Source organism: Lampetra planeri, chromosome 25 (assembly GCF_965212315.1).
Source record: "Lampetra planeri chromosome 25, kcLamPlan1.2.h2, whole genome shotgun sequence".
NCBI lineage: Eukaryota > Metazoa > Chordata > Hyperoartia > Petromyzontiformes > Petromyzontidae > Lampetra > Lampetra planeri.
Window position 1 is genome coordinate 11,170,845 of NC_136131.1, and position 144,179 is coordinate 11,315,023.

Consider the following 144,179-nt stretch of genomic DNA (forward strand, 5'->3'; position numbering starts at 1 on the left):
TCCTAGGTCGACTCAGCCTCAAATTAGTACCTGGTGTGGTGTGTGAACATCGCCATGAGCAAGATAAAGGCGGCCGGGCGTAGTGATGGCCACCCACCCCGTCGTGTACCCTGCAGGCTTTCATAGGTGCTCGCTAACAGCACTTGCCCCAACAGTCTACTGACAACTATATGGGGGAACTTTGTTTTTTGTGCAGGTCTTAATCTAGCAGTGCATTGACAAATGGGCGTACATTATGATTATCAACATTGAAAATAGTGTTTTTGGAGCCACATTGTTTTATTTCCATTGCTCAATAATCACGTACAGACCTTTGTCAGTACACTGCGGGATAAGCGCCTCCCCACGTTGTGTCAGTGGTAGGGGTTATTTGACCATACTTACCCACGCTGGTCAGTGCGGGTTGGTGAAGTGCCGGTTCAGACATCACTCCCCACTGATGTCAGCCCTCGCTGGGATTCGAACTGAAGTTGATGTGTCCATAACGCAGTTCGCATACCACTGCCCCACCGCTCCACAACTTAGTATACATAAAACAGATGCATAACACAATTATCGGTGTCATTACCATCACCACCTAAATCATTATCATCATCTGTATTTATAAAGCGGCTTGCATAATAATAATAACAAAAAGTCTATCCCGTTGTGCTACAGAAGCCAGTGCAGCCATATCTGTTGTTGTGCTGTGCTTCTACACTCCCATCTACGCTTCGCGTCTTCACCAACGCGTGCAAACCAGTGGTCAAATTCCCCACGAACCCGCACGGCGTCTGTGTGGGTTGGGGTGGTGGGATCAACCATCGTCCAACATTGACAGAGTGCGCGCAGATTCGCACGGAGTAGTACATCGTTTAAGGTAATAATCCTAGAGCAGCCCACCTACCGCATGTAATGATCGCGCATTCGGCACTCAGTGCACATTTTACAGTGCAACAGCGACGGCCATGAACTTGCGCTCGCCAAGCGAACGCAGATCGTCCAAAAAGACACGCCGGTACATTGTCACCTGATACTTCAGCCTAAGAGTGTGTATACAGGCACGCATGAGCAGGTGCTATCCTTTATTGCTCTCAGGCATACACATTCACTCCGAGGCCAAGCAGAATGTATGGTTCACGGAGGGACCTTTGACCCCCATATATCCGAATGGCTGGCTGAAAAGCATTTCCATAACCATTCCTAACCCTCCCCCATCCGCAGGCTCCCTCCCTCCCTCTCTCTCACTCACTCAACCCATTTGCAGTTTCCTTCCAACTCTGAATGGATGACCACCAGCCAAAACACTCGGGCCTCCCATAGTCTCATCTGTCAGCGGCGCGGCTGCGAATCCATACACGGTACATTTTGCAGCGAAGTGATGTTTGTCTCAAGTGATTTTGATGTCCTCCTCTAACTGTTTCGCGAGTATATACACACACACATAAAGAGCTGTCAAGTTCTGGCTCAAGTGAATGTGCTTGTGTATATGTAGGACGAGGGGGCGAGAGCGGCAGCACAGTTTGACAAACGCTCTGTTATGTGCACCTGAGTTTGATTCCCTGATGTGGCTAACGTCAGGGAATTGCTAACTGGCGCTCTTCCCTATCGCTCCGCGCCCACTCCGAGCCGCGTCGGTCAGCGTGGTGAAGTATGGTCGGACAACCCTCGTGGCGGACGTTTCACGGGGAGGTCTTCATGCAGCAGTGGATGGACACAGGGTTGTAACTGATATCTCATCCTAAGCCATGATCGGTCCGCTGCTGAATGAATCCCGCTTCCTAAGCGCCGCCCACGATGGAATGCACGTGTACACGTATGTGTGTTGAACTTGTTTCGCACCCTACGTAGTAAGATGTGCCAATGGGAGGTGCGGGGGATGGATAACAAACTGAACACGAAAGTAATTTCTAAAGAATGTAATTTTCAATTTAGTATTGTGGTGTAGTATACAGTAGTGTAATATATCGTAGTGTAGTGTATAGTGGCGTAGTGTATAACGTGTTGTGTAGCGTAGTGTATAGTATAGTGTATAGTGTAGTGTATTCTAGTGTATTGTATAGTGTAGTTAATGTATGTTGAACTTCTTTCGCATCGTACGTAGCCAACCGTGCTAATTGGAGGTGCGGGGGGAAGGACAACACTAAACACAAAACGCAGTTCTAAGAGATGAGTTTTCAATCGAGATGATTTAAAAGTGCGTAGCTCCAGTGGCTCCCTAATATCGGAAGGAAGAGCACACAACAGGGCGCGGAGTGAGTTCACCTTCAGGCATTGATACGGGTAGCAGAACCTGCATTCTAGACGGTGCCACTTGTCTGCGTTGTGGTCTGGTTGACCGTCGCCAATGACGCGAGACGGTGCTGTGCAAATCCTGCACGCTTGGATTTCCAAGCAAAGTTTTCACGCGGCAGCAGCAGCAGCAGCAGTGGCAGCTTTGTGACGAATTCACGAGCACGCACGCAAAATCCGGCAGTGACTACGAACAAACACATCGCACCGCGAACGTTTTTCGATCGTGCCGCCTCTGTCCGCCCGGCAGTGTGAACGACCACACCAGCGTTAGTCCATCCGCACGTCGCCTGCGGTCGGGGTTAACTCTCGGGTCACATCCACCCCTTCGAGACGTTTGGCCAGCGTGGAAGAGTAGGCCAAAACACCCTCCAGATTCGTTTTCTAGAGCCAGCAGCTCAGTGAGCAGGCAATTGCAGGGCTGCGCCTTGACCTTGGAGCTTGGCAATCCACTGCTGGATGAAGGCCTCCACACGCAGTGTTGCTCGTTAGGGTTTATGTTTAACCATACTTCACCACGCTGATCAGTGCGGGTTGGTGAAGTGGTGTGAGGGTGGTGAGCGGGTGGAAGGGGGGTTGGTTGCCAATATGATCTGTTCGGTTATCACTCGCCACCGATGTTCGCCGTGTTCGTGAATCGAACTCGGCTCAACGGGATCCATAGCGCAGTGGGCTTAGTGCTGCGCGCTCCCGCCCCTCCTTGCAATACAAACAACAACAAAGTGTTCCCTTTCAGAGCGCGAACGCAATTGAGAATGGTCGCTAAATTCCGCTGGAGATAAAACAAAACCCCATCAATGTTTGTGTTGCGTCGCTCAAGGAATAAACACTCGGCTCAACAAGCGAAAGGCTTTGAGTGAAAGTTGACTACGCACTTATGCGCTTCTACGAAGTGGGTTAGCGCAGACTTACGGAAAAAAAAAACAAAGTGCAAATACCTACGGCGTGGTAGCACACACACAAATTACAAGTCTCGCCATTGTCCCGAGCGAAATTCTCCTTGTGTCTCAACTAATCGCCATTTACCAACTGTTGACTGACACGGAACAGGTCGGTCCGCTAATTTATTTTAAAAAGGTGGGTCAAGTTACAGCGCAAACAAAATCTGCTTCATCTCCCAAGTCCGTTTGAAGCATTACTAGGTCCGCTGGCATTTGCAGAGGGCAGAGGGCACTAATATACTTGGAGTCTGAGCGACGGGGAATGGCCAGGCGCTCTGCGCATGTGGCCTTGCAAACCACGCGGCCTTCCAAATCTGTAAGATCGCGCGTGACACGCGGCCCCGAAATGTGAAAGTGGTTTTGACTCCCGCCTCCGATAGCCACCAGGGCCCACCTGTATATCACCAGGCCTTGGCTATCACCTGTGCTCTCCGTTGGTGCTTATAACGTCACTGCAGGGAATGCGCTTCGTAATGCAAAACGAAGCTAACACGTTCGTCAACACACGGCTGCATCCGAAAGATGAAAACTCATTCTATTATACTCTTAGGGTTTTTTCGGTAATGTCACGTAGGTAAAAATTAAAAAAGAAAATTACTAAAAGTAATAATAGAAATAAAATAAAATAATAAATCACGACGTTTTGGAAGCAACACAAGTCTCCGTCATTAGGTGGGACCGTCACAGCTAGATTTGCTGTATCAAGTGAAAATCTAGCTGTGACGGTCCCACCTGATGACGGAGACTTGTGTTGCCTCCGAAACGTCGTGATTTATTATTTTATTGTATTTCTATTATTACTTTTAGTAATTTTAAATTTTATTCTTTTACCTACGTGACTTTACCGAAAAAACCTAAGAGTATGAATCCTTGCAGTCACGAAAGATTCAAATCTAGAATTCATTCTTTGATAATGTTGCGTGCGATGGCAATATGTTCAGGAGCTAAATGCCAATGTCGAGGTCTGCTAGCCGTCACGGGAGGGCTTCAGGAGAGCAGAGGTGGGACAAAGTCATTGTTATGCAAGTCCAAGTCGAGTCGCAAGTCATCAAATTCATGACTCGAGTCTGACTCGAGTCCAAGTCACATGACTCGAGTCCACATCTCATAGGTGGGACAAAGTCATTGTTATGCAAGTCCAAGTCGAGTCGCAAGTCATCAAATTCATGACTCGAGTCTGACTCGAGTCCAAGTCACATGACTCGAGTCCACACCTCTGCAGGAGAGTGTTTGTGTAGTTTGGATGCTCCTCCTCCGTTGAAGGAGCGCAGGCGACAGTGGGTTTACTCTACGCTCCAGACTTTGGGTTGCATGGCCACATACGTCCTGTGGCTCATCTCTTTTATTTACCATTCGCGAAGGAGACGTGCGCAGCGGCCCGTTGCGGTTCTGATGCGGCTGACGGTCCCACCACCGGTGTCTTCGAGGAGGGGGAATGCCAATGCCAGGAGGTCAGTGCCGGATTATCCTGGAAGAAAAAGTAGCTACACATGTAGTAGCTACAACACGTGTACTAGCTACAACACGTGTAGTGGCTACAACACGTGTAGTAGCTACAACACGTGTAGTGGCTACAACACGTGTAGTGGCTACAACACGTGTAGTGGCTACAACACGTGTAGTAGCTACAACACGTGTAGTGGCTACAACACGTGTAGTAGCTACAACACGTGTAGTAGCTACAACACGTGTAGTGGCTACAACACGTGTAGTAGCTACACATGTAGTAGCTACGGGCCCCGCACTTTCAAGGGCCCCGCGCTAAATGCTTTCAAGCTATAAATTTCGGTTCAGTGATTCTGCACTTGCTCTATTACTATAGTACTATACCGCCTTCAACTTTTATGAACGACTGGGTGTTTAAGGTTTATCGATGTGTCGTATTATCTGGCCGTATGGCAAATGAAAAAACACAATTACTTTACTATGCAAGTGAAAAATGTACGTGTTTTAATATTCGTTTTTTTTTATTTAGGGCTCATTATAACAACATAAACTACAGGCCCCGCACTAGCTTCGTCCGGCACTGCAGGAGGCGTGCGCTGTTTGGATCCCGAACGAGGAGCTGCTCATTCTCGAGGTCCACGTGGGTCCCCTCGTTTCGCCCGCGGCCTTCCCCATCTGGCTGAGGCCCCGACACGGAGGGGATTCGAGTGGGCGGCGATGAGCATCATTGACGTGTTTTGTTAACGGGTGAGGTTGCCGTTCGCAAAACGCGTAAAAAGGTGACGTTTCAGGCAATGGGCCTTCTTCACGACAACGGGGGTGGCCATGCGCTCTCTGCACGCGGTCGTGCGGAACTCGCAATCTTATTCAGAACTCAAGGCGGGGGGGGGGGGGGAGTAGGGAGGGGGTTTGGGGGGGGGTTAGACGTGGGGTGCTGTCACATCTCTCAGGTCTGGCGTTGACTGTCACGTGTACAGCAGCGGTGCCCGCAGGGAAGGCGCGCTGCGCGAACGAACCATTCAGCTCTCGCCTGTGCTCCGGCAACGCGGCTTCAGCCAGCCCCGCAGTGGACTCGCTTCCTCGTGACGTGAGTGGTAAAGGCGCAGCCGTGTAGTTGGGTTGCTCACACCACTGTTGATGGAAGGTCCCGTCATCCAATCGAGGGAGCTCCATGCAGAGAGCCCCTCCAAAAGATATTCATAGCCCGTTGCGGGTTATAGAGGGATGTAATTACAGCGTTGCAGTATTACAGATGCACCTCCGATTAGCACGGGTGTCTATGTACGGTACCAACGAAGTTCAACATACGTACATGCAGATGCAATCGTGGGCAGTAGAACATCGTGCGACAAAATACAGTGCTGTGCTGTACTTCGACAGAGTGCATCCGCGTCTATTGCTTCCTGCCTTCACAAACCAGCGTGGTGAAGTATGGTCAAACAGCTCCCATGACAGGATCACGGCGTTGAGAGGCTTTCATCCAGCAGTGGATTTGGTACGTTATTTAATTATTCTGTTACGTCACTACGCCACCCCTTCGCCAACACGCACCCGACTGTTTACTAAATATGTCTGTTGCCTAATAAGGGCAGGTGACGTGTTGAATGATACAATGTGTGATTTATTTCAGGACAAAGCAACAATATAACCGATCTTATCTGGCAGGCACAGACACGCAGCTGTGTCCCGGGCTGACACGAGTGTGAGGCGTTGTTTACGAAACAACAAAAACAACGGCAAATCCCGATGCCGCCGTGGGAAAATCCCGAGGTAGCCGGTTCGATCTCCCGGTTTGCGGCAGTTCAAACAATCGGCAAATAAATAAAATATCCCCGCTTCTGTCCACTCAGCCCCTGTAAGATGGGCCGGTCACGTGTGGTGGCGTAAAGCGTGGGCTTCGTAGGCGTCTGGCAAGAGTGGAAGACGAGGCCAAGATAGCCTCGAGAGGGGCTCTCCGGAGCTCCGTCTTTCGCCAGCAGTGCAATAAGCGAGCAATTTCAGGGGCTGTACCTTTACCTTTCAATGATAATACAGTCAAACCTCGATTTATCTCTGCCCCATTTTACGTCGTTTCGCAGATACGTCGTCACTTTATTAACACCGCCACGTGATTTGCGTCGCCTCAACCCCCACGTTGCTGACAGCACCGTCCCTCCTGTCTCGTTCCCGTCGCCTCTCAGCCTTCCGTCTCCACCTTCCCCGTGAATCGCTTCTTCGATTGACGTCGTTTCGATATTCGTGGTCGCACATTTCAGGAACGCATCCCCACACGTAAACCGGGGTATTACTTGATGCATATATACACACACACAACAGGATAGTCGTGGTCAGGAGCGTCACCCACTGTGGGGCAAGGCCGTAATTATAATATATATATTGGAGGGGGGGGGGACATATCCACCCCCTCCAATATATATTTATCCCACCCCCCAATATTCAAATATGCTCAAAATGTGCCCACCAATAAATTGCTATAAAAAAATTGCTATGTAAATAAAAACAACAATTTGATAAACCTTGGCCACAATATCTGGACTTGTCTTCATATAAATCAATACATAGATTTCTGTTTATATGATTGTGGTTATGGTTGTACGTTATTAATCCCTAATCTCCGCCATGACATACAATGAAACAATAAATGGTAAAAAAAAGTAAAAACAGAGCAATGTAATACAATACACTATTAGACATTGTAAAAAATAAAGAAAAGGTCCATCCCATGTGTTAGTGATTTTTTTATTTTAGGCAGGAAATGAGTTTGCAAATTAGATATTATTCTGGGTTGGGTCCCCCAGACACCCTGGAAGATTTGGTCCCCCCCATTGTTGACTCCATGGCTACGGCCTTGCTGTGGGGTAACTCTCAAACATTCTATCACAACGTCACTGCAGTGACGTCACTAGCGTACTCTTGAACGTTAATGTTTATTTATTATCGAAGCCACACACTTGTATCGAACAGCGCAGGGCACACAGCGTAGGTGTTTGTCTTTTCGAACAGCGGAAGGAAATCTACAGCCCCGCAGGCCGCATCCAATCTCCGACTTCATTGTATATGACCCGGAGCAACGTGGGGCCTACCTAGCAGACATACCACGTGCTGCAAAGCACCCCGCTAACAATGTTTATCCGTCAATGCAAGAATCTTAGTTTAACCCGTAGGCTTTCGCGAGAAATATTATCCACAATAGAGGTTGTTGTAAGGTTAAATGTGTCGCTAAACCCGCCACCATCCGACACAGCCAATTAGTAAGGTTTGTAACTTAAAAAAAACATGCAAATTCGTTACTAATACAACACACCGGTGTGTTGGAGAGTAAACCCACAACATTTACAATTCGAGTACGACGTTTCGCCGGTAATTACAACCAGTCTCATCAGGCGAGAGACAAAGCTGGCTGTGCCGGATGATGGCGGGTTTAAGGACACATTTATATTTATGCGATCTAACCCCAAAAAGATAACCACTCTGAAATAACGGTATCTGCACTAATAAGAGTTGTGTGGCCATGTGCGGGCCACGAGAGGTATTTGAAAGTCATATTCAGGCCGTCAGTCGGGCCCTCGGGAATAGATTTCCTTGGTCTACAAAGGAAAGATAATTATATTTTATGCGGGTTGCATAATCGCGTATCAGTGACCTTTACTTCATTTAATGACCGTGACTTTTGTTTAATGACAGTGACTTTTAACAAAGCAAACAAAGGTCAAGTTCAAATATATTTTGTTTAACCTGGTGAGAACTCAAGAGAGTAGGAGCGTCTCATTTGTAAGAGTGACCACCTGGGGCATTCGTCTGTCAGTCGGCGGCAATGATTTCTAAGTATATTCCCAATTGAGTAATTTGTGGTTAATTTTAGAATTTAACAAATTTGGACACTCGCATTAGCACACAATGACCTATGCTCTTGCGAGTGATCTCATGTGATATTTAACATCCACCTCGAAGCAGACGGCACGCAATCATAATATGGTAATAGCACCTGCATTAATAACCAGGGCGGCCACTGGATTGGAACCGTGAATCTCTGCAACAACCGTGAATCTCTGCAACAAGCTGCGAGCGGCCACGTCAATGCCCCGAGGTCCTGTGACACAACACGTTTGGAAATGAAATAAATAAAATACACATTACATGGACGAAAACTAGAAATCGGCGCGGTTTACTGAAGGCACATTTGTAAATGAAGAGGTGAATAAGAGAAGAATGGCGTGATCCCGATGCGCTTGTGGAAGATGTTTTTTTCAATCAGTGCAAACTGCCAGAGGCATGGTTAACAGAGGCCGAGAGTGCGCAAATAAGTAGTAAGAACAACAACAGCAAAACAAACTCAACACGTTCGTCAATAACTCTGTGGCCTTTGAAGGCAACATATAATAGACGACGTTTTAGACAGTGGCCCTTTTTCACGGCAAACACGTAAAGGAGGACCATGGTGCAAAACGTCGCCTATTGTACATTTGTTTTCCTTTTATGGCATGAGTGTGATTGACGACTGTGTTTAGCTTGTTGTTATTTGTGTTTGTGCACTACTGCCGATGCAGCAGCGACCGCAAATAACGTCGATATAAGTGCGGCGCGATGCATGTTTGGAATGACACCGAGAGACAGGCAGAGACGAACGTGGATCAGCGCGGAGTCCTCTGTTTGTTGAACTTCTTTCGTCGCCAACCGTGTGAAGCGAAGGTGCGGGGGGGGGGGAGACAACAAACGAACACACAAAAAGCAGTTGTAAAAAAATGAGTTGCCAATATAGATTTTGTAAAGTCCATAGCTCAAGTGGCTTCTTCGTATTGGAAGGAAGAGCGTTCCAGACGGCCGCTGAAGCGCCACCCGAATTCTGGCGCAGTCCGTGAACCACCGCTTCACCCAGCTCGCTCTGTAATAGGTGCAAAAATACACAGCGCGCGTTACCGTACCGCCTCTCACCCGTATAGTGACACCATTGTTCAGTGCGCGCCTGCTTTGTGTCCGGCAGTCATTGTGCACCCCCCCCCCCCGCGTTGACCCCCCCCCTTGCCCCCCGCCCTGTAAATCCTCGCCTCTCCACCCCCAAGTGGCGCCCCCCCCCCGACCTCCTTCAGCCTCTTCTCTCCCTGGGTGGTCCCGGGATCCTCCCTGGCCCAGCCATGGCAGGTGTCCTCATGGCCTGCTCAGCAAGCGGTCGGACCCCCATTGGGGGGGAGGTCGGAAACCTGCGGCTCCGTAGCTGCGTGCGGCTCTTTAACGGGCTGCTGCTTCGCGTTATTCGCATGGCATCGAGGCGCTTGAAATATTGAGTGGGTTTTTTTTACGTTGTTGTTGTTATCGACTTCGCAAAAGCAAATATGGCTCTTCTTCTTATTTTGGTTGACGAGCCCTGCCATAGGCTCAGGTAGAAGCGAAGGTCAAGGCGCAGCCCTGCACTTGCTTCCTCACGCTACTGCTGGAGGAAGGGTCTCCGTCAGAGGGAGCTCTGGAGAACCCCTTTCGAGTTAAGGTTATTGTTTAGCCAGTTTCCCGATCATAGTGTAAAGGAGATCCGTGGTGCGTGAACACAGCAACAACAAGACAAGGCCAAAAACATCGACATTGCAGAGAACGAGTACAAGCTCCTTGAGGAATGTTGCAAAACAAAAAAAAAACACGAGATATTTGACGGTCGTCAAAGAAACAAACGCGAATAAAAGAAACAGTACACACGTGATACGAGAGCAAGATGCGCCGGAAAAGGTACGTGAGTGTGCAAGTCAGCGACTTCCTTGGTCTAGCAGTGACATGAGCGCACGCGAATCGAACACCGTGTAGCAGCAATACGCTAAAAAAAAATTACCAAACAAAGTTTTAGCAAATCGAACTTTTAGTATGATTAAGGAGGCACTTCTGAGGCTACGAGAAGGGAGTTGGATGAATTAAATGGACCTATTATAGGTCATTGGTGGATTTGTTTTAAGAGGACCTCTATAGGATGAAGGCAGCCCAGTGGTGGTCCTCTGCGGATATCCGGGCGGGGGGGGGGCATATTTTAGTTATTGTACAGGAGGATATGTACAGGGGGGTGTTTTGCCTACTCCGCAACTGCTGTACTTATCGCAGGTCGGAGTACCCACGCTTTACCCCACCACAAGCGACGTGACGATCGTCATTGGTGAATCCATTTATGCCGCTGGCTGGAGAGAGGCGGGCGGGAGGGTCGGTTTTGGAAACTTGCACCATTGTCGAGTCAAGGTTCAAGGTTTTTTGTTTTGTTTAACCAGCTGAGAACTCGAGAGACCAGGACAAGCTACTTTGCCAAAGCCACCTGGGTCATCAACGTGACAAAAAGCAAAACAAATAAAGTACAGCAATGAAGCGAATATAAAGAGAACAAAACACAACTGTGCGTGTTCAATGCACAGTGGCATAAGAACATATAAGAACATATCTTCGTCATTTCACCGCCGGATGAAGGCCTCCCCATGGCGCCCACGCCATTTCATTCATAGACGCCGTTTGGCCATACTTCACCGGGCTGGTCAGTGCGGTTTGGTGAATGGGGGGGGGAGCGATGGAGGTGACACTGGTGAGGGCAGATGTCGCCTGGAATCGAACTCAGTTTGCCAAGACGCTGACCACTGCCGCACCACGTACAGTTTATACGTATGGTAAGTCCTCGCTTAACGCGTGGTGTTCACACCATAACGCGTTTTCGCTTTAACGCGATTCTTCCATTAGGGAACAATTTCCGCCCGTGGAACTCGCTCGTTGCAACACAGAACAAAGCCGCCGTTAACACGCGGTTTCTGTGTGGTCGGAGCTGCGTGGCTGAGCGGGTACGATACGGCATGCATAATGATACAGTATCCATTGAAAACTCATTTCTTTAGAACTGCTTTTTGTGTTCAGTTTGTTTTCCTTCCCCCGCACATGCGATTAGCGCGGTTGGCTACGTACGGTGTGAAATAAGTTCATCGCGACGGCGAAGCCTCAGTTGTTTGTCTCGCCCCATCTCACTCACCGCTGTGTGTGCGTAGCACATCGTATCTCGCTGAACTTCATCGTTACATTCTTGATGGGGGAAAAGGGTTTTCGCCGCACGCGTTTTTCGCTTAGCGCGGCACCTTTGAGGAACGTATCTACCGTCTTAAAAGAGGACTCACTGTACTGTATAACAACAATTAAGATTGAGATCTGTGTGTGTGTGTGCACCGATCAGTGCGCTGCGATACGAACCCGGCGAGCTGAGATCGATTCCCGCTCAAGGGCACCACCAGTGACGATAATCTAAACCGGTCCTGGGCCTCCCCTAGTTCGATTCAGCCACAAATGAGTGCCTGGTGCGATGTGTAAACATCGGCACTAGGGAGACAAAGGCGGCCGGGCGTGGTGTTGGCCACCCACCCCCTCGTGTGCCGTGCCGGGCTTTATAGGTGCTCGCTAACAGCACTTGCCCCCAACAGTCTGTTAAGGCTATACGGGGGATCTTTGTCTTTGTGTACGCGTGTTGCAAGTCTGCGTGTTACCGTACACGGGCTCCAGGTGACGTGGACAAACCGACAATGCGTGGGGGAGGCCTTCATGCCGAAGTGGATATCAAAGGTCCGTGTACATGCTAAATATTATAATATATAATACGTGTACGCATGTACACATTAGACACACGCCATTAAATTCGTGACCCTCCAAAGACACCCCTTTAAATAAATAAAAGAATTTAAAAAAACATACTCGACTGTATTGTCATCTCAAACGTCCAATAAAATTCACGACGATCTGGAACAACAGCACACGTGTGTGACTCTTGTCACCCATTGCCAAGTATTGCCCTGCGGCAGCTTGGACCAGAAGGAACGTTTCTCACCACGAAGAGGAGAACATGCCCAGGGCTCCGTTGACCGAATAAGTAGTCCATGCAACTACAGAGTGTACTGTAGATAAACTAATGGAGTCGTTGGCTCACTGCGCTACGAACTCGGCCAACTGGGTTCGATTTCGGGCCAGTGGCGAGTGATATGTGACGGGGTCATGTCAATCCCACTCACGGAACCCGCACTGACCAGCGCGATGATGCATGGTCAAACATCTTCATGACCGACGCGGCGTGGAAAGGCTTTAATCCAGCAGTGGATTGTCTCGGGCTATGTAATGATACAGTCATGCTACGGAAAGAGAAACACATCGAGAGGGGGGCACACGCAGGTAATTGACATCGTGCGGTTAAGAACAGCGGGCTTGTACAGGACGCGTCACTCGAAGAGATGATGGTTGATGGTCAAGAACAATAACGGAGTGGCGACCAAGGGATGGAACGCGTCCGAGAGGACGTCAACCGAGCAGATGGAGCAATGAAATCAGCTCGTGTGCAGGTGCGAGATGATTACATTTTCGTAGGATCTCGACAGCTGGCGGCGGCTTGGAGAGGCCTTCATCCAGCAGTGTATTGAGCACGGCTGATGCTGATGACTGCCGTGATAGCGCTCATGGCGTGCGTGGCTCGGTGTGAGGTCTGCCGGGTCTCGGCGTGCACGCCGGGCCACGCGCACTCCTCCTGCCCGTTACTTACCCACGCGGTGTGAGTTTATTTTTCATTCCAGATTCCAGATTCCGGGAATTCACATAACGCTTATCTACGAAGGAATGATTATCGAGGCATGCACACAGTCTCATACCACAAACGCTTTTCGTGTACAGTATACGTATATATATAAAAACAAAAATTCCCCGTACAGCCTATACATAGGCTCCATAATGCAGGTTTTTTTTGTGCTAGATGGCGTAAAAATATAAATGTGTCGTTAAACCCGCCACCACCCGACACAGCCAATTAGTAATATATGTCACGTTAACAGAACTTGCCAATTCGTCACTAGTACAGCCCACCCGTGTGTTGGAGAGCCAAGTCACACCATTTACAATCTGAGTACGACGTTTCGCCAGTAATTACAACTAGCTTCATCAAGCGAAAGTTTAGGTGTTATACCATAGGCTGCTGGGGCAAGTGCTGTTATCGAGAACTTTTTCTGAAGGTAAACGGAGGCGCACGCGACGGTGTTGTGGCCAAGACTACGCCCGTCCGCCTTTGTCTCCCCCATTGCACGATGTTTACACATCGCCGCCGTGTGCAAGACACAGGCCCCGGTCTGATGGTCTGTCACTCGCTTGGGGTGGTGAGCGGGAAGAGAACTCGAGGTTTGTAGAGCGGTGCTCTCACAACTGCACACACTATCCCGCCACATAGATTGTAAACGTTTATAATATATACACACACACATATTTAATTTAATATTTTAATTCAGTGGAAATTTCAGGCTCTGCGAGGTGAAATCTATTCATTGCCTCACAAATGTATTTCGCCATTGAGATTGTGGTAAACGGGTGAGATACGAAATGACTGCCCATAAGTAAAACGGCAATTTATAACTTATTCAATACAAACTGCATTGTTTTAAAATGTCTGTGGTCGAATATAAAAAAACTACAGATGTGTTGAATGATATACACATGGTAATATACGTATTTATAATCCAATATAAAGCACGTATCCACATTAGTAGCTGTATAAGCCAATTAATTTAGATTTGAAATAAGACGTGCCAATTTGAATTCCACGTGCATTTTAAATACATTTATAATTGTACAATAAAAACAGGCCTACAGGATAGACAATCGCGTATAGGTTAGCGATGTAAATTATTATGTTGTTCTAGAAAGACTAAAAATGTAAAATCTTGGTTCGCAATTTAGATTCTAATGATTTTTTAGAAAGATGTAAAATAAAATAAAAAAATCTGGCACAACTACAGTCGAGTCTATCTGCTTATAACAAAAAAAACACCATCATTTATAAACGATGAATGTTTTTTTGTAAATTACCCGGAGAGGCCCACTGAGCTATATAGCTCTTTTTCAGAAGCAACCTGGCCAAAAATGATAGCTCAGCGAAGTGGCTTATCATGTGGAAATGTATAGCAGCCAAATACTCTGAGCGCATGTTTCTAAATGTGGAGGGAAAATATCGGAGGACCCGGAGAAAGAAAATCCACGCGACCACGGAGAGAGACACTCAAACTCCAAATACACAGGCGTCAGAGTCGAGATCGAACCCACGACCTCCTGTATACCAGGCGAGGGAGTTAACATCTCCTGGCCACCGTGTTGATGATGAGAGAGAGAGACGCGCAAACTCCAAATACAGCAGGTGTCAGGGTCGAGATCGAACCCATGCCCTCCTGTATACCAGGCGAGGTAATAAGCATCCCCTAGCCACCTAAAATGTATGACCCGGAGGTTAATTAGTTTCATTCCTTGGGCAGGGCCAGGCGTAAGTTAGACAATAAGTATCCCCAACAAGAGAGAATTAAGCGATTATCATCTACCCGCGGAGTGTGACGCTCAAGCTACAAGAAAGCGGACTTAACGGCTACCGGTTAGGAGCATTGACAAACACGCGTACGCACAGCATCGTAAGCCATGTACTGTATAGTTAGTATATGCTGCTTGCCCATATATTTCATTTGCTAATTTAACACCATCTAGACAAATATGAAAAGTAATGAAACTACAGCCCGTTGTCAATCTACCACTGGACAAGGTTATCTGTACACCTTTGGTGGTCATGATGTTTATTTGACCATACTTCACCACACTGGTCAGTACGGATTGGGTTGGTGAAGGTGGGGGGGGGAGGCGCAATTACTGGTCTAGACATCACTCGCCGCTGATGTTAGCCGTGAATCGAGAGCAGGTCATGTGCGACGTTCACAGCTGCAGCGTTGCTAATCACTGCGCCACCGCTCTAGCCCATCTATAACTTTTGCGAAATGAATATCGTGAACTACTTAAAGCAGTACGGGTTTCATATCTATTCTAGAACATTATCATTACCTATGATCTATCCACTGCTGGATTAAGTGAATGCATGCTTTCCAATGCTGGATAATATAAGAGATACAAGCTCTACATGACACAATTTAATATTCCGACTTCCCATATGTGCATAATACAGGTTTTATTTTGTTAGATCGCGTAAATATATAAATGTGTCCTTAAACCCGCCACCACCCGACACAGCCAACTAGTAAGGGTTGTCACGTAAACAGAACATGCCAATTCGTCACTAGTACAGCACACCGGTGTGTTGGAGAGCTTGCTGTGGCTTGGCTCTACTAGTAACGAATTGGCACGTTCTGTTTACGTGACAAACCTTACTAATTGGCTGTGTCGGGTGGTTGCGGGTTTAACGGCACATTTATGTATTTACGCGATCTAACCCCAAAAAAACTCTGTTATGGATTATATTGGTCACGAAAGTCTACGTGTTAAACTTTCCATATGTGACCTTCATCTGAAAAGTATTTTTCACACATCCCATCAGCTACACGGTCTTCTGTGAGTGCACAATTTAATCGGCATTGGTTCGACTCAACTTTCTCGCAAGCAAGCTGTGGACCGGATTAGTCTCCACAGCGACACTCATGATTATGTTGTGTTATGCCCGATACGATGGGTCACACGTGCGTTCTCTAATGTATGTATATATATAGGCTATACCACAACATACCCATGGGAGTCGTGAATAATATAAGTAACCAAATAAATAAGCAGACACTGTCTCATTCACGTGTTTGTCTCACCACGGAAAATGATATATATATTACGCCCAGCTCATCGGTCGTATGGTCTTCTGCATGGGAATGCATAATCCCAGCAGCATTGATTTAGCACAAGCAAACCCGTGGACCGGTTCGAAATCGTGCAATGTCTCATCAGCAAAGTCAGGCTTGCACGAATGCATCAATTGCCGGTGTACCAGCTGCCAGGATGTAATAGGCAATCTCTCTTTTTCAGCATATATACGTGTAGGCTGCGCACGTGTCACACACATTTAAAAGCACGACCTCTCGCCACCGTAACTCGCTGAGAGCTGCGCACGCCGCGCGCGCGATCCTCCGCTACCCGGGCGCTCACGCTGTCTTGACCCCGTGGGTCACGTTCGGACAAAATCCTCATCAAAGCGTGACACGCATTGTCAGGGCGTCCGCTAGGACGCGACAAAGCGTCGGGAAGTGCGCGGATTAACCTTTCACACACTCTCACCATGCGGGTCACTCGTGGTGAGACGCAAGTGATTTTTTTTTTGTGCGCCGCCGAAGAGTGGACAAAGCCGCGAGTGGGGAGACACAGGATCACACAGAGGTCACTCGGAAATATCTGTGCGACATATCGAGCGGGCGGGAAACGGAGTGGCAGCAATGCAATGGGACACGTAGGACAGGACGGCCCTCGAGATGCGATGAAGCGATGGAACTAGTTCACGTGCAGGTGCTATTGAATGAAACTAGTTCATTCGCAGGTGCTGTAGAATGAGTACAGATGGATGGTCACATGGCAGGATCGTGAGATATGGCGGGTGGCGGTGGCGGCTTGGGGTAGGCCATCATCTTGAAGTGGATTGACCATGGCTGATTAGGATATAATGTTGAGAGGGGGCACGGAATGGTGTCGGGTTGGTGATACGCACGCTGCACCACGCATAACATATGAACCCGGCGGCCTGGGTTCGATTCATGGCTTGCATCAGTGACGATGGCTCATCAATCCGGTCTCACGAACATTAACGTCGCCCTTCTTTGCTCACTTAATGCACTTTTGGACCTTCGTCAACCCTAAAGATCGTGTCGGTCTTGAGGGTTGCTTGACCATACTTCATCACGTTGGTGAGTGCGGACAAATCGTGGACATCACGCCACTCTGATGTTACCCGTGGCTGTGACCCGAACTCGAGTGGACGGGTTCACAGCGGAGTTTGCTAATCACGCCGCCACCGCAGAACTCCATATACAAAGTGACATGGACGTGAAAGGAGGAATTATTTGGGGCGTCAAACTATATAAATGTTAAAGGGTTGTGAATTATTAATGTTATTGTTAAAATGTATCACGTGCACGTTTTCAGATCGTTTTTCTCATGACATTTATAATATTGAAATTTAATCTTATAGATATGAACACAGCACTGCTGTCTGTCCATAGAACTTCAACCAGCTGTAGTTGGACAATGGGCGATGAGGATTACAGTAAAACCCCGGCTAGCCCCAAATTGGTGGTTGGGTCACATTTAGCTGCATGAGGTCGGAAAATAAAAAGCATCTAAAATGTGAATTAAATTGCGCAAAATCGTAAACGTCGTTGAATAATACTATATATAAATTTTATACAATGCGTAAAAGATCATATATAATAAGCATGCACTACAACTGGAACATGTTGTGTATGATGTATAAAAGAGTGATAGTGTCATAATTGTATTTACGAAAATACGTTGGTGGTGATATCATATAGAGTAGAGTACATGATAGATATGTTATTTCAAAGTACATCTGTTACCTTGGTTGGCATAAACGTCGTCTTCAGTGTTCATCAGGCTTCCTATGGTAAAACACGTATTATCTAAAGTAGATACTCAGCTTCCTTTGCCATAGCAAAGTAACTTGGGCAACTCAACTACAAAGACACATAAACTGCATACCTACAGTGTTAGACGTCTCCGGTTAAATACATGTGGCCATTGCATACATATGGTATTTGAAGCAACATATCTTCCTTGATATGAATGTCATATCTGCTCTACTGTTATCAATAACGGGCTTTGGATTAATTCACGTGTTAACACGTGGATTCAGATATTAAAACGTTACAAAGTTGTAAGATGGCAGAGTTGAACTTTCTCATTGTGTCTACATCCTGTGTGTGATATGAGTGTTCTGCGAAGTAAATTTTGCATTAAAACGCATCGCTTCCTGTGAATAGAAAACCTCACGAGACTGCATTTTTTCTCTTTGTGACATATACAGAAAATAATTATTGACATTTCTTTGTCAATACACTGTTGGATCAACACCTGCCCCCCGCCCCCCAAGCACGCCGCGCTAGCCACAGGGATTGTTGAGTATAGTTCACCACGGCGGGTTGGCAAAGAGGTGGAAGATGCCGATATTAGGAACGGCTTCCAACGTCGCTCACCTCTGATGTTAGTCGTGAATCAAACTTAATAGCAGGGTTCATACTGCCCTAACCACTGCGCCACCACTGCACCCGATGTTTTATATATATATCAGTATTGCATGCATTATATGCAATATATATCATGTGCGTGATTGTTCAAACATAGGGTATAGTAAAATAAACTACATACAGAACTGTAAAATTAAATGACGTCCCATATGATTATTGGATCTCTCGTAAAATCTTTATAACCAACATATATAAGCTAAGCAGTCTCATACGCAGGAATTCAAGTCAGCCGGGATGGTGAACATGTAAATAAATCTGCATCCGGCACACCACACCCAGGATACTTCTCGCTATGGCTGTGGCTACTCGTCACGTGCCAGCGATGTAATAATCCACCTAAACAGAGCACCTTCACCGAGACATGAATCCCTGCAAATTATAGGTTGTGGTGGTCATTGTCGCCGCTCGTGTAAACTGCACTCTTCTAAAGACCCGAGTGCTATTACATCTATGCAGTGTAGCTGTTCCGTGTACAAATTCACCATTCTGACTTCTGAAGGCTTCAATACTGGGTGGGCAAATTAACCCCGGATTGAATTTCAAAAAAGGAACTGATCTCAAAAGAAAGCCCGTTGAAAAGTGTAAAGCAATACAGTTTGTATACACTAGCAAAGTTCATAGATGTCCATTTGTAAACCTGATCATTCTACATTGGCCCTGTGTATAGGCACCTGAGTTGATAAAGGAATCTCATTTTCGGTATCAGTAAGAAAAAAAAAGAGCAACGCATTAGAGACTAATATGGGCAACGTTCATCTAGAAATAACGCACGATCCTTTGCCGATCCACTGGCGAATGAAAACCTCCCCAGGCCCATATTGATCGTGGAGGTTGTTTGACCATACTTCACCACGACTGTCATTGTGAACCAGTTCAGATATCGCTTGCCACTGAGTCCGCCCAGATGCGGCCCGGGGCAATCGAATTCAGGTCATAGCGAAGCGCGCTAACCACTGCGCCACGGCTCCACGCAAGGTTGATTTACGAGCTATGAACACATCTGTCATCATCATCAATTGCTTATATTAAATGCGTATGGAACGCCTACCCAATGCAGAATTTGTCAAAAAAAATAAAACTTAGAAATATGGTGATGTATAATCTCTCATGTTATATTTTCCGGGGCTACCCACAATCCGTCCAACCCCTCCTTTATATTTACGCGCCTCCCTCCTATTCCTATTCTCCTCTGGTATTTTATTTTTCCAGAGCGAAATTCCGGAACCCGGGAATCCCGTTGCGATTGTAACCCTGCGGTTATAGGGACAAACCCTCGTAATACAGAGTGCATGCATCCCTCCCTTGAAGCCAAAACGAATGCATTTTAACAGAACGTTTCAAACGCAATTAATACGAAACACCACTCATTAAATTTCGATTTAAAGCTTTCGTGACTGCAGGGATTCATCTTCTTGGTTCTTTCGGTAAAGTCCGTAGAAGGGAAAAAAAACCATAATAAAGACATATTATTAGGTTTATACGTGAACCAAGAAGATGCACCGCTCATTAGTTAATCGCTACCTTCTGGCCAAAAATGAATGCACGAATGTAAAAAGTATTTAAACATTATTAAAATTACAGTATGAAAATATGACAATTGTAATAAAATTATGTAAATTATATTATTTAAATAATGCTTACGTACTGTTATTTAAATAGTCAAATGTTATTTGAATAATACTTGAATTCGTGCACAATATTATTATAATAATATTTCAGCCTGAAAATGGCCCTTTAAAACTTGACCTGTGCGCCACTGACGGTGCAAAGCACGTGGTGGACACTGGGGGCTGTTACCGTAATCCCCCGATTACGAGACACTATGGGAAATAAAACAAGACGCAATTCCCCACTCGTGTGCCGGGTCGTCAATAGATTATTTTTCCGTTTATTTTACAAACTTTATCTTACACATACACACACACTCAGCACACGAACCGCATTATAAGCCGCACTGTTATCGTTAACTTTAACAAAAAGTTATGTGCGAGCATCTCTCGTGATCCAGAGAATACGGCCACAAGCGGCGAGTCGCCCGCCACGATCGCGCTTCGTGCCGTGTTCACTTCTTATTTTGCCCTTTTTAGTTGCGTTTTAAATGCTCGCAGCGAGCAAAGCAAGACGATTTATAATCGATTAGGGACGAGGAAAATCGTCATGAGTGCCGTCGTGCGCCGCTCGCTGTTCGACGCGCGTCGTCTCTATCGCCGAAAGCTCCGAGGCCTAGGTGAGTGGCGCCGCAGTCCAGCGGGGGTCGGGGCGCCTTTCCCGGCAGCGGCTTCTAGTCGAGGGTCGGTGCGGGCGGCAACCGAGTTCGGAGCGAGAGAAAAGTGGCTCACTTTCGCGCGGGAGTTGCGTTAAACGACGCACTTTATGCAGTCAGGCGAGTCGTATATAAACGTGCCGTCGCGTGTGCAAGGTTTAGCTATAGTACGCAGTGATTGCATGTTGTAATATTGTATCGCGATGTCGCAGGATCGGGCGAGAGTTTGCGGGTTCGGAAGGAATTCATCCAGCAGTGGATTTACCACGGCCGCTGAATTATTCTACATTTTATGGTGGTTCAAGCACTGCACTGCTACGAATCCTGTGACCTCAGTTCGATTCCCGGCCTCGGATAACAACTTGTCAAGCTGCATGGGATTTTTTACCCTGGGATCTCCTCGAGGTCAACTCGGCCTTAAATAAGTATCTGGCGCGGTGTGAATTAAACGTTGACACAGGGGAGACAAAGGCGGCCGGGCGTGTGGGGTGTGCTCGTCCCATAACTAGGTGCTCACGAACATCACTGTCGTATTTTGTGGGGTTGTTTGTTTACGGAGTGCGAGTATGATTACACTTGGGCACATGCAGAAGGCAATGCAACCACATTTATTGTTGTATTGCACTTCAATGTGCCCACGTCTATGCTCCCCACACATGCCCAACGTGGTGAAATATGCACCGACCAACGTGATGAAATTTGGTCGAATAACCCTCACGGTGTGGAGAGGGCATCATCCAGCAGTGGATCAATATAGGGCTGTGACATTTAAATAAATTACCCTCAACAATTCTTGGTCTTGAGCTAATGTTTTGTCAAACTCGCTGAGATAGCAAGCTACGTCGTCGTTTTCTGTGTATCATTCTTTACGGCGACAATGCGTTTTGTTTATTTACAACGATACATTGAAACTATTAATACTCTACTGCATTGATTACAATAATAAATAAAAATTAGAGATGGTAGCATCAATGAATGTACCTAGTAGCTAAGATAAGATTTACACGTGTGGGGTTATATTTGTGGATCCAATTATATTCGAGTTTTTTCCTTACGTTTTACTCTTATCCGTGTGTGGATAAAATGCGCGTCTCCACTTGCCACGTGTTTATAATGGAATGATTGATAGACTGCTTAACACCCGTGCAAAAGCGCGGAGAATTGGATCAATGTGCCAGTAATTTCCAGATTACGAGGTTATGTGCGCAAAATCGCGACTGATTGAATTCTCCGCTACTTCTCGCTTACTTTTGTTTTCTGCTCTAAATGGCAGATAATAGGATCGATAATGTTACTTCCACGATACCAATTCTAGGGCGATTTGGGAGTTGTAGCTAGAATAGAAACAGTGGGCAAGAGGAAGTGCATGAGAGGAGATTTCTCTGTATAACTATGCAAGACACGACAATGCTGTCCAACTGCATTTGATTGAATAATAATAGTACATCTTTTTCAGGAAAGCCTCAGTAAAATTTTGACTTAACTTTCGTGACTGCAGGAATTAATGTTCTTTGGTTCTTTCGGTAAAGTCACGTCGATATAAAATAATCAAATACAAATAATACAATAATTTTTTGTTTTATAAAACGCTAACACTCACGACGTTTCGATCGCAACACAAGCGGTCGTCATCAGGCGGAGAAAAATCATTTTTGTATCTACGTGACTTTACCGAAAGAATCAAAGAATATGAAAGCCTCCGTACTTTTGTTTTCTAAACAGTTTTTCACTTGCATGTTTTGTCATTCCATAAATACGTTTTTTTTATTCCATTGATGAGTGTTTTAATTACTCTCTGTATGTGAGTTTAATATGATCTACTTTATGGCCGTGTAGTTGGCTTGCCGATGTCGTATCGTGTACGCAGCCTGCGATAGAAGAAGAAGAATCACTGCTTTTAGTTTCTCCCTGCTGTAATTTGAACTGCTTCAAGCTAATGTTTCCAAAGCCTTGGGCGAACAGCTTCCAACTGTGGATTAATCACCAGATTAGGGATGGCTCTGTTTTGCTGTTTGCACTTTTTGAAAAGGATTAAGAGGCCACTAGCTTCAAGGCATTAGGCACTAGAAAATTACTGCTTTCGCCACAAGCTAATGCCTGTTTATAGTTTAATTGCCTGATAATGATTTCCTACTAGAACTAAGAATGTTTTTTTCGCCAGATTGGCTGTTTGCTCGACACAGCTCAGTATTTATCAATGTGCTAAAATGTTTGGGAATCTGTTATTATTTGTATGTTTTAATTAGCAGTTCAATGTGCAAATAAGTCCCCAAACTTTAACTCCTTTTTACATTCTTGTTTTTGTTAAATAAACGGCTTCATTCTCAACATTCTTTTCTGCAAATTCCACGTATTATAATATGCTTTGCTTCGTAGTTGCTTATGCATGTTATTTTAAATGCAGTATATGGGCTTTATTTTCTAACCTCAATTGGTTAATATAGAGTAATAGTCCCCCCCCCCAGATCCACAGCTTAGAAGTGAGGGTTTGCGGCTAATTTAATGGTACATGTTCAATGAAGGGACGAAGGCCCCCTGCCAATTTCTTTCTTGGGATTTTGAAGGCCAGGTCCTTGGACATCACAAAAGCACGACACCATTAAGACTGAACACACACGGGGACACCAACCGGGCTGCAGACAGGGTCCTTTTAGAGGAACATTCTCTGCAAAAGCACCAGCACAAGCACCTATGGACAAAGGCTTCCCCCCCCTCCCCTGTTTTAAACAAAGGCAATTCTTGACACGGCTAAGCGCTCAAATGATGTGAACAAAAAAAAAACCCACACTTTTTGTGGATCTTTTCCACACTTTGCTCGAATTAAAGAACTTAATGGGGTTTTTATGCCGTCCCACTTCCTGCCTCATTAACGCACAATACCTCACCTGGCGTCGAGTTGATTTGTCCTCTGTGGCCCCCTTTTTTGAAATGTAGCCTGGGTTGGGACTGAGAGAATGAACTGAGCAGAGAGGCTGTTGTTTTGTGAGCACTGCTAATTGTTGATTGGCAGCCCTTTGTGTTTTCTGGTCCATTTCAGTGGCCTATACAATTTATTAACAAAACCCCATTAAGGATTAATATTACTACAAATCGACGGATATCAATGATAAAGTGTTTGCACAATATATATTTAAATGTAATAAAACAAAAATTGTAAGCAAGCAAAGTATAAAAAACAATATCAAGCTTCGTGCCTCATTATTTTAAAATAACCAATACAGTACACGTTTCCATCATACATAGTTACGTACATACGTGCAGTGTAACAATGAAACCACGAACATTGCCCTCCGCATCCAACCACAACTGTGAAGCTTGGTAACGCACCTCACCGGGGCCTCTCGTCTCCGGCTAATAAAGCGAAGGAATTGTCAGCTCTTACGGCCACCGAAGTGCTGGTGTCGAATGCTGGCGGCCACGTTCATCTCACAAGCGGTCCCACCCTCCATTCACCGCGCCGGCTGCCGGGCACGGAAATTCCCCCCCCCCCCCCAAATTAATAGTCACCTGCAGCTGAGCGGGCCGACTGAGCCTCTGAGTGACGCTCAGAATTAGGGCTGCACCCTGGGGTCGTGAGATCGTCGCCACACAATCCGAGCTCTGTCAATCTCCGCGATCCTTTAATAGAAGCGGGAGCGGTATTAACGGGGGTGACGGCGACGACCGGAGGTTTTGAGCGTCGTTTGCATTCCTCGCTGCCTGCAAAATTAAACTCTTCCTTTTGAGCCCACCCGTAATTACCGACTTTCTCACTGATGCTTTGTTGAATCGTAATTATAGGAATTTTAATTTAAAATTCCAAAGATGTGTTTTTTTTTAAATATATTGTCAGTTTTTAAACCATGTTCCGTTTCAATGAAGGATAAACTCTGAACCCTGTAATGGGATCGTGAAGTAAATGTACATGCATGCTTCATCATGTTTTTGTAAATCACACGTTATATTTCAGAAGTATACACTTACAAAAAAATATTGTTCTAGCTCATGTGATGCATTTATAAATTATAACGGTAGCCTCCTGAACAGCACGACTTACACAAAAAAAACAACTTTTTGTACTGCACAATGTTAACACAAGGCAGTACTCATTCCGGCACCTTCCCCAGCGATTCAATGAAGTGTCACATTTCAGGGTTACAACTCAGTTGTAAAATGTATGATGTTTTATTTTTCATCATGTCCTTTGTATTTTTGCCTCTTTTGATCTATTTCAATTAAATCATTTTCTTCACTCCATTAGTGCAAATGTAACAGCATAATTTACATAATTGCACACGTCATATAAATTGTTAATCATCTAGTTTCTCACGCGCAATTATATGCGCGTGTTGTGAGTACGAGGATCATTTGCAATCCACGAATCCTCTTTCATTGCTTGTTGAGCTAAAACAATCGATTATAGATTTTGCACGTGAAAATTAAGTTGCAATAATCTTAACCTTGTACCACATGACGTTATAGGTCTTTTGGAAACGCGGATGGACGTCGAGAGATTTTCATCCACTCATCCAGAGAGTGGCGTGGAGGTGACGCCGATGCTGAAGCATTTGGTGTCTAAAATCAAGGCCACTGGACCCATATCGACAGCGGAATACATGCGAGAGGTCCTGACCAACCCCGCAAAGGCAGGTCACGCGATGTTTTTTATATAACCGTCACAAGAGCATATTTGATTTGTACATGAAATCCACAGCATTCTTGTCTGTCAGAACAAAAATCTCAATGTTTCAGTAGATGTAAATATATCAGCCAAGTCAGCCGAAACTTCAAGTTCTTGTTTTCTTAGCGTCCGTGACACGCGTTATTATTTTTTTAATTAACCTGCCTGTTTTTTACAAGCTCATTGAAGGAGAAAGTTTATAATTTAATTATTACTCGAATTTTTATTCTGAAAACACGCTTGTGCTTTTTTCCATTAACTGATGAAGGCGAGCGTTGTGTACACGTCTAGGTGCAGTAAGTACACTTTGCACGGGTGTTGTGAATTGTTTTGGGTGCAGAGCACAGCGGATTAAACCACGTTTTCTTGTATGTGATGATATGATTCGAATTCTTTTGCAGGGATACTATATCCACCACGACATGCTTGGAGAGCGTGGCGATTTTATTACATCCCCAGAGATCAGCCAGATATTTGGAGAGGTACACAAGCGTCTTGTGTTTTCCACAACTACATTGAATGAACACTTTGCTGTAGCTAAGCTTCGTATGATACACAAGTGGGCATCCCCGTCCTATTGATGGGGTGATATGAAACTCACGTGAAACTTATTTGGCTCGCCCAATCCCACATGCCTATCTGTTGTATGATTTTGACACTTGACTTGCCTTACTACGCATTGAGATGTAAATCCCAGACGGGATAAACAATGCCGGTTAAAATGTCTTTTTTTCTCTTGAGAATGTCATTGTCCGTTCAATAAACTAAACATCGTAAGCTTGCAAGTTCAATTTCTTTCTTTAAAATTTTATTGAGCAGTTTCGGAGAAGCTCCTTTTGACAAAGATGCAGATTGTCTACTCATCATGGAGATGGGCCACGGTCAGCAATGATGTGTGGTTGTGGATCTTCTTTTTGTCATCCGTTGGGCCTCAGCTGGTGGCTGTGTGGTGCGTGAGCGAGTGGGTGGCTGCTGGGAAGCCCCCTTCTCTTCGTCTGGTGGAGCTTGGCCCAGGACGTGGCAGCCTGGCCAGTGATGTGCTCCGGGTTTGTCCTCCCCTTTAAACCAGTTCCCGCATCTTCGATTAGCACAGTTAGCTATGTATGGTGCGAAAGAAGTTCAACATACATACATACATGCAAATGCACATCACAATCCTCATCAACAACATGAAATACATCACCTAAAGTTATTTCACCCAAGACTGCGGTAACATAGGTTAGTGTTGAACAATAAGTGAAATATATTGGTTTTCAAAAATGTTTGAATTTATTACACCATTGAAACACACACACACACAGGTTCTAACAATGAGGTCCATAAATCAAAAGCTTTGTGATTATTCCATATATATATGGGTCTCTGTGAGTCCAAGGGTCTATGTGAGGCTGATGATCTCTATGTTAATCACTGGGTCTATATGCGAATCTACGGTTTTCTACGAAAATCTCTGTCGTTGATTCTTAAATTCCCCGCAGTGTGAACAAGAATCCTCCACATCCGTTTTCTGCTCTTTCTAGGTGGTCGAGCAGTTGAGGCAAGTTCTGGACAAAACGGAGGTGGCTCTGCACTTGGTGGAAGTGAGCTCCACATTGAGCGAGGTGCAAGAGCAGGTGCTCATCGGCAAGACGCAAGAGCAGCAGGCGAGCCTGGATTCCCACGCGCAAGCGGAATCTTCCACCTACAAACAACGCGTAACGAGGAGTGGAATTCCAGTCTGCTGGCATCGGAATCTGCAAGATGTGCCAGAAGGTCAACTGTGCCAAATTCATTTAATGTTTCAACAAAGAAAACCAAAGACGCTATTTTTTATTAATATCAACAATCTTACGTAACAGCTTTAAGTAATAACGTTTATTTGACGTGATGTCATTTTTTTTATAGGCTTCACTTTCTTTGTGGCACATGAATTCTTTGATGCGTTGCCCATCCATACGTTCAAGGTTAGTGCGCTTTTGTTTTTGTGTTTTTATGGCTGTGGATCGCTCGTGAAAATGTGCTTAATCGGTACTGTTGTACGACCTGATTTCCATTGCGAGAACCACAATGTAAATAAATAATGCTTGAGTTGCACACCGTACACCACATCAGGAGAAACCACCCATGACTTAATTTCATGCGGCCCTTGGCCACATCATGGGGCCAGTCACTTCGAATTGGCCTGCAAATGATATCTGTCCCTTGCTGAAAGCATATCGGCCACATTAATCAGATACCAGAGGGGAAGGTGTGTGACCTGCCAATGCTTTCTAGTTTTAAAATGCGTTATCACCTGTTATGATTCAAAGTTCTGAGCACCGCAGTCAATACATGCAGACCTAACTGATTAATGCATAGAGTGCTAAGTTTGGTTAATGGATACAGTCTAAATTTTAGTATTGACTAATGTGTGGCTCACAAAAGCTATTTGAAAATGCTATCGGGCAGCTCCAGAATGAAACGTTTCCGTACCTCTGCTCGACACGAGTTGTAAACCTGTGCTTTGTTACTTTTAGCCAGTAATGGGGAAAAAAAACCGACCTAAAAGTGGTGTTGTTTGTACACAGAAAACGGAGCGCGGCTGGAGGGAGGTGATGGTCGACATTGATCCGGAGTTGCCTTTTGGGTTGAGGTTTGTGATGGCTCCAACTCCCAGCTTGGCCTCGAGTGCTCTTGTTCAGGTCAGGTTAAAACACAAAAAAACAATCCCCACTGTCTCGCTTTTGAGATTTCTGTCTTCTGCCATCTCACGTAATTAAGCTGCGTGTAATAATACCTGCATGGGGTTGTCCTGGCCCTTAATTAGGGCCATGGAGGGCTGAACAGGTGGATACATTAGCCAAGCCATGGTTAACTGCCAAATTAACTTAATGCATTTTTACGAAAAGTGATATTCCATGCAGGCCCTTTATAATGAATTTGATTTTGTCGGGATTAACAAAAAATGTTGCTGTGTCGTGGTGTTTTATGTACCAGATTCAGCAGTTGCATGTAATATGGAGTGAGTTGTTGAAAGCTGGGATTCAAGTATTCAGAGATCATGTGTGGGAAAATGCTGCCCTCTGTCGTTTGCAGACTTGTATTGCTCATATTACAAAATCCAAGTACAATAGGTCTACGAGAATGTATCTAACGCTCATTAGATGAGAATATATTAATCTGTCGATGTATGATAGAATAGCAATGGAATAGTGCTGTGCAGGGCTTAATTTCAGCCGGGTCTGTCCAGTCCGGCAACCTTGGATAATATTTATGCGCCCGGCACAACCATGTCCAGTATGCCTGCCGCTACGGCTGTGGCTACCAGTCACGTGCCTTCTCCAGCCGGCCAGCGATCCAGGCAACAACAATATTGAGTAAGTGAGATGTTAAGCTCCGGTGCTGGGTGCGTGGCCACAAGCAGCTGCGCGATTCTTCCGCTCGTCGGACCGCAGGCCGGGGAGGTGCGGGAGCACGTGGAGGTGTGTGCGGAGGCCGCGGTGCTCGTGGCGAACCTGGCCGAGCGCGTGGCCGCACACGGCGGGGGGGCGCTCATCGCCGATTATGGGCACGAGGGCACCGGCACCGACACCTTCCGGGTGAGCTCCCCGCTCTCGCCATGGGACAAAACTGGGCAAAGTGGCGCGGATCCTGCAATTTCACGGTGTTAAGATTTCACTGCTAATTTCATTGTTCCATCCGCACAGTGGTCATCCTCTCCCGGTGCTTTATTTCCTTTGGCTGCCATTTGATTGTAAATTGTATTCATTGGCCATCATTTAAATTGAGCGATGTGTCCTGCCCAAGCCTACTTTATTTCCGTGGCCGTCTGGAACGCTCTTCCGATGTTAGGAAGCCACTGGAGCGATGCACTTTTAAATCTAGATTTAAAACTCATTTCTTTAGAACTGCTTGTTTGTGTTTAGTTTGTTGTCCTTCCACCCGCACCTCCGATTAGCACGGTTGACTACGCACAGTGCGAAAGAAGTTCACCATACATACAAGATGATGTGTCACTTTCATCTTTGATTCAAGTGCCCCTCTTCACTTCTCTTGGTGTAATTATAATTATAATCATATATCTCTACGATTCTTTGCACATATTTCAGCATTGTTCCATTTTCCCATTCACGTGCCATGGAGAGGCCCTCATCCAGCAGTGGATTGGAAAAGAGCTGCACGTGTATATATCGTCATGTCAAATTATACAGTAAACTGTGCACGGTTTTACCTAAACGGGGCATGCGATTTTTCTAATGCATAACCTAGGTTCATTTACAATTAGCAGTCTATGTTATTGAATAATGTGGTAAGCTTTTTAGAGTTGTCTTTTATTGGCGAGCACAGTATAAATGCGATTTGATTCCATCATGTGCCGTGTGCGTAATGTTCCGTGTTTTTGCCTGCCGTGCGTGTGCATGCGTGTGCGCGTGTGTATGCGTGTGCATGCGTGTGCATGCGTGTGCGCGTGTGTATGCGTGTGCATGCGTGTGCATGCGTGTGCGCGTGTGTATGCGTGTGCATGCGTGTGCGCGTGTGTATGCGTGTGCGCGTGTGCATGCGTGTGCGCGTGTGTATACGTGTGTATGCGTGTGCATGCGTGTGTGCGTGTGCATGCGTGTGCGCGTGTGTATGCGTGTGTATGCGTGTGTATGCGTGTGTGCGTGTGCATGCGTGTGCGCGTGTGCATGCGTGTGCATGCGTGTGCATGCGTGTGCATGCGTGTGCATGCGTGTGCGCGTGTGCATGCGTGTGCGCGTGTGTATGCGCGCAGGGCTTCCGTGGCCACAAACCGCACCACGTGCTGTGCGCCCCGGGGTTGGCTGACCTGACGGCCGACGTCGACTTTGCATACCTGCGTCGCGCGACCGAGGGCCACGGGGTGACCTGCCTGGGGCCAATCGCCCAGCGAGATTTTCTTCAAAACATGGGCATCGACCTGCGCTTGAAGGTTAGAATTCGGACCCCGATTCGTGCTCAGACATGCTTGGTGTGGCCTAGCAAGGCTCTTTTTCAGTGGTGTAGTGTGGATAGCATGAACCCTCGTGCAAGGAATTGAATGGGACTCCCTGTCCCAATTTCTCCGCCTTATTATTAACTCTGCGTCCACGGCCCATCTGTCCTGTGGGTCTCTGTGCAGTTGCACCCCCTGCACACTTCATAGCAGCTACGTCTCGCTTGCTCCTTGGTTCTACTGTTCCAAGCTAAAGATGACGTGGCATAAGATCACCGCCAATTGCAAATCTCACTTAATTTCCCGTTGCCAAATAGTTTTTTTTTATTCTTACACCTTGAATGCACACTTCATTGCCAGATCCGTGCGTGTCTGTGCTTGTCTGTGTACAGGACACCGCTCTGTAATAAAACAAATTTAATTGTTTTTCCTGGCACAGTGAACTTGGCGCATTTAGCCCTCATTAAACTGAATGACATTTGTCATTGGGATTTATTGCTTTCGTGACTGCAGGAATTAATATTCTTTCAACCTATGTGCGTGACTTTACCGAAAGACCCAAAGAATATTTATGGCTTTGTAAAGTAATTATTTAAAATCACAAAGTTATGCTAATTATAAATACATGTGTGCTTTATTTATCCGAGTAAACATCATTAAGTAATTTCATTAAGATTTTTCACGTCGGTCCTGCCGTGGGATGATTTTCCATGTAACAGGAGTTATTTGAGTTGATAGAGATTTTAACCAGACACAATATAAGTCTAAGCCAGTTAATTGGATGTCATTAAGGTTCATTAACTGGCTTAGACTTATATTGTGTCTGGTTAAAATCTCTATCAACTCAAATAACTCCTGTTACATATAGATATAAACATAAACAGACATACAAACCACAACACAAAACTTGACTGGGATAGCATATGTTATAAATTTGACCTTTCGAACAGGGCTTGATTTATCACCGATTCTTTTTTTGGGTTGCTCGTAAACTGTAATAGGTGGCACGTGACTAGTGGCGACAGCCATAGTGAGATGTTTATACTGGATGCAGTGTGCTGCGTGCATGCTTTCCGGTTCAGCGACCCGGACTGAAATTATTCCCTGCTTATGAATATCGTTCTCAGCCTCTTTTCTCGCTTGCCATCCATTTGAAGTGCGGGTGATGTATTCTCACGGTGTTGTCATTTATCTACAAACAAAGGGCATCCTTTTTCCCCATACATTTCCTTCCATACTCATCCCCTTCAACTGGTTGCGGTTCGCTGGGTCTGGAAATATTTTCCAGGTCGTCGACTTGGACCGGCCCGGTTGGTATTATGCCCTGCTTCTGTGAGGAATGTTTACGGCGGCATCTTGTAGCGCTTGACATTCGAAGTGCGAGTGATGTATTGACGCAGAGTTGCGATTTAGCTACGCGCCAGCGGAACCCCTTTCACACGCTTTCCTTTCTTGCCCCGGGGCTCGCGTGCTGGAGAGCCGGCTCTCAGGAGTTGTTTGTGGCCTCCAGGGCACGGCACCTGTGGAGGTAGTGAAGATCCTCACGCAGTGCCACGCCGATGCGTGTGCCCGCCTTATCGGCTTATCGCCCTGAAAGTGTGTTTGTCAACAAGCACCGGGACTTGTTGTGACAACAGAGGAAGGAGCCAAGAAATGAAAAGGAAAGAACAAAAAAATCATTAAGATGCCACCTCTCGGAAAAGTGTCACATTATATTGTAAGCACTTGTGTTCGTTTCCCGAAGCTATTTAAATTATTTTAACTCAATGAAGCCGATTTTACTTAAAATCATGTATGCAGGTAAAGTAATTCATTATTTACGTTTATTGATCTAAAGCTAATGCGTTTGTGAAACATACAGTTTAACAGTAAAGCATTTCTTCTCAACACAGTGACTTGTAGAAATCTGGGCCAAGAAAGGATATGCACGCATGGAGGAATAGATATATGCACAGGAGGAAAATATTTACGTGCACACCTTGTATAAATAATTATTACAGTAATGCCCAGGTGAACCCAGGAATTTACATGAGTCTTGAGACTCCCAGGAGGGTCCTGCTTTGAAATGTTTGGCCAATTCCACGAATTAGTGTTTGACGTACGGTATAAAACCGGAGTACCCAGAGAAAACCACACTCGTACGTTGGGATAACACTCGAAGCTCCGCACATTTGGATTCCACCCGCTTGCTGTACCTGCCATCTCTTGGTCACCTCACAGCCTCAGTGGGTTGGGAGTTTCATAAATGTGTGCGGTCCACCACCCCTCGCCCTCAAAGCACCGGATTGCAGGTGTGTGCTTCACCCCCACACTGGGCTCACCTCTCGTGCTTATCGTGAAGACCAGTTTTCATATTGCACTTAGCTATTGAATTTCTTAATGCGAGGTATTCACCAGCACAAAGCATGCCCACAATGGTGGAGCTGAGAGCTTCCCTACTCCGGCATCTCATATTCTCCCTCCGTCTCTCGGAGCCGAACAAACATTCTGACACGGCAAAAGGGCCTCGCAATGCTCGTTCGGAACGCAGCTCAGCTTACAGCGTGGCCTCATCAGTGGACCCGATGGGAACAATGCAGCGAAGAGCTTATGGATCATTCATATTTGTGCCGGTCGATGCTGTTATAGGATAGAGGCTGGAATTTACATCAGGGTTCAATTGGTCTGTGTGAGTGTGTGAGTGATCATAGCCCGAGAGACTCTACATTTATAATACAGATGTTAATGATTTGCTTCCCACCACCCCCCACTTGCGATTCAGTGAATTTCCAAGATTCAGGGATGCATATTTTCAAATAAAGGATCGATCGTTGTATCGGTTGTGACACCTTTCCCATTGTTTTATAGATTGCGTTCTCGGTATCATTTCACGAAGCGAATAATCCTAAAAGGAACTCTTGCAGGGCAGTGCAAGCACCCATGTTCGAGAATGTTCAGCGGAGGTGGATATCACAGGACTACTTCCGAGATATCATCAAGCGACTTCTTATCCAAACGAGGGGGCAGCCACTTTCCCACCTGCCCTGCTTACAAAGTAGTGTTCATCGCATTGCAGTCAAACTGAATTTTTAAAATGACAGACCTTGAATTTACACAAATTAACTGCAGAGCAATATAAAATGTGGTGGGTTTTTTGCGTGCGGTCTGGTGACTGGGCAAAGACGAACTCACTACACTGGAACACCCAGTTCATCATGGGTAGTTGCCCGGAATCTAACCCAGGATTTCGGTGGTGCCAACATTGCCACGGTAATGTGGAAGTTCTCTCCGGCTCGCCCAAGGCTTGGTACTGTAAACAAGTGCCCCTCCAACTCGTTTGTGCGGCATACTTTTTTAATTATGCATATTTCACTCAACCCTCACAAACTTTGCACGTGATATTTTTGTGTCACCAGTAGCTGAAAAAGGGGGGTGATGTCTGTGCAGGGTCAAGTGGGGACATGTCGTCCATTGGTTCCTATGTCCAGAGGCAGCCTGGAAAATGAGGGCTCTAGCCCGTGGCACACATTCTTGAACTCTCATAAACCCTCGTTCCAACTTTAGCACATCCTCGTTATTTTTTCATGTCAATTTTTGTTTTCTTCCAAATGTCATTCTTCACATTGGCCAATATTGTGTAACAATACTGGGTATGATTAAGGCACAGCAAAAGGTTGTTTGGCAGACACTAAAATTGCAATATTTATTGTGTAGCATTGAAACATTAAATATTAAATCTTCTGTGATGTCATTGCAATGCATCAGTGATGTCATGGAAGGTGCTCACCTTTTAAACAAATGGTTGAACATTGGGGGTGGCCATACAACACTTTACCCTGCCCCTCCCATCCCCTGCACTCCCCCAATCACCCCACAGTAGTTTGATCAATTGTCCTGATGCTATGTCAGGATTCAATAATAATATTTTTTGTCTTTTTTTTACCATTATCATTTGTGTTCTCATTTTTTGTCTGCCTTGCATGGTCGTGTTTAGTTTTGTTCGCTGCATTGACTTTACGTTGTAATTGGCATATAACTTGCATATATATTCTTTGGGTCTTTCGGTAAAGTCACGTAGATAGGTTCAAAGAAAATGAATAAAAACTACAACGTTTCGATCGCAACACAAGCGTGCGTCTTCCTGATGACGACCGCTTGTGTTGCGATCGAAACGTCGTAGTTTTTTGTTATTTTCTTTGAACCTTTCTATGTGACTCTACTGAAAGACACACATAATTAGAATTCCTCCAGTCACGAAAGCTTTAAGTCAAGATTTAACTCGCATATACTTTGCATAAGTCATGAGGTGTAAGTTTTCATGCGCTCAAATCTGGTGCATGAGCAAAATAATTGATATTACTTCAGCAATCGATGCATTGTTACTTGTCTACTCAGGGTTCGCGATCTTCTCAGTCTTGAAAAACCTCCATAGACAGCACCGGGTGGTCTCTGCCTTATTTTCAAACTCAGATTCTGCTGCGAAACGCGGGTGACGCCGAGACTCGCCGGCGATTGCTGGCCGGCTACGAGATGCTGATGAGCCCGGAGAAGATGGGCACGCGATTCAAGTTCTTCTCCTTGGTTCCGAGTGCACGATTGTCTCCCGGCCCGACTCGGGAACCTACAAAGAGCCCAGCGCCACCACCCGTGCCAGGTTTCAGTGAACTCGTCATGAAATGACCTGCAAAAGTCCTGTTTGCATTTGCACATCTTTTGTAACTCTACCGTGTTTTACAACTCGCCCACCACTGGATGGAGGCCTACCGATGCCTTTCACTTATGGAGGTTTGGCACTTATTCGTAGCTGGGCGGTGGTGGTGTATGTCTGTAATCCTAGACTGTAGAGGTGAGTGTTCGTGGATCACACAAACGTTGTGAAACTCCCTTGTGGACTCCCACATATTTAAATGTGGACCCCACCTATTCAGGCTGTAAGGGATAGTGTGTTGCCACCTTACATGCGTGGGTTTTCTCCGGTTGCTCTGGTTTCCTCCCACATGTAAACACTGATTAATTGACTGAAAAGATCTTAACATATGGAGAACCGCAGAGCTCAGGCAATTGTTGGCACTGGCTGGGCACGTGGTTGCCTTACTCATCACTGATATTAGGCATGGTTGGGAATCAAACTCGGGTCGCCGAGTTAATAACATAGCGCGCGAATGACTGCACCACCACTTGACTCAGACTTCCATTTCTGTGAACCCATCAAATAGAGTACAACTATAACATTCTAAAATGTACAATGCAAATGTAAAGGAGTGGAAGGTCACTTCCAAAGATTAACATAAGTCTCACTGCTCTGTTATTTATTTGAGTGTTTGATAATGAGAACACAAAAAAACCTGCTTTTAAAACCACTCGCCAACTGACGTGTTCTTCTGATTTGTTCAAACGCAGTGCGTTTTAAGTTTCAAGCAGCGCACAATCATGTGTCCAAAGCACAAGCCTCTGTGCATTTTGCAGAAATATTCAGCATTTCTTGAAGAAGTGCATTGTGGTCCTCTTGCCTTAGGTCACCATCGAAATAAATTTGAGTAAATGTGACCGACTGCAAGGCAGCAGTGCACAGAGTTGGACCACTTTGGACCTGGTTATCTCCATACGACTGTTCGGGGAAGTCTGTGTTCCGACCTGCGCTCTTATTCTCTTATATGATGGGATTTTCTCATCATGTACAGATTTCATTCATGTCACACTTGCATAACTTTTACCGAGGCCTCCGTTTCACGTAACTTGCAGCCTCAAAATTTGACGGCGTTGTGAAAAGTGAACTCTGGAGAAACGCACGAAATAAACGACTAACAATAAATACTGATCGTGTTTATGTGTTTGGTAGAAGAGGACTTCGATAGAGATATTGATTAAATTGAAGCTGGAATTGGCATGGACTTCATTCCTAAATTGGCAGCAACACAGGCAACAAAATACAGCTTAGCCTAATCCGTTTAAACTGCAAAGAGCTCATTATTATAATTCTAGTACAACTTGTGCTATATATCAGTTGTTGTGCTTCTGGTACAACTGCATGTCAATTACAATGTGATTACACCAATGGTATCGGGAAAACGTACACAATTCAGGGCCAGTCTTTGTTGTACATGATGTTTGAAATGTAATTCTTTGACTTTTTAGACAGTTGTGTACACGCATGTGACTACGTCACGTGGCGAGGTTGGAATTGTTTACAGAGAACCTACGGGTACAATCCTGATGTTAGGCCCAAAGTATTTCCATGTGTAGGTAAACGCCACGGCGATAATTGTTGATAAAAAAAATTCCTGAGTACATTGAGTTCTTGTGGATGCCTGCCTGGATAACCATTCTATGTTACTCTATCACACCACCTTTTGTGAGGGGTGTCAACGGTTTACCCTCCCTCCCAGCAACGTTGGGAATTGTCACAGTTCAGCGTCATAATTTTATTGACGAATTCAATGTTTTGCTATCTCGCTTGTTTTGGTTCTCATTTCGTTTTCTCTCGTGTGTTCATGTCGCTTTCATGAGCCCATTTGTAGCGGCAGTACATTCGCACGCAATTTTCAAATATCGTAAATGATCAATTCTTGCGCGCGCAATTCGATGCCGTGTACCATGAGAGCCTTCACGAACCGCGTTGACCCTGCAATGGGGAAGCATGGTAATACAATCCCCATAGCCGCACGGCATGGGGAGGGAGCCCTATATACAGCCCCGAATTGACGAAGCTTTGAAAAAAATTGCGAGCCTTAAGAACTGATATCAATTGACGAATCCACGCATCACCACGCCCTCTGCTTTACACTGATCGGTGTAACAACCATTCACCAAGTTATCCTGCAGGTGGCACCAAGCCAAAGCCCTTTCTGTAGGGAGAAAATGTCAAAAGCACATTCAGCCTTGATTTGCAATGGCACTGCAAGCTTTATTATTTTTCTTACTGGCATCTCACACATGAGTTTCAAATGGCAGTATCCAGTTCAGCAGAGGTATGTTGTTAAACAAGCATCGTAATTAATCTCAACAGTGGTATTGCATGATTTTCTTATAAGTGTAACAAATAAGAAAAAACAGGAACAACTTAGCAAAGTCAAAACCTGTAGTTCGGATGCATCTTGTCCCACTCACCGATGTTCAATAGCATGACCCACTTTCAAACATATTGCTTGCTTATCACAGTGGTTTTGCTGTGAATGGGCAATGTTTAGAAAGTAGGGCAGCCATGATCAATACAGGTGAAATCGTTAATCTCAACAGTTGTGTTGCATTATCGTGTGAAAAGTTAAAAAGACAGCACGCGAATCGCCGTTCGTGAAGTCAAAGCCCGTTTTAAGTGGCAGCTTGTCCAATCCAACTCGTCAATGCTCAATAACGATGACCTAGTTTGAAACGTATTTCTAGATTTTAAATGTGTGTTGCACAACAGTGGGTAATTCTAAGAAGGGGGACATCTGTGAGCAATCATCCAGAAGTGAAATGGTGTTGCCGTGGAGATTCGTGTTTGGTATCGGACACGTTCAAGATTATGGACCACACACTCAATTATTAAAATTCATTAAAGACAGACACGTAATTGAGATGTTTTTTCGATAGATTATTTTTTTTATGTATTTTAAGTTCAAATGTGGAATGCTTTCATCTCTGTCCAAATTAATGCATTGGTCGTTAAACTCTGTCCGTGTCTTCAGATCCAATTTCTGTGGTTCCATTGTAACACAGGCGTGCACTGTCAGACTGAAATAACCTTTCTCTCTCGTGATCCAATATATTGTTGCGATTCCGGGCCACGTTTTTATTCAAGACGTGCTTCCCGTATTAACATTGTTGTCAATGTTGTGATCGTTAATGGTTGGAAAGTATCACGTGAACCTATTACACGTGGCATTAATCACAATCATTGTTTTTCACACAATCAATTTGATGCATGTATCGTACATTTAAGCACTGATTCAATAATAATTGTATTGTGAATTATTCGCTTGTGTGTGAAAAAACAAAACATGGAAATGAGAATGTGTAAGTTATTTGGTCATGCTGCGTTGCTATTGTGGTACACAAACACAAATATGAATAAAAGCAACAATTAAAAACTCAACACATTCGTCAATAACACTGTGGCCTTCAAATGAAAGATGTCGGTGACATTTCAGGAAATGGTTCTTAATATAACATAAAATAATTTAACCATACGATGTTTTAAAAAAAGTTTTGCTGGCTGGCTGGCTGGCTTCCTGGCTGGCTGGCGCGTTGAGCCGGGTTCGTGCGTCGCGCTGATGTCACACATCATTCCCTCCACCCCAGCCGTGGTTCTCGGGCCACTGCCCGATAAGTTGACTTATATTTAAATTAAAGGCAGTATTGTTGACGATTGTGTTGAGTTTTTGTTGACATGAGAATTAGGTACTCGGTGGTTGTTGCGTCACAGGTGGTGGCGGCTTGGGGAGGCTTTCATCCAGCAGTGGATTGACCATGGCCGATGATCATGATGGGCACGAGAATCAGATGTGGGATCAATTTGGAACCACTAGGCTCAGTGCATGTTTTAGAATGGTGGAACAGCTGTTGTGTTTTTTTAACTGCCACCTTCGTAAATATCAGATATTTGTCATGTTTAAAAGAAAATGTGTTTGTTGTTTTCAAGTTTATACGTTGCGCCGTTTGTTTATAGCTTTGACTCTTGCATTATTTTGACAACAGATATGCTTCGGCATAAATGCAGAGGGTAAATCTTGATAGCTATGAAATATAATATTAAAAATAGAGCAAAAGCCTTAACGTTCGTATAACTACATTCTAGAAAACTGCAAGGTTGACATTGCAAGTTTATATTAAAAAAAAATATTAAAAGGATACCTGATTATTTCATCTGCAGTACCCCAATAGTGGCATGAATTGCCAGATACAAAATGTATTTCTTCTGTGTAAACTGATAAGAATATATCTAAAATCGTGACAATCGTTATCTCACTTAAAATTGATCTTTTCAGCCTTCCTGATATCGTTATATATATAAACACTTTCATAGGACAATAAATATAACAATGGCAGTTGTCACAAAACATACCAGAACAACGCCCTTCACTTACCCAGGGAACAAACTCGACTGAGTCTCAAGACGGTCCTCTTTGGGATGTTTGGCCAATTCCCGCTTTTCTAATTTTTAGTTTTTGAAAGAAAACCAGAGCACGTACCCAACAAGAAATAACAACGCATGCATAAAAGGGGTCATCATCACTCAAACCTGCCACTGATTTAGAGGTCACCAACTCACATGTCTCCCTCGCTATACGCGGGTTCAGTTTGTGCAATTTCACGTACATGCGGATAGCCTATTTCTACCAATTATGTACGGATGTTTTATTTATTCATGGTTATTGTTATTCTTGAAGCCAAAGAACATGAGTGACAGAGGGGATACATTCGGCGTGTCCACAACAATCCTTGGTCTAGCCGCAACCTCCGAGTAATTCTCCCCGCAAATGGGAGCCGATTAAAGTTACCCGGATTCACGACGCGACAACGGTAGAGGGATAATGGTCAGGAGCAGTCGGTTAACCGGGGAAACGCGTGCACGTAGCCAACCGTGCTATACTCTTAGTTCTTTTGGTAAAGTCACGTAGGTAAAAAATGAAATTAAAATTAATAAAAACAATAAAATCACGACATTTCGGAGGCAACACAAGCTTCCGTTCGAAACGTCGTGATTTTATTGTTTTTAGTTTTTATTAATTTTAATTTAATTTTTTACCTACGTGACTTTACCGAAATAACTAAGAGTATGAATCCTTGCAGTCACGAAAGCTTCAAATCTAGAACCAACCGTGCTAATCGGAGTTGTGGGGAACCCGTATTCAGCTATAAACTTGGATGTGGCACAACACTGTGTATTGTGCTGTGTGTGCTACTCGGCAGGCAGCTGTGTCGTGCAGTTTTGCTTTGTGCGCCCCTTTCTTTGGAACACATCCACCGCATAGAGCGAGGGGAACCTGTACTTTGATTTACCGCCTTCCACGGGCCAACTTAAAGCCCTGTCGGCAGTGTCGCACTGAACCACAGGTCTGTGCCGCCACCATGCTCGGCAAAAGGCACATTCAGGTGGCTTTCCAAAGAAGAAAAAAAATGCTTCGCTGGATGAAATATCTCCACATTATTAATACTGTACTCGTTCAAGGGCACCAATTTCCCAAGGATGCCCTGGAACTTAACTATAAACCAAAACAATGTTTTATTTTACCAGGTAAGGCCCACTGAGCTTATATAGCTCTCTTTCAGAAGCGACCTGTCCAAAAAATATAGCTCAGCGAAAGTGACTTATCGTCATGTGAAGATTTATAGCGGCCAGATCCTCTAAATCAGCGGTTCTTAACCTTTACTGCAGCCTTTCACCCCTTTGGTTCTCAATCGTAAAAAAAAACATGTTAATAAATACATAGAGGGTTTGGTGAAACAAAGTAGTTGTACTTCCATGCCCGTGCTTAATTTGGGTTTCAATTATGTAACTTCTAAAACAATCTGGCATGTCTCACACCCCCAGAAAGGGCATCATGCACCCCCCAAGGCATGCGTGCAACCCCAGGTTAAGAAGAACCACTGCTCTAAACGCGCGTTCATTCTAAATGTGGAGGGAAACGCCGGAGGACCTGGAGAAAATCCACGCGACCACGGGGAGAGAGAACACGCAAACTCCCAATATACAGCAGCAGACGTCAGGGTCGGGATCGAACCCACGACCTCCTGTATACCAGGCGAGGGAGTTAACATCTCGTCCGGGCTGTCCCAGCTGGGCCCTGGTTGCTTGGTCCCGGGCTGTGCCAACTGCGTTGCTCTCTCTTTGTTTCCCTGCAGGGATCCCCTCGTCGTCCACCCACCCCTCTTCGACCTTAATGCGGTTTGATGAACAACAAAAATGCGTCAAGCATCTCTAAATCCAATTGCTTTTGGATGCTGAATTAATGTAAATTGTTATTGTTGTACTCGTGTCAAAGCCAGACAAGTGGCACTGTTGGTCAGAAGAGCGCTTGAATCGCAATCAGAAAGTCGGGAGTTCAATTCCTGGTGAGGGGCCGATTCGGTCCCCACTTTGTGAGAAGTTCAGTGGCACCGCTGGGAGACTAACCCCTGCCATGGGAATGTGGAATTTACACTGGAGGCTGAAGGTTGCTGTTGCCAAAGGCCATCCAAAGCTCGTTAGTGCAGGTTGACGTAACTTTCTTTAAAATTGGATGAATCGCCCGCAATGCTGACGATCTTTCAGATCTCAGAATCTAAGCAGGCTTGAGCCGGTATAGCGCTTGGATGGGCGACCACCATGCATCAAACAAGAGTTAATAGGCTGCGTCAGCAGAAGGCAGTGCAGAAATATCCATTGTGTTGTGCAATGCAGCAACGCCTATGCACCCGACCTTCACAAACTCTCACGGACCAACTTGAAATACGGTCAAAGAACCCCACCCACGACCCACGACCTGGAGGCCCTCATCGGCGGATGCCCTCATCCCTCAACGGACTGACACAAGGGCTGTACGTGAACACATTTCACCAACACTAACGTCTCACCAACCACAGCCTCTTACCAAACAGCCACTTTAGCAATGTCCTCAAACGGGGCATGAGAAGGCGTTGAAAGGGATGACCAAAGAAAAAATACTCTCCTCGGCTGTGCACCTTGAGCCACGGGGACACATTTGACCAGCACGGCGAAGTCCGGTCAACAACCCACCCGGCGTTAAGAAGTCCCACCACTCAGCAGCAGTGGATTGACACGTGCGCTCGCACATGAAACACAATCACAGGCTGTTGACGCGCTTGCTCAGACACTTCACAATGTCCGAGTCGCTTGAGATATCCGCGAGCCGGCGGTAGCAGTCGCCGCCGCCGCCGTCGGGAAGGAAGCGACCATTTTCCGCGAGGGCGGCTCTCTCCGCGGAGACGGCGCAGCTCCAGCGGGCGGCGGAGAGGGCGGCCGCCACAGCCGAGTGGTCGAGGCTGTCGCGGAGGTGCACGGGGAAGGGCAGGTCGCGGTCGCGCGCGTACTCCTGCCAGCGCGCGTCGTCGCTCTCGTGCGTGATGTAGCGCTCGCCTAGACGCAGCTCGAGCTCGCGAAGCTGCAGCCACGTGGGGTAGTCCTGCCGGCGAGACCGGGCGAGGCGGGGGCGGGAGGGCCTTTACGCAAAGGTCAAGAGGGGTCAAGATTCTAGAACCGCTGTTTGTGTTTAGTTTGTGGTCCTTCCCCCCCCCCCCACGCACCTCCGATTAGCACGGTTGGCGACGTATAGTGCGTAAGAAGGTCAACATACAGTACAACATACAGGCTAAATTTCGATTTAAAGCTTTCGTGACTGCAGGGATTCATATTCTTGGTTCTTTCGGTAAAGTCACGTAGAAGGGAAATAATAAAATAATAACCAAATATAAAATTCTCACGACGTTTCGATTGCAACACAAGCAATCATCATCATGTGTGAAAACCACACCTGATGATTTTATTTTATTATTTCCCTTCTACGTGACTTTACCGAAAGAACCAAGAATATAACATACAGGCTGTTGGGCAAAGGGCTGTTAGCAAGCAGCAATAGTGTACGAGGGGCGGTGTAACCGGTGCCACGCCCCGCCACCTTTGTCTCCCCACTACCGCGACCAGGTACTCATTTACGGCCGACTTGATCCAAGAGAGGCCCGGGACCAGTTTAGATAATCACCACTGATGTTAGGCGTGGCCAGGATTTTAACTCGGGCCGCCTGGTTCATAGCGCCGTGACCTAATCACTACACTTCCACTCCCCATGTAATTTACATACAACACCAGCCGCCAAGTTTTGGTAATGTCACCCAAGGCCATAGCCATGGAGTCAACATTGAAAACGAATTTCCTGCCATTTCCTGCCTAAAATATTAAAAAAATTCACTAACACATAGAATGGAATTTTTATAAAAAAAATAAATTACAATAATGTCTAATAGTGCATTGTATTACATTGCTGTTTTTTATGTTTTACATTTTCTTGTTTCACTGTATGTAATGGCAGAGATTATGGATTTATAAAGTACAACCATAACCACAATCATATAAACAGAAATACATTTTCTAGCAATATATTGGGGGGGGGGACATTTTGAGCACAAATATTATAATTACGGCCTTAATGTCACCACAGCGCTTGTGCCTTCCGAGGTTCCATTCAGGGTGACGTCCTACTGCGGGCTCTGTACCTGTAACCACGGGTGACTCAGCGACTTGTCCACACTGAACCGCTGCCTCATCTTCACCTGAAGCAGGTTACCAATTAAGTCGATGGCTGTAACAGAGCAGCAGCAGCAGCAGCAACAGGAGCAGAAGCAACGCGGAAAAAGGTGTAAAGGTCAATCGTGAATATTCACGTACGGCGTGACGGGAACAATATATATCATCAACTGCATGGCGGCCGATAAATGCTACCACCATGCATGGGTTAGCGGTTGGGTTGACTACGGAGTGGCAGCCAAAGGAGGGAATGCCCCCAAGAGTCCATCCACCCAGCAGAGGAGACCAGCTTGTGTGCAGGCCCAGGGTCGAGTGTTGACATTGCAGGCCCGTGAGAGATGCAAATGGCTTCCGGAGGCCTTCAACATTTGGTTGGTTTGGGCCGACGCTGACTTAGTATGGTAGTAAATGTTACATTTTACAACAAGTGGCTTCCCAGCAAAGCGATATCAGCTGATGGAGCTCATTTTACTGATCGTAGATTTATGGGAAACTACACTCCACAATGGTCTGGATTCAAACCAATTGCCCTTGTGATTGGAAGCCTTATTGCTCTGCCAACAGCGCCACGTTAATGCATACTGCATGCAAATCCAGGAGATTCATATGTGCACATGCACGGGTTGTGGACATTAAAGTTGTCTGGGTGCTCACGGTCATTACCTTTGTATGCCTAACTACGTGCATTCTACGCTGAGTGCTTACAGACGTGGCTCTGAAATGAAACGGGCTCCACAGGAGGTTGCTGTAGATTTCCGTCGTCATTTTCTGACCACTTCTAGTAGCCTATACATTGTGTCTGACCAAACAAAAAAAGTTTGAATCACCGTTGACAATTTGACCGACCGCAGATGGGTTGCAATTTTTCACGAAAATTGGAAGCATTCGGGCGACGGATTGAAGCTGCAGGCACATTCCGCGTGCCGTTCAGCGGGAATTGCACCGAACGCGAGCGGTAGAGAGTGCGCGTCTCTCGCGAGTGGGACACGCGCTGTGCAATTCCACAGTTTTAGCAACTTTCTTTTTTCACGAGGACCAATTGCTGGCCGAATTGCAGAGTCGCATACATCCGAGCCCATCAGGGGAACATTTAGCCGAGTTTTTGTTTTGTTCGTGATATTTTGTGGCGAGAGCGAGAGAGTCAGGTTTGGATTGTGGAGGGAGGTGGGGGGGGGGGATGGAGCGCATCGGCTGATGGAGCGTCGAACGGCTGGGCTAATGAGATCTGCAAATTCGACTCGAAGAAAGTGAAGTGCACTTAGGTTGCCGTGCGACGACTGTGATTGTGAGCACCTGGCATGCAGGTCTGGGTGTCCCCCCCTACCACCACCGTCCCTCCCCCACCACCACCCACCACCCACCACAACAGTGCAACACTTCACAGCCGATATTCACGGGTGAGAGAGACAGAGCGAGGGGGGACAGCCTTCTCAACAACAAAAAACCACTTCGATTCTGAGAGGATCCTTTTAAAATATTTGCGCCACTCATCTTACGCGCTCCCTAACTCAACCATATTCACCGTTTCGTATTCAAGCATTACGCAGTGTTGTGTCATCGCCATTCCAAAGCCAGACACCATCACGGAAGATATTGAACAACGGAAAAAAATATGCCGAACTCATCTATTCAGGCAACATGGTAAGAGCTTTGCCCTCCCCCCGCTTCTCTAAATATGCAGAGCTCCCGAGCGGCAATTAACGCACAGCTCTTAAGCTGGCTCGGTGCGGCTCGCGTGACGACGGCTCACACTCCTCGTTGCTCTTCACCGGTCCTTCACGGTGAAGTGCCGTCGCGTGTCCGCTTCTATTTACTTGTTTTTGCCATCGTCTTGCTCAAGTTCCTTTCATTTCTTATGCAGCTTACGCTGTATATCAGGGGTGGGGGGGTGGACGTGCGATGGTTCGAGGAAATTGTACTCAGGGGTTGGAGGTACAGGTGAGGCCTGCGGAAGCGATGACGTCAACAAGGCTTCACACGGATGGATTCAACGATCCGTTCGATCCATTCGTGTTCTCTGACTTGTTACTTGAGGTGCGACCCAAAAAAAAACGCATTGGAGAATTGCTCAGCTCCAGCGCGACGAGTCTCATAGCCAACGGAGGGGACACGCCTGAGAGCACATGCTCACCTCGGAGACGGAGCATTGAAATCGCTCCGTGTGCACATCCTCGGGCGATTCGTTACACGGCAAGGCATCGTGAGGGATGACAACGACTCGGCGAGGGCTTCATCCAGCAGTGGATAAAGGCCTCCCCCGGTCGTTGCTATCTCACGATGATGAGATACGGGAGAGTCATCGTGTATGACGTTTAACTGCAGGTGCAGGTGGCGAGCGGTGGGGCAGCGAGCCCACTCCCCCCCCCCCCCCGTCTCTAAACTCGGGGGGCACAGCGTTCGGGACGGAGGTCCGCGCAGTTTCTGAACCCCCCCCCCTCCTTCCCGACGTCGCGGTTCGTGCTCTGTGCCGGGCTCGATTGCAATATAATAAAAAAAAATGTAAACTGCATCCGGCGATATTGTTGGAGGTGGGGGGGTGTGTGGGTAGGGGTGACCCCCCCCCCCCACCCCGATCTCATGCGCCGTCGTCACATCTGACCATTACCGTGGGGCGATATCTCGCGCCAAGGGTGCGGCGGGTACATGAAGGCGGCGTTCTGGATCTGCTCGTTGATGTCCTCGTCCTCGTTGAAGGGGAAGGTGCCGCTGAGGCTCACGTAGACGATGACGCCCACCGACCACATGTCGAGCGAGCGGTTGTAGCCCTGCTTGCTGCGCAGGACCTCGGGCGCCAGGTAGGCCGGAGTGCCCACCACGGAGCGGCGGAACGACTTCTCGCCGATGATCCTCGCGAAGCCGAAGTCGCACAGCTTCACCTGCGGTGGCGGAACCGTGTTCAACGAACTAAAACTATTGACTTTTTTTTTTTTACCGGTTAAGGCCCACTGGCTTGCCCATACTGGAGATGTGTGAAAAATAGCTGCGTAGATCATCGGAATCCTCCAGTTTCTAAATACAGATTCTGATTCTGAGCTATATAGCTCTTCATAATCAACGTTTTTGGGTTTAGATCGCGTTATTTATAAATGTGTCGTAACCCTCCACCACCCGACACGGCCAATCAGTAAAAAAGTGTCACGTTGACAAAAGACAAATAGTTCACTGCTTTAGCCCACCGGTGTGTTGAAGCGTGAAACCACAATATTTACAATTTTTGAGTATGACGTTTCGCTGGTAATTGCATCCAGCATCATCGGGAAATTCGCCAGATGATGTAGAAGTGACCTCGTCACAAATGAAACTCAACAAAGTGTATGCATGGATTCATACTCTTAGGTTTTTTCGGTAAAGTCACGTAGGTAAAAATAATAATAAAAATAAAATAAAATAATAATAAATGAAAATATTATTATTTTTTACCTACGTGACTTTACCGACAAAAACCTAAGAGTATGAATCCTTGCAGTCACGAAAACTTCAAATCTAAAATGTATGTATGGATGTTGAACTTCTTTCGCACCGTACGTAGCCAAGAGTGGTAACACTATGTAACACAATTTTTGTTCCTGGGTAGCAAGTGTTATTTCCTAATTTCTTATGCCTAAAAAGTTGAGAAAATGGCTATTATTTCCAACAAACGTTGCTTTTTTGACCAGGACATTGATATTTTGAAATGTACCTATATTCAATGAGAAAACGGGCAAACTTGTGCCTTTTCGTTCACATAAAGTCAGAAAAAACATATTAATTAAAATAACATGTATTTCATATATTAAAACCTATACGAGTTTCGTAGTGAGACATAACCCTTTCGAAATTGGAGCACTCTCAAAATGATTCACATGAATTATTTCTTCTTGTTATCCCATCATGGCCCATTCCCGTCGAACAGACTTCAAAGCAAGTGCCAAATGCATTCCCTTGCCTCAATGAGGCTCTCTCTGATCGCCAAGACACGGGTTTCTCAAGAACTGGCCTCGCTCCGTAGGACCGTGCGATTATTTTCCACGCGCGTTGGCATCTATCGGCACACTCGCTTCATTGTTTTTTGCGCTGTTTTCATTATTTTTTATTTCCTTCCCCCCCCCGCCCCCCCCCCTGTCATTATCAATTTTTTTCCTGCCGTCACTTTCAAGTACCCAGCACTGCAGCGCCCTGATAAAGCAGGCCAAACAAGGTGACGTGGCCGATTTTCAGATTCCCATACCGCCTCCACTGCCGTGGGATGATCATCATAACAGCCATACAGAGCAGTGGTTCTTCTTCTTAACCTGGGGTTGCACGCCACCCCCTGGGGGTGCGAGATGCCCTTTCTGGGGGTGCGAGACGTGGCCGGATTTTTTCCGAAGCTAAATCATCGAAACACAAGTTACGCACGAGGCACCTAAGTACAGCTACTTCGTTTCATCAAACCTCTACGTATTTATTGACGTATATTTTTTTTAAACCATTGAGAACCAAAGGGGTGCATGGCTGCAGTAAAGGTTAAGAACCGCTGCTCTAAAGTACCTGCGCCATTGTTTCTAAAGCACACAACTATCACGCCATGGTCCCGGCAGGCGGGGGTAGGGGGGGGGGGCGACATTGTTTTGCAGATTCCCAACTGAGTAATTTCCCGGTAAGAATTCAATTTTGCACAAAATACGCCCCCGCCTTCTCCCTATTCGCATTCACTTGTTGTTGTTGTTATAAACGCCCGCTTGCTAAGGAGGGCGGCGCGTGGCACCTCACGGTCAAGACGCCGGCGACAATAACCAGGACGGCACCGCCAGGCAGACTCTGCCGACCTGGGGAAGGGGCTCCGGGGAAGCGAGCAGGACGTTCTCGGGCTTGAGGTCGCAGTGGACGATGTTCTTGAAGTGCAGGTGACGCAGCGCGATGAGGATCTGCGAAGGCGATGCGGGGACAGCGAAATAAGTTAGCCGACAATGCGCCTCCTTCGCACATCTGTCCCTATCGCGTAAAACAAAAAGTATTTTTTTACAGGTCTCGTCAGCCGAATGGCCGTCTGTAAGCGTGTGATTTCGGCAGCAACTGCTGATGAGCAGCATGTGGTTATGCAACTGGAAGCCACGGTTCACACAAAGTTGGCTACGGTAAACGACACGCATTTATGACCACATCGGAGCCCATTGAGACCAGGAGTCACTTTTTCAAGGGAAATTTGTGTATCCATAATTACAGCAGGAGGTTACAGATTTACACATAGACACAAAGACTTACATAGAGACCGAGAAACTAACATTGACTTACATACAGACCCACAAATGTGTGGCACAGAGAGCCACATAGACTTTATTAGAAACCCATAGACTTACACAGAGACCAACTAAATTCGTGTGGAGACTTACAAATACTTAAGCAGACGTAAACTGGGACATTGAGACATTAGGCTATGTATACATATATCCTCGTGTAGAAACTCAAAGACTTGTTCAGTAACCTATAGACTTCTATGGAGACCCATATACCTAGAGACCCATAGAGTCATGTAGGTAGATGACTTGGAGATGAGTACTGCCCCATGCATATTTGAGCCCCAAGATACTTTGACTTGGAATCTGAATTGCAATCGGCTGCTCAACCCGAGATAAAACTTGCACGGGTGGTCACCACGCACCCCAGGTTGTGGGCAGTACACGGCAGTGCAGTACAACCCACTGTTGTTAATCTATGTCCCCTGCCTTTGCCAATCCACACTGACCAGCGTGGTGCGGTACGGAAAAATACCCTTCACTATCCGCGTATGACATCGGTAGACCCTCATCCAGCAGTGGATTGGTGGCAAGCTGTAGAGGCACACAACGTAGGATCGTGTAGCCTTCGTGCCGCTCTTACAGCAAGCTAAGGCCATCACGAGGGCGCTGTGTTTTACAGACACGGTCTGCAGTCGTTTCAAGAGTGGTGAGCGAGATCGCTCCGCGTGATACCACATGAGTAGAAATGTGTTCAGTTGCCTAAATTTGGACCACGATGCTGGCGGGCAATGGCCTACGCATGTCTGGATCTATTAACGTCCCACCGTGAGCCAGATGGCACGTACATTATTATTAATGCGCCCGCAGGGTTAACCAGGGCGGCCTGCCGGTTTCGAACCGCGAACCTCTGCAACAAAGTGCCACCAATGTGCCACGACACCACCGCCCCATGCCAGCCATGTACCAAGTCAAGAATGCATGCTATACTTTGTTTTACAACCCATTGTACATAGTTTGGAGGATATTTGAGTGCGTTGCATATCAGGGCTAAACCCCCGTTGCGTTGTCAAGATAAGGAAAGGGAGTTGCTTTCTATCGTTGGGCTTTTTGACAATTGCGGTTTTACAGAGACAATGAGAACAATGTCGTTGTTATCTTCTGCTTCACAATGATGACGCAAGTAGGGTACGGGCATCTCTTATCGACTCACTTCAAAAGATATTTGCGAACCGACACACAGACACAACGCAGCAAAACAAAACTTCATACAAGTTTCACTGGTCATGTGGGCCTGCATTTTAAGTTTAATAAAATGATTTTGTCTGGGTAGCTCAGAGGTCAGAGCGCAGAGCTGGCAGCACTGAGTTTCTCAGTTCAAATGCAAGCAGCTGCCTGTGATTAAACCAGGTTTGTGAGTTTATGATCTCAGCCCAGGTCATTCATGACTGCGCGCACACATTTCACAAATGAACGCACGCATGCACATTCCAAAAACGACAAATGCGTAAATATATAAACGTGTCGTTAAACCCGCCAGCAACCGACACAGCCAATTAGTAAAGGTTTGTCACGTAAACAGAACGTGCCGATTCGTTACTAGTACAGCACACCGGTGTGTTGGAGAGCAAATCCACAACATTTACAAATCCACAACGTTGGTTGCGAAAGCCGACGTGTTTAAACTGGTGGGAAAGTGCTGCCATCTGCTGTGCAAAGCAGAGGTCGCTTGAACTGATCTCAAGAGGTAGCTCAGTAGCATCCGCTTCTGTGGGCCGTTCTCTTAGCACGGAGGGTTGCACTGCGCTGTGGGCGATCCGGACGGATTCTTCGAGCAACGATGTCAACAGCACAACATTGGGGAAGACGTCAACAATAAAATATTTTTTTTTATTGATTATCGAATCGCGTCCCTGAATTGTGACAATCAAGAGAGGTGTTGATATCTGCACTTGAACTGCGTGTTCTGGACATGTACAGCGACTCAAGCCACTATCATATAACAAATCAGTAAAATGAAGAGGTCGTGGTGGTGGTGGTGGCGATGATGATGATGATATCGCAGTGACGGCGATGCCTTTGGAACCTGCGTGATGAGGAACTTGGTGATGTGCTCGGGCAGGCGGCCGCGCTCGGAGGACAGGATCATCTCGAGCATGTCCCCGTGGAGCTTCTCCATGACCACGAACACGCGCTCGGGCGTCTCGAACATGCAGTCCAGGTTCACCACCCCCGGGTGGTGCAGGTTCTAGGGGGGGGGGGCGTGGGGAGGGGCGTGTGGGAGCGAGGGCATTTATGTTTGCAAATATATTTTCGATTCCTCGTTTCATACACAGTTGTTGTTGTTTTTGTTCTGATTTCTACGTCATTGCCGTACTGCTTTTGTTATTTTAGTAACCCAGGGCGCTTGCAAACGAGGCTATCCTGGTCGCAGCAAACATTACGGCGCCACCCGCTAGAGCAGCGTGGCATGCGCCCTGGTGTGCAAGAAACGCACCGGGGCACCCCCTACCCAACACCGCAGCCATTTTTCTGTAGCCCGGCGCCTGCCCCGCAACCCCCGGCCCGTGTGCCCCGGTGCAGTTGCACCGCCTGCGCACTCGACAGTCACGCCGCTGGCACCACCGCTCCCCGCGCGCGACTGGCTAGCGCGTGCTCGCGTGCGCGCACCTGAAGGATGGAGACCTCGTTGCGGAGCTGGCTTTCCTGCTTGGTGGGAAACTTCTGCTTATCGATCACTTTGATTGCTGCGTCACGCCCCGTCTGCCTGTGCTTCCCTGCGGTGGGGAAAGAGATGGGGGCGCCGTCACGGCGAGCCCCTCACTCCGAGGTCATCGCGGTCGCATCGCGAGTTTGAGCAGCTTCCCGAAGACCGCTCGCTAAAACGACGCCGAGGGTTGTCGTCTCCCGCCCGAGACGCCTGCGAGATTTGCGGACGGCATTTTTATATATTTTACTTTTTTACGTCGCGAATGTCAGTTAGCGAGCTGCCACGCTGCCAGAGCTGTCACGCTGCCAGCGCTAATCCTCGAGCGCTATTTTGACAAATTTTGCGGTGAACGTGTGACAGCCCTACCCCCGAAGACGATTCCAAATTGGCCCGAGCCCAGCACCTCGTCAGGGAATATTTGGTAGACTGTGCTGATATCCTGCGGAGGATGTAAAACAAAAAAAAGTCAACATTAAACATGAAATGAAAACGCTCGAATTAAAAGTGAATAAAATAAATACGTGTTTGGTATTAATGTGAAGGACTTTGTATGTTGTTAATGTGCATTGTTTGCTGGAACTATAACCTCTGTGGTGATATCACCGTTCGTACGTTATGGCTTATAGTTTTGGCAGTGACGCGGCCCGGCGTTAGTGCGTTCACCGCTATTTGTTGCGGAGGTTCGCGGTTCGAGTCCAGCGGCCGCCCCGGTTATTACTGCGATGTGTAACAACCATAATAGTCACACTACGCGCCGCCTGCCACACAGTGGACGTTACAGGTCTCCTGACGTCGTTCGCAAGAGTCGCACAGTGCGTGCCGGCGTCAGCGTCCACGTTGACAAGAATTTAAACTCTACACCGCAAAGGAGTTACTCAATTGGGATTCTACGTAGGAATCGTTGCGTTCTACTGGCAGTACTAAATACCTCATGCTACTCTTGCCAATGAGACTATTCCAGTCTCTAAACTTGAAAAAACTTACCACATTTTCCTGGACTTGGCAGCAGGAAATACTGACAGAAACTTCTTCTGTAAATTACACGGCAAAACAACAACAACAACAACTAATCAGTTCCGGTTCGTAGAATCAAGTCCATTAAAACTGGACAGGTAGATGGTGACCAGTGCCTACAGACAGGTGGGCAGATGTGGCATTCAAAATAAGCTGAAGTAACTCCCGTTTTGAACTTCTTTCGCACCATACATAGCAAAGCGTGCTAATCGGAGGTGCAGGGGAAGGACAACAAACTACACACAATAAGCAGTTCTAATCTTGGTGATTTAAAAGTGTGTAGCTCCAGTGGCTTCTGAATATCGGAATGGAGAGTGTTCCAGACGGCCACAGAAGGGCATCTGAAAGCGCGCGATGCGGTCACCGTCTTTGTTCGATGGCAGCAGCCAAAAGCCGCCGTTGCTGCGAGGATGACCGCAGTTCGCGTGATGATGGTTTATGCTCCTTGACGAGATCAGCGAGGTGTTGTCATTCACCTTTGCCGGGCACTTTGTTGTGATATTAAGTCACGGGGGCCACGCCCCGGGCGTACGGAGCACTCACTGTGCTGGTTCTGTCCGGAGCCCGAGTTGACGGAGCCCTGCAGGGTGACGGGCATCAGCGCCTGCCTGATGGCGAGCTCCCACTCCCGCGCCACATCCGCGCTACTCCCGCCGCCGCTGCCACCGAAGCCACCGAAGCCACCGCCGCCCGTGCCGGAGAGATCCAGAGGCATGAGCGTCACCGCGGCACCGTCCGCGGCCTCCCCCACGTGGTACGTCACGTGCGCCGTGACCAGCTCGAAGCAGTGCGGCCCGCAGTCAGACGCGGGGGCGGCCTGGGCCTGGCGGGGCTCTACCGCCAGGATCTCCGACAGAGGGATCTCCTGCGGTTACAGAAACAACACATTTGGTCACCTGGGCTGAACACTGACTACGCCTGATGTCATAATTGTATATTTTTTTTACCAGGTAAGGCCCAATGAGCTATGTAGCTCTTTTTCAGAAGCGACGTGGCCACAAATAATAGCTCAACGAAGTGGCTTATCGTCACGTGGAAATTTATAGCGTTCAAATACTCCAAACGCGCGTTGATTCTAAATGTGGAGAGAAAAACCAGAGGGCCCGGAGAGAAATCCATGCCACCACGGGGCGAACGTGCAAACTCCAAAATATGCACGCGTCAGCGTCGGGATCGAACCCATGACCTCCTGCATATCAGATGAGGGAGTTAACATCTCGCCACCATCATGTGGCAAAAGCTTCATTGGGGTTCCATGTGGCTAGTGCTTGGATGGGTCACCGCCGTGCATTGCAGGATGTTTTAGGCTGTGGGGCTATGATAACGACAGTTTAGCTAAAGTCATTGTTGTACTGTTCGTCTGTGCTCCCGTGTATATATGAATTCCCGGCATTTGTCAACCATGCGCTGACAAGCGTGGTGAAGTATGGTCGACATAACCAAAGAGACGCACACGTACCCGCGACCGGCTCAAACAGTCTGATACAACACTGACATGAACGTGAAGAATCATTGCCTGGCTTTCGTGGTCACCTTGTAATACTTGCTCCCGGCATCCGACTGGAAGAGGGTGATGCACTTGCTGTCCAGCCTCCAGAAGTGGCGTTTGCGCTGAAAGAAAAAACAATCGCCAACGTCGCCGTGACTTGGGGCACGCAGCGCTCGCTCCCTCGCTCGCTCGCTGGGACAGGCGCGGACGGCTGGCGAGAAGGAGTCGTCGCATTGCGTGGCTGTCGAGGTGCATGTGTACGCAAGGCAGTGGTGCAAGTTTGAATGCGTGACGTGATTGAGGGACCATGCGTTGCGTTGGTGTGGTCTGGGACTGTTGTTGTTGTTGTTGTTGTTTTCCTGCCGTGCCCAAGCTTGCGTTTGCTGTTGACAAATCGACAGGAATGTATGTACTTGTGCAATTTGTACTTCTATACTTTATTGTGTATTTATTTATGTATTTATTTGGAGCGACCTGCTAACCTTTTCTCTATCTTGCACTCATACCATCTTTTGTATCGTTTGCTGACGCAAATTCGCTGACCCAACCCTACTGGACATCTGTGAGAAAGAGCTTCATAGCTCATCGGATTCTTCCAGGAAAAATAAAAATAAAGACTCTGATTATCGAGCGTGCAGGCGGTGCAACTGCACTGCCAGAGGATCCCCAGGCGCCGGGGCTACGCAGAGTGGGGACCGTGGGACAAGGGGGCCCGTGCCAAACACACGAGGCCACTGATGCAAGATTAGTGAGACACACACAAACAAAGACAAGGATCTCCCGTATAACCTTAACAGACTGTTGGAGCAAGTGCTCTTTGCGAGCACCTATGAAGGCCAGCACGGCACATGAGGGGGTCGGTGGCCAACGCCACGCCCGACCGCCTTTGTCTCCCCAGTGTGGATGTTTACACACTGCACCAGGTATTCATTGTGAGGCTGAGTCAACCTAGGGGAGGCCCATGACCGGTTCAGATGATTATCGTCACCGGTGTTGGCCGTGAGCGGGAATCAAAACCCGGGTCGCCAGGTGCGTAGCGCAGCGTAGCGCTAACCGCAACACTAACACACACACGCACACACGTACACACGCACACACGCACACACGCACGCACGCACACACGCACACACGCACACACGCACGCACACACGTACAACAAAGATCCCCCGTATAGCCTTAACAGACTGTAGAGGCAAGTGCTGTTAGCGAGCACCTATGAAGGCCGGAACGGTACACGAGGGGGTGGGTGGCCAGCACCACGCCCGACCGCCTTTGTCTCCCCAGTGGCGATGTTTACACACCACACCAGGTACTCATTTCAGGCTGAGTCGACCTAGGGGAGGCCCGGGACCGGTTCAGATAATCGTCACTGGTGTTGGCCGTGAGCGGGAATCGAACCCGTGTCGCCGGGTTCATAGCGCAGCGCACTAACCGCTACACTATCGCTCCCCACACGTCCACACACACGTACACACACACACACGTACACACACACGTACACACACACACACGTACACACACACACGTACACACACATGTACACACACACACACGTACACACACACGTACACACACACGTACACACACACGTACACACACACACACGTACACACACACACACGTACACACACACGTACACACACACACACACGTACACACCAGGGTGTCCTTGCTGGTGAAGTGGACCATCCAGCCCTCCTTGAGCACGCTGCTCCCCCGGCGCTTGGCGTGCTTCACGGACTGCACCACCCGCATCAGCGGGATGTTGTTGCTGGGCGAGGGGCTGCGTCGCAAGCGGGGAGGGGGACCACTCGCTCACTCGTTCACTCGTCCACTCGTTCGGCACGACAGCGGCGCTTTCCTCCCTTCCGTCCTTCTCCTACCCCCGCTCATTTGTGTGGACTGAGTGTGGAGTAAGCATTTACATCGCCAAAGCAATAATAACACATTTACATATTAATATAATAAGTGCATTATTATGATACTATAATTTAGGGCCGTGTGAATCTCTCTGCAATCGGGAGTCAGAGCCACTGAGCCTTCAACGCTGAGATCCCCGGTTCGAATCCGGGTCTCAAACGCCCGAGATGAAACCGGATTCTCAAGCTGAAGGTCTCAACATGGCCATCAAGGATGCCCATCATGCACGGCGTGATTTTCATTTGTATGAGGTTAATACTAATTGGCGTGCCCTTAAATCTTGATTTAAAGCTTTCGTGACTGCAGGGATTCATATTATTGGTTCTTTCGGTAAAGTCACGTAGAAGGGAAAATAACATTAATATTAAACAATACAAATTCTCACGACGTTTCGACTGCAACACAATCAATCATCATCAGGTGTGACATCTCTATTAATATTATTTTATTATTTCTCTTCTACGTGACATTACCGAAAGAACCAAGAATATTTGCATGCCCTTGTTCAGCTACTTCTGGATGAAGGCCTCCCCACACCATACGAGACGTGGGATTTGTTGACCATACTTCACCACACTGGTCAGTACGGGTTGGTGAAGGCCAGTGGCATAATAACAATAATTCAGTTTTATATCGCGCGTCATTCATGCAATTGCATATCACAACGCTATGCAACAATTACATAATCACATTTAGGACGAAATCATATTCACAGCAGTCATTGACGTGGGAATATAGACATGGCTGGAAATGGTAAGAAATGACCACGGTTCTCTGTGCTTGTCTGTGGGTCTCTTTTGTTAGTCGAGGGGTATATCTGTAACTCAAATAAATAAAATATGAATCCTTGAATCCTTCCGGAACGCAGTCGGGTTCAAATTTACACTCCCACCACGGCGTTCCAGGTTGTTCCGACCCATTTTCACCGCTAGACATAGAGGTACAGTACAACAATGGATTGTGCTGCAATGCCATCGACTGGCCACGACAAAGCTCGCTGCATTGGTCGCCTGTACAAAGAGCATCCCAGGCGCAACTCAGCGTGTCGTCCGCCACCTGACACGATTGGGGAGCGTCCCGTGTGATGCGTCCAGGGACCTCACGTCAACGCACACGACGCACTCGCTTGGACGATGCACGTGGTACCACAGGCGTCTCTCTGTGTCTTTCTCGTTGTATCTCTCTTTGTCTCTCTCTCTGTCTATCTGTCTTTCTATCTGTCTCTCTGTCTCTCGCTCTCTGTCTGTCTCTATCTGTCTCTCGTTGTCTCTCTCTTTGTCTCTCTCTCTCTCTCTGTCTCTCTCTGTCTTTCTCTCTCTGCCTCTCTGTCTTTCTCTGTATCTCTCTCTGCATCTCTGTCTCTCCGTGTCTCTCTCTGTCTCTCTGTCCCTCTGCCTCTGTCTCTCCGTGTCTCTCTCTGTCTCTCTGTCCCTCTGCCTCTGTCTCTCCGTGTCTCTCCGTGTCTCTCTGTCCCTCTGTCTCGTTCTATCTCTGTCTCTCCCGTGCTGCCTCGGCGCAGCTTGGGGCGATGCGGCGACAGCGTCCGTCACCTGATGGCTCGGCTCCGTTCCGCGTCCATGCCTCGCTCCGTCGTCTGCGACCTCTCCCCGCGCGGCGACGGCCGCTCCTCGAACTCGTCCACCGGGGAGCCGTGCGTCTGCTCGCCCTCGCTCTCGTAGCCCAGCTCCTCCATGGCGGCGTCCGCGTCGCTCGCGGGGCTCGGAGGCTCTGCGGACGACGCGACAGGTTTAGCTCCGGGCCGAGTTTCATTGTTTGACCGGCTGAGAGCTCAGCAGAGGAAGGGGACGGTAGTCTCGCTCGCAAGGGTTACTACGGTTTGCAAGAGTGCGCTCCCCGAATTGTACTTGTAGTGGTTCTTGTATATTCAATGTATTTTGCCCAATTGCTCTCCCCATTTCTATTCTAATTGTACGGCGGCTTTCCAAATCCAAGCTTCGGGCTTTAATTTGAAACAAGGTCAGGGTTGAATTAATGATTTCACTCGTAGATTTTGACGTGCCAAATTGGAACCAAGAGATGTTGTGATGACATTAAAACTGAATGATGCTCGCTTTGTTTGCCTTGGTCACACCCCTTGCCTTTTCTACTTCCCAACTGTGCAATCGGCATCATTTCAAGATATCGAGTTTCCATTCGGAACTCTCACAAAGCAGTGCATCACGCCATGCTAAAGATTGGCCTGCGGAAGGAGATACCACGGAAGTACTTTTGAGATTCCCTTCGAGAGCACTTACCCACGCACTTTGCCGCGGAGACGTCCGTCACATGGAAGTCGAACTGTAATTTTATAATTTCATTTTGGGACCTAGAATTTTGGCCAAAATTAAGTAAAAATCCTAATTTCATTGGGGGTTTTTGTTGCCTGCACTCATTGGTGAGTGGGCTGAGTTCAGAATTTCATTCCACATGGGAACCCAGTTTAATGATGGGTGATTGAATCCCAGATCCAAACCCAGATTCTCAGCGGTCACGATTCAACGTTCTGTCCCGACTACTTCACAGTTTGTCTTAATGGCTCGGAGGGATATAAAATATATATATTTTGCACTTATGCGTGTTCGAGTTATTGCTCTTTAGTGCCTGCACGCTGTCAAAGAGTCTGCATTCTGAGTTCATGGAAACACGACATGCAGACCATGACCATAACACAGAGGTAGCCATAGCAGTTTTGTTTTTAAAGCTGGGCTATTGCCACGAAGTTATTCTCTCCCCTCTCTCCCATATTTCCCAGCCCTGACAACCCCCCCCCCCCTCGAGTCTAATCTACTTGCTCTTCAATTTGAAGCACCTTCGACTAGCATGGTTTGGCTACGTACGGTGCAAGGAAAGTTCAACATTCATACTTTCATACATATGTAAAGCGTCGTGAGATGCGATTGCATTTTGGAAGGGCCTCGACTAAAGAAGGATATTTTTTGGCCTACTCTTCCACACTGGCGAGACACCTGTGAAGAGGTTGGAGTACCCACACATCGGTGCTCGCCAACAGCACTTGCAGTCTGTTGCGGCTATACGGGGGGGGGGGGGGGAATCTTGGTATTTGGACCCACACTTAACCCCATCCCACACACGGTGTGTGGCGGACCGGTTTATACGGCTGGATGGACAGAGGCGGGGTGGGGGGGGTTTCAGAAACTTTCACTGCCGTTGCAACCGGAGCGCCGGATGATCGAATCGCACCGGTGACCTCTGGATTGCACGTCCGGTGTGCGGACCATTGCAGCCTTCCTTACGGAAACTCTCTATACATGCAAATTGTTGTTGCTGTTGTTGCTGTTTGTGTCAACATTTGGAAGCGTCTGTCGAAATGAAATCAAACGGCAGTGTGTGAGTGTGAGTGCTTACCATCACAGAGGGGGACCTCTCCCAGGCAGTTCTTTGGAACCTTTGTTGCGCATCGCTTGTGGCAGTTAAACTTGCAGTCTGCAGGGCACAGGCACTCAGGTCAGGGGGACTGCGGGCAGTGCCGTCCCACGTGTACATCCGATAGCAGCACACTGCAAGCGACTGCCAGTGCTCTCTGCCAAAGAATAACAACAACATCTGAATGCGACATTAATTGAATATGACAACAAAACACGCGCACGCACACCCGTAGAGAATGGGCAGCATTTAAAAAAAGAAATCGGAGCAGTTATATTCGCTCATGGAGGCCAATAAATACAATACGGAACACAGCAAAAAAAATATGACGGAACATGTCCAAGAGAGCGAGACGGCCGTCAGGGAGATGGAGCGATGAAATAATCTCGTGCGCAGGCACCGGGCGGCTCATTACATCACAGGCGGGCATCGAGAGAGATGGCGGTTTGTACAGTAGGCCTTCTCCCTTCATCCAGCAGTGGATCGACCCTGGCCAACCTTGACGCCGATGGCGGCGACGCTCTGCCGCTGCCCTGTGCGGGCGTTTGGGTGCCGCACCTTTGCACTGCAGGCCCTGGCGGAAGAGTCCGCGAAGCAGCCGCTTGCAGTGCTGGCAGGACGTGGGACGCTTGTACGACTGCACCACGAAAGTGTGCGGCACCTTCACCTTGCCCGGCCCTCCCGGCACGCGCTTGAACGGAGGGAACTCCCCTTCCGTGGGGCTCCTCTGCAAGGAGACGCCGAATCGGGCGGAGAGATCGCACCAGGGTGAGCCGTGCGTCAGCGGCTCCTTGGAGGAAGACGCCGTCACAGAACTACTGCTGAGAGAACTGCTGAACTACTTGTAAATTACCGTGAGATGCTGGACATCCGTGAAAGAGAGCTTCATAGCTCATCGGATTTCTCCAATCTAAATAAAGATTCAGATTCTCATACTTTTAGACGTCCTTAAATTGGCCTCTTCTCCACAATAGGGGTGGTGCACAAGCTTCCATGCCCTAAAACTGAGCGGCTGTCTTATGATTAAGTTTGCGAGGTGGTTTTAGAAGTAAGGATCTTGTTGAAAATGCACACAAAGTTTTACTTTGTTACGGCAAAATAATAGTGGGGCTCCATATTTGAAATGTGAATAAAAATTGCTCATTCGTGGTAATTCTTATTCATTCCTGGGTTTACTAATATCTGGGCATGGGGAACTGAATGTCAGTAGCTCCAGTGATTATTGAATCAAGACCTTGGATACAATTTTTTATGACAATTGCAGCAGCGCCGTTAGCCGAACTCGACAGCAAATAGTAACGGACCCCGGGTTCTGTTTGAACGGTCGCGTGCGTGTGTGCGTGTGTGTGTGTGCGTGTGTGCGTGTGTGTGTGTGCGTGTGTGCGTGTGCGTGTGTGCGTGTGTGTGCGTGTGCACGCGATCGCCGGCACCGCCAAAGTGTCACGCACGCGACCCGCGTCTCACCGGCACCAGCTCCTCGGGGTTGCTGACAGACACGGTCGACAGCCGTCGTTTCCGCACGCCGGAGCAGTTGTTGGGGATCCTGAAGGCGCAGCGCTTGTGGTAGTCGAGGCCACAGCCTGCGAGATGGGTGGGATGCAGTACCCGGCAGCATGCAGCAAATCATCCAGCCAGCCTCCCACCCATCCAGCCACCCACCCGCCCAACCACCCAGCCGCCCACTCAGACACCCACTCAGCCACCCACCCACCCGCCCAACCACCCAGCCGCCCACTCAGACACCCACTCAGCCATCCACTCAGCCAACCACCCACCCGCCCAACCACCCAGCCACCCACTCAGACACCCACTCAGCCACCCACCCATCCACCCACCCACCCGCCCAACCACCCAGCCGCCCACTCAGACACCCACTCAGCCACCCGCCCACCCACCCACAAAAATCACAGTGCGATGCTAAGCTGTCGATTCTTTATAACTTCATTTTGCAGTTGACATAAATGCGAGCCCGTTTACATATTACAATTTTATAACATGTTTACTTCAATACCAATATACATTTTAAGTAAATAAACCGTATCTGTGACTATGTGACCGTTTAAACTATACTAATCGATTTTTAGCAGATGGTTGTGGCAGCTTCTGTAGCAGCATTTTCATGTCAATGATGAAACAGCAATAAATAAGTTATGCCATTACCCCTAAATCAATACCCTCAATATGACGTCTCATGGAAAAATAAACACAACAACACCGTGAAAACAGGCCATAATCAAGATTTAGAGACGTGTTTTGACTATCTAATTGACACGTTTGGTTGTGAAAACAGTTATTCAACTCACTGGTGAGCTCAACATATGAATTATAAATTGCACGTTAAACACTTTCATTTGTTGAGTTTCGTCGGGTGGTGAAGGGTCTTGACAATACATTGATGGGAGCATTACGTGGCCAACCCCAAAAACCAATTGTTAATAACATATCTCGGTTACTTATCCACGTGCTAGATGACTTGAAAACTCCGTATATTATCTGGATTGACGATTTGACCATTTACAAGTCTGAAACATTGACCGGAACAGCACCCATAGCGTCATCATGGCGCTGTGAAGGCAACCGGTGATCTCTGAGTGGAACTTCACTTCGGCTGGGTTCTGTTCGACTTTGTGACCCCTTAAAATATTTCCACATTCCGGCACACCACGTCCAGTAGTATACATATCGCTATGGCTCTGGCTATTCGTCAGATGCCGATATATTCCAGTCTGCAAGTGGCCCAATATATGTGTTTCTACCCAGCACACCACATCAAGTATACCTCAGACGATGGTTCTGCGTACTGTTCACATGCTACCGACTCTAGTCTACCTGCATGTGTGGCTCATTCCCTGTGGAGCCTTCAACCTCGTTGGCGTGTCCATGAAGAGACAGCGTGCCCATGATGAGTTTTCATTCTGCACCTCAGCGCCCACCTTTCTCACGGTTTTATTTTCACCAGGTGAAGCCCCACAGAGCTGTGAGCTCTTTTTCAGAGGTGACCTGGCCGCACACGATACCTCAGCGACGTCGCTTATCATCGGAACATGATCAATGATACAAGCGGCCAAATAATCTGAGCGCACGTTTTTAAACGTGGAGCAGGGCAAAGCCGGAGGACTCGGAGAAAAGTCGACATGGCAGGCACCAGGGTCGTGATCGAACCCACGACCACCTTCTTACTGGGCAAGTGAGGTAACATCTCCTTCATCCGAGTTGAATTTCACTTTGGCTAAACCGAAACAAAATTTCGATTTAAAGCTTTCGTGACTGCAGCGATTCATCTTCTTGGTTCTTTCGGTAAAGTCACGTAGAAGGGAAATAATAAAATACTTCGCAAATTTTGATACCGATTTTAAAACTTCACGTACACGAGTTTTGACACAATTTACCAAATGTAATATATATATACTTTATATAGACACGACCATTGCGATTGATCGATCGGCCCGGCAAACGTTGAGCGAGAGAATGAATCCATCCCTCCGACCTTCGCACTTGAGCCCCTGCCGCACCAGGCCCCAGAGCATCTCCCCGCAGTAGTCGCAGAACGCGGGAGACTTGTACGAGTGCACGAAGAGCGCGTGCGGACGGATCTGGAAATCCTCGAACGTCGCCGACGCTTTGGCAAAAAAAGAGAGAGAAAGAGAGACAGAAAAAAACACCACCGTTGACTTGATCCCACATTCATCAACGTCATCATCAGATGCATTACTTCATCAGCGCTGTTCACCAAGCGATACGTATTACGGCGCAAATCCTTTAATCGCATTTGGTGCGAGGGGCCACGAGGGGTGGAACGTATAATCTGTCTTTATTCACGCAAATTCTTCCTCGTATCTGTCTTGATACAGGGCCAATTGCTATTGATTTTAATAACATTTGAAAGTTATTGTGCATTGTTTATTTTATACATGGTCCTGATATAAATTGCATCTATTTATTTTTCAATTGTGCAATTTTCCCCGTCCTCTCAACATTTAAATATTGTCAGGATGAACCATTTCCTGTGACCGGTTAATTCAATTGGACGCCGGTTTGGTCTTATCGACTTGAGGTCACGATCTTCGATCTTGTGATGTAACCCAGGACTCATTTGCATCGCATTTAAATGTGTGTCTTAGTGGAGTATTTACATCTCCGGGTGAAGTAAAGACCGGGAGTAGATCAACATGGATAACAAGATGCGGTTGCCACCCATATGAGAATGGACGGTGACGTGGACAAGCGGTAGCGCATTTCATCACGTGTTGCCGAGGTTATTGGGGCGCCACGGTGGCGAGATGTTAACTACCTCGCCTGGCATACAGGAGGTCATGGGTATATTTGTAGTTTGCATGCGTCTCTCCCCGTGGTGATCATGTGACTTTTTCTCCGGCTCCTCCGGTTTTTCCCTCCACATTTAGAATCAACGTCAGCATGCATTTACAGTCTTTGGCTGCTGTAAATTTCCACGTCATTAGCCGCTATCATTTGTGGCCAGGTCGCTTCTGAAAAAGAGCTATGTCGCAGCTCAGTGGGCCTTACCTGGTAAAATAAGAAAAGTGTACAGTTTCATATTCTTGGGTCTTTCGGTAAAGTCACGTAGATACGTTCAAAGAAAATAATCAAAAATAGCAGAAAACTATGACGTATCGATCGCAACGCAAGCGGTCGTTTTCCTGATGACAACCGAAAGACCCAAAAAATATGAATCCCTGCAGTCACGAAAACTTAAAGTCAAGATTTGTGCAGTTTTCGTTTTCTTATAACCAAAATAATGCATGTCACGTGCTTCGCAGTGGATGTTCGCAAGAGTTGGTCATTGCGTGCCAGCGTCAAGGACCAGATTTTTGACAAAATGAAAATACTAATAATAAGAGGAAATTTACTCAGTTGGGAATTTGCATTGCAATCACTGAGCACCCACTGGCAGAGATTATTGCCCCGGGTCACTCTAGCAAATGAGCGTGGCTAAACAAAATCAACGGAAGGTACCAGGTCGCAAATTTGAAATCGCACTAAGACTTTGGTAAAAGGATATATTTTTACAAATGCGTTTTGCAAAGAATATGATAAATTTACTGCTATTTCTGCATATATATATATGATTTATTTTCTATTTTTTTGTGTGACTTGCATACCTTTCTTATACTTTGCACTCATATCGGTTTTTGTATTGTCTGCTGCTGTAACTTTCTGACCCGCCCCTTAATGGACATCTGTGAAAAAGAGCCTCGGAGCTCATCGGGTTCCTCCAGGAAAATTTCTTTCTCCAGAATTTGCCACCTCCACCGCTGCAGACGTTTTCCATCCAGCGACGCGTACACTTAAACGGGCTGCGCTCTTGAGCCGCGGTAACGACTGGGCCGCTTCCGTCGGACGAAGCCTTCGTTACTGGGCCGCGAAGGAGAGCAGAGGCACAACGCTTTCCCATGAGCAGCTTCTCCGGACCGTGACATTTACAGAACACAGACTCCTTTCAAATGTCCACGCAAGTGTCCCCCCTCTCTTTGCACGCATTGCTCCAGCTCCCCCTCCCCCCACCCCACCCCCCCCCAAAAAAAAGATTCGGCTCTTCGGTTGAAAAGACTGCGCGCGATAGAATGGTCGTTCTTTCTTTATTTCCAGACCTTTTAAATAAAGGGGTGCTTGTGCAGAGCCCAGACGCTAGTGCAACTATACGGCGAACGCCGCGCTCTCACTTATCCACGCGTTCGCGCGTTCGCCCAGCGTGATACTGTTTCAGAGTTGAAGTTGTAACCATAGCAATCGGCCGAATTGGCCGCGGTACCGAGGCTTGTGCTTTTTGTCGGTCTACCTTAATCACGGGCGCACAGTCAACGGATGGTGTGGAGCGCTCAAAACAGCCGTTGGCGCCGTTCTTGGGACGCGCGGTCGCTCGTGGCTCACAGCGGCGCTGTGCTGAGGATTATTCATCGCGGCCAAGGGCTGTGTCCGTTGCGGTGATGAAAAATAATACTGTGCTCGTGACAAAAAACAGGGGCAACCTAAAGCCAGTGGTGTGGCACGTGGTTGGAAGGGCCCATGGTGCTGGGAATGGAATTGGGCCCCCTCTACAATTTCCGCTCCATTTTCCTAGCCAGGTGCCTGGGCCCCCTCTGACCTGTTGGGTCCCATGATGCAGGGCGTGCGCACGATTCGATCGCTACGTCACCGCCAATAACGTAACAATGCCGTGATGGTTCTGTGCTTCAACACATCTGCCCCAAGTACACTTCCCTACACCTGAGGTTGAGAGCCACTCCTGTGACCGCCTTTGAAAGACACACTTGGAAATGTCATCAGAAGAACAAAGGCAGAGGTTCACATCGCTGCAAGCACGCGTGGACATTCACGCAGAAGAGTGAGCTCAGCGATAGCAGGAAGAGCATTCTCAGTGCCCCTTCCCGTGTGATTTCCTCATTTATGTCACCTGCTGATGATCACAGGTTTGCCTGCGTATGTATGTATATATGTTAAACTTCTTTCACACCGTATGTAGCCAACTGTGTGTGAGTGTGCGCTGTGTGTCGCTAGCTAGCGAACCAGGCGACCTGCTTTTGACTCCCAGCCATGGATAATATCAGCGGTGAGTCATGGCGGAACCATCCCTGGTCCTCCCTTATGTTGATTCAACATCAAATGAGTAACCCGGTGCAATGTGGAAAACGTCAAAACTGTGGAGACGAAGGCGATCTGGGCGTGGTAGCCGACAACACCGCCTCCTGGTGTTCCGTGCCAGCCCTAACGCGTGCTCACAACACTCTGTTGAAAGTCAGCACGCGGCCCTCGCGGTACGGGTTGTTTTCCATCTGCTGTTTCCGTGCCGAGTCGGAACCAAACCGTGCACCTGGCTGGAGGCCAAGCAGGGCCAGGGGCGGAGCTAACGACGTGTTCACTGCACGAGACATCAGTCGGTACGCTGTGAGGAAGATGAACAACCCTGGCTTTCCTGCGTCGTCTACCTGTGTCTCGACTCAGGTTTTTTTTTTCACCAGGTATATCCCACTGAGCTATATAACTTTTTCCTGAAGTGACTTGGCCAGAAATAAAAGCTCGACAAAGTGGCTGGCTTATCACGTGTAAATGTATAGCAGCCAACCCGATTTACGCGGAGAAAAGTCCACGTGACCACGGGGAGAGAGAGACACACAAACTGCAAATATACAGGCATGGTCACGGTCAGAATCGAACCCACGACCTCCTGCATACCAGGCAAGTTAGTTAACATCTGGCCACCGCGGCGCCCCTGATGTCAAGAGCAACGTAAAAACAACCCCGGCGCGTGCTAAGCCGTGCTGGGCTGGCTCGGCACGGCCCTGGCACGGCTCGGCAAACCGAGAGATATTTGTGCGTGCGTGCGTGATGGCACCTGAAAGCACCACTTCGACGAGGTCTCCGGCTTGGATGCCATCGGCCGTTGCCAGCAGCTGCAGAACGTTGTCCGAATGCGGGTCGTGGCGGAAGAGAAGGATCTTGTCGTACATGCCGTAGAAACCGCACTCGGGGAACTGCGGATGAGAGTTGCAAATAAACGGCCCTCAAATCGAGGGTACGTAACGACCGCGGAGATGTTCGCTGCGCAGCCCGCCGGCGAGCTTCCGTTGGACATTGTGCTTGACAACCCAAACGCGCGCCGGACATCACGATGTATGGATGTGGAAGTTCTTTCATACTGATAATTGTATGTGCGGGATATATGTGAAATTAATAACGGATGTTTATCGCTTACATTTTTTTTTATTCCACGCGGGGAAACATGAGCTGATGTATTCAATCAACGGGACACTTTTCAGTTGGTCTCATTTAATTCTGAGCGTACATTGGTGTACAAAGTACATTCGTCTTAATATCTGCGGTCTTTTCAAAACACTTTCCAAGCCACAGTCCTGGCTGAATGTTTAATAGCTGCACATTATTGGTGTAAACACAAGTGATCATATTCACTTCAAATTCACCTTCTCCGCAACATGAGATCCCTGGCCATGGCTTACATCAGAGGGAAAGTGATGTCTGATCCGGTCATGTTCTACTCTACTTCTATGGTTCCATGTCTACGCTGCCCCCTGTTCACCAACCCCACTTCAGACTATGGACGTGTGTGCTTATGTCCAAAGTGTGCTTGTATCAGAAGTTGCCCTTTGCCTTCCACCCAGCGGTGTAATGTGAGAGTATGATGCTAGATACCAAAGCTGCGCTTATATAATGCGTCCTTATATCCAGTCTCCGCTGCAGCGTCACGCGGAACGACATCATATGAGGCAGTATGGAGAGGCGGCCTGTGCACGCTGCGGTTTATGAGGTCGTTATGTAAGAGGGCCCCTGCATTAAATACAACGGGCGTTAGTGCACTCGCAACTTCTTGGGGACAGATGCACTCCAAAAAAAATCGATTCTTCCATGTCGACGGTTGCTCCAAGATGAAACGTGCAAGCGATGTTGAGTGAAGACAAAATACACATTCAGCTCATCGTGAACATGATCATCATGCGGTCAAGAACTCGCGACGCCCCAGAGCAGTTGTTAAAAAGTAACCTGAATTCTAATTATTGGTTCAGATTATCCCCGGGGTAAATTCTGCAGAGGGCACTGTATGTATGCCTGCTGAACTTCTTTCACACCGTACGTAGTCAACCGTGCGGAGGGGGACAACAATCACCGAGTACTAATCGAATCACTTCGTCACCCCACAAAGCCCACACTGAGTCTGGAGACTATTTTCAAGAGGGTCCTGCATTGGGACGTTTGGCCCAATGCCTTTGACAACGTCCCTTGTCAGCCATGGGCGGAAACCGGAGAAGACGGAGGAAGACGACGCGGAAGAGGGGGGGTGGGGTGGGGGGGAAGACGTTACAAGCGGCCACGAAGAAAGGCGGCCGAGTCAGGGATCGAGTATCACCAGCGCGCCACCCTGCAAGCCGGATGAATGGCACAATTGTTGTTGTAACGTTCTGACTTGTCCCGACTGGACATCTGTGAGAAAGAGCTTCAGCAGCTCATTGCTCCTGCAGTGTGAATCAAGATTCTGATTCTGGCAATTCTGCGCGAGTGTCTGCGGCGTGGCCCGGCCGATGCGTGTCTCCTGATGTTCGCGGAGCCCACGACGCGAAGCAGCGTTCGCATCCTCTGGGACAGCTGCACACTGAAGCGGAAAGACGCTTTTTTTGTACGGCGAGGTGCGGTGTGCACGTGCGGTAGATCGCGCACTGCTAAACCATCCTCAGGCGAACAACTCCGCTCATCCTCGCAGCAGCAGCAGCAGCGGCTTCTGGCTGGCCATCGAACGAAGGCGGTGGTCACTTGCATCGCGCGGCGCTTTTAGATGCGCTTCTGCGGCCGTCTGGAACGCTCTTCCCTTGCGATGTTAGGAAGCCACTGGAGGCTGTGCACTTTTAAATTATCTCGATTGAAAACTCGTTTTTTCAAAAACTGCTTTTTGTGTTTAGTTTGTTGTCCTTTCCCTGCGCTTCTCATGAGCACGGTTGGCTACGTACGCTGCGAAAGCAGTTCAACATGCATAAATACAACCTACATATATGCAACATACATGCATGAAACATACATACATGAAACATACATACATGCAACATACGTACAACATGCATACAACATACATCCAGGTAATGTTGCAAGAGAAAAAAACAAAAGCGAGTAATGCACCTTGAAGAAAATAAATATGATGCCTCATTAACAACAACAACAACACAAGCAGTGCTGCTGCTGCACATGAATGCATCTGGTTAAGAGATGGAGTGATGCTCGCCCGTCCGACGAGAGCCCTTCAGCAGCACCCCGAGGCTTCAACAAGCGAGTGGCCCAGGGCTCAATACACTGGGGCCTCTCCACTGTGGTGTTCTGGACATCACCTCTTGTTCAGTGTGCTCGTTACAGAGAGGAGCACACAGCAGCAGGTCGGAGTAGTAGCAGTCGCGATAATAATACGGTCATTATTTATTCACCTGGGGAAGCCAACGAACCATTCATTACATTTTATGTTCTTACACGCCCAGAGGAAGCCCATGCAGTGCAGGGGGAGAACATACGGACTTCACAGCGGAAAGGTGGTCGATTTCAAGAAGCAAGTGTTACGACCAATGTGCCACCCTTACCGCTCCAGATCAACAAATACAAATAATAGACCCCCCCACCACCCACCTCTGCCTGTTAAATGCAAAAAAGTTGTACGTGCATCTCATTATGCGGTCGGCATGCTTGCACGAGTGACCAGATCTGTACAACTGCATTGACACGGCCGGGCACGTGTTTGGGATGCGTTTTAATTTGAGGGGCCGTCTGTTATAATCCCGAGAACACGTTAACGGACTGATGATGAATAAATAAATAAGCAAAGAGATACCCGCGCAAGAGATAGAGCGCGGACGTGCGGGAAACCGGAATAAAATCCTCGACAAACTCACCCCCTGCTCAAAATGCTGCGTCGATAATTAAAGCACTACTTAACAAATCGGCTTTCGCCACCCATATTATCCATAATATAGGTAAATGTTGTGGGTTTACTCTCCAACACACCGATGTGCTGAACTGGTAACTAATTGACACGTTTTGTTTACGTGGCAACCCTTACAAATGTTTAACGACACATTTATATTTACGTGATCCAATCCCAAAAACCTCTATAATGGAAAATAAAGCACGGGTCTCCGTGTGGTGTTGTTGTTGTTGCTACGAAGCTGCAGCGTCAAATCCAGAGGCTTAGGTCTACAACCTGGTAGCAGGTGGCAGAGTGATAACGCTTGTGCTTCAGAGCAAGAAGTTAATGGGTTCGATTCCTGACTCTGGCGCTTTCTGTGCGGAGTTTGTATGTTCTCCCCCTGTTTGTTCTGCATGGCCTTCCTTTTAAAACACCGTAAAAAAAACTTCATTGGTATTGGCCGACAACTCATGGCTAACAATGTACCTGCAATATATTCATTCGAGATTAGATGTGTAGGAACATTGCTCCTACGGTGGCAGGATCCTCCTGAAAAAGAGTCTTGAGACTCAGTGAGGCTTTCCTGGACAACCTAGAAGAATCCGGATTATAAAAACCTACCAACATGCACCTGAATTTTATTTTAGGAAGCTGCACACCGCACAGAGATCCGACTGCGGTGTGTCATGATTGGAACATTGATCTGGCAGTTCAATTCGATCTCCAGGCACGGCAGTCGAAGCTATGGGCGAGTGTCGCTAAGTCAACCTCTACCAAGACACCTGGCCAGCATGGAAGGTTGGGCCAAATACATTTTAGAGGGGCAATCTAGTGTCACTTGTCCTCGCATGAGTGAGTGATTTCAGGGATGCGTCTTAAAAAAATGTGTTACACTGAACAGAGCTCTTGACGGGGTTTCACTTGCTGGAATCTACCACTGATTTTGGAGATAACTTCCTTGATCTGACCAAACATGCCGAGTGTATCTTGTACGTCATCGAGTCTTCTTCTAAATGCTCCCCGTTCGCCTACGCAACCGCAGCTTTACAATGTGCCAGCCACGTGGCAATGGCGAGGCCCTTTAATGAACAGCTCTAAATTAGACATTCGTCTCATACGATATAGGCAGAGCTCAATTTCAGCTGCGACGGTGACCTGGAAAATATGTCTGCACCTGGCACACCACATTCAGTATGCTTCTCCGCATACAGTATCCCAGCCACGGCTGTGGCTTCGAGTCCCGTGCCACCTTCTCCAGTCTACCAGCGGACCCGTAAAATATTCAGTGAGAAACTAAGCCCTGGGGTATAGGATTCATCGGGTCCTTTGTGGAACCCAGAGTGACCAAAACAAGGCATAAACACAGCCACAAGCAAGGCGATAGCAACTACAGACCCTTGCGCTGATAACAGATTTGTGGAAACACACGCACACAAGCTCGCGCACCTACATGCGCATGAATGCGCCAGCAGCGTCACCAGACACCCGCGCCATCGGCCAACTGGCGAGGCGCATGGCACAAACGAGCGCGGGCTACGATCAGAGCCACGTCCACCGACTGGTGCGCCTGTTGCGTCCGCGGGTATCGCCTTGCGGGGCGAGACAATAGGCGAATTCCCGACACCGGAACCACGCCGAGCGGATGAACTTTCAGGCTAATGAGAGGGACGACCAACGGAGAGCGCCCAGATGGTTCGGTTTTTAATATTTGACGCTCCGCCACGGACGCTCGCCACCCGTGCCAAATGCTCCGCGCGCCTGCTTTTGTTCCTTTGTGTGTGTGTCTGTGTGTGTGTGTCTGTGTGTGTGTGTGTGTCTGTGTGTGTGTCTGTGTGTGTGTGTGTGTCTGTGTGTGTGTGTGTGTCTGTGTGTGTGTGTGTCTGTGTGTGTGTGTTCATTCTATTAGCTTAAATGTGCATTAGCATATGTGAGTACATCACAAAGTACGTCATTAATTTGCAGATGCTCAATGCAGAGCAAATCCAAACATTGATTTTAAGTGATACATTACCATTATTACATACACTACTTGTAGAATGGCATTAGCATATTGCTGTTTAGTTTTTGCATGCGCTTGTGCATATTTATTTTTTTAAACACATTTTGGGGGAAAAAGTTATCAATTATTGAACAATAAGCTCAGAAATTCTGTTTATGTTAAGGTATATGTAAACACTTCATTGCAGATGCTCATCTGCTTCTATGCATCCAGATGAATTCCAGCTGAGTATAACCTGGCGGGTAAATGAGATAGCAGGAGCAAAGAGCCGCCAAGCATTACAAAATGGGCCAGCACAGCCTCACCTATTAAGCAAGCGAGTACTCGTGGTGCCCAAATGAATGTGCACTGTGCACTTGTGCTCCAACATACATGAAAGATGTGGTGGTGGGGGGGGAGTGATGCCACAGTGGATAGCACACTCCACTATGAATCTGGCCACCTCTATTCGGTAGCGATAAATATTTGAACCCACTCCAGGGTTCCCATATTCACCACCCCACACCGACGATCATGGTGAAGTATGGTCAAACGACCACAACGGACCGACACGTCCTGGGAAGGCCTTCATCCGCCAGTGGTTTGACAAAGGTCTGACAATTACGATTAAAACCGGACCGTTATAATTAGTATGGCAAAAGAGTATGCTGTGGTAACCCTAACCGCATTGTTTTCCACGTATTTGGAACACAATGCAGTGTATAACGTGGCAGCCTTTGCACAGCAGCTCAAGCGGCCTGTATGCGGCTATAGAAGCAGCCCCATCGCGCGGCTCCTGTCCACTGGTGGCAGAGGCTCTTGCCGAACGCAGCTGTGCAGGGCGGGGGTTGCGAATGAGTCCAGAGGGCGTATTTACACATTTCACCTCGTCTCAGAACCACACGTGTCAATATTATAAAGGGTGTCTCGCTCAGCGCTTTAATCATGGCATTATCATAAAAATGCGTTCTACTTTTGCCACACGCAATCATTATCGACGTATGGTTATAGGTACAATCGTGAGTTTTTGGGGTAACAAATGTACGTCTGCGGTCATGGTGTGCAGTTGGTGTCGATTTGAGAGTGCCTTATGAGCAGATGTTGTTAGCCACGTGTGTCTGTGTTATCCGTCTGGTTATCTGCATACAACGTGAACATGATGAATGATCGACTGCTTCCGGGTGACTTCTGCACAAACACTGAGAAGATGAGATGAGTTTAGCGATTCCGGGAAACTTGGTGACTCCTATTACCCATTGTTTGCCTATCCACGACTGGATGAGGGCCTCCCCACATCTCGTGGCCCATCGGGGATGTCTGACCATACTTCTCCACGCTGGTGTGTACGGACTTGTGGAGGCGGGGGGAGAGCACAACTATGGATGTTGCTGCTCTGGCCTCTACTGCCCGCAACGCCTGTTGCACCTTGTATTTGTGTGCGTGGTGGTCACCCATCCGTGCAAGTGCTGCCCGGTCTCAATCCTCATCACCTTCCCAGATCTTACCAGATCAGGGGGAATTCCAAGCGACTTTGTGAAAGGAAAATGCAAGGATCATTTAGCTGCCACATCTGGGTCACTCCTCCTCTTGAGCACGATTAAATGTGGATATTGGGAAACTCCGTTCGGTCGTAATAGTATATTCTGATCAGGGGTGCTGACATGCGGGTGGATAATTGAGAATACTGTCTGTTACGCTGAATGGACGCCTACCCATTTTGAAGAGTGCTCTGGCCTGCATCATTTGGAACCGGGCTGCATTTGTTAAACCGGCACAACTGCTGATGGGAAGCAAAAAGTCAAAACCGGTCTGGAGTTGTCATGCTTTGGCAAATGCTGCTGAAAAATGTTGGTCTGGAAGACCAATCGGCTGATGAACCAAAATACTTTTTTTTGGATGTGGAAATTCATACTTTTGACTGTTTCGTTAAAGAACAGTCTTAGACAGTGTGCAGTGGCGTGGTGGTTTAACACACGTTGCAATAAGCATGGCAATCCAAGTTTGATTCGTGGCCGTGGCGAACATCCGTTGTGAGTGATATGTGACGTGATCCTGGATCTCCCTTCAACCCTCCTTTCACCAACCCACAATGAACAAGACGGTACATTTTGGCACGAAAAAAAACCCCTCATGACTGACAGCGTGGGAAGGTCTTCATCTACCAGTGAATGGACGAAATGTTCTGAACATTATTATTGTTATAATTGAATAGATTGTGCATGTGTGTACGCATGTAGCCAAAGCAACCATGAGGCATATGTGAACACAAACACACAACTTTACTGCATTTATGGTACACACACACACTACAAAGCTTTAAATATTGACTCAGCGGCCTTCAAGGCAATGAATAATATCTGACTCATGACATACAGTGTCGGCGATATAGATTTGTATGCGCCACAGTGCTGTCTTGTGCCGCAAGTTAAGTTATTTGTCGCGTGTCCTTGCTACGTCCCACACAAGACACGTGCTGCACGGACATTTACTATGTACGGAGAGTGGCAGGAAACTGAGCCCCCCCCCCCATCAATACCCCTGCTGAAGGCTTACCCCCCCCCCACCCTGCACCCCCTTCCAGATTATTATACCCAAAGTCAAAAAGAATGCTGGCACAAAAATAAAAGTACAATTCAGCCTCGCCTCGTGCGCACAGGGGGCGAGAGCCAGAGCAGGATGCACGACAGACGAAAGCGGATCGTGTCGTTTGTAAAAAAAAAAACACAGAATCTATTTATTAAATAATTGTGAGTTTTTGTATTGCCTCCCACCTTTAAACAAGGTCACGCTGCATAGTTGACCCTGTAGAAATGTATGTTTTTTCATTTTATTCAAATGTTTCCCAGAAAAATTTAACCGTGAAAGTATTCTCAGGTAAGAGAAGTGTGGGTAGTCTATTTACTGTTCCTACTAAACAATTTATTTTATTTTATTGGGTAAGGCCCATGGAGCTGTATAGCTATTTTCTATAAGCTACCTGGCAATCACGAATGATAGCTCAACCAAGTGGCTTATCACGTCGTAATGTGTAGCATTCAAATAAGCGAAACGCGCACGTTTCTAAATGTGGAGGGGAAAAGCGGAGGACCCGGGGAAAAATCCACACGGCCACGGGAGGAACACGCAAACTCTAAATATATCCTAGATTTGAAGCTTTCGTGACTGCAAGGCATCATATTCTTAGGTTTTTTCGGTAAAGTCACGTAGGTAAAACATCAAAATTAATGAAAATAAAATAAAATAAAAACAAAAATCACGACGTTTCTGCATCACTTGATGCATCAAGTGATGCAGCTAATTCGGCTGTGACGGTCCCACCTGATGACGGAGACTTGTGTTGCCTCCGAAACGTCGTGATTTTTGTTTTTATTTTATTTTATTTTCATTAATTTTGATGTTTTACCTACGTGACTTTACCGAAAAAACCTAAGAATAATCTAAATATATCGGCGTCAGGGTCAGGGTCGAACCCACGACCTCCTGCAGACCAGGCGAGGGAGTTAACATTTCGCCACCGCGAAAGATTACACTTCAAGTAGATATGCATTGGAAAGTGGTGTCTAAACAGTCACAACATAGATTAGTGTGGGCAAATGTCATTTTATAATGATTCAGTAGAGGTAAATATAGCAGTATATCGTCTCAAATATCATAGTGGATTAGGGGGTGGAGTGGTGGCACAGTGGTTAGCACACCGCACGATGAACCTGGCGACCTGAGTTTCATTCGCAGCTATGGTGAACGTCAGTGGCGAGTGCTGCACCCCTCCCCCTGGCCTGTTTACTAGCCCGCACGGTTCAGTGTGGTGAAGTATGGTCAACACAGCCCCCATGATCCACACAGCATTGGGATATGCCTTCATCAATCTGTGGATTAATAAAGGGCTGTCCGTTTTTTATGATTATTAATCGCGTTTACCAACAATTACAGCAAAAACTGCTCACCTCATTTGCTTCCCCAGGGGGAAAAAACGGACACATGTACAGGGTGATCCATTTACAGACACCTCGTGGATTTCAAATGACACTCTTACTTTCATCTCAACTGCTGACTGAACACTGAAAGCCATAGCTCTCTTTTCTGGAGGAGAGTGATGGCGGATTTAATACTGTGAATGTATCGTCTTGGTTCTTTCGGTAAAGTCACGTAGAAGGGAAATAATAAAATAATAAAAATAAAACATAATAAAATAAATGTGAATGTATTGATATTGCATGGAGGTAGGTGGAGGCTCTGAAAAAAAAGATTGTTTTTGCCATACTACATGGTACTGTGTTGGGCATATATGAATGGATCAAGCTATATATAAAATGAAAGGTCCAGCCCAGCAACTGTTTGCTCACGTCACTGCTGTCTCTATAGAGGGCGGCCCACAAACCAGGGCACATCGGGTTATTAAATCCTTTATATTAAGTTCACTTGCTTGCTTGCTTGCGCGCTTACGACCGTGCAAATCTTTCGGTCGTTTTTTTACCCACTTCCCGTGATCCAATCGAGCTGACATTTTGAACACAGACTCGTTGTGCGTGACAATTAATTTTCGTGAAATTTTTTTTCCAAAATTTTACACTTTTTAGGAAAAAAAAATATGTAATTACCAATTGCTTAATGGTGGCAAGCAATCATCTGACCCATAGGTGGCAGCCATCTCAAGCCAGAGGACGAGAGGACTCTAGCCGCCACGCATATAAAGGATTTATAGTGAAAAACTTTGTTTTTACGGGTTAATTTTTTACATATTTAAACACATGCCATGAACACATTCAAATTGCTTATTCTGAACGGTAGCTTTTGTATGTAATTAGAAATTAATACGTTCTTCTTCCTTTAAAGATGACGTATACAAATAGAAAGACATTTGACTTCAGACGAACGAGTTCAGTTAGTTTGTATACATGCTAAAGAAGGCAGCTGTAATCTTTAAAAAGTCCCAACAAAAATTTTCAAAAGAGAATGCACGCATGCATTCGTGTTAATGAAATTCCAATTGAACATTTGTTAAAATAAATGAAATAACAGTACGCGATGTGTTAACATGAATATTATAACCCTATGTGTCCTGACTTTTGTGCCACCCTCTATAAATATAACATGTATGAACGTAGTTAATAGGCTGGGTTATGTGCCCTTGCCTCGTGTGACGCTTGCCTGCTTGACGATGAACTCATTGTACAGACTAAAGTGTCAAGAGTGAGTTCCTGTTGTGTACAGGATACACAGTGTGACACGATTTGTGGGGTGGATCAGTAGTGCAGTGGGTAATACACTAATGAATCTGACAACCCGAGTTCTATATCTGGCCACAGCGAATATATCTGAATTGGTCGTGGTCCCACCCATTCCCCATCAACCAATCTTTTCTAACCAACGTGGTGAAGTATGGTCAAACAACGTCCATGACTGACAGCACGGCCTGGCCTTCATCCAGCTGTGAATTCTATGTATGATGAACTTTTTTCATACCGTAACGTAACCCACCGTGCTAATCGGGGAAAAAAACAAATGTATAACGGCATATTTAAGTAAATTGCTATAATACTGTATAGCGATGGCTTCTAGTTGCGGATTAATCGAGATGGCAAAGTGGATTTTATCATTATTCTGTCACCAAAATTAAAGTCTTAAATCCCCGTGACCTTAGCATATTTAGATTATACGTGTTTGCTTTGTTTTTCTTTCCTTCGTAATTAGACTAACGTTTTGTTATTCTAAGCGACAGTAAGGACTGACTTAGGAAACATGACCCTAAGTCAACCCCGCGCATGTTTGTTCAAGCCTGCTGTCTATCCGATGTGGTAAAATTATTTACTGACATTTCAACTGCAAACTATTCATAGTTCAAGCTGATGTTTGGCCACACCCTAAAAGGGCTTTGGCATTTTGGAAAATCCAAAACTTTTCTTGAAGTTTAAATTCAACACGCCGGATGTTACGCGCCCATTGCTATGCTTAATAATTTATTCTTAATATTTCAGAATCACATCAAAATATATATACTGGAGGAATCCGATGAACCAGAAAGTTATTTTTCACAGATGCCCAATGTTTTGGGTCAGATCACTCTTGGCATCGTTTACTGCAGTTTCCTACTTACCTCTACATTGATGACGTCACACAAGGCCCAAGATTGGAAAAGATTTTCACAAATGTGTCAGTTGCCTGATGATGCCAGTGTACAACTACCAGCGAAAGCTCCTCCCAAACAGTTCTTGGAATTTGATTTCATTTTCCAGTATTGTTGGAGAATGTAATTACTCTTGGATTGCTAATATAGGGCTGCAGGATGCATACAATGTAAAACAACACGTGTTGTTTAAAATAATCATCTAAAAATACAGTAATAAAGGTGAGCTCGGCAATACACTATTGGACAAAGGCCTCCCTACGCTGTGTCGGCCATGGGGTTTGTTTTTACCATTCTTCACCGTGCTTGATGGTAAGGGTCAGTGAAGGAAGTCGATGCTAACCTTGGCTGGGAATTGAACTCAGGTCGCTGTGTTCATAGTGCCGTGCACCATTGCTCCCCACCCCCAAATGCTGTTTACCACGATTTTTATATTATCGCACTTGTTACATGCAAACACAATTTTCCCTTTTTTTTGTTACAAAGAACGTCAACTCATTTGCATCGATCGACACACGAGATAAACGCGTCATTCTAAAGAACTGGTTCAACAGAGAAGTTGAGATAAAGTCTCCAGGTCAAGTCACGTGAAACAGCCTTTGAGAATAATACTAAAAATACTGTAATACTTTGCAAAAATGAGGCCGGGCAGGAACCTGTACTTGGCAATGTGACGCATAAGGGGAAGGAAAAGGAGTACAGGAAGACAAAAAAGCAGGTGTCTCGATGCAGTGGTGAAACATTTACAAGAAATGGAATTAAGGTAAAAGAGAGCAGTAATTTCCATATATATAAAAGGCAAAGTTGTGATTATGTGTGTCTGTTCAAAATGTTTAGCGTACTTCCCGACATGCAACAAACTTGAAATTTGCCATGTGGGTACTTTCCAGACTGTACACCATGCAAAAATTACAAAAACACACTTTTTTGAGGGGGGGGGGAGCTCAATACGCCACCTGAGATAATGCATTACACACCATGGCTTGGCCAACCTCAGAAAGAACACAGGTGAGTGATGATTTAAAGACCTGTGGCTATTTTTTTAATAGATGTAGCACTTGCAGATGTGCCAAACTTTAACTGCCAACTGTCAATTAGAAGGACATATGCGTATGTTTACTGTAGTCCAATGTAACTAAATGCAGTTCAAATAACTTGTGCAATCATACCACTACTAATTTATTGAAAGATGTTTGTCATTGTATATGATTCGTGAATTACGAGTCATGCAAGGATGAAGAATACACCAGATATTCTGAAGAAACAATATACATTATCAAAGTGTAGTGTTTTTTTTAAAGAGCAACATCACTTGTTTAATCAGGCAACTGATAGGTTAAGATTGCTCGATAGAGACCCCTCTTAATGAATGTCTAAATTACAATATTAAAAAAAAACATCATCATCACACGCCAGATTTTGTTTAAAGATGATTAATTTCATCATTATACTAATACGGATGTATCTAAAGATTTTTGTCCGTCATGCCACGTTTAACTCGACAGCCAAAAGTAGAATGAGGATGAGCCCCTTGCGTATATGGTGGCCTTCCTGTGTACACGGCCGTGGTGACAGATGGTGCCACAGCCTACAGAAGCTATTAAATATCATATAAATATTATACGACTAAACAGTAATAATCATGTGTACTCTCCTCCAATGTTTGCTCGTGATCTGTTTCCAGGATGTTTTCAGCATGTTTGTAGACTTTAGCTCTTAAAGTATTGAACGATGAGTGACAAAACATGAAGATTAACGTTAATTCATCACCACTGTCATCATCAGCCATGGTCAATCCACTGCTGGACGAAGGCCTCTCCCAAACAGCTGACGTGTCGTACATAGTAACCTCAGTTCTTCTGTATTGTTCTCAATAATGGTGAGCCAGCCACGATATTTTGAGCCCACGGTAATCACTATCTTGTCTCGTCCAGTGTTTTCAAGACATGCCGTAAAATGCATTTCTTAGACGGTATTGTATTTTTTAATACGACCAATTATTGATGCTCCATACGTGCTGTCCCCCATCCTCTGAAATTTGCCGAACTGTTGGTCAAATCGGAGATGGCAATGATTGGGTGGACTGCCAGGAAGTGCACATTGCTCAAGGTACGAATTGACAAGCGGCAGATGCAGACACCGGATGCACATGTGTAGTTAGTGATGTTGCGCAAACAGGCAGTACTATAATACCGTGCTTAGGGCCCTGTGTGTATAATTACATGTCTCTGCCTATGCAGCCTCCCAAAATTCAGCCATTTGTCCCCCGCCGCTCGCAATCACGATGGTATGAAGCTACTTGCGTTTGGCGAGACCTCGTACTGAACAGAGATAATTTCAACTCCGATTAACAAGGTGGGCTACGTACGGTGCGAAAGAAGTTTAACATACGTATAACTTATTTTCTGCCTTTCAATGCTTACAGTATTTACATTACAATTGTGCATCATTTTATTTTTTTGGATTTTTGATAAAACACTTGTGCAAAAGAATCGTAATAATAATTACAAAGTGCCTTTTAATTACGCAAGACAGCCTCGCTGAACCTCCAGTTATGTTTTGTTGGCTCATGGGAGGAAGCCAGGCCACCCGAACAAAACCACAAATATGAATTGATAACTCTTAAAGCTCCGCATAGATGTATTTAATCCACGGATGATCCAATCTACTCAACCAATTACAGACTGAACCCAAGTTGATGGCCACCTCAAAGTCCCACATCTGTAACACCTGGCTATGCACTTGTGGTATCCAATTTAACTTACTAAGCTCAACCCAGCTGCTTTTATACAATAGATTAATCTAACTTGTGGTTATTAACGAGAGTCTGTAAGATCTATTTCACAGCAGGTCGTAGGCTTTGACAATTTACCTGCTACAGTGTCATGGTGGTGAGATGTTAACCACCTCGCCTGGTATACATGAGATCAAGGGTTCGATCCCGACCCTGACATCTGCTTATTTTGAGTTTGCATGTTATCCCCGTAGTCATGTGGATTTTTTTCCAGATCCTCCAGTTTTTCCCTGCACATTTAGAATCAGCATGCGTTTAGAGTATTTGGCTGCTATAAATGTCCACGTGATAAGCCACTTCTTTGGGCTATAATTTATGATAACCAGGTCGCTTCTGAAAAAGAGCTATATAGCTAAGTGGGCCTTACCTGGTAAAATATAATTTTAAAAAAAGTATGTCGTTCAAAAGGACCACCCGGAGGATGCTACAACAATCAGCAATGATGCAACGATGTTGTCCTGCTGTGGCATCGCCATCGAGTGTGCAGGCGGTGCCACTGCGCCAGGGCCCACGGGTCACATGGGCCAGTTGCTGGGTTACACAGTATGGGGGGGTGGAGGGGATTGGACAGGTGGCCCCATTTAGTTTTAGTTGAGTTTCAACACGCTAGCCCTGGCTGTGGGGCGAGTGCTTCGTGGCTGCTTGGGGCTGTTCACCTGGGCAATGGACCCAACGACCTTGAGTTCAAATACAGGCCAAGGCGAACGATGTCTAAACCTGACCTGGTGCCACTCACAACCCCATTCCCCAACCCACACTGACGATGGTGGTGAAGTATGGCTTAAACAACCTCGTTGACTCTGAGGCATTCATCCAGCAGTGGACTAATAGGCTGGAAATTGTGCGTGAATAAAAGTTTAATGTATGTGATTAAGATACTGTAATCTGACAAATCCGATCGCAGTGCAATGCATTATAATATTGTCTGTTTCAGAAGAATCCTGTTAAACGGATTGTCTCTGCTATCTGTAGGGAATGTGGACGTATAATGTGCAACAGGTCCGTAATGCGATCAGCCCAGCCAGGTGGCTCGGCGGGGGAGCAAGACGGCTCGCAAACAAGAAGGGTACCGAAGTTCAAATTCTGGTCGGGGGTTAACCCATCATCCCTCCACGGTTGATAAAAACAAATGACTACTACTTTGTGGAGAAGTCAACGGTGTTGATCCTCTGGGTAGACTTTGCCTCAGCTCATAGGAATTTAAATCGATGGTCATTTGAGCAAGGATATTCCCCAAGTCATTCAATCGGCGGGTCTTTGACGTTCACAAAAAGTGTTTCTCGTCGCAAATAAGCAAACGGACTGAGCACTTATCCATTGTCAGTCCCGGGCTAATGGTGAAAATTCCATATTTCTATGGCCGGGGGTTAGTTCATTCATAGGTCTGCCACTGTTCACCCAGTGGTGAGGTAACTGCTCTGACCAGCCGGCACAACAATAAGTGAACAGTGAGGTACAGTAGAAATTGGTGTTGATGGAAGTGGCAGCTGGTGGTCGTGCTGTGTTGGTACTGGAGATGGGGCTCATGATGGTGCTGCTGGTAGTTCCATGGTGATGGTGGTGGTGGTTGGTAGTGGTTGTGCTTTTGGTGCTGTGGTGGTGCTGGTGATTGTGGTTCTGCTGGTGGTGCTGTTGGCGTGATGATGCTGCTGGTGATGGTGATAGTGTTGCTCGTTCTACTGTTGGGAGCTATCGCTACTACTACTACTGATGATGATGACGATGCTCATTCGTCTTCATCAGCTTCTGCTGGCATTGCTGTAGCAGCAGCAGCAGTAGTAACAGCCAGTACTGCAGTGAGGCGCAACAATCAATCCGCCGCATCACCCCTAAAAAAATTATCAAACACAACTCTCACAAAAGCCCTCCGAAGATGACATCGTCAGCAACGTACCTTCTGATCCACGATTGAGCACGCGAGCTCTCTGATGGCCGCCAGAGACATCCCGTTCGCGTCGAGCGTCACGGCCTCTCGTGACAATCCGATCTGCAGCTGGAAGGAGATCCCGAACGCCGCTAGAGGTGATGGGGAATCGAGCTGCATCGACTGCAGGGACCCCTGTGGAGACACCCCTGGGCATGGCCCCAGCCCTGCTGGACTTGACCCGGCTCTGGGTCGGTTCTGGTCCCTTTGATCCGAGTGGCCGCAGAGAGGACTTGAGTCTGATCTGACCACGGAGGCCACCGCCTCTTGGTCATGATGATGATGGTGGTGGTGCTGATGTTGATGATGGTCGTCACACGCTTGCATTATCGTGGAAGTTGAAATTGTGAGCTGGGGTTTTTTTGGTCAATGTTTGCTCTTTGAATACTGTAATTAAATCTTATTAGGTGTATGTAATTGCTACTAGTTATGAGTATATATTATTAATACAAAAATATATCTATATACAGCAAGACGTATATTTAATATTATTTGGTATCTGCATAACATTAGCAGTATAAGGATATCCCTGGGTAATCAGGCACAATGAAAATAATTGCTGTACTACATATGGTAAACTGTCAATAAGGAAAACTACTACAATAGCCGAATGTATTCAACTTGTTTCACACCGTACCTATGTGTCTGCACGTGTGTGTGAAAGTCTCTGCATGTGGACGTTATGTACTCGCATCTACATGCATGCTGATCTGTTGTAGATGTATCTACATATGTAATAAGGCAAGTCTACATTTGCAAATGTGTGCGTTTTAATGTTTAAGTGAATGTCTAATGTCCTTTCCTCTATGTCCACGTATGTGAATGTTTTAACGACATGCGCCTGTGTACATGCAAACACGTGTGTGTGTGTGTGCACGTGTCTAAGTACTGTATATCTAAGGTGCTTGCTAACACCACTTGCCACAACAGCCTGCTAGAAGGCTATAAGAGGGGAGGGGGGATGTTGCCTGTCCTTCGTACGGTGTGGACACGTGTAAACAAGTGAGTCTGCTGACACGCGCACCGATTGACGTGCACACGTAAAGCGCTGCGAGCGTCTGCGAGCGATGCGTCTGCGGCGTGCAACTCGGCGGAGCGGCGAGGATTCGCCCGACGCTGGCAACTCCTGACAGTGGCTGTCAGCAGGAGACCCCAGCGTGCACGCGTGCAGCTACGACGCGAACGAGGAGGCGGAATAGACTCGCCGCGCGCTCCGAGAGCTCCCTCCCCTCCCTCCCTCCCATCCCTCCCTCCCCTCCCTCCCATCCCTCCCCTCCCTCCCTCCCATCCCTCCCTCCCCTCCCTCCCTCCCATCCCTCCCCTCCCTCCCTCCCTCCCATCCCTCCCTCCCCTCCCTCCCATCCCTCCCTCCCTCCCCTCCCTCCCATCCCTCCCTCCCCTCCCTCCCATCCCTCCCCTCCCTCCCTCCCATCCCTCTCGCTCATCGCAAGCTTCCTTCCTCCTCCTGCTGCTGCTGCCCACGCAGAGCACTCGCGCGCATGTGTGCGTGTGTGGGTGAGTGTGTGTGTGGGTGAGTGCTTGTGCGCGTGCGTGTGTGAGTGTGTGTGCGTGTGTGTGTGGGTGAGTGTGTGTGTGTGGGTGAGTGTGTGTGCGTGTGTGTGTGGGTGTGTGTGGGTGAGTGTGTGCGTGTGTGAGTGCGTGTGTGAGTGAGTGTGTGGGTGAGTGAGTGTGTGGGTGAGTGCGTGTGTGTGTGTGTGCGTGTGGGTGTGTGTGGGTGAGTGTGTGCGTGTGTGAGTGCGTGTGTGAGTGAGTGTGTGGGTGAGTGAGTGTGTGGGTGAGTGCGTGTGTGTGTGTGTGCGTGTGTGTGTGGGTGTGTGTGGGTGAGTGTGCGCGTGTGTGAGTGCGTGTGTGAGTGAGTGTGTGGGTGAGTGTGTGCGTGTGTTCGTGTGTGTGTGGGTGAGTGTGTGCGTGCGTGCGTGTGCGGGTGAGTGTGTGTGCGTGTGTGCGTGCGTGTGTGGGTGAGTGTGTGTGTGTGAGTGTGTCTGTGTGTAGTGGGGAGTGGTAGTGTAGCGGTTAGCGCTACGCTGCGCTACGAACCTGGCCACCCGGGTTGGATTCCCGCTCGCGGCCAACACCGGTGACGATTATCTAAACCGGTTCTGGGGCGGCCTCCCCTAGGTCGACTCAGCATCAAATGAGTTATCTGGTGCGATGTGTAAACGTCGCCACTGGGGAGACAAAGGCGGCCGGGTGTGGTGCTGGCCTCCCACCCCCTCGTGTACCGTTCCAGCCTTCATAGGTGCTCGCTAACAGCACTTGCTCCTACATCATGTTAAGGCTATACGGGAAATATTTATCTTTGTATGAGCGTGTGTATGTGGTGTGTTTGTGCGTGGGTGTACGGTCCCTGTGTCGGGAACAGCATTTGCCCCTACAGTTTCTTAAGGCTATACGGGGGATCTTTGTATTCGTATGCCAGCAAGCCTTCGACACTTCACGTGGCCTCAAAGTGCACCTAGCATGGCACGAGCGCTGTGGTGACGTCACCGCCACTCAGTGGTGAACGTGGTTGTTGTTGTGTGCGGTGTGTGCGTGCACGTACGTGTGTGTGTGGGCGTCAGTGTGCGGGGGAGCGGTGGTGTAAGTGGTTAGCGCGCTGCGCTACGAACCTGACGACTCACGGCCACCCCAAGTGACGATTACGCCTCCCCGAGATGTGAAATAATCGCCACTGGGGAGACAAAGGCGGCTGGGTGTGGTGCTGGCCACCCACCCCCCTTCATTGATGGTCGCCAGTTCTGTAAGTCTAAGTGTGTGGACATTTGTCTCTGTTTTTTTCGCCATGCATAATGTATGAGTGTGACATGCAGGGCAGGGCGATATGGGTTGGCTGCTCATTCAAACCTCTGAAAATGCTCTGGGGAATCGCATCGTTATTGCTGTGTGCTTGTCGGCTGGCCAAAGGATCATAACTTACAAACGCTTTGCATCGGTTCTTCATAATCATCCATCCATCCCCGGATGAATGCCTCCCCGAGCCGTCTCGATCGCTAACGGTTCCTACGATGCAACAACAACAACCACAACCATCCAGCCAGCAGCAACCTGCACGCGATCTGATTTCGTTGCTCCATCTCCGTGGTCGTCCGTGTTGCGTCCTTTGAAGGCCGCCACGTTGCTAACAGCGCGCCGTTCATGCGAGCGATGCGTCCTGCCTACTAAGGGGCCACTTTTTTTGTAACCGTCAATATGTCTGTAACTTGCGCACATTGGCTCAGCCACGTGTCCCCCTTCAGGATACATTTAAATAATGTCAATTTATTGCGTTACAGCTGATAATAGCAACATAAATGACTGTCGTATTTAGCAAACAACAAAGGATGGCACAAACGTTAAATATAACATTTAGTTGTCAGGAAAATGCACGTAATACAGGGTTTTTTTGGGCGGTTAGATCACGTAAACATATAAGTGTGTCGTTAAACCCGCCACCACCAATTAGTTTTGGTTGTCAGGTAAACAGAACACGCCAATTCGTCACTAGTACAGCACACCGGTGTGTCGGTGAGCCAAGCCACAACATTTACCATCTGAGTACGACGTTTCGCCAGTAATTACAACTAGCTTCATCAGGCGACAGCCAGATTTGTGGAGAAGTCCACCTTTGACGCGATCTAACAACAAAAACTGTATTGGTCGCGAAAGCCTACATAATCAACGTTTTGGGGTTTAGATCGCGTTATTTATAAATGTGTCGTAACCCTCCACAAAAAAATTGTAAATGTTGTGGTTTCACGCTTCAACACACCGGTGGTCTAAAGCAGTGAACTATTTGTCTTTTGTCAACGTGACACTTTTTTGCTGATTGGCCGTGTCGGGTGGTGGAGGGTTACGACACATTTATAAATAACGCGATCTTAACCCAAAAACGTTGATTATGAATAATATTGGTCGCGAAAGCCCTACGTGTTAAACTGAAAGCCTACATGTCAAACTGGACAATTTCCTTTCGCTTTTGAGTGCCATCTTGGTTCTCCTCATCAGCCCGTTGTCAATCCACTTCTCTACGAATGCTGCCCCCGTGCCGTGCCGGGCATGGCGGCTGTTATGCCATACTTCACCATGCTGGTCAGTGTGAGTTGCTATGGGGAGGATTTTTACAAGAGTGGTTTGGACATCGCCCAGGACTGATGTTAGTTGTATTTAATCGCGTGGTGTGATAACCACTGCAACAATAACTACCTCATACTTCCATAATGCAGGTTTTTTCGACCAATAGCATCCATGAAACATCTCTAATATTTTGGGTGATATTGGTCGTGAAAGCCTCCGTGTTAAACTGACTACCCCATACTTAGTATACTATCGAGTGCACAATGTGCCCTGTTTATACCTATGATGATTTAAATAATAAATTACATTATTGCCACATTCTCTCGGTTTCATCTCACTTACCATCATTCTACAGTATTCCTCAAAAAGAGTATGTGTTCATTATAAGCCAACACACATCAATACCATACGTGGAATGCGTTTTTTTTCATATCAAGTCAGAGTCACAGTTGATTTATATAAACTACGGATTCAAGAGTGTCTGGAAACAGCCACTGATCAAATCAATCCACTGGGCCCGTATGCCTGCTTCATGTCACATTTATTGCACGTGCAGTGGCACTGGATGCTGCCATTAATGGTGTAACAATGGATGGCACACGGGACTTGCAACGGAGGTCGCCTGTTTGATTCGATCTCCCGGCTTGGCAGTCGAAACAATGGTGCAAGTTTCTTAAATCCGCCCATCTCTACCCACGAAGCAGGAACACATACAGTAGACGGGTGAACATCAGTTGTAGGGAAGATCACGTGTCGTGGGGTAAAGTGCGGGTACTCTAACCTCTTCCAAGATGTCCGGCCAACGTGGAAGAGTAGGCCAAACACCCTCTACTCTAGAGGTGTTCTCGAGAGGAACTCCCTCTTGTGGAGCTCCTGCCAGCAGCGGCTTGAGCGAGCAAATGTGCCGCAGGGCTGCAACTCGACAGTCCTGCGCTGTTGCGATTGACAATTGAGAAGCGATGCTTAAGGTGCCTTTGGTGTGGCTCTGAGTCGTTTCTTGTGCTCTGGGTGCCCTGTGCTTTGGCGGGTGCGGAGGGCTTAGAGTGCCGCACATCCTCCTCGCCTCGTGTGCGAGTGTTGCCAAGCGCGCCGACGATGCCACGTCGATGCCTGCACCATCCAAGTGTCATTCCTGCTGCTATTTGTCCCCGAAAAGCCGTCCTGTGATGTCTCTCTTTCTGACCGGCGGCGGCCCGCGTGACAACTGTTTTGTGCGGTTACGCAGCTTCAATGTCGAAGCAAGAGACGAAGCTCCCCCGTGTAGCCTTAACATACTGCTGGGGCAAGTGCTGTCAGCGAGCAATACGTGTGAAGGCCGGAACGGCACACGAGAGGGTGGGTGGTCAGCACCGCGCCCGGCCGCCTTTGTCTCCCTAGTGACCTGGTCGCCTTTGCATGCCAAGCGGCAATGTTCATACACCGCACCATTTGAGGCTGAGTCGACCTAGGGGAGGCCCACGACCGGTTCAAACATTCGCACACTGTTGTCTGTCGTGAGCGGGAATTGAACTCGGGAGCCGTGTTCGTAGCACATTGCGCAAACCATTTCGCCACCGCTTAATATCAAAACGCACACAAACACACACACACACCCATAGAACGACGCCACATGTTGCTTACAACCCACTGCTGCTGAATCATCGCACGGGATTCAGAACTATACGCCCGACATTGTACAGACCCGAGTTAACCCGACTCAAACAACGCTTCGATCGGGACGTCTCAATCTTGGTTGATTACAAATCAACCCATTTCACAACATGTGCCATCACGCGCGCCACCGCAATGTTATGTTGGTAACATCTACGAGCCGTGGGGAATTGAACTCCAGTTTTCAACTCGAGTTTGAGAAGCTCTGGATAACACAGTGGCTTCATGACATCGATGGACGTGGAACGGTGTTACAATGTTCGGCGGCAGTGAAGTTGAGACGTGTGTAGGGGTTGAGGAGGCGTGGGGGTGCACTGCCGACTGCGTTACCACCCAGAGCACCGGGCCTGGCTAATCGCGCTGTGCCATGAACCCTGCGACCCAGTTCAATTCCCAACCATGGCTACTATTAGTCGCGTGGAATATCTGAACCGGTCCTGCCTCCCCTCCATTTCACCAACCGGTAAAGACCAGCACGATGAGGTATGGTAAGTAAAAAAAAACACACAACCTGACCGAATTAGCGTGTTTAGTGGTGGCGAGGGGCCTCGTTCATTGGTGGAATGAAAACGGCTGCAGTTTATCCCGAGAGTGGCATTTAAACCCACGCGTCAAACACACGGCGCGTTAAACAGACCGCGCAAATCCTCATCGCACACACGCCGCGTGTGTGTGTGTGTCTGTTGCCAGCCGTCGGTGGGAGTCGTAAACAATTACGAATTGTTGTTTTCTTGCGCTGGAGTTTGCGGTAGCTGTGAGCTCCAGCTTCGCAGAGAGCTCCCTTCGTCTCCGTGCCAAGCAGAATGAGTCAGCTCTTGTGTTGCGCGTGTCGAACTGCCGCACAAAATGTGAAACATGTGAGGAAAATGTTTGACAACAAATGCCAAGCAAAATTCTAAAAGCCATGCTGGAAACGTACCCACCCCCCCTCCTCCTCCTCCTATCCCCCGTTTTATTTTCCCTTTTCCGAGCTGTGGGGAAAAAAATCTGGACTTGGTGCCTCGTTCGTACGTACAATATGGCACAACGGTCGCCTTATAAACACACGCACTTCATCAACAATGTGACGTTACTGCACAGCAGTCTATGTACGGCAAATCCTTCGTGTTAATGAGCACTATAATATTTGTAAATGAGACAGAGTTATGGATATTCAAGTGAACGATCTCATGCAATTTAGTGAAAGCAAAACATTTCACAATGAATCCGCTGCTGGGTGAAATCCTCTCCATGCTGTTGGTTACGGCTATTGTTTCAGCATTCTTCACGTTGTATAGTACAGGTTTTTAAAGGGGGGGGGGGGGGTGGAACGAAAGACCAATTCATATTTAATTTGTCGCTGATGTTAGCCTTGGCCTGAGCTCAAACTCGGGTCGGCAAGTTCATGTCGCAGTGCACAGACTGTTCGCTGTGCCATCGCTCCCCCACGGCGCAATGTGGATTCATCACAACGTTTCCATCTACAGCGCAGTACACGCAAATATTGAATTTTAATATCGTATGCACGCCTTGCACAGTGTTCTTCATTTCAAGGCCCGCGGGCCACTGGCGGACCCTGGTGGCCTTAAGTGCGGCCCGTAACGTAGGGCCCACGACAAGACACAAATGATGAAAAACTCGCTTCGCAAGCGGCGTGGCGGCCCCCACACTGGTGGCGTCTTGTCGGCGAAAGTGGCCCCACTCTGGAAATGAGCGAATAATGCTGCTCCCTCGCATGGATCCAAAGTTAGAACGAGCGGTGTCCCTATGATGTGCACATTCGGTACGTGAGTGGAATATTGTCAAGAAATGTAATTTCGCAACGTCGATATCCTAACCATAATCTTTCACGAAACCTAACCGCGATCCAAGCCCAAGGTAAACTCATTATTTCAGATGATACTTGTTACTTTACTCAGAGGGGGGAGGTTCCTTTATTTGAATGTAATTTCCTCCCCGAAAATAGCCGTGGTAGAAAAGCCTGGGTGAAGGAACCGGGAGACGATGAGCACGAAAAGAAAAACTAAAAAAGTAACGAAAAATCACCCCGCCGTACAGTGACTGCTCTTGCAGCAGCGAAACTTCCCCCACCACCAGCGGGTTTGGACAAAGCCACGGGGGGGGGGGGGAGCTCGCGGACAATAGTGGGAAAAAGGCAGCGAGACTCAGGAAGCGATTGCACGCAATGCAAGGATATCGCCTGAAGGCCAAATACAGTTCTGTTTGAGAGAGAGAGAGGGAGGGGCGGACGGGGAGAGAAAAACAAAAAAAAGTTCATATAAAATAATATATGCCGCATTGGCATAGAGGCACAGCTGCTGGGAAGGAAATTTAAACACCGCGTTGGTAAAGTAAGTTTCGGCCTTTCTTTCAAGCGGCCTTCTTTCGAATGTCAACAACCAAACAGGGCCGTGATGGAAAACAATAGAGGAGTGGTCTCCATCTCTGGCAAAGGTCCGCAGAGCTGTGTCGGTTCTGCAACTGGTGAGGGCACAATGTCGAAGTAGTAGAACTACATTCGTGAGTCTGCGTTGCCGGTAGGGCAATGAGCACGAACAATGCAATCGAAATCTGCACATCGGTCAATAACTTTGCGGTAAAATAGAATAAAAAGTTTTATAGTTGACGTTTCGGGCAATGGCCCTTCTCTTCATAGCAGAGCGATATAATGGAGACATTGGTACAGTTTTCACCAAAAATTGGACAAAAGAACATTCACAAACATAGAACCCATTAGGAGGATTATATATATATATACACCGTAGTGTGCTTTGCCATTGTCGATAACTTTCAAAACGTAATGATTCCTTCCATATGCCACCAGATGGAATATTTGAAACTCCCATGAGCCAAGGGGGTTGGTTGGTAACACCTGGGGTGAAAGATGATATCATTCTTCACCATGGACAGTAGTCACCACGGACAGTAGTCACCATGGGTAGTACCTTCCAGGGCAGAAACATTCGCATATATACTCTCCATTTCATAGACAAACTCACATATTTATTTTGTTTTTCATATTCAACAATACATTCTCTATCAAATATAATATTAAATTTTTCTTACGTCAACAAACTAATTTAGAGATGCAATTATTCACGATATGCATTGTTTGCTTTGCCGCCCTGGGTGGTACCAATAGGCATTTTTGTGCGAATGGCCCCATGAACAACTAATCAGTTCTCCAAATCACTTGACTTGGTGTCTGAGAAAAGATGAAGACAAGCCTAACGCTGCTTCTGCTTTCATCCGATGGGTATTTCCAGGGCATTTTTAAAAAAATTCCAAGCAACTTACCAGTGTGTTTAAGAAGAACATTTATATTCAGTGCATATAAATATAATGGCAAAGAAAAATAGAACAAACGCTAAGAAGTGCTTGGTGATAGTTGCGGAGAGGTGCGGGTTTGGAATCACTCTTCTTCCATCGTATGGATCAATCACATGGATTAATAACATAGATTAATAACATGGATTTATAACATCAGATTGAAGATGTAATTGTACATATTGTTATCCACTAAATTATTTGTTCAAAGTCAAGAGTGGACCTCGTCTATTCCTCCTGTAAAGGAGTGAAAACAGCAGAAGTTGGCGGAGTGTTTACGATGTGGTCGATGGTTTGGGATTCGTGGCCGCACGCTGCCAGAGGGGCACGTGGGTCAGGCAACGAACACGCCACGGGAGACATCAAACGCGAGTTAAAGACGAGGGAGTTCACGAAGAGAGAAGTGAGCCTGTTTGGGCAGGACATGTCGGTAGCAGATGATGATGCCTGGTGGTCAAGACTGACTACGGAACGACAGCCAAAGGCGTTCAAGGGGACGTGGACCGCACAGCGATGAGAACAGCTCGGGTGCAGGTGCAAGATGTTTTGCAGCATCACAGGGACATCAGGGATACACGGCAGCTTGTGGAGGTCTTCATAAGAAGTAGATCGATCGTGGTCGACGTTGACGATGAATGAGTGACTGGAATGAAAAATTGAATAAAAGGTTCAGACGCATAATGAACGATTTGTAAGTTTTGTATCTGAGTGTGGACTGGGGTAGGTGAGCGTCTATTAGAACATGCCACCAACACAGACGGGACAGGAACGAATACTTTTTTTCAGAATGAAGGAATCGAGGAAATGGCCATGCAGAAGCCCAGTTGGTGACGTTATGAATGAGATCGTCTTAATTGTAATGATGATAATGTAGGAGATGCCGATGTCCTCAAGAATTCCAATACAGGACGTGAGCACAGGCTCTTATGATGCAAGCTGAACTTTAATATAGCCAATTATAAAAGGCTAATTATAGGCAAACATAAGTTAACATAAAAATCTGAGTCAGGAGATAGGCGATGTTCGACTAACTCTAAGCGACAGTTTCGAATGGCACGAGGAGGCGCATTCTTGCAGGTCTTCACGAGGTAGTAGATGCGTTCCAAAAGTAGGGCACACGAACCGAAATCGCGTAGCATGGACCCCACAGTCACCCAACCCACAATGCACCGCACGAGGAGACAGTTGCAGACAACGTTGTCCCACGTCCAACCACTTAGCTTCATATGATTAATTCAAATGTTAATATAGGTTAGCCACAAAAACACGAAATCGCACAAACCGAACCGGCATTAAGTTAAGCAAACCCGTAAATGATTTCCACCAGATTAAACGATGCAATAACTGGCATGGTAATAGTGCATTAAAAGTGGAGGGAAAGAGACAATAACGGAGAACGAACGATATGAAACCATAAAATACAGATGAAGGAAGAGGAGAGATGAAGGGAGATGATGGGGATACTAGACAATGGTTGAATACACAGAACTCTAAAAACAAACAGGCCAAGACTGACAAAATAAAGAATAGAAAACAACACGACAGTGATTGAAAGCGACATAGTGAGCAAGGGAGCATGCGGCCGTCTGGAACGCTCTTCCGATATTAGGAAGCCAATGGAGCTATGCACTTTTAAATCATCTAGATTGAAAACGAATATCTTTAGAACTGCTTTTTGTGTTTAGGTTGTTGTATTTCCGCCGCACATCCGATTAGCGCGGGTGGCTACGTACGATGCTGAATAGCTTATACATACATAAAACCAGCAAAGAGGAGATTGATGATTGGCATGTGACACATTGTAGAGAATGATGGGACCATAACTTACCATAGAGATAACATCTTAAATTATTTGGGGAACTTGCTGCAGATGTTTGTAGTAAAATAAATAATCATATAGCTGGGGATTAGACCATCAGATGAATACACCTAAATAAGTGCACATTGCACCTAAAACTATAAACTATGTTTTTTTATTGCACCAGGTAAGGCCCACTGAGCTACATAGCTCTTTTTGAAAAGCGATCTGGCCGCATATGATAGGTCAATTAGGTGGTTTGTGTAGAAATTTACAGCAGCCAAATACTCTAAACGCAAGTTGATTTAAAAATGTGGAGGGGAAAACCGGAGGACACGGAGAAAAATCCGCGCGACCACGGTGAGAAAGACATGCAAACTCCAAATATACAGGGATCACGGTCGTGTTCGAACCCACAACCTCATGCATACCAGGCGATGGAGTTAACATCTCACCACCGCGGCGCTTAACAGAGCACATGAGGGGAGAGCTCCTGAACCAGACAAAAATAAACGGAGGACATCATCCAAAGAAGGAACCCGTTATTGAAACAAAGCTAGAGGACTTATTGATTACACGTTTACAGATAAAATAAATAAGTCACGGAATGATGCCTCGATCATTCATCTATTCAAAAAGGGTTTCTATAAAATTGACTTGAAGAGTCACAGACCCATTAACCCTCTTGTCACACGCATGTAAATTGTCCATGAATACTCTTGGAGAGCAGAATAGTGGAACCTTTTTTTGAAGAGGTCAACCAACTTCATGATGAGCAAGCCGGCTTGATGAAAGGCCTATGTTTCATCAACCATAAACGCCGCCGGAAAATATCAGTTTTGAACTGAACTTTTTTATATTTTTTCTCACGTGTGGACACACAGAACAGAGCACTGCGTATACGTCCGTGTGTTCGCACATAATGTTTGGCACGTGTCGTGGTACTTAAACACGTGCAGTTCCTATCACCACACCTCCTCCCCGACTGTGAGACTTTCTACAGAAGAGACTTTGCCATTCGGCTTATGGCAGTCCGTCTGTGTGCGTCGGCGCCACACATCGGGGGCTTAAACTCCCACGTTTTCTTCGCAAGAAATCAAACAGTCGGTTGACATCTTCAAGTTCATCTAAGGTCATCGCTGTGAAAGCTTTATTAACCTGGCACCGGGATCTTAAATTACATTCAAAGATCATGGACATTTAGTCAACCGCTGCTAAACTTTATATATTGCATTCCACGTGTATATACACACACTCACACGTATCACCCGATAATCAATACACTGCAGGATTGTGGAGGTTAAGTGACCTTACTTCACCATACTTCACCACGCTTGTCAGTACGGATGAAGGCGGGGAGCACAGATGTGAGGGCATCAAAGTAGAGTCCAACGATGGATTCTCACTGCACGGATCTCTCCTGTCCACCGTGTAGCTCTGCATCCACCTATAACACCTGTTTTCTTTATTATCGTGGGGACACATTCGAGAACTGCAGTATACAGGCTGCAACCTGCTTGGCGACAGGGATCTGACACGATCTGGCGCATTACGAGTAAGTTGGTCATCGGCAGACAGTTCATTCTCGTAAATCCAATATAGTGTACTCCATTACATTACTCCAAACGCAACATGGGAGCATGAGGGCAGAACATTGCTCCGCACACTTTCATTTGCTGTGTAATTCCTGGCAAACCTTAAACCACCCCCATTTTACAATGGCAGCATCCCCTAAAGAGCGATTATAAACAAGGGCACACATGGAACTGAAATTAGACAGACAGGAACCTGGGTGGTAGAGAGAGGAAAATAAGCACGTGGAGGAAGCAGCTGGCTGCTTGAAAAAAAAGGTTAAAGCGCAGCCCTGCAAGTTCTGCCTCACGCCACTGCCAGCAGAAAGATTGTTTCTGCAGCAGGCTCTAGGGAGCCCCTCCAGAGTCCAGAGCATGGAGGTCGCCAACTCGCTGCTCCGAAGCCGCGCGCGGCTCTTTAAGGGGCTGCTTCGTGACATTGTCCACTTGACATTGCGGCACTTGCAACATTGAGTGGGGAGCGGCGGGGGGTTTTACCGAATTTGAAAACAAATGTGGCTGTTCTCATTTTGGTTGCTGACCCAACCCTGGTCTAGAGGGTTTGTGGCCTATGCTTCCACAAAAACACTTCCATGCCTACTCTTCCACGTATCATGGAAGAGGTAGGAGTACTCACACTTTACCCCACCACACGTGACCTTGCTGATCGACTCACTGTGGTGGACCTGTTGATATTTGTTGGATGGACAGAGGTGGGAGGGGAGGGGGGGTCGGAGGAAATTGCTCATTATTGCTGCTGCCGCGCTGAGAGGACTGGCGCAGCACTTTACTGACGGCCGAATGTTTACCGCAGTGGTGTAATGTTATATTATATTATGAGCAAATGGCCACTGCAAGTTCTTGATACAATAATAATAGTTTTTTTGGTGATGTCGAACCGATGTATCACCAAGTGTTGTCATGAGTGTGGGAGTAAACAGGCGTGCGGGGATGCCGTCGGTGGCGTAGCTGTGGAGTGTACAGGCGGTGAAACTGCACCAGGGCCTACAGGACAAAGGGCCCAAGTGCTGAGCTGCGTCGAGCTTGGGGAGTGAATTGTATAAGAACCCCCGTTTCATTATTTTCACGAGGACTTATCCCAATTAAACTACATACAAACTACTTGTATTTTACCAGGTAAGGCCCACTGAGCTATATTGCTCTTTTTCAGAAGCGACCTGGCCACAATTGATAGCTCAACAAAGTAGCATTACCTTTGGAAATTTATAGCAGCCAAATACTCCAAACGTGCGTGTCTAAATGTGGAGGGAAACCCGGAGGGTCCGGAGAAAAATGCACGCGACCACGGGGAGAGAAACATCCAAACTCCAAATATACAACAGGTGTCAGAGTCGTGATCAAACCCACGACCTCCTGTATGCCAGGCGAGGTAGTTAACATCTCTCCGCTGTGGCGCCCCAACAATGCTGTGCTACCGGTTAGAACGCATGCGAATAATACTAATACAATGACACTCTGTACCAATCTGCTTGCCGCTACTTCCTTCAAAATACCTGCTGTACATATAGATAGAGCGGGCTAAGCAAAGCGAATATCTCATTTATTGATGTGACTTTTACATCTGATGAATAAAATAAATAAATATAAACATGTGAAGGCTTCTTTTCAAAACGTGACATTTTACAGCATCTGTGAAAGCATTGCTTGATTTATCGAAGGGAGCGGGAGTGACGGTGCGGTGGTCTGTGCACTGCCCTATGGATCCAGCAGTCGGAGTTTGATTCCCTGCCAAGGCTAAAATCAGTGGCGAGTGACATCTGAACCGGTCCGAGGCCTCCAACCCTGTCACCAACTCGACCAGCGTGGTCAAGGACGGTCAAACATCATGTGGAGGCCTTCATCTAGCAGTGTATTGACAAAGGGCTGTAAATGATTGTTATCTTGCTACTGAAGGGTTCCTCTTGTGTGGTATTGTGTCCAATATTCACTCAGAAGTGGCCTTGAAGCATAAAGTTCCCGTTCCTTTGTCACGTGACAGTTTCACCCACTGTGTGTATGGAAACTGGTTTGCAGTTTCCAAAACAAATGGTAAACATTATCATTCATAATCTTGAACGTTCACCGTCAGATTTACAATATTGCAGTGTGTGCCTTGCCCACTGACCTTAAGCCTTTCCAAAAGTCGTATTATAACGCTGTAATGCGTTTGTGAGTTATTGCATTCATAAACATTGTCGGGTTGCCAGCACACGTAATTAAAAATCACATCCTCGGAGCCAATCATAACCAGATGACTGTGAGCCGGAAGAAATGAGGATGGCTGAGAGGAATTCTGCAAAGAGGAATTGCTAATCCGGCATATATTTTGTATAACTGCGTCTAATGATGAGCTATGGAGGGTGAGAGTAATGTGAGGCTACTTATAATGTATTTTTTTATGATGGAATATATCATTGACGTCCTGAACCTATATACGATTCTCACAACATCCTGCTTTGGAACGTATACTCGCTTTTGTATGTATGTACGTTGAACTTTTTTCGCACCGTACGTAGCTAACCGTGCCAATGGGGCGATGCGGAAGTGGGAGAAAAGCGCAGTGCCTGTAACAGTGTACGCTCAACCGAACACTTCACAACTGTGCCAGCAAACCAATGCACTGCACAAGACTGCATTCTAGAGTGCACGAAGATGCACTCCACGTGGCGCGCGTGTCCTTTGTTGAAATGTGGGCTGCACATTCTCAGACGTGCAGAGACAACAACACACCCACACACAGCCGGCACGAGAGGGCAGCACCGGTCCACTAACTGAGCCAGTTGAAACCGCGCAGCACTGTTTTAGATGTGAACGCAGGGCGCGATGTGAAGCTCGGCATTTGACTGTGATCGTTCACATTGTTTACCGGGGAAAGTATGGCAAGCGAGTGTGATCTTCGATGCAATTATTGACATTGTGTCAATGTGTTTCTACAAACTGGATGTCAATATATATTTTTTGTAATGGACCCCATCTTTGTCCATTCACTGCTGGATATCACCATGCCGTGTTGGTCATGGGGGTTGTTTGACCATAGGTCACCATGCTGACCAGTGCAGGTCGGTGAAGAGAGAATAAGGCATTTAAAGTTGGTATACAGGTAGATGTGCCGTTTATTAAGGCAATAAAAGGGGCACATCGTAATTGGAAATATCTGTTTTGTTTAGAATACTCTTATAAAGCAATCGGAATAAAATGTACATATATGTTGAACTTCTTTCTCGCCATACGTAGCCAACCGTGCTAATCGGAGATATGATAATAGTGGGGGAGAGGTCATTTAATTACAATATATCCAAACATTGATGCAGGTGTAGTGGTGGTATTGACGTGCGCCGACTGTGACAGTGATGGATCACGGGGCGGCGCGGGGTGCGGGGTTGGGCACGCGTTGTGGGCGTGGTGTGGACGCGCGCGCCGGGAGTGACAGATGACGGGGCGGCGCGGAGTGAGTGGTGAGGCACGATGAGATGTGGGAAAAGAGGATCGTAGCCAGCGCCCGGCGATTGGTCGAATAAGTGGGTGCTCGCAGCGACGTCCGCAGGTGGGGTATAAAGGGGGACGCGCGAGAGCACTCGGGGAAGAGTTACCCAGTTGAAGACCCGAAGACGGAGCTGAAGACTTAGTCGCCGAGTAGCTAAATGGATGTTGGTCATCCGAGTAGCTCAGTGGCGTTAGTCGCCGAGTAGCTAAGTGGATGTTGGTCATCCGAGTAGCTCAGTGGCGTTAGTCGCCGAGTAGCTAAGTGGATGTTGGTCATCCGAGTAGCTCAGTGGGCGTTAGTCGCCAAGTAGCTAAGTGGGTGGTTGTCACCCGAGTACTAAGTGGATGTTGGTCATCCGAGTAGCTCAGTGGCGTTAGTCGCCGAGTAGCTAAGTGGATGTTGGTCATCCGAGTAGCTCAGTGGGCGTTAGTCGCCAAGTAGCTAAGTGGGTGTTTGTCACCCGAGTACTAAGTGGATGTTGGTCATCCGAGTAGCTCAGTGGGCGTTAGTCGCCAAGTAGCTAAGTGGGTGTTTGTCACCCGAGTACTAAGTGGATGTTGGTCATCCGAGTAGCTCAGTGGGCGTTAGTCGCCAAGTAGCTAAGTGGGTGTTTGTCACCCGAGATACAGAGTAGGTGTTAGTCACCTGTAAACGAGTTTGATAAAATAAAGAGTGTGTTACCCGTGAAGTCGTCTCCCGCCGAGTTACTACATTACAACTGGCGTCAGAAGTAAACCTGTCTTCAAGAAGTATGGACACAAGGAAGACTACCCGTACCCACGAGCGAGGTCGGGATGACGACGGCGTACCGGGGACACCGACCTCGGGAGTAGAGGACGAGGAGTTGCCGCCGATGCAGCACTTCGCGGTGATGGCCGACGCTCCGCTTGCCTCCGACACCAGCCTCCAGGACGCGCACTCCCGGTTGGCGGAGTTGCGCTCGCCGCCACTGACACCCCGGGAGAGGACGCCCCCACGGGGAGGGATTCGGTGTTGTCGTTGCCCCTCATTGAGTGGGGCCGCCTCCAGATGTCCGACAGCTCCCTACTTACGCTGCGTCGGAAAGTTGGCGCTCCCGAAGAAGGGGAGGCGCGGGTCGGTTCCTGGGTGTGCAGACAGGGCCTTTTGATGAGGTGGGACAACATGTCCCGGCGTCACGTGCTCGTTGTGCCTGTTGCTATGCGGGGTAGGGTTGTTCTGGCAGCTCATGAACGGCTCATGCATCTGGGTTTTCACAAAACGCTCGCCCTAATCCAGCGAGACTATTATTGGCCGGGGATGGGTAACGACGTGGCGAATATTCTTAAGGGATGCGTAGGGTGCGCCAAAAGGAAACCGCCACCATTGGCAGCTAATCCACCGCTGCAATCCATTCAGGTTTCGCGTATAAACGAATTGGTAGCGTTGGACATCTTGGGGCCCTTTCCGGTTACACCAAGGGGAAATAGGTTCCTGCTGGTTGGCGTGGAATACTTCACCCGATGGCCTATGGCATGGCCGCTCGCCAACCAGTCGGCTGCGGCGGTGGCGGACGCCTTTGTCCAGGGTTATGTGTTGGACAAGGGCGCCCCCGAACGCTTGCTGACGGATCAAGGGAAGAATTTTTCGAGCGTTTTGTTGCGCGAGGTGTGTGACCTGTTGGGTACAAAGAAAGTGCGTACTTCCCCCTACCACCCGCAGACTGACGGGATGGTTGAGCGTCTGAACAGGACGATTACGTCTATGTTGTGCCAACAGGTCTGCGACGATCAGGTTGATTGGGACTTACAGGTGCCGGGGGTACTCGCGGCCTATCGAATGGCCCCTCATGCGGCGACGGGGTTTTCCCCATTTTTTCTTATGTATGGGCGGGAGGCCGATCCGGCCATGGACGTCCAACTGGGGATTTCCCAGCCACGTGCAAAATCTAAATTGGCAGACCACATCAAATTTAATATCGCCAAATTGACTGAAGCGCGGGAGGCGGCAAGGTTGAATTCGCGGTCGCGGCAAATTGCAAACGAGAAATTGCATGAGCGGAGGGTGCATACGCATGATTGGAAACCAGGCGATAAGGCCTGGCTGCATTGTCCACATGCACCGTTGGCTACGTCCCCCAAGTTGTTGAGACCTTGGAGGGGACCGGTGGAAATTGTGCGGGTTGCACGACCCCAGAGTATACAGATTAAATGGGGGAAACGCCGTTGGTATGTGCACCCCTCCCGACTGAAGCCCTATGCGGCACCGTGTGACCCCGTTCTGTGCCGTGACGACCGGGCGTGTGATGTGACCGTCGACTCGGGGAGGGAGGTGTCGCAGGCTGATCCTCACGTGTCTCCACCTGACCCACCCCCAGGTGCCTCGGGCTTGACGGCTGCTGACCGTCGAGAGCCTGAACCCCGGGGCACGCACGAGTCCTCGATGCCTGGCCGATGTCTTCCTGAACCGCCGGCACCACCGGACGTTCAACCGCGTCTGGTGCCGTACGACGGACCGGCAAGGCGGACTCGGGCTAGGTCTCAACAATTTTCATGAAGACGTTTTTTGCTCTACACCGAGCTCGCCCGGTGTTCCCCTCTGCCGGGGTAATGTCCCGTTGTAGGGATGCTCGGAAGAAAAGGGGACACTGCACGAGTCGAAAGAAAAAAATAATAATTTTTTTTTCCATTTATTTTCTTTTTTTTTTGCATACACATTGCTATTGTCACTCGCCGGTTTGTATATATTGTTCTATTGTCGCGGTGGCATTGGTTGAGGGTTGCGGATGGTAGTGTTCGCGTCGTGTTGTGTTGTTAGCTTAGTTGTTCTTGTTGTTGTGTTGTGTTACGGGGCACACAGGGGGGGTTTGTATATTTTTATAGCAGCCGGGGCGGCTGCGAGCTATGTGGTAGGGGGTGATGTAGTGGTGGTATTGACGTGCGCCGACTGTGACAGTGATGGATCACGGGGCGGCGCGGGGTGCGGGGTTGGGCACGCGTTGTGGGCGTGGTGTGGACGCGCGCGCCGGGAGTGACAGATGACGGGGCGGCGCGGAGTGAGTGGTGAGGCACGATGAGATGTGGGAAAAGAGGATCGTAGCCAGCGCCCGGCGATTGGTCGAATAAGTGGGTGCTCGCAGCGACGTCCGCAGGTGGGGTATAAAGGGGGACGCGCGAGAGCACTCGGGGAAGAGTTACCCAGTTGAAGACCCGAAGACGGAGCTGAAGACTTAGTCGCCGAGTAGCTAAATGGATGTTGGTCATCCGAGTAGCTCAGTGGCGTTAGTCGCCGAGTAGCTAAGTGGATGTTGGTCATCCGAGTAGCTCAGTGGCGTTAGTCGCCGAGTAGCTAAGTGGATGTTGGTCATCCGAGTAGCTCAGTGGGCGTTAGTCGCCAAGTAGCTAAGTGGGTGGTTGTCACCCGAGTACTAAGTGGATGTTGGTCATCCGAGTAGCTCAGTGGCGTTAGTCGCCAAGTAGCTAAGTGGGTGGTTGTCACCCGAGTACTAAGTGGATGTTGGTCATCCGAGTAGCTCAGTGGGCGTTAGTCGCCAAGTAGCTAAGTGGGTGGTTGTCACCCGAGTACTAAGTGGATGTTGGTCATCCGAGTAGCTCAGTGGCGTTAGTCGCCGAGTAGCTAAGTGGATGTTGGTCATCCGAGTAGCTCAGTGGGCGTTAGTCGCCAAGTAGCTAAGTGGGTGTTTGTCACCCGAGTACTAAGTGGATGTTGGTCATCCGAGTAGCTCAGTGGGCGTTAGTCGCCAAGTAGCTAAGTGGGTGTTTGTCACCCGAGTACTAAGTGGATGTTGGTCATCCGAGTAGCTCAGTGGGCGTTAGTCGCCAAGTAGCTAAGTGGGTGTTTGTCACCCGAGATACAGAGTAGGTGTTAGTCACCTGTAAACGAGTTTGATAAAATAAAGAGTGTGTTACCCGTGAAGTCGTCTCCCGCCGAGTTACTACATTACACAGGCATAAACCAAAGATTGAGCTGAAGTCTGTGAAGGAGAGCAAACGTTAATGATGTATAATTATTTACAAGTTATTTCACAAAAAGTGCGTCTTATGTACTTGTAGAGATTTTGAGTAAATTGATCACAACACATCCAACACACCCCTATCTCTGTGAGATTGACAGGGGCACAATACGCGATTGTGTTTGTGTCTGGGACTTTTTTTTAGTTTAACAATGCTCTTGCTACACCCATGATTGTGTGGCCCAGGTTTTAATATATACATTCTCATGACATCAGATTCCTCTCAAGGCATTGATATGCAACCTCTGGGGCACAGCAAGGAAGGGAGTCACCATGTAAATGCCCCCTTATCAGAATGTGTCATTCACACGTGAATCGTGAGAAAGACTATGTATTGAACGAGATATTGACCTGTGGCCAGACTGTCAATCCACCGCTGGATGAGGGCCTCCCCAAGTTGTGTGGATCATGGGGGCTATTTGGCCATATTTCTCCACGCTGGTCAGTGCAGATTGGAAAATGTGGGAAGTATTGACAGGTATAGTTCATATTCTTGGTTCTTTCGGTAAAGTCACGTAGAAGGGAAACAATAAAATAATACAAATGTAAAACAATAAAATTCTCACGACGTTTCGATTGCAACACAAACAAGAAAGAACCAATAATATGAATCCCTGCAGTCACGAAAGCTTTAAATCAAAAGGTCTAGTACGTTATAAAAAAAAAACTAATGATGTATGTCGCTGTCACTGCCCTGTGCTGCTAAGAATGTAGCCATGCAGGAGCTTCAAATCTGGCCACCCACACAAGCATCTTTCAGGCTTAACCCTGCTTAGGTTGTGAGATCTGATGAGATCAGGTACAATCTGGGTGATATGGTAAGTGGCATCTTCCATAGTCATGCGTAATTTCCACCACTAGTTCAGGGCCAAAAATGCGTACATTGCACCGCTGAAGTGTTATGAGACTCGCAGTATGTTTCGTTTTTCATTGCGGAGTTTTAATTCCACAACGAAATGTACGAGGAAAGAAAGTGCCCAACAACGTATTGACATGAGGCCTGGCCACTGCAAACGTCTACTGCATCCATACGTCCAGTTTTATCAGCGTACAGGCATACGAAAGTCATTCTCGTGACGACAACTATGACCAAATCACCCGGGATCAGCCCGATCTTGTCCGATCTCAGAAGCTCTGCAGGGATTTTTAAGCCCGGACAACGCTTGGATGGGTGACCACCATGCGTCGACGACCATGGGCAACAACCAGATGCAGTCGGCGTTGTGACCTGTAGGGGACAGTGCCGCAACATCCCTGCGTCTCCACTCCTCTCAATCCACACCAGACGGCACGAACAAGCGTGGTGAAGTATGGTCAATACATTCCACATTCCTGCAAGGTGTCGGGAGGCCCCTCGTCTAGGAGTCGATTGACAGAAACATGGACTGTGCATGTGCATTATGTCATGGCTATAACGACAATACGGTGGCTGTGGTAACGCAGTTCCCGTGTTAAAACAGCGCAGGTCTTGGCCAAAATGACTGCTATTCAACGCCGTCTCAATGTCCAACGTTCCTATGAAGTTGTTATCATGCTGTGGACCTTCAATGATTCAACACGAAATGCCTGAATTCAAATATAGGGAGAAATAACAATTCATGTTGTAGTACATTAATTGAACGATACGACGTTATAGGAAGGCTGGCAAGGTTAATTGAGATGGAAGGGCATATTCCTTTCCTATAATTATCTCTTTTGCTTTTCTACTGTTCCCTAGATCCTAACTAGGAACTTATATTATTGTACATATCTATACAGACCTTGCGTGTTTCAGCCGAGTTTTACTTCGTGCCTGTCGTCATAACAAATAATAGGTTTAAAAAAAATCACAACGGACCAACGACAAATGAAACAGCGCCTAGTGCATGACATTTAATTAAAAAGTATGTGCAGTTGGAAACTGCAATTAGATGTTCTTTAGTAACTATTTGTGTTTTAATTGAAGATTGACAAATATAAACGACACCCCTGTAAAAGGGCGCCCTCTCGTGAACTTCACAGGCACGAACGCGTCACCGTGCGCCTCCGCCGGATTGCATCTTCGTGCGCCTTTGCATCCAAAAATAATTAACCCGTAAAAACAAAGTTTTTCACTCTAAATCCTTTATATGCGTGGCGGCTAGAATCCTCTCGTCCTCTGGCTTGAGATGGCTGCCACCTATGGGTCAGATGATTGTCTGCCAGCATTAAGCAATAGGTAATTAAATATTTATTTATTTTTCCCTAAACAGTGTAAAATTTAGGAAAAAAATTTTCACGAAAATTAATTGCCACGCACAACGAGTCGGTGTGGAAAATGTCAGCTCGATTGGATCACGGGAAGTGGGTTAAAAAAACGACCAAAAGATTTGCACGGTCGTAAGCAAGCAAGCACGCAAGCACGCAAGCAAGCAAGCAAGCGAACTTAATATAAAGGATTTAATAAGAACGAACCCACAGGTCTTCGCTGTGCTGCTGCAACTGCGATGCAGCATCCCCTGCAGTGCCGACAAAGTCGGCCCTCACATTCATTTTTGCAGTTACATTTCGCAAAATGACATAACCGGATTTCACATTTTCTTGCCGTGTCTGATCGCCTACATCAGGGAGGGCTTAAATGCCACTTTAAACAGGTGGCGGAAAAACGATACCGTTATTTTCAAACTCATTTATTGTGGATTGTCTGATCCCAGGCAAACAGTAGGCGTCGGAGGGGGCGAGGGGGGATATCGTCCCTCGGTTTTTATTTTCATTACGTTGAGCGAGGATTGGGCGGTAAATGTGCTCTAGGTGGCAGGTAATTTCCAGATTATACCAATCCCAGCAGCAGAATGTCTCTGAGCGAAGGCCAACTCCTTCTGGATGAGCAATGAAAGTTTATTTTTTATTTTTGATATAAGCTGGCTGGCTTTCAATGCCGTAAAATTACATCTCTAAGTGACTAAAGGAAGCTGTGGCCAGAGCCGGACAAGTTTCTATCTGTTTAGTGTTGCATAATTACAATTGCCTCCTCCATCAGCACCATCATCATCAGTGGCTCATACACACGCGGCTGTATTTATGATAGCCCAACTGTTTTCATGTCTTGCTCTGAGGGAAGCAGCAGGCAGCTATGAGTCAATACTTTATTATAAGGGAGCACGAGATCTCTCCTGAGAATAGCCCAAAAAAGATACCCGAAATATGTTCAGGTTGAAGCAGCGATATTGGCTGCCAGATTTGTTTTTTTTCATGATGTAAATAATAAAGTAGGAATGCGAGCTGAACTTTTCGACTGTATCCTTTCGCGTGGTGTAATGGTTATAGCATGCTGGACTGTCTTGCACTTCAGTGATTGCCAGTTCAATCTCCAGTTCAATCTTCCGATTGCCAGTTCAATCACTGGTGGCAAGTTTACAAAGCTCCCCCCAACAACCCCGACACCCTCCTCTGCCCATCCAAAGAATGCATTGGGTACACTGCCATTGTCGTGCCAATTATTTCTATCCCCAACTAGATAATGCATTTTTTTTCATCAACACATATGTACAGTAACAGTTATTAAATCGGCTTTGAACATTTGTTTTGACCGTTTGCTCTTGATTCTAAAATTCAGATAAATGACTGTGTAACAATTGTTTTTTTCTTCCTGGGTAGTAAGTGTTATTTCTTAATTGCTTATGCCTCAAAAGTACAGAAAATGGCAATTATTCCCAACAAACTTTCCTTTTGTAACCAGGACAGTGATATTTTGAAATGTACCTATTTTCCAGAACATTCCAGATAGATTCAGTGCTGAGTAAACTTGGAGTAACTTCTAGAACATTCTAAAACTTTCCAGTAATATAAATAATAGTATAACTACAGGGGCCTTCAGCCCACCAGTTCAGTTTAGTTCCAGCTGCCTAAGTGGATACATATCTGCATTTTTCTGAGAGGGCATCAAGAGGCTGCAAGCATCTGGCAGACGCATTTTGCGATGTCTGCGGCCAATGTATCAAGACAAGAGCGAAAAAGTACTCTGTGGAAGCATCTGATAAAATGTGTGAGGCCTACGAGGCATATTTCGGCATGCCTGTCAGGGATCAAGACAAACCTTGGGCACCTCATTTCACCTGCGAGCAATGCAACAAAAAAACTCTGAAAGGTAAGATGTACAATTGTTGCTCGGAATTTTATGTTATAAGATTTGTTTAAAAAAATTAAAATTGTAAAAGTTTTTAATTTTAGAATGTTTTACAATTTTCAGTGTTATTGAAAAAATATATGATATTTGAAAAATGTTGCGAGAATCTCTTACACATTAGTCATGGGTGAAATAAATGTATTTTTGTTGGATGTTACAAAGGGAAAAAGAGAGCCATGAATTTCGCCGCTACCAAGGACATATCAGTTCAAACTCAATGTACGGTATTTGCTTTTGTAGAGATGAAGGGATGAGACACATTTGGCCAAAAGAGCAATGAATATTCAGGGTGGCAAAAGAGTCAAGACACGTAGGGTTATTTAACTTATTTTAACAAATGTTCAATCTAACATTAATGCATGCATGAATTCTGTTCTGAAATGAATTTGGGACTTAAAAAAGATTACATCTGCCTCCTTTAGCATACATAAAAACCCTTGAACTCATTCGTCTTGAGTCAAATTTCCTTCCATTTTAAAATGTCATCTGAAAAAGAAAAATAGATATGTAACAATGCAGATAATATATTAACTTAAAAATACAATGTGTTAATGTTTTAATGCCAGTGTTAACATAAATTAAATAACCCGATGCGTCTTGACTTTTGAGCCAACGTGTACAAGGGGCCACGTTAATACTTCTTGGCAATCTTTTTTCCATCCACACGCAAACCAGGTGGTAACCTTCAGCACGTACCTAAATGACACACTTTGTCTCACATGTAATGACGGATTCTGCGTGCCCCCCCCCCTCCCAGCATATGTGCCTCTTCTTGTTGTTAAGCCGATGTCAAGGCCAGCTGTAGCATTTACTTCTGCTCCATTATGGACAAGCTATCGCTCGAGCCTCCATTCTCGTTTTCCTTGCCAGCGGCCTACATTTCAGGCCAATGCAGACATTTTAGTTCAATTTGTAGCCCCCCGCCCTCCCTCCCAAGGTGCTAAAGGCGACTTGGCACACAACCAGCCTCAGGTGCAGAAACAATATAGCCGACGCAAGCTGCAATTCAAAAGCCACTTTATCTCTCAATGAATTATCTGAATCAGCCACACCCAGCAGCAGTCTCTGTGAAACCAAGTCTGGCCAATCAGGTGATTGAGGGCCTGTATGTGGGCTGTTGAAGCTAGCCTAAACAAGAGGTGCGCGCCACGAACCATTGACGCACGCCCAATTTGCCATGCTAAATAAACAGTGGACGTTGTTGGTTCATTCAGTCTGGTCGAAATTGCTCAAGGGCTCCATCTATGGTTTGGGAGTAACAGATGGCAACAGAGGAGGCTCTTCGAATTATATTGACTTTCCAACCATAATTTGGGCGCTCTCCTATGTCCTTTCGGGTTTGACCGCGCGTTGTTCGACATGATGCCCAGCATTTCGCTTCCTTGAAGAGGCTTCCAGCAGGTGGAGCGAAACGTCGGGCATTATGCCGAACAACACGTGGCACGACCAGACTTGTCATCGGTGAGCTATTCAGCAGCACGACCGTGAAAACCTAGGAAGTTAGAGTCGGGATTCTTCGCCATGTGTCACCACTGCGCCATAGGGCGCTTTGTTTAAACCGGTGGGTTCTAGTCCAGCAGTGTTCGTGTCCAAGCGTTATGTTACAGGGCGTAGTGTTTGGCTAATTTTTTAAATAGGATTTGGCTTCATTGATCGTTTTGATGTGGGATTAATATTGCTTGATCCACAGCGAGAATACCGTTTCTTTTCTGGAGCCAGACCCTTTGTGGAGTATTGCACAGTCTATGCACGCTACTGTTAAGTTAGCAAATCAAACTCGTATATTTGCTTAACAGGCGAAAAATCCAGCATAGTAAAACAAAAAATTGCAGAATCCTTGTATTTCAAGATAGAAAGTAAGATATGTCGTTAAATAAGACCAATGGCGTATCCACAGTAACAAGATACAATTCCTTTCACCTGCTTGTTAAAAAAAAGAAAATCATCGATTGCATCTCTATAAAAGTGCTTCTTATTTATTGTGTCGGATTAAATTTGTCTCAATCAAGACCTTTTATATGAGACGGAGAGATGGATATAAGCTGTTGCTTTGTTTTCCTCTTAGATATTGAGCCTTAAACGAGATGGGAACAAGACGCTAATGAAAACAGTATCGGTGAAAATCCAAATTCTATTCCTCTCATTGTAGTTAGATGAATATACAATTACACGCACCAGAGATTCGGATTCCAATGACAAAATTGGAAAAAGGAGGGAGAGAAAAAAAGTGAACAGCGGCGATTCTTTCTGGTTTCACATTTCCAAGATTATTACCAGCAGAACAACACCACTGAAATGTGGAATAGAGATGGAGTAGAATACTATCGCAATGCCGCTTGAGTGATCACATGTGCTTTATTTTTCTACAGAATAAATATGTGAAGTGTTTCGGGCCCGCTTTGTAAAGACGTTGAGCCGCTTGTAACATGATAATGTCAGCCTAAACTACGTAACTTTGTCCTAAAGCCTGAACCAAAATATTTGTAAATATGCCACTTCCCATCTTGCGTTCCTTCACAGGAGAAACTTGATGGCACATTTTGTTGGAGGTTGTTTCGAGCAACAATTTTTTGTTTTTTTCCAAAGGGACAATGTTGTAATCGTATTCTTCTTCTAAAGCATTTTTCCCCAACCTTAACTTTGTCAACATTCTCGCAGTGTCTTGGGCCCTTGCGCTTATGTGGCACTTATTGCCCTTTGACCTGCGTCTTTGGAATTTAACCTCTGAAAGAGGATATTTCTCCAAACTCCATAGGTAAAAAAAACGAAAATAACATGCATCTTAGTCAAACGGTTGGCTTCCCCAATGTACATCATCTGGGTGTCCTTCTCAGATGGAAAGGGTCCGAGCGCGAAGGCATGCAACTTGTGCCTTAATCATTACCGGCGTTGCTGGCAAAGCGATACTTTTGGATTTTGCTGTCCATGTGAATTTCCAAAAATGTGCGGTGCATCTGGCATAATAGACCAGGTGCTTTCGCAATTAGATTTGGGACATTTTGCAAGGACAAAGGGAACTGGCAGTCTTATGTCGCATCTAATTAAGCGATTGCCGCTAATGTTTAGGTGTGGCAGAACCGTTCTTTTCCTATTCAAATTATAAAAAATGGTGTAAATTGCATGGTGGCTATGAATGAAGAATGTGTGTGGGATAGTGCGCTCATTGTGAATGGGGATTCGTCCTTTTTTTCTCTCTGTGTTGTGTTTCATCGAAGGCAATTATGCGCGCGCGCGAAATTACTGAAGTGTTTCAAATGAGCCATTGTCAAAAGACACACAGATTGCTATTTTTTTAGAATATGGTGTTTGTTTAAAAAAAAAACACTTTCTCCGTAGTTATTAGTAGGTGTGAGGACAGATAATGTAGGTGATGGGCATCGGCAAAAAGTACACGGTGTTTTATAAACAAGGTGGCAACAAGACTTTGCAAAGTTATATTGCACGTTATGTTTAAAGTAAAAGGCTCACCTCTGCATGCATTTTATATCTCAACCTTTGGTCCAGCAAGTGCTTTCAGACGACACGAAGTAGAGACCGCGGCGAAAATTAATGGCAAGCAATTTTTAAGAGTCGCAGAATGTTAAAACAATCAAGGAAATCTTCTTCAGCCTTTGACGAAAATCATGGGGAAATGAAAACACAAGCTTCCATCTGCCCCACAGTAGGCAGAAGCAATGAGGCCCATATGAAACCAGATGCCGCACCGTGAGTCCTGCTTTTCTCATCACGAGCAAAGCGGCTGCTTTCCTACAGCTGAGATTCATGACCTCTTGCCACCGGAGCACAGCCTTGCGGAGGCTCCGGTGCAAAGAATTGCAATTGAGTCGTGCTAGGCACGTGGGGAGCTCCGTGTAATGTATTGTGAAATATACCTTTAAAATTACACATCGTCCAACGTGTGCTTCCTTGCAAGGCATTGTGGGAAACATGCTATTTTACTCCAATTTGAAAAAAATAAAAACAGCGTTGTGCCTGGTGAAGAGGTGGCTTGGATGTCTGGACTGCACCAAGATGTTTGGACATGGCTAAGAGACACCCCGAACATGTTTAGATATGGCTAAGACACACCATTTTGACGTTTTCGACAAGGTGATGAACGCTCGTTCTGCTGACAACAACTTAAATACAAAGTAACATGAAAACAGGCGGCTCAGTACTCCGTCCCGTAGCCAGTAGTAGTTACGTGGAATTAATATAATGACAGTGTCGTGCAGGTCCTCTGTGACGGAGTGGGCGGTGATCGTTGCGGATCACGTCCGTGATCTCAACAATTAGCACCGGGAGCCATTCGCGAGTAGAACACCCAGAAACTGCCCAAGTGTGGCTGTGCCCCCCTCTCACTTTGTAGTTTTAAAGGCATTGCTCGTGTAATACAAAAACAAAACAAAGATGTGCATGGGATTGTTTCAAATAGCGACCCATTTCTCGAAGTAAGTTGTTTCGCAGCTGTGTTTTGCACACGTGTAAATTCCAGTGTGTTCATGGGAATCCATCGTCCCTTCGTCGTCAATGAAACGCATACCCATTTGTAGAGAAGTCAACGGTGATTGTCCGATGGATAGACTCGCCCCTGTCATAGCAATGTTCAATTTCCACCGCTGACTTCGAACATGTTAAACGGGAGATGAGCGCAGCCTCGATGCTCATTTGAGCGGCAGGAACTCGCTTTGACTTTGCTGGGAAATTCTCATTTTATCAGATGCTCGCTACGCGGTGTTGCCGAACACGAGCCCCGCGTGCTATCGCAGCCTACCTGAGTGCGCAGGCTGCTCGGCGCGTGCGTGCGGAGAATGGGCCCCATCACTCACTGTCCATTGATTAAATGCTTGAGCACCTGTTACTGAGCTGACTAAACCTGCGCTTCAACTATGAACTCTTGACTCACAAATTGAAATGGTTGCTTCAAAGGCGTCGCGAGGCATTAGGGCTCAAAGTCTGGGATTCCATTTGGCCGGGCGGCTAATGTGTTTGTCTTCGCCGTGAGATATGAACCCGGCTACTTCAAGTCCTACCTGTGTTCCCTTTGAAAGCTCGCAGCTAACCCTGCCACAACCCCAAGTGCATCAACGAGTGTTGAGAAGAATCTCTGCAGGCAGGGTTGGATGGAAGCGGAGTGCGTGCTGCAAATTCTACTGCCTGTTTATTTTTATATATATACTAAACCTGTTTCGTTGTTTTCTCCCAAACTCCCCCTCCTCCTCGTCCCTTCTCCTCATCCAGCTCTTCCCACCCTTGCTCCCATCCACGTGTCAAACGCGCCGTCAAACTGACACGCACTGAATACCGGCGACGGCTTTTGAGAGCGACGTGGGGCGTCGTCAGAGCTGTCATCCTGAAGGTGACTGGCTGAATCGCGCCGCTGTGCCCCTTGCTCAAGTGGCCACTTTGTAACCTGGAAAGTCAGCCGTCGTTCCACCGCGACGCGATGAACGATTCACCTCGGGGGCACGCGAGGGGGTGGGGGGTGGTGAGGGCGGGCGAGTGTCAGGTGAACTCGTCCTTCCGTGGCTTCTGTCTCTCTAAACACGTCGGCCCATCGATAACGACCCCCACTCCACACACACACTCCACCAAACTGACCACCGAGCTTAACCCTCCCTCGGTAAAGTCGGACAGCGCCCCATCACCTCCCTCCCTCCTCCCTCCCTCCTCCGCTTCACAGCAAGGAGACTGGCTGGGGAATTCCTTTCATCTTGTTATGCCGCTCTGGGCTGTTTTGTGTGTTGGTTGCCGGAGGCGGTCAGTGTTTTCTGTTTTGTGTAAAAAAAAAGGAAGCACTCCAAACGTAAGTTTAAAACAATTGCGCTTGCCAAAGTGCGATACTGGACGTTTAGCCAATGGGGCGGTATTAATTCGTTTCTCCGAAGATTATTAATCCCTTGTATTGAGCTGTATTTTTCACGATATAAAGTTAAACTTTTATATATGTTTTGTTTATAAACCTTGTTTGACACAGCACTAACATGCAACAACTCTAATGGGGTAATGTTTGAAAAAGCTTATGTTAACCGAAATATTTTAATGATGGGTTTTTAAAAATCTAATTGTGGAATTACATAACCAATCTGTAGCTCTTTATTTCTAGCGAGATTACGAGCAAACGACAAAAGAAAACGCTTAGAATGGTACGCACCATCCTCAAACGAAGCATACGGTTTGTATCCTGGGCCTGCACGCAGCGTGGAATACCTTTTTGCCAAGAACAGAAATAATAATCCAACCTAAAGAAAAGCAACTCGTTCTCCATGTGAAACAACAATGTGATGCCTGGCACGACATCTTGCTGCTGCGCCGATGAGTGGGCGGGGGATCTTCGCAATCCACCGCTTGCCGACGCACTCTGAGCAGCTTCCCGATATTCTTAGGTTTTTTTCGTTAAAGTCACGTAGAAAAAATTTTCATTAATAAAAGTAAAATAAACATAAAATAAAAATCACGACGTTTCGGAGGCAACACAAGCTTCACCTTCGAGACGCGTTGATCGCTCTCACGTTCATTGATTGTATTTGATTTGTCATGAAAAAAAAGCACGTGCCCTCGCGTAGCCTGCACTTGTAAAGATGTCGTGGGGTCTTGGGAGCCTGCGTGTTGCTCGTTAAATTAATCTGTAATCCTACCCTGGCTGCCACGTTTGCAAACCACAATTAAAGGCTGCATTTTGCAGCCATGCTTCTTTAAAAAGAAACATGCAAGGGTAGACTTAGGTCCCAGTTACATTTCTAAAATATATATTTTTGTTATATATAGAGAATTAAAGAAAGTGGGTTTGAGCAAATCCACTGCGACAAATGGTGACGATGGGTAAGTATAAATCGGCGTTACTCCTCTTGGTTACGGGATGCTGCCGTAGTGTGATGGGGGCAGCGGACTCACGAAGTCTCCGCTTGGATCTCCCAGCGGGTGGCAATTGAAACAATGGGGCACGTCTCTTAAATCGCCCCGCCTCTGTCCACGCAAAGTCCCTGCACATGGGTTCACCACTGTTCATCAATCGCCAGGTCACTTGTGGTGGGGATTACGTGCGAACACTCTCACTACTTCGAAGATATTTGCCTAAAGTGGTAGAGTAGGCCAAATGCCCTGTAGAGGAGCTGTCGAGAACGTATTTGGAGGCCCTTCTTTCAGCAATGGTTTTAACAAAGACATTCCAGGCATGAGCCGATACTTCAACTGTATATCATGTTTTGTCTGTGGGAAGAACATTGACTATATTGACAATAAAACAGTATAAATGTGGATGTAGACTGTATGTAAATACAAAGGTCGCCGTTTCGATCTCCTGGCACGAGAGTAAAAAAATGGGGCCCCCAGCAGCATAGACGGATTCACCAAAGTGAATCCATCAGCAGTTCTTGTTTCGTGCGTACTCCCAGCTCTTCCAATATATCTGGTCAGTGTGGAAGAGTGGGCCAAATATCCTCCAGAGGTTGTCCAGAGCTCCCTGTCGTGAAGGACCTTCCATCAGATGTGCCGTAAGCAAGCAATTGAAAGTCTGCGGCTTTATCCGTTTTAATAAAACAAATCTACTACACTGATCTAACAACGAATATCGTGCTGTGGTTTGTTTTTTTAACACAGTAACGGAGTAGAGGAAGGGAGAACTGGGGGGGGGAGGCTGAAACAAAAAACACCAAACCAATATTGGTGAGTCACGGTACATAACGTGTAACTTAAACTCAAGTAGCGCAGCGCAGCGGAGAGGATGCACTTGGGGTCCTTTTGAAGTGGCGACAGACACAGCCACCCCCCATGTGTTCTAGGTGCCAGACTGTGCCCTAGGAAGACCTTGAGTTGTAATGGCATTTGTGGGCGTTTTGAAATCGGAAGATCACATTTCAGAGCCTCATTGCCAACCATACAGTTCAGGTTTGTCTTAATCTCGTTCTGTCTCTCTCTTTCTTGATTAAAGCTGCCTCACATTTGCAACGAAGAGCCCGCGAGCTTTGTTTTTAAACGAGAACGTTTTGTTGTTTAACTTTTGCTTCTGAGCAGGAGAGAGAGAGAGAGACAGATGCAAGCGTTGGGATCAGGCCTGGCAGGAGACACGTGTGTCTGTTGGCAGTCATTCGCCCGAGTTGCGCAACTGCGTCGTCTGTTTCTCATCCAGTTTACGTGCACGTGGTGCGTGATCAGAATTGTTTAAAAAAAAAAGATACTTTGCGTTTTAGCCGGTAAGTCTGTTCCCAATTACGCCGGTGCATTGCCGCCTTCGCATTTGCTGACGTTTTACACATGTATGGCCGTCGATTGTATAACAATTCTTTGGGGGGAAGTTTTTATTTTTCTCCCGCATAGCGTGTAAAGTGACACACAAATGCTCAACGCGGAAGAAAAAAAAACCCAAAGCAGCAATGCAAGTGCATTTATATATATATGTAAACTATTAGATTTATCTTTTAGGCCGCCCAGAAATAACACCGTTAACTTATGTTCGGGCTAAGCTGATTACATTTTTGTGTCAGCTTTAAAGAGGGGCCCCACTCAATCTTATCAGTGCTGCATAGTAGAGTGGCTTTGTCACATCAGAGGCTGTGTCTGCATGTCAGAGGTAAAGCCAATTAAATGCCGATACGTCTCGAAGCACATATTTTGTCCGGTGAAGTGGGCAAGCACGGCAATTACTATGAAGGAGGTGTTTACAGCAAAGCCAATGAAAGGAAGTTTATAGGATGAGACTATTCGCAACACAATGCCCACGCTCGAATAACAGCTATTTAATTTTAGCCCAACGGGGGCTTCAAGTGGGATTCTTTAGCCAAATTCTAAGATGCTCTCACGCCCTTTATCGGTTGTCAGTCTCATCGAGGGCCTGTTTTGTGTCTTTTAACAGCTTTTATTTCAGGCTGTAGCAGCGGACACTGTGATAACTCTTATCGTCGGTTGTGCCTGCTGCTACTCACAAATATCAGTAATCCATGCATTCTTTAAACAGCCGCATGTTACTGAAAAATAATTACGCCATTTCACATATATAAATTGTTTATCTTCATATATATGGAATGTGATGTTGTTAATGGCTGTAATATTTATAGTCGCTTTAAGAGTATATATATACATCTTAGTCATAAATTCAGTTATTGAATGTTTAACGTATTGGTCTATATTTTAACGTGACGTTAAAAATAAACTAAACTAGTTTATTTCACCAGGTGAAGCTCACTGAGCTGTATAGCTCTTTTTTCAGAAGCGACCTGGCCACAAATGATAGCTCATTATAGTGGCTTATCAAGTGTAAATTCATAGTAGCCAAATACTCTAAATGCATGTCGATTCTAATTGTGGAGGGAAACACCGGAGGACTCGGAGAAAAATGCACGTGATCACGGGGAGAACATGCAAACTCCAAATATACAGGCATCAGAGTCGGGATCGAACCCACGACTTATTGTATACCAGGCGAAGCAGCTAACAACTCACCACCGTGACATAGCAAGGCGAATATTGAGAGAGAAAAATAACATACGTACAGTGCGTGTAAAAATTGACCTTTGTACTCTGCCCCCACTTCACTATCCCACACTGACCCAGCGTGGTGAAGTATGGTCAATAACCAGCATGGCCCCCATGGCGTGGGGAGCGCTTCATCCAGCCATATCCTGGCTGGCCAGAAGGCAGGTACAGCAACATATTGCCTCTACCTGTTCCCCATCTGTATGAGATGGAGTGTTGTCCCCTCGCACACGCAGGCTTTTTCCTGGGTGCTCAGGTTTCCTCCTACATGTAAACACTCATTGATTGGCTGCATACATCTTAATATATAGAGGACTGCAGAGCTGGGGGGAGAGGGGGGGGGGGTGTCAGTGGTTCCTCGCGCCTCTGAGTCGTTTCCATCTCATTGACAGCGAATACTGGCGGGTGCATTACAAGTGGAAATTATTCTTACTATGTACAATTAAACACTTTACACTGAATTATTACATCAGGTTACAACAAAAGAGAAATACATGTCTAACATTTGTTGTATGAATATAAAGTGGTAGGGTGTTGTGTTTAATAGGGTCAACGTTATTGGGCATAACATTAGTGCGAACAATGAATTAAACTAATTAAAAAAAACTCTTGGCTTTATTGGATGGTAATTTGCTTTTAAATGTTAATCTGTCGGTTCTGCATAATGTGAAATGTGTATGAAATGTTAATTCGTGAGGTATACAACGTCCCATATTTCTAACGCGCATTGTGAATCTGCAGGCAAAGCAAAACGAGTTAAGTGAATGCCACACATGTTTTAAAAGCCGTTAGAGAAATAGCGTTAACAATAAAATAATGGCTATTGCAAGAAGGCGTGCAAAAATAAATCGTTTAAACAAATAAAATAGCATCGAACATGATAAAATAAACTATCTACATGAATAATACATGTTAAAATGTTAAACAGGGTTGAACAGTGGCACATTGGTTAGCACACTGCCGTTATAAACCCAACAATCTCAATGCGATTCCCTGCCACGACGAACATCAGTGGTGAGTGATACCTGAACCGGTCCTGGCACCCTCCTCTGCCTCGTCACTAGATCCCATGAGCGACACAGCATGGGGAGGCTTTCATCTAGCAGTGGATTGACAAAGAATGAGTGAATTTATTTTTGTAATAATTCGTCTCATTTGAACGTAAACATTAGTTCGCGTTAATGAGTAGGAATAACGGTATGACGCATCTATCCTTCGAGGACAAAGCTCGCGGGTGGCCGTGCAGGGAAGGGCTGCATATTCAAATGTGGAAATAAAAATCCCACCTTTAGCCTCGCAGGACCAACAGTGTGGACCTAATTGCAAGGACATCTGTGTGGTTACATGTGCAGAAATGTCACGGGTTTAACAAAGGTCGTTCTAGAAATGGCTCAATCACCGTATTGTCACACCCCAGAAGTGGCCTCTTAAAATAAAGGCGCTTAAATTACACCTTGAACTGTAGCCAACCATTACAGTCTCACAGGAGCCAGGCAGACGCAAGCTGAATTCAAATATATAGACATCGTGAAATAAAATATAAAAGAGTGTTTCATACTCGATTTCATCGCAGGATCAAGAGAGATGGTGGCAGCTTGGGTGTCTTTCATCCAGCAGTGGCTTGACCAAGGCTGATGGTGACGATGGATAATTTGCAGGCCTTTGCCAATCCACTGCTGAAAGAAGGCCTCGCAGCATGCCACCTCCGTCGTGGGGAATTGTTTGACCATACTTCACCTCGCTTCTTCAGTGCGGTTTCGATATCACTCACCACTGATATTATCCATGGCCGGGATTCAAATTGAGGTCACCAGCCAAGTGCAGGAAACACTGCACCCCCCCTCCTCCTCCCAGACTCCCCACCCCAGGTACGACGCATCTCATTAAGTCCGATGTTAATTTCGCAAATTACGTCGAGGGAATAGGCAAATAACCAGAAGTGCTTCACCAGCATTCTCCGCATATCTCAGAGGTTTCGACGAGTACGCGAAAGACGGCGTGCAACGTACACGGAATGGCCCCCGACAGCAGCCTCGAACCTATCAACGGAGGGGACATCTGAAACGGGGTAATAAAGAGCCACCTGTTGTTCGGCGAATCTCTTTTCGTAAGTGGCCCAATCTCTAAAAACAAGACTCGGGAGCCGAGATCCGCTGCTTCTCCCCCCCCATCACCACGAGGAGTCTCAGTGCTTGTGCGCCCGCCGTTCTCGGGTTGCCGTGGCGGAGGGGGCGGCGTGCGCGTGCGTGCGTGCGCGTGCGTCGTCTTCGTCGTGCCAGCGGGAGTCGGAGCCGCTGGGCTGGCGACGAGGAGCGCCAAGCGAGCGGCCTCTGAACGCCGTCGTCGCCAGAATTCCCGCAAGCCACCGAACCGACTCGGACGAGCTGGGCTCGGACGCTGGGGGAGATGCTCGTGTGTGCGTGTTGCAGCTGCCCGCTGTGTGACTTTTGTTTTACTTGTTTTCTTAATTGCTCTATATGGTTGCTGCTGCTCAAATGCTCGCATTGCTCGCTGCGACGTCTTTGATCTTGCGCGTGTGTGTGTGTTGCGCCCATGATTTCTCTTCTCATTCTTTTGCTCAAGAATTTACAACTTCATCCAACAGTGGATTAATCATGGCCGCTGATTATGGTGAATACGAGTTTAGGTGCAGGAGTTTCTTCGCACAGTGGATCGCGAACTCATTTCTTCACCTGATCAACTCAGTTACATTCCCTGCCTTGCCTTACATCGGTGGCGAGCGATAACAGAACTATCGCTGGCTCCCTCCTGCCACTCCTTCCAGCAAACCGCACGGACCGTAGTGGTGAAGTATGGTCAAACAACCCCAAATACCCACACAGCGCGGAGAGGCCCTCACTCAGCAGTGCACTGAAATGGCTCTGTGCGTGTACATAGGTCGGCCGATAATGAACATCGGCCCGTAGGTGACTTTGTGATGGAGGGGGTTGGTGGATGGGAGGGGAGATGTCTCCAAGGACACATACACTGTCTCTGCTGCAGTCATCGTTTTATGAGACAGCGTACATTTGGATAATAGTCCACGTTGCGTTGGTCAACTTTGGCGGAGGACTTGGAAGGGCCCTGCAGTCAAAGTGGTCGGGAAGGTGCCCCTGAGAACCCCCGTGGATGTGCCGCACATTGCACATTCTATTTAATTCCACACCTCATTAAGCCCAGCAAGACATCTCCTTAAATGAGTCCGCAGATGATAAGGACACAGACAATGCAACTTACGTAACGTGCTGTTGTGTTTCGTTTAAATATGCATGAGAAGCAAAGTTAATATTGGGCGGAAAAAAAGCTAAACCAACACAACTACTTGCCAAGTTGTATTTTCCAATCTTTTTCTTCTGCCCACAGATTTAAACAGATATAATTTTAAACCAAAGTGATACAATAAACCCATAGCAATATTGTATTTTCATTCGTGTTTTTTTATGTTTGCATTTCCACTGCAGTTTGTAGCCTTGTTAATCTTCGACCGAGAAAACAAACCAACGCCAGTTGTGTTCCATGTCGAGCATTTGTCCAGCAGTGGATAGAGAATGCCTGGTGATGGCAGTGACGACAAAAAAAACGCGTTGAGATGAATACCACCGCTGATGTCGCTCTCACAATACTAACTTAGACGGCGGAGCCCTGCAATTTCCTGCTCAGGCCACTGCTGGTAGAAGGGCCTTGACAAGAGGAAGCTCTGCAGAAGCACCCCCCCCCCCCCAGAGGGTATTATACTTTAAACATCGATGTATATGTTTAACAAAACAAATATTATCCATGAAACATTCACCGCTACTAATTGCGTTGTGCGTGTAATTCGGGATCCAAGTTGGCAACGACTTCACTTTAATCAAAACTATGTTCGTTTGCCTTTGTGTAATGGGCCCAGTGTCGTCTGTGCATGCCGCATCAATGGATTTGAACAAAACTGTGAAGGGGAAGAGAAAAAAAAGCTGGGGCTCGTGGAAGGGGTTGAGAGGAAACAGTCGAATTTATGTTGTTTGTGCTGCGGGAGACAAGGCGGGCTCGAGTTATAAAGTTTGTCTGAGACCGGCAGCTGCATTATGCATCATGCTGCTCTCCCCAGCGTCAGAACATTAGCTCTCGGTGGTCAACACAGGGCAGATGCTCGCAAATTCTTAATGGGTCTCAGGTTTAGGGATTACATACCCACAATACGACGCGCATGATCCGGTTGGAGTTGGCGCAGGAGAAATAAACTTGTCAACTAAAAGGTCAGTATTGAGTTTCCCTTTTCCTATATTGTGGGCACTGGTGGGAGGACGAAAACAATGAAAGAAGAATCTTGAGAGAATGATTTTCTGAAGAGGTTGTCTGCTGGCAAGGCAGGCAGCAGGTTTGCGGCACGGGAGCAAATTTTTTCTGGGGTAACAAAAATTGGGCAAACAAATAATTGAGCTGAAATAACGGATTGAATTATCGTTGTCTTCCTTCCCGTTTACGGTATCTCCCTGAAGAGGGTTCAGATGTTGAGCTCAGCTAAGAAAGCTACGATGATTTACGAGCTCATTTCCGACGGCCGGAGCGAGAGCAGGTCACTCTTTCGACCTTCCATGAGGGCCACATGGTTGGCATACGGTATCAATTTGTGCATCCCTACGGACAAACGTCCTGGGATATTTGTTTTTTACCCCACGGCCCATCTCTCTCTCACCGTCCACCCTGACTCTGCTGCCCCACGTTTCTCAAGGTGTGGCTGGGACACTGACCGCACCCCCCCCCACTCACCCATCGCTCCGGATTGTCGAGAAGAAACAACAAACCGAAGGACATGAAGAATGAGCCCCATCCATCACTAAGTCACCCGTGAGTCAAAGCTCTCCGCTGACAGATGCCACAACGACGTGTCGCCATCTGCAGCCGAGGGACAAATTAATTGGCCTCCTCTTAGCGGCCCTGCTCCTGGTATCGACACGGCGTGGACTCGCTGTGGCTTGCCACACATTTTGTTTTGACCGTTAAAATAATAAGTAAATAAAACTGCATGCTTTCCCCCCCCACCCCAAATCTGTGCAGGGCCATTTAGATTGTGTTGGAAACTTATGATGGTGTGTTGTAACGTATTACATTAATTATTGTAAGTAAACAATTATTATATAAGTCTCTTTCACGAGGGTCCTGTATTTGGTTTCTATTTTCAGATGTTTTCAGCCAATTCACGAGTGTTTATACGTGTGGGAGGAAACCAGAGCACCCGGGGAAAACCCACGCCTTGCACTGGGGGGGGGAGGGGGGCACTCCATCCCCGTACAGATGGAAACAGATGGCGATTAGTCAACTTGCTGTACTGTCTTCCTCCGGCGAGCCAGGGTATAGCACATCCCTGATACCCACGGGAAGACGATTTCGCGGCATTTTGTCCGAACCGCTAACCCCTGAATTACAGATATGCACCACCACCGCCCGGCTAGAACAATCATAAGAACAATCAGATATATTCAGGCCTTATATCAATCCACCGATGTATGAAGGCCTGTCCATGCCATGTCGGTCATGCTTTTGTAACAATACTTCACCACGCTGATCCGTGCATGCCTGGTGAAATGTGGTCGAGACCGAGGCAGCAATGGTTCTGATATTAACTGGCACTGATTGTTTGTTCCAGGTTCATAGAATGACGACATCAGACTCGTCTCTGAGTTAAGCAGCCATGTTCAGGGACCATGACGTCACGCAAATACAATGATGTTATGCTTTGACGCAATGTAGTAACAACTCATCTTGCGACTTCCTTAACATCTTCCACTTTTCAAATAACCACACATTTTTCGATTCAAATTCAAACAACAATCCAAGCAGCCACTAAACAGCGCTTAACACGTTTAATTCGAAGAACAATTAACAACTCAATTCTACTTAAGTTATTGAATTAATCAATCGCTGACATTTATCTGGAATTAAACAATCATCAAAATATATTACTTTCGTTGTTCAGCTGTCCGCCTCGATCAGTCTGTTCGAGGTTAAGCCTCTCCGGTGGCGTTGACATTCGTCCACCGCGGGAATAAACTTGACTCTTTTGTGTGGCCGTTGATACCCAGCCATGGCCTGGAATCGATCTTGGGTACAGCAGCACGCGAACCACTGTGCCACCAATCCATCCGCCAACGTCTCCTAGTACTTGCCACTGCGCTCGCGACATTGCGAGGACTTGTAGCAGCTTGCCATGAATTCTGGAGCTGCTGTGGTGTAATGGCTGGCACAATGGAAGCATGTTCAACTTCTTTCGCACCGGATGTAGCCAACCGTACTGCGGGGAAGGACACCAAACTAAACACAAAATGCAGTTGTAAGAAATGGGTTTTCCATCTAAATTTAAAAGTGAAATCGATTTGCAATCCAGATGTTGCCGGTTCGATTCCGCTTTCCAGGCGTGGCATTTGAAAACAACGGTGCAAGTTTATATTTGTGTTTATTATTATTCTGATTGTAATTCAACATGAGCCCGGTGCAGACCATAAACCTGCCAAAATAAGGGAGGGGGCACATAAACTCGACGGACAAAAATTGGGCTCAATTCCTCACCCAGGTGGAGGACCGCTAGCTGGAGCATGTATTTTTTTGTATTATTATTATGGGTAGAGGAGGATTAGGGTAGAAGAACAAAGATAATGGGGTAGAAGAGACGGCGCACGTTTTTTTTAATCCCTCCCGGTCTGCGCCCACCAAGCACTCTCAATGTGTAACACCACGGACAGCCAATCGGCAGGTCTCGTGCGGTGGGGGGTCACGTGTGGGTGCGCCAATTCCTTCTAAACCGTTTGGGCAACGTGGATGAGTAGGCCAAAACACGATCTTGAGCTCCCTCGGTTTTAAGGCGCCCTTCTGCCAGCAGCGGCGCGTGAAAGCCATTGCAGGGTTGCGCCTGTACCTATTACCTCCAATTTCGATTTAAAGCTTTCGTGACTGCAGGGATTCATCTTCTTGGTTCTTTCGGTAAAGTCACGTAGAATGGAAATAATAAAATATTAAAATAAAGCATAATAAGATAATTCTCACGACGTTTCATTTAGACGATGTCTCCCCGACAGACCTGGTCTTCACCTGAGGACGGCTGCTTGCGTTGTGGCCGAAACGTCGTGAGAATTATCTTATTATGTTTTATTTTATTATTTTATTATTTATATTATCTCCAATTAGCGCGGTATGGCTAGGTACAGTGCGAAATAAGTTCAACATACATGCATTACCTTTACCGACGGACAAATTAGAAGGCATACATTATGGCAGAATGGCAATGTCACCTTTGAGTGCAGGGGGTTTGTAGTGACGCATGTCCAATGTGTTCCAAGACGAGACTGCGAGTGCATTGATGGCTTGCAGTGCTCGCATCGGGCAGCTTTTGAGGGCCGAAAGTCACTTTTCATTCTTTTTATTTCTAGCCTTGCCTTGGAAATGTCACCATTAATTCTGAGTAGGACTTCACGTAGACGCTCTAAAAAAGCAAAGTAAAACTACTTTTCGTAAAAAAAAAGGGTTAACAAAGTGAAGCTATGAGCATTCGCAAGCAGCTGCGACCTCATGCGTGCTTTATATGGTGATTGTGCGCGCGCATGTGTGTGTGTGAGCCTTTGTGCAGAGTCAGCATTGAAATGCCAGTTGTTTACAATTGAATCGACACTCATCTGGTGCACATCTGTTGACGTTGCATGCCTTGAACATTGTAATGGCCGTAATGAGCTAAACATGGAAAACGACAAAGGGAATGGAACAAACGCGGAAAAGTGCGCGGAGAAATGTGGAGAGGTGCTCGCTCGCTCGCGCGCTCGTTCGCGAAGACACTGACAAGGGGACGCGTGAATTCGAGAGACATCAAATTCGTGAGTTCGAGACGATAGATTGACCACTCGGGGGATGAAGTGTGCTGGGGCACGACACGGTCGACACGTCACGAGAAGGAGCGAGGGCCCTGTGTTCAGATGCTCCTACTGTTGTGGAGTGACTCATGCAGCCAGCTATGGCTGCAGAGTTTGGTAGTACATGTTGTTCACGTCATTCATTGTGAAAATTCGGTCACAGTTCCTATGACCACTGTTTCATTGCTTTTATGGCTTTATTTTGGTGTTTTTCGAAAAGTTTTTTGCTTTGGCCATGTTTGTTTGTTGTAGTACAGAGTTAGACTGATGGCCTTAATCTAAGTTGTCTTGTGGTTGTTGTTGTTGTTTGACTTGCATCCCACTGGGATGTTTGCACACAGCGTTGGTGTACGGTGTTTTTTCTGCAATATGTTGCTGTCTTTTCTTGGATTTTCTGTTTGCACTCAGTCACATATTCACTTTAAGATGTTTGTTGTTCATGTTTTGTTTTTTGTTTGTTGCGGTTGCACCCGATTCAAGAGCCGAATGGCTCACAGGGCTATACCTAATACATTAACTTGAACTTGAAATGCAAACGGAGCGGCAGCCACGGGATCAAGAGACCAAGGGGATGACCGCCGTGGAGATGGATCAGTGAAACGAGCCCCTGTGTAAGAGGGACGAGATGGATTAGCTGGATCCGCACGCGCGAGAGACGCGGTGACGGCTTGCTGAGGCCTTTCTTCCAGCAGTCGATACATCAGAGGACGATGATGAATGAGCTTGAGCAAAGGAAAGCTTTCCAAACAACCGAGATCAGAGTCACAAGTGAATAGTCGCCACGCGTAGTCCAACGGGAGATTTTGGAATTGTTGCGCGATATCGCCAAAGCTGTTCATGGTTAATGCCGTTAATCTGAAACTAAAGCAGAATACGGGATTTCTTATTTTTTTTCAAACAACAAAGGCTTACTTTTCGAGACAACCGTACAAATGTTACCATACGCGGACGCACAGTTGAAATGAGAACATCCTGGCCTTCGTAATCCCCCTCCAATGCGTGTAACTTTCAACTCCCCCCCTTCATCAATCAGGGAGCCGCTAAGGGCCCTAAACCCGTAATGATCAGGTGTGTGCATCCGACCACGAGTCCACATTGCTGGCAGATGTTTGGTTGGTCCGTGTGTACCGGCATACCAGCACTGGGATTCGCGACCACATCAAGGTGTGTGTGGTGGCTCATTCACTCCGCTATGGGTGGTACTGCCATTTTACACATTGGGGGGCGAAATGACATTGCTGTGGGTAGCTGACGGGGGGGGGGGGGGGTGGAGAATAGGGGGGGGGGATTGGTATGGCACAGAAGTGGGGGCTGAGGAGTGGGGGCTGAGGAGGAGGGGGGGCTGAGGTGATGCTGCAAATGTTGAGAAGAGGACACGAGGAGGCGACCCTGTGTTCATGTAACGTGTGAATGATAAGGTTTTAAATTCCTAGCTCAGGTCATACGGTGTTATTATTAAACCACTGCCCCCTCTTTGTCTACAGCGTCTCTCCACTGAGCAATTACGTCTTAAATTAAACAATCTACAGTACATTCGAGTGCACTTTACAATGCACCAAATATATATTTTGTTACGTAAAAATGCTCTTCTAACATTAAGTGAATTGGCTTATACTTCCTGTCCACGAGGCATATTAGTTGCGTTTGGAAGGGGGCGGGGGGGGTGCCGATTTATTTTGATTACCCCCTCAAATCCACCAAGCAGAGGAGCAACATTAAGACGGCAATGTCGCTCCGTGGCAATAATATGAACAGCGGCAGTATTTTCAAGTGGAGCCATATTTTGTAATCGCATGGGTTTTTTGTTATTAAAACTGCAGAGCTTGAAGAGGCAAATGAAGATTAATAAACCAGGTTTTCATTGCCCAGTGCTATGGGCTCTAGAGTTACTACTCTCCTGTGCCACTGGGCCACAAATCGCTTGACGGGGGAAATTGTATGACCGTGCTCTTGCATCGATGCAATGTTGAACCCCACTGTGGACAACATCTTAATAAATAAATAAATAACGTTGTCCTCATTGTGTTATCGGCATCACTTCATATGACGAGGAATCAATTTGGATGTCTCGCAGAGCAGGGTAACTCTTCGTCTAAGAGAGACGTCCCACGGAAGCGGATAGCACAGAGCTACCCCTGAGAGACCCTTTCAAGTGACATCTGGTCCAGCAATTTCCCACCCAATCTGCATACAAAAGTCGTGTTCATCGCATGATTTTAAAAGCCATATTTTTTTTTATTTTTCGAGCTGTAATGTGATGTGGTTTTTGTTATTGTGCAGGCAATGGTGGCTAGGCTGAGCCCATCAACTCACAACTTGATCACAGGCAGCTGAAACCTGGACCGAAACCTCGAATCTCGCCGGTGCCAGCTCAGCACTCTGACCTCTGAGCCACTCGGCCACCTCTTTGCGGGCAAACATCTGAGGAAGTGCGTTCTGGCATCAGTCGCGGAGAAAGGCTAAAGGGATTGTGTCACACACGCACTAAAATTAGGCCTTCATTGCAGGAAGAGGAGAAATTATTGGAGTCCTTTTGTAAAACTTGCCCTTGGATTCAAATAATTATTAATGCCAGCTTACCCAGAATTCATCACCATCTTCATGGATTGTGCTGGGGAAGCCTTGAAGTGAAGTGACTGCAGTTTATGTGCAACTTCTGATGCTTGCCGACAGTGCTGAATTTCAGCAGAACAGTCTGGAACCCTCCTGCTCCGGGAATTATTTTGGCATGCCACATCTATCTCACCTCATTTTATCTCCGTGATACGTATTATGTTCTTATGGGGTTAGAGCAATATAGGGTACAATCATAGAGGAATATAATGGATAGGCAGTGGTTGAAATTGACCAGTAGAGTATATGACAATATTCCATACCGGTACTTCTCATAATACCAAGCAAAAAAAAGAATGCAAATTTGAATAAATTGTAACATTCTTTTAGGAAGTGAATCATGAGCTGTTCCACTTGGGAAGCTTTGTGGGTCATGTTTAATTTCTTATGTTACGTAATTGTGACACTCAGAGGCGTTGCGTTTTTGTTATTTTAAGGATGGATTTTTAAAAAAATGAGAACATTTTAGCTGGAAGCAAACACGAGCAGTTTTGGTGGCAGCAGCCACCATGGGCTGCAAGACGAAGCGGTTTCACATCGAGACTTATACATCTCGACCACCCGTTGTACTCGAGTGGTCGTGCCTGACGTCGATATTCCATACTCCTACAAGTCTGCCTGGGGGCGTTGACGAAAATATCGAGTGCAGCATTTGGCTTCGTTCGTCGGAAAACTTAAAGGGCGAGGGGAATTGAAACATTCCAGGCCGGGCCCCCAATGGGGTGACCCACCCCCCCAGCTCTTAGTGGTGGTGGCAGAGCGGGGGTTGGTGTGAAGATGGGAACGGAATCGGGTTTCCACGTAGAAGGTGTTGTGGTTTCTTAATTCCCACGTCGTTGCAGCCGTGGGGAAGCGAGGAGAAAAAAACCAAAACTAAACGTATAAATACATATTTATATAAGAATAAATAAAAAAAGGGCCGTAAGCCGTTGGGTCTCTGGGTAAAAAAAAAAATCCACGAATTTAAAACAGACGTGGCTGTCGCAAACCAGTCGTGTTTCAACAGAATAAGCGCATTAAACAAACGACTTTAGATACCTCTGGTAATTCGATTTTTATTATTTGGCTCGTGAAATATAAAGTAAAAACTTGGAGAAAATGGTGGGGGGGGGGGGCATGGTATAATATTACAAGAGGTCAATAAAAATCATGGTTACTATGGTTATATAATGAAATAAACAACGCTATGAGGCGTTATTGCAGGTACGTGGGCAACTTGAACCATTTTGCAACCTGAAAAAATATATATTTAAGGCCACTGCCATTCTGCGCCACGTACGGTCGTATATTCCCCATTCTCCGCTTAACGCGCCGATAAATCCAAAGTGTATTGAATGCACATAAAAACGATGCACTCCGGAACACAGCCGGTAGCGACTTTGTTTAGAGCCCTCGCTGGTGATCTGACATTGCCTTTGTTTTATTTCGCCCCCGCCAGGTGTGGCCAAAGGGGGGACAATTTACGATCGCGCCGTATTCCAATTTATTTACCGTAACTCAATCGGCAGCTCTTGTTGGCATGGAAGTGTTTTTTTGTTTAATCCCGACGCTTGGTCGTTTGGCCGGCTATTCCCAAAGTTCTCACTGGGCCTCGACTGTGGGTGTGCTCGCGGGGAGAAACGCAGCGAAAATGTGGAATTGCAAGGGGACGGTGACCCGTGTTACTTATGCTATATAGCGTTATGTCTCCGGCTGTTAGCACCGAGATGAACAATTTTTACATTCTCTTCTATTCCATTTTGAATTTATAAAGCGCCTTTCACCAAGGCGATTGACAACGCATACCGACTACGGTACAACATGGCTAAGATCGTTCAGCAGCTTCTACGGCGAGTGCGCAAAGGGGGCTATGTTAATGTGTGAGATTAGCATGTTAATGTGAGAGATGAGCATGTCAATGGAAGATGGTGAAGCAGCAGCCTCGAGGATGGCTAGGGAGGTAGCTGTGTTAGAGTATGTAGCTGTGTTAGTGAGACATTTAATCTGTTAATGTAAAAAATCAGAGAGCCGAAAATAACAACTAACATCGGAAGGTGGTAGGATGGGAACATCACACACCAGTTATGACTTTAACTGGTTAATACATTGACATGCTATATTTTAGCTGGCAGCCCTGTGATTGGTGGAAAGCCCACCACTTCTGCAGTCGCTGCCCACCACTTGCATTGGCATTGGCTGCTGACATTTGGGCTACGCCCATTTTGAACCCTTATAAACAGTTTGCCTTGGAAGCTAATCCCCCTTTTCCTGATGACGACCGCTTGTGTTGCGATCGAAACGTCGTAGTTATTTGTTATTTTGTTATTTTCTTTGAACCTATCTATGTGACTTTACCGAAATACCCCAAAAATATGAATTCCTGCAGTCACGAAAGCTTTCAGTCAAGATTTGTTACACAGTGTTATTAATGGAGTGGGGAATAATAGCCATTTTCCGTACTTTTGAGGCATAAGCAATTGGAAAATAACACTTACTACCCAGGAATAAAAAATAAATATTTTTTGTTACACAGTGAATTATCTGCCGCTTCGGGTAGGAATGATCCCAATACATTTTCAGAAAGTCCCATTAACTTAGCCTAGATGTATCCTTTTACGGTACAAACTGGATATAAGCACAACCCTTAGGAGCAAGACCATGTGTGCTTATATCCGAGGTGTTCTTGCATCAGTAGTTGATCTTTGTCTTATCCCCACCAGTGTAGTGTATGTGTTGCTTATATGGGAACTGGGCTTAAATAAGGTGTGCTTGCAGCCAGCTTTTGCTCTATCCATATTCATCCACGGTTAACAGAAGTCCTTTGGATTCATCCTATTATCTGCACATAGCATAACCACACTGATAACAGGAGTAATTTCCCTGGATAAACGTGGATAATGGGATCTGCCAATGGCGACCCCCGTACACCGCCGTGGATAATAGACCTTTCACTCTCACGCGTTAGGAAGCGTCTTTAGGAGTACGCGATATGCACGATCTATTTGCAAGGGCAATGAGTTCCATAATTGCTTATTCGGGCTCAGATTTATCTCCCAGCGCCCACGGAGGGAATCCGTCTCCTTGGCTGTGAGAGTGCCCCCCCCCACGACAACTCAGGAGAGGCGCCTCCTTGTTCAACGCCACACGGCGGGAGCAAGCGGTTGGGATTCGATTTAAAGCTTTCGTGACTGCAGGAATTCATCTTCTTGGTTCTTTCGGTAAAGTCACGTAGAAGGGAAATAATAAAATAATAAAAATAAAACATAATAAAATTATTATGTTTAAATAATAAAAATAAAACATAATAAAATAATAATGTTGAATTTTTATTATTTTATTATTTTTCTTCTACGTTACTTTACCGAAAGAACCAAGAAGAAGCGTTTGGGTGTTTTGAGAGCGCTGCTCGCAGTCTGCCCATCGCATAAACGGCTGCCTAACAACAGCGCTCTCTTTCGCGCAGATACTACACCATGGCACTTTATTTTTGTCAATGTCATCAACATCATTCTCATCATCATGATCAATATCCGTGGTCTGTCCATTGCTGGATGAAGGCCTCTGCAAGTCATTGTCGTCTCTCGCGGTCCTGCGACGATGCCACGATCTGCCTTGCTCGTTGCACGTGAGCTCATCTCGTTTCTGCATCGCCACAGTTGTTATACTCTCTGGTGCGTTTCCTCCCCTGGCGGGGAGTCCTCCACCAGAGTTGACGATCGGCCATCAACCCCTTCGAGCAATGTGTCCTACACAAGCACACTCACTGCTCTTAACGGTCCGTTTCGTGTCTGTAACTGACATGTAATATCTAATCTACGAGTATCTCTGTCCGTCTAAGGGTCATTTCAAGCATTCATCTCTCGGGTAGTGTAGCCGAAAATCTTCTGGGGAGTTCCTGATGGGGGCGTGGTTAAGGGCGGAGCCAGGCAGGTAGCATGTGCGAGGTTGTCGGAAACCTTCGGGAACGTTCGAGAAGGGGGACGCGGCCGAGGGTGGAGCCAGGTCGTGCCGAGAGGGATAAAAGGGGAGCCCCGATCGCATGTCGGGGCTGTCCGTGGGTGAAGTGGAACCGAGGTGCTACGTCTACGCCTTCGACATCGTGGGTCAGACAGCACGTGGCTGCCCTGATCCGTTTGTAGTTATCCCGTATAGGAAAGAGATCGGTGTATTATGGTCCAGTGGGTAACAAGAGTGAGAGACAGGCGTATTAGTCCCGTGTGTAACGGTGTCGTGTAAAGTGTAGAACGAACGTTGTTGCCTCCTAATAGTGTCTCTGAAATGATTCACGACACTTCTTTGAATACTTTTCAGCTATTGTCATATTTTCCTTGGCCAATGACCATGGTTCTGATCCGTATGTCATAGCAGGTAACATGCACTGATTCAAAACGTTCTCTTTAATCACATCGGTATGCTGATTTGTATTGCCAGATTTCGTTTTTCAAAAAGGACTCCAGTTTTCTCTCACTCACCATTTTGATCTTGATCTGCCATCAATAAATGCCCAATAAATACATTTCTTTCTACAAAAGGAGAAACTCAATCAAGTAATGCACAGTGATGCTGGAAGACATTACAAACAATGGACTGGAGAAATAAAGACATGAACATAAGTGGAGGAATAATTAATCATCTCAGATTTTCAGATAACAGTCATCTCAACCAATGGAAGGGAGCTATAGAAAATGATTTATGATCCTAACAAAGTAGGCTGCATAGGTTGGCTCAAAATGAACGTGAGCAAACGTAAAGTTAATTCGCTAGAGCAAAACAGCAGGTTCCTAACAAAGGAAAGTACGTGTGTCTTCAACAACTATTTTCTGTTCAGATAAAACTATTCTACGTGTCTGTTGTGTTTCTCATATTCATCCCGACAAATATTTGTCTTTTCGATGTGCAGCCATTCTCCAATTTGCCACCGCTATCCTCAGACAGCGTGCCCACGGCAAAGCGCACGCCGGCGTGTATTAGCCGGCACAGGCAGAGACGACAGCAGGTTTAGTCATTGCTGACTTGCGTCCGTGTTTAACAACAGACTTTCCCATTGTCATATCCCAGGTAATCTCTGTTTCTGTCAATCACATTAGGGCCGTGACAACGCAACAGCTTGTTAAGCAGGGGAGGCACACAAAGCGGGGGCCAACTGGCTTCATTGGAAGCGGTGAACTTGATGCACGCATCTTAGGGTCGGGGCAGTCACCCTTATAAGCCACTTTAGCAGCTGTCGCGCGTGATATAATTTTTTTGAAAAAAGTAGCCAAATTACAGTCGAGTTTAAATAAAACCCATTTCATTTAAATGTAATGCACTCTGGCCAGCTGATAATCCAATGCAACTCATTTTCTCATTTCGGATTTCGTGTAGTTTTCCATGGGTTGCATAGAGCATTGACTCTCATTGCCGACTGCAGGTTTTGATTGCCATGCACATCGCTGCCCCGACTTTATTGGGGGGGGGTGGGGGGTATTCCAACGCAGTGTTGTGACAGTTTATCAATTATTTCACGCCGTTTTGTATCCGGTCATATGACGCTCTCAACTGCTCTGGGCGACTTTCGCACCTCGAATGGATCGCCAACTTCGATAAATCAACAGAAAATTGGGCTTTAATAAATATTAATAACCGCCACTGCCATCCATATATAGTCATGATGACAGCCGGACGCTCCGGCTGCTGTCTGTTTCTACAAAAGCGGCTCCAAGCCACGCGGGGCTTGGCGAGAAACTGAATTCCGGCCAGACACACATGGCAAGGGACTTTATCACAGCGACGGCGTCTCTCTATACCTGGTGCCTGGTTACGGAGATGCCCTCTCTGGTTTCACTCGAGTCACGCTGTGGCCTAGCCTCAGCTCACTCATTCCTCCACCCCCCACGCGTTTTTTTTCCCCTTCATTCTTTCTTTCTTTCTATCCCTCCTCGGGCTAAGCGCTGGCCCCAGCCCGGCTGAGATCGGGTTTGTTTTCTTTTCGACAAGAAGTGATACATCTTCATGATTTATGCTTCCTCTTTTTCTTCTCTCTTCTGGCCACCATCAGAGCTTTTCAAGATGTTGGTAAATGGCAAAGTGTTTTAGTAGCGAAGGTGAAAGTAAGAGATCGGTGTGTTCTTGTTTTGGTTTAACGATCTCAAGTGGCCTAATGGCATTTGCAGTATAGGTACGGTATGCGTTTTGCGGTAATACGAGTGTTGGGTGTGTTCTTTTCATAATTGTCCATACAATATAGGAATACGCAGTTAAAATGCATGACATCACCTTGAGCACACAACATTAACACATTGATGCTATATTAGGTATCAGCTAGATTAACTAAAACAGCTTGTGAACTTGTAAGAGGTTGTGCAACACATGCTAATGCGAATCGGAACATTCTGATTAATTATTATATTAACAAAGATGTTTATTAAAAATCCACTCACATCGACTGTAAACATGATTCCACCTTCGCACGCTCCGCATTTGCATAGGAAGCTCGAACTCTCGGGTCTCTTGCCTTGTGCATAAATTAAATTTACCTGTAATAGAATCGTGGCTAATCGCATCAATGCATCACGGTATTTACCAATTTACAAGTGGTGTCATTGCTGCGTAATTAATTGCTTAATTTCAAAGATACATAAATTACATTAAGGGCATCGACGATGGCGGATGATGATGATGATGATAATGAAAATAATAACGACGAGAGCACCCGTGTGTGCTCGCGAGAAGGAGTGCAGGACGGGATTATGCCCCACGCATGCCGCTATTGTAGGGCGCATATTGCTTTCCAGCTGAGACCCATTTTGGAGTAATGTGGCTCTCCCTCTCCCTGAAGCAGAACACTGGCGCTCCCTTCTGCCGGGGATTAGCGTGCCGTATGTGTGCACTTGCGCTAGAGATTCCCTTTCGATCGTCCCGATCTGCAGAGATGCTCCATTCCCTTTGTACGCATTACCCAGATGGGCCATACGGCCCGTGCGCAGAGGGGGGGGGGGCTGCAAGGTTATGGAACACTTAGCATTACGCCGCCGTGACACAGCTCAGGGAAAGAAAAGAAAGGGAAGAGCTAAAAAAACGGCGACCGATTTGCCCGCCACATGCCGCTGATTGCGCCCTGGCAGCAGGAATTGTGGGTGCGTTACGCTGCGCACATATCGTCGGGCGTGATACCTCCTCTGTGGTTTCGGGGGGGGGGGGGGACTCACAGTGCCAAGTGAAGGCAAGGTGTAGAAATATACATTTCTGTGTGTGCACATATAAATATGTCCGGTTTCCGAAATAACAATTGTTTTTAATTGCTCGGGAATTACTTGAGGACGTTGCTGTTAAAAAAAAGTTACGCAATTAAAATTATCTGTATAATGTAAGCCCTCATTTGAGCAATAATATAAAAAGTAAAGTTATTATCTTTTTTGCATGCTTAATTTTGAATGCTGTGCCGTAGTCATTTCCGAATTTGGAATGCAAAAGGCAGGATTATTTTAAACCAGCAATGAAAGATGGCAAGGATGTCACTCATTGTCATCTCATTGATGGCACTACAAGAGCTGCATTCAAACGCCGTGCGGGAAAATAAATTAGTGGGACTACATTAAAAATAAACTCTAATGGAAAGCAGTGGAATCAAAAAGGAACTCAAAATTATTATGAAATCTCATTTCATGCAAATAATTTAAAATCCCATTTTCTTTCTTTTTTTTTACAAAGGAAATTGTGAGTGGTTGCTGAGCTTGGGATAAACCTTTCAGCCACCTTCCTGTCACTCCCACAAAACCCTAACATCCCTTCCTCACTCAAGCATCCCCCCCCCCCCGCCAATCTCTCCACCTTTCTCAAACAAAATCTCTGAAATGACAATTCTCTGGGGTGAGCAGTTTCAGACATAAAGCCACTTTCGCACCACTTATACATCAAAGAGTCGCATTCAATGAAAGCTTGGCTACCCTGTCATCAACCTCCAGTTGTGTTATGCAGCTTCCAGGAACAATGATATCCACATGCTCTTTCCGGTAACAGCTAACAGAGCCCTAATCTAATGTGGTAACCAGAGAGATGCAATTGATGGAGCCTCGTATAGCAGTTGCTAATTTACTCTGGATAAGATGACATTTGTGTACGTAATAATACGTACGTGTGTATATGTATGTGCGGGGGGAGCGGTAGTGTAGCGAATAGCACGCTGCGCTATGAACCCTGTGACCCCAGTTTAATTACGGCTCATGGCCAAAACTGGTGACTATTATCTGAACTATCGCCACTGGGGAGACAAAGGCGGCCGGGCGTGGTTCTGGCCACCCACCCCCTCGTGTGCCGTGCTTGTCTTAAGAGGTGCTCACGAACAGCACTTGCCCCAACAGTCTGTCCAGGCTACACGGTGGATCTTTGTCTTTGTTGTGTGTGGGGAGCAGTGATGGAGTGGTTATCGCACTGTGCTACGAACCCGGTGACCCGAGTTCGATTCCTGTGCACGGGCCAACACCGGTGAAGATTATCTGAACCGGTCCTGGGCCTCCCCTAGGTTGACTCAACCTCAAACGAGTACCTGTTGCGGTGTGTAAAACATCCCCACTGGGGAGACAAAGGCGGTCAGCCGTGGTGCTGCCACCCCGTGCCGGTCTTCATAGGTGTCCGCTAACAGTACTCGCTCCAACAGTCTGTCAAGGCTATAGGGTCAGGCTTTGTGTCTGTGTGTCTATGTGTGCGTGCGTGATTGTGATTGAAGAAATAAAATGAGGAAGAACAAAACAATAATGACATGCATTGGCAGTGATGTACAAGCACCTGTAAAAAAAAAGTTCACCACATTGTTACGAGCACCGTCTTATAAGAGAAAAGCCTCTGACCAAATCGTGCGAAATGTGCCCAGATGGTGGAAGCTAAGCAGGAGTTGAACTATGACCGCGCTTTGGATGGGCCACCACCGGCCATAAGACAGACCGCTTGTCGACTGGCAGTGCAGCAGATGAAAGTGCAGCAGATGAAAGTGCAGCAAAAAATCCCGTCGTGCTGTGCATCGACGGGCCAACACACGCGACGCCTGCATCATTCATCACCCCGCGCGTCGCAGAATGGTGAAGTATGGCCAAATAACCCCCACAAACCACACGGATGAGGGGTGGCCCTCATTCGGCTGTGGCTTGACAAAGGGCTGTTCTTGCACGTGTAACATCATAGTTTAAAAAAATATGCATGAGATCATATATTTTGTACCGTGCGTATTTAGGTATAGTTCATCGTTTTTCTTTGACCTCATTCTTAACGAGTTTTGTTTGTGCACTTGCATAAATATTGTCTCATTTCCCACGGAGGCCATTATCTTTTTTTTTTTGGTTTTCCAAGTGGACATGTTTCCTTCGAGACAAACACCTCTTACACGTTACACCCTTTTCATTTGAGTCCCATTACATATTTGCCACTCTGTAGCCTGCTGGCCGTGTTCCTTGCAGCATCTAATCTGATTTCATTTCGAACTACATCGACCCAACAAAAAAACCGAAAACCTCGCGGCCTGATGAATCCCTTGCGGAGAACCTCAAAACATCGGTCCCGTACAGCAGCCAACAGCTTCATCCCTTGACGTGCAATTCTCAACCGAGTTTAAAAAAATATATATTTTGTAATCGCGTGACCACACCGTTTGTTGTCGTCTTTCATTAGCACCGTTTGCTGACTTCATTACGAACGGGGCTAATTAACAGCATGCATTAACCTTCGCGAGTTCAAGAGGTGGTCTCCTGCTGTAATTGATGTTGATTCCCGTTGAGCAGCTAAGTGGACAGCAGCCGCGCTCGCGGAGCAGCGTCCGCTCGCGAGCAGGTGACAGAGCAGCGCTGTTTCGCTCACGAGCAGCGCTGCTCGGTCACCTGTCCGAACGATTCAGCGTCTCACCAAGTCGTCCCACCCGCAGATAATGACTGTCCACGCCTGTTGTTGTTGTTGTTGTTGTGGCTGCTCCCGATGTATTGTGTCCCCCCCCCCCCCCGTTGAATTCTCTAATACAGATTTTTTTTTGGTTCGTACAGGTAATGTTTATTTAGAACATACATAAATATGCAAAGCAACAACAATGTTTGGGGTCAATTTATTGTAGAGTCACAAGACATCTGGACCAACCGGTCGTAAAACAAAGGTAAAAGTGCAGCGCTGCAATTCCTTGCTCACGCCACTGCTGGTAGAAGGGCCTCCACTAGAGAGAGCTCTAGAGAGCGACTGAAGAGGGTACTTGGCCTACTCTTCCACGCTGGCCTAAAAATCTTGGAAGAGGTGGGAATACCCTCACTTTATCACAACACACGTGACTTGCCCATCGACTAACTGTCATGTCCCCATTGAGCCTGCCGGGTGGACAGAGGCCGAGAGAGGAAGGGGGGGGGGGCAGATCTATGACGCTTGCCCCATTGTTTCAACTGCCGCATCCGGAGATCGAACGAGCACCCTCTGGATCACAAGTCCAGTGCGCTAGCCGTTATACCGACGCGACAGCGTCCCATGTTTTGACGGCTGGCTACATACGGTGCGAAAGAAGTTCAACATACATGTTGTCGTAACCGTCCCATAAATGGCAGACATAGTAATTTCCAAGCATGCTGGGAAGGCCTCCTACAAAGCGTTGACTGTGTTCACGGAGAGCGATGAATTTCGCGTTCCCTCAGTCCAAATTCATTCTCAATCAAAGGCAGGCAAATCTAATTTGTGCCAAATGATCCTAATTGACTGCAGGTGATACCGCTTGCCTCCGCTTGAGTCCATTCCGAACGTCGAGTTGAATGCGACGGCTGAGATTGTCGCGCGTATAATTGAGGCTGAGCTGCCTTTGTTGAAAATTGATTCGCATTTTGAATTGAGTGGAGCAGCTTGAGATCAACCTGGAATGGAATGGGGTTTAAAATTGGTAATTTCAAACAAACATTGTCCGCTGCTTGCATTTTTTCTCGATAATTATTGTTTCATCCACTCATATATTGCTTGCCTGTGCTAGTTTAGGTGAAAATATTTTTGTCTCAGTAGTAAAGGAAATTATAAGCAGTGTTTTGAAAGAACTCGATTTTTAGGTTGAATTTCCAACCAGCGTTAAGAAATCATTGTGATAAGTAAATGCAGCTCACCTCGACAAAATATTTATTTTAACACATGCAACGCACTAATATCCTTGAACATTTCTCAAACACTCTGTCAACTTCTTGAAGCAAAATATGTCCCATTGTGGAAGCTCAAGTGACCACAGAACAATTAATCACACTGGGAAATTATCCTGTGTGAGAAATCGCCAGATCACAAGAACTTAACCACAGACATTGCATGGCATTGTATTGTTATGCAGATGAATAACTGGTTTTCCCAATGCCTCTCTGCTGAACAATTTCTCCAAGCCACTGTAGTTGAGTAAAGAACAAAAATTGCCGTGGCTTTTTGGCTATTGGGTCTTATGACCAAACGATGCAGAATGTGCCCGATCTCATCAGTTCTCAGAAGCTCAGAATCTTTATTTATCCTGGGAGAATCCGATGACCTATGAAACTATTTTTCGCGGATGTCCAGCTATGCAGTTCTAAGCCAGGGAGAGCACTTGGATAGGAACTATTATGAATAAAACAAGTGTTGAAGGCTCTTGCATGGCTATGTTTTAAGCGGGGAGCAGTGCAGAAAAAAAATCATTGCCATTCTGCGCTACGCTTCAAAACATCTCTGCCACCCAAATGCACCAACCCGCACTGACCAGCAATGCGATGAGGTATGGTCAAATAGCCATCAGGACTAACCTAGCATGGGGAGGCCCTCGCCCATCAGTGGACTGACAAACGTTAACCCATCGTAAAATGAAAGTGAAATGGTGACCACCTGACCAGCATGAAACCATCAGAACCCCGACTCTTGATAATGTCGCTTCAATTTTATTTTCGTTGCCCAGGGTTCGAACCCAATATATTAGCGGGAGCTGGCTCGGTACTTTGACACGGGCATTAGAGCACCAATGAGCCAGCCAACAAAACAACAGCCGCGCTGTGCTAATATTGAATTCACAGCTGTGAGAAAGCCATCAGGTTTTTACATTCCAATGCCTCCGCACAAATGCGCGCGCAAATGTGTGCTCGCATGCATGCAAACCTAATCCAATTTGTTTTCAAAGAGAGAGAGAAACAGTGAACACGCAAACCCTCCATACAATTTCGTTTTTCTCGCTCGAGAATACAATGTGTTGCGTTCAGGTGTTCAGCCCTAGCGGTTACAACCAATCTATTTGCGGGAAACCTCGCTAAAGTTCCCTTTTAATTCGCCACTGATTGGCTCGTGTATTCTGCAAATTCAAATGACAGAAGCACAATTTTGTCGCGATATTTTGTTTCCCACCAGCGGATAGCAAGTGTCAAAATAATATACCGTTTCTATTTTTCGTAAGAACAAAAAAAAAACCTCAACACGATATTAGTGAAGAAAAACGATTTCTCTTTTGTTTGACACCAGATTAAATATATATATATATAATTCATCAATTCATTTTATATTTAATTTAGTAAAACTCAAGTGTCTGGATACTCAAATAGAGCTGCTCAAGGAGCGGCAAAACGGCTTGTATGTCCGAGCCTCAGGAAATTGCTGTCAGGTCTGATGGGACAGCAATAACCAGAAAGTGCCCTCTGCCGATATGATTTAGTGACCCACAAAAGATGTCCATGGGAAGAAGAGAAAAAAAAACGTGCACTTTGACTGCACTGCCACAAATTGCCATTTGCTGGGGTTGACAAATGAGTATTCTGGTTAGCAGATAACAATGATTCTTATTGTTGTTATCGTTATTATTATTTGATGTTTAAAGAAAACTACTACACACCTACGAAGCAAATTTCCGTGTCCCATTTCGTCAAAAGTGACTGCCACTTTGGTGTTTTTCGCTGCTCTTTATTTTACGCGCATTTATGTGAAAGCTTTTAGAGCTTCGCCGTTGGTATCTCTAAGGAGATAATCAAAGTCAAAGTGTTTCTCTGTTCAAACGAGCTTGGGATGGCGCGCATTCCCATTACAAGCCCAGAACCGCGAGTAGCAAATTCCACATTACTACAGTGGGGCCCGTCGTTTTATAGGACAACCACTCCTGAAATCACACAGGGGCAGTTTCACACACTGGGTGCCTCAGTCAAAAATATTCAAATACACATCGAGTGTCATTTTGAAGGTCATTGTCTCTAGTTTTATCAGTATGGTTTATTGGTCGAATAGGCACAATGGTTTGACAAATACACGAACATTTATGCACTATCGCAATCCCAGAATGGATGAAAAAATCTGTTCATCTGAGTACGTACAACACGGTGGTATGGTATGAGCATTTCTCTCTTATCAAGAAAGGTGGACACATTTTTGACGATGAGAAGTGCAGTCATAGTTGGTTACATTGGCCTAGGTAAAAACGCCCCTTCAGTGATGTTGTGCACATCCAAAATTGTGGAGCTGTTCACAAACTGGCTCCAATTTTACTGACCCCAGAGAGAAATGTCGAACTGAGTTGACTCTTAAATAACACTCACATATGTTTAAGAGCTCAGCTGTCCGATTATGTAATGCACATCAATATACATTATATGCACTTCTGATGAGCGCGGTTGGCGACGTACAGTGCTTTATGGATTGTCATTTTCATTACTAAACTTATCGTTTAACACATAGGTGGATGGGAGGTAATGAACAATGCTTGGTGACATCCTAGGCAACATCAGTGGCGTCACGATGGGCGTGGCTTGTAAGTGAGTTTCCTGCCTTCAGGAAGCCCAGTAATCGACCAGAAATAACGTCGTCGATTGCAATTATTCGTCAATTAACCCAAGTTATCGACTAATCGTCTCATCTATAATATATACTATCATTTTAATTTCATTTTTTGTGACCATACATAGGAAAATTGAAACAAAAATAGAACTTGATTCGTTTTTTTTTGTTGGGGAATAGGTGGGGGTGGGGGCATCACAGTTGAGCCATCTGGTCGTCTCTACCCTGATGAAAGCCAGCTGTCTAAAGTGTTCAATCTTATTTTCCTAGTCGGTGAGGATAATAGTTCCTCTTTATACTCGTTGTGTTGCTTTCTTTACTCGGCCGACGACAATCATTGGCGTGTGTGCTCTTTTTGACGAAATTAACGTAAAGATAACAACGCGCCGTTTCGATTGTTCCTTGAAGTCGCATCAACGGCGGTGGCGTCACGACAGCCCTCGGCACGTGCACTCCCCGACTTTTGAGTTTCGCCCTCGCCCAGTGCAACGCGGAAGTGACCATTACGACGAATTTGGCGTAATTTCCTAATTGTGGCTAATTTTTCCATAAATTGGGGCAAAATTTTGACCGTGGCACCGACATTGAAGGGGCTACACAATCTGAGAAAGCTCCGCTATTTTAACATTGCGTTTTGTCAGGGCTACTGCTGAGGCTAGCGAGCGCTGATTAAAGCTGGCAGGACACATAGGGGGCTGGTGTGGTTATAACCACTTCCGGCTGCTTTTGTTTCCCCACTTGTGATGTTCGTGACATCAGTGCTCCGGGTACCCACGTGAGGTCTAGTTACTCTGCGTCCTAGGCCAGGTTTAGATTCCGCTTTGCCGCTGCTGTTTTCTAAGGCCAGCAGTTACATCAACGCCATCAGGGCAATAATGCGGAATTCTTTGTCGTAGTTAATATTTCAGAGACAGAGATCCCACACGTAGCCTGTGACAGTCTGTTGGGGAAAGCTCTGTTCACGGGACTCTAAGAAGGCCGGCACGGTGCACAAGGCAGTGGCGTGCCAGCGAACATTCACACATCATCCGCGGAGATGTAGGCATATCGGGTGGAGAGCTCGCACGGTAGATATTAACATGTGCTTCCTATGAAGAAACCTGGCAACCTGGTTGTTGGAATCCTGGCCATTGCTGACATGGGTGGTGAGTGAAGGGATTTTGAGCCACCCTTTCACCAAGCTGCACTGACAAGCGTGGTGACATAGCCTCTCGACTGGCACCGTGTGAGGATGCCTTCATCCACCAGTGGATTGTCAAAATGCCATAAATCGTGCACATCGAAATTAGTTTTTACCGATACTGCCGCATTGCTACCGTGTTTTACTTTATTTAAATGCTTAAACATGTCGCCATTATCTGAAATTCCCCTTTCATTCCAATGTTGTTCATTGCTTACCTTTCAATGTTTCTCTGATCTGAAAATTTTCCATGCGTGACAAACAAACCTGAAACACATGCCTGGCTCTTGAACGAAAATTCCTTTTAGTTGGGCCAGTAACCTCGAGTAAACACTGCCTCTTGGTTACAATTGCTGTCCTCCGCATCTTATTTTGCTTTGTGTGTTCCATAACATAGCTCGCTTCACGCTGCACGTGAATGCCAAGGCAAAGACCCTCAAATAGCCTCAACAGAACGTTGGGCAAGTGCTGCATGTGATCACGTGTGAAGGCCGGCATGGCACAAGAGGGGGTGAGCGGCCAGCACTATGCACAGCCACCTTTGTCTCCCCAGTCGCGATCTTACACATTGCAACATTTGAGGCGGAGTCGACCTAGGGGAGGCCAACAACCGGTTCAGGTAATTGTTACCGGTTTTGGTGGCCATGAGCGGGGATCGAACTCGGGCGACCGGGTTCGTAGCGCAGTGCGCTGCCCGCTTCACTTCCAGAAGTGAATGCACACACACACACAAATACATATACACATGATCTCATGTGAATACATTCTAATCCAGACCAAGAAAATTCATCTTTGAAGATCACCTGTATGCTTTTACAGCTTTTCGCATGGAAATACCAATACGAATCAATTATTTAATTAAAACGTCAATTGCTTTTTTCTATAACAGTGCAGTGCTTTGATCTCTGTGCTCTCACCTGCAATACATCTGCAGCTGATATTTTAATAAATTGCATTATCTGCATACCTGTATAAAACACAAACCTCTGCCAAGTTAATGGAAACAGGGCACCTAAAGTATGTCGTTGTCTCAAATATGTATAGTATGTTTTATATTTGCATAGTTACATGGGCACATATGTCTCGATCATTTACTCTGAGCTACCTGATCATTTGACCTCCCTGGCCAGGCGGCGCAGGGGATAGAGGATGTGAGTCTGCAGTTAGAAAGTTGCGGGTGCAAATCCTGGTCTGGGGTTGACTCAATCCTTCAAACCCCTTCAGGGTTGATTAAAAACAAAATGGTAAATGTGCTGCCCTTGAAATTACCTGCTCACGCAGCTGCTGGTAGAAGTCCCTCTACTCGAGGAAGCTGAGAGAGCTCCTGTATAAGGGTATTGTGTGTAGCCGAATCCTTCAAGCTGGCCAAAACGTCTTGTAAGAGGTGGAAGTACTCACCCACTATGTGCAGACCGGCCAATCGACTATTGTCTTCAACTGCCGCACCAGGAGATGACACCGTTGACCTCTCTACTGCTGCGCTAACTTTAACCCCACGGCAGCATCCCTGTCGATCAAATGAGGAGCATCTTGTGGGAAGTAGAACCAAAAAAAGAGGCCGCGTAGCCTTGGGAGATAACCTCACTCCTATCGCAGGAATGTGGAACTTCGACCACGGTCTCTGGACCGTAAAAGTTTAGACGACCAACACCCTCGTCTCGTTTGGGCACCGTCCCAAATTGTGTGATGGGCTGAGAAGCAAGTGCCGCCTTGAAGCAAATCCTTCTTATAATCCATTGTCTGTCAATGCGGTGATTGGCCCATTATCGTGTATTACGGAGCAGATCTCCTTGCGCCGGCCTTGACAATACGCCAAGAATCATAGTTTGCTTGGCTTCAGATTAAACCGCGCGGTACAAATCCACAGCTGACCACACACCGGCTTTCCCGATCGCAGGCGGTGGCAGGCTTTGAGGTGAATAAAACGGTGGACAAATTATACGTTTGTGTATACGGCATTGCCAATTATGTAACGGCCTCACGTTAATTGCTTGTTTAAGAAGGAAAGTGGGAGTTATTGAATTTAATAGTCAAAGTCCAGTGGTGGTCACAGATTAAAACAATTCTTATGAAACTTCAGATGATTTATCCATGGCTATAATACCGGCTATACAATGTATTCATCTGGGTGTTTTTGCATTGACGTACATTATTGATGACGTATGCCAGTCGTCAATCCACTGCTGGATGAAGGACTTTGCACAGTATGTTGGTCATGGCAATTGTTGAACCATACGTCAGTGTGGTGTGGTGAAGGAGGGGTTCTGATACCGCTAGCCACTGATGTTAGACTGTGGCCTGGAATCGAACTCAGGTCAATGGGTTTAGAGTGAAGTTCGCTAACCACGGCACCATTACTATGCCCCCCCCCCCCACCTACAAAGTACACGTGATGATATATACTCTCTTAATTTATTATAAATACTCTAGGAATACAGCATATACATATTGGCATATAGATATTTCTACACGACTGCTCAAATATGTGGGAACTATACTCGTTCTAAATCTAGTGGCGGCCCTGGATATTACTTGCTGGTGTAATAACGACAACAATCATTAAAATGCGCCATCTGCTTTGCAGTGGACGTTAAAGATCACGTGACATCGTACAGAAGAATAGGCCATTATGTGCCGGTGTCATGGTCT

At 46.7% G+C, this 144,179-nt stretch overlaps 2 protein-coding genes across 3 annotated transcripts; one reads left to right on the forward strand and one right to left on the reverse strand.

The window, feature by feature from the left end:
- The first annotated feature begins 20,543 nt into the window (after positions 1 to 20,543).
- Positions 20,544 to 38,579, forward strand: LOC144727454 (protein arginine methyltransferase NDUFAF7, mitochondrial-like). 2 transcript variants are annotated; one of them, XM_078606304.1, is made up of 10 exons: positions 20,544 to 20,918; positions 25,416 to 25,579; positions 26,016 to 26,096; positions 26,550 to 26,660; positions 27,135 to 27,366; positions 27,499 to 27,557; positions 28,161 to 28,274; positions 29,028 to 29,171; positions 30,347 to 30,523; positions 34,901 to 34,982. In XM_078606304.1, the coding sequence occupies exons 1-10, from the start codon at positions 20,849 to 20,851 to the stop codon at positions 34,922 to 34,924; spliced, it is 1,176 nt and encodes a 391-aa protein (XP_078462430.1). In that variant the 5' UTR covers positions 20,544 to 20,848; the 3' UTR covers positions 34,925 to 34,982. The 2 variants fall into 2 exon arrangements, with proteins under 2 accessions (XP_078462430.1, XP_078462429.1); XM_078606303.1 differs by having other exon boundaries at positions 20,550 to 20,918; positions 34,976 to 38,579.
- Positions 37,385 to 83,847, reverse strand: LOC144727453 (serine/threonine-protein kinase D3-like). Its single transcript, XM_078606302.1, has 18 exons — positions 82,641 to 83,847; positions 66,791 to 66,929; positions 62,927 to 63,058; positions 60,904 to 61,019; positions 59,998 to 60,166; positions 59,422 to 59,499; positions 57,606 to 57,783; positions 55,795 to 55,918; positions 54,180 to 54,257; positions 53,190 to 53,511; positions 52,617 to 52,663; positions 51,999 to 52,071; positions 51,593 to 51,699; positions 51,009 to 51,170; positions 48,515 to 48,613; positions 46,333 to 46,603; positions 43,697 to 43,782; positions 37,385 to 42,609 (listed from the first exon to the last, which is right to left on the reverse strand). The coding sequence occupies exons 1-18, from the start codon at positions 82,995 to 82,997 to the stop codon at positions 42,271 to 42,273; spliced, it is 2,877 nt and encodes a 958-aa protein (XP_078462428.1). The 5' UTR covers positions 82,998 to 83,847; the 3' UTR covers positions 37,385 to 42,270.
- Between the last annotated feature and the right edge of the window lie 60,332 nt (positions 83,848 to 144,179).

What these genes read in the sequence shown, in the direction of transcription:
- LOC144727453 (XM_078606302.1), bottom strand. Translation starts at nt 82,997, where the DNA reads ATGCAAGCGTGTGACGACCATCATCAACATCAGCACCACCACCATCAT. An exon ending in GCCAAGTCCAGGAAAATGTG is followed by an intron (nt 52,072 to 52,616) that starts GTAAGTTTTTTC and finishes CATCCTCCGCAG; the next exon opens with GATATCAGCACAGTCTACCA. An exon ending in ACGAGGTCTCCATCCTTCAG is followed by an intron (nt 51,171 to 51,592) that starts GTGCGCGCACGC and finishes CCCCCCCCCTAG; the next exon opens with AACCTGCACCACCCGGGGGT.
- LOC144727454 (XM_078606303.1), top strand. Translation starts at nt 20,849, where the DNA reads ATGAGTGCCGTCGTGCGCCGCTCGCTGTTCGACGCGCGTCGTCTCTAT. An exon ending in TCAGCCAGATATTTGGAGAG is followed by an intron (nt 26,097 to 26,549) that starts GTACACAAGCGT and finishes GTTGGGCCTCAG; the next exon opens with CTGGTGGCTGTGTGGTGCGT. An exon ending in CCGGCACCGACACCTTCCGG is followed by an intron (nt 29,172 to 30,346) that starts GTGAGCTCCCCG and finishes GTATGCGCGCAG; the next exon opens with GGCTTCCGTGGCCACAAACC.